This window comes from Puntigrus tetrazona, chromosome 18, assembly GCF_018831695.1.
Source record: "Puntigrus tetrazona isolate hp1 chromosome 18, ASM1883169v1, whole genome shotgun sequence".
In the NCBI taxonomy this organism is placed as follows: domain Eukaryota; kingdom Metazoa; phylum Chordata; class Actinopteri; order Cypriniformes; family Cyprinidae; genus Puntigrus; species Puntigrus tetrazona.
This window is the reverse complement of record NC_056716.1, coordinates 10,257,292-10,401,470: the sequence shown is the minus strand read 5'-3', so window position 1 is coordinate 10,401,470 and position 144,179 is coordinate 10,257,292. Positions and strand designations below refer to the sequence as shown.

Genomic DNA, 144,179 nt, shown 5'->3' with positions numbered 1-144,179 from the left:
CCATTAAAGTGTGGTTTCATCTCTTTCTGTCTTACTGGCAGCTGCGTGTGTGAGTGTGTGTGTCTATAATAGACTGTATTTATGTGTACAGGATTAATGGTAATTAATGCATGTTGTTAGCTGTGTCACACAAGGCAGTGACCTCGGCTGGCTGTGTTCGTAGTGGAATAATAGTGTAGAGTAGACTGTGCACGGGTTGGAACACTTCTTTTTTTACATTAAACCTATAACTAGTTCACATTTTCCACAGTTGGCTCGTAATGTCGAGAAGTGCTTTTGTTCCAATTGTATCACATTGGGTACAGTTAAATCGTAACTAGAACAGAGTTGAAACGCTCAACTTTGATGCTTTAAAATAGCCTGACCAACTATTCATTTACCAAAAGACCATTCTAAACATTTCTTTTACATTTTTCTTACCCCTAATAGACTTTGTTTCATGTAGTCATATCTGCTTACTGCTATTCAGTGAAACATTATGCAGTGACATTTCCCATGTTGCATAATCATATATTACTGTTCTAATATTTTGCACAAATTATTACTTTTGTAAAAATTAATTCTACACACATATAATGCTGCTATACAGTACAAGCCCACTGTCATGGATGCTTGTGGAATTTTTCTGTGGCACTATATAGAGAGAGTTTAATGACAGTGATTGCATTCTTACTTCAAGATTTGAGACATGTACTTAACTCTGAGTAATGCGAGATGGCCTGGCAAGATAGACAAATGTAATGACAGTACGTTCCAGAAAATCTGACATAGCTGATTTAAATGACCATCTCACCAGTTAGAAAAGGCTGTTGCAATGTAATACCACTGTAATAAATGTGCTGGAAACGTTGGAAGCAAATTTTTAATTTAGGATGTCCCGCAATCGAAGAAATTATTAACATTAGAGGTTTACATGGCCATAAATGTACTTTACCTATGTGAGGAAGGTAGAAAAACAATCAGAATAACCTTTCGCAAACAGAAAAGAACTCAAAAGGGCAAATGTCAGTCACTGCCATTGAGAATATAGCCAACATATTTGTAGCCTTGAAAACCCACAAGGGTTTCACATGTTTCACCAAATAAAGGAAAAGGCCATGAATGACGAAGAGCCAGCTGTGATTGGTCAAAAACTACAACACGTTCACCTATGGACTTTTTTATCATCAGTCTCGAACTGAACTTTAGCGTGAGTGGGTTGAGGCGATTGACTGCTTCACTGGACTGAACTGGGACATAAATTGGACTCAAAGAGAGAAAGTTCATGACCATCTGTCTATTAAGATGTGACAGCTGACCACACACACCCTCAGCCTCAGGCACCTCCACGCCATCTGCCACCACACTGACCCTGCTGAGAGCCACGAGCTATCAGACACTCCTGAAGGACAAACAGATCACGGGACAGACACAACGACAGCTGCGCAGACAGACAGAGAGAAGCCTCTAAAGAAAACTCAGTCCTGCAAGCTTCAAGGCAATCGGAATATATTTGACTTTAATTTGCAGTAATGTTGGAGCAGTGATGTTTCAGAGTGGGTGGAGTTTTCAGTAGAAAAGTGTGTGAGGTTTAATTGATCACTTGTTTTCTGTTATAATAGAGAAAAGATGCCACTTTTTAATGGATGAAATCATGATGCTCTATATGAAGATTGGTGCACAACTTGAAAGTTAAAATGAGAAACTATTGTTTGCACATTATATGGACCAGATAATAAAAAAAAAAAAATTATAATGCAATTTAAATCTTATATGTACCGAAATAAAGGATCACTTCAGTGTAAATGAAAAAAATATATATTTTCTGACTGTTTCTTTAATACTAACGTGCAAATTAAAAAAACTTAAAATTTACAGTTTTACTTTAATATGCATTTTAAATCATTGTGTTTTAATAATCATTTGCTATCCTTTAAATTACACTTTTTGGTTGATTAACATACTAAAGCGCAATGAAAGGACTTGATTTTTAATTTTACTATTTATTTTTTGTTGTTTTATATTACATTTAAAGTTAAAATTTAATAAATGTATTAAATTGCAACTTCAGGATTAAAAATGTGTAATGAAAAATACATACATAAAAATATATACATGACAAGTTTCAATATAAATTACATTTTAGTTTATCATAAATACCGTAAATTCGGAAGTACACTTGAAGTGTATTTCAAATATGATAGAAGTAATTATGCAATTACAGATGTACCACGACTGTAGTCTTGTATGATTATGCAGAAGACTTTCTCTTAGACACACTCCCTGCCTACCAAAGAAGAGGGCACTTTGGGAAGTGTTTCTTAATCATTACTGCATATAAAGTCATTATAAACATAATGTTTAATAAAAATAACTCTAAAAGAGAGTTTCAAATGACATTATTTTTGAAGCCAACGCTTTTATGCGCTTCAAAGCTTTCACAGTGGATGGTAAAAACGGTGTGGTGATTTCTGATGGTGAACTCTTTGTTGTTTAAATTACTGCCTCTCGGTGCAGATTGCCTAAACAGTGCTGCAAGAAAATATCTCAAATCTTTAGGGATGAAAGCCTGACTATTTTCACATTTACAAAGCATATGCATGAGATCTTAACCTCACATGCATATGCATGTACCTCGATGAATGCATCTATGTTCGATAATTCAGTACAACATTGACAATGATTCATTTTTAAATCAGTTAAGTCCCTACTCTTTCTAATCAGCGGAATGTAGTAAAAAATTGTTAATTTACCTTCTGTTCTCTTCTTTTTAAAGAATGTCAAAAGATGTCCTTGTACTGTCTGCTTGTTTTTTTTAAAGAGTGCTAATCTGATGAATACTTAATCTAATAATGTTTTAATGCACAGCTCATTGAACAATAGCCTAGCTTATAGCTCTTAAATTATCATATGTAAAAATAAAAAATATTTGCATTAGTTGCTTTTTTATAGAACACTAACCATTAATCTAAATTGGATGTTGGTTGTACAGAGGAGATGTTTGTTTTTTGTTCAGATATTTTTGGGGTTTTTTTGTGTGTGTGTGTGTGTCAGATATTACACCTAATTTAAAAAAATGTTTCGGGAAATACAATTCAGAAAAATAATTTTTTGGTATTTTCATTCAGATGAGCTGTACTTGCATGAATATAGCCTGTATTAGTACTTTTGGAGAGATAGAAATCAATCTAGATTCAAGCTTATGGTTAGCTAAAATCTGCATAAAAATTTCACTAACTGATGCAGTTCCAAACCTATATATAGCAACTATACCGATCTGAAAGCACAGGGAAAAGCAATTGAAACAAGGTAGAACATCTACTTTATATAATCAAACAAAAAAAAAGAAAGGAATTCTTTCATCGCAGTACACAGCTACTTCGAATGACCATCAAAGGGAGTGATGCTTTTTGCCCCCATAACGGTGTAGTTACATCATCTACCAGCAGGGGCTAACTAATCCACACTAACCAGTAAAACCAGCCTTGACCTGTTGATGGCACTTTGCAACTAATATTCTTGAGCTGGATGATGTGGCAAAGTCAATCTAATAAAGCACCGTCAACACCACTGTCGTTCTTATCCGCTTGTCCATCCAAAAAGCATTTTCTAACATTAAAATCCCAACTTGCCCTTAAAATAGTACCCAACATCGTCTGAATGAAAAAACCCTCCAACAATCAAAACATTCCTCACAGGCAAGAGATCAGCTTAGAGGGAGAGGCAGAGTTTTCCTCCTCTTAATGTTTTTGTAGGCATCACAATGTCGAGCCGAGGGGGGAAGGGGGAGGAGGGACACAGAAAGAGAGAGAGAGAGAGAAAAAGAGAGAGGGAGAGGGAGGGGAAGGAAGCAAACGAGAGGAGAAAGTGGAAGCAAGAGAGTGTCAGTGAAAGAAGGCAGTCTGACTGCACAGAAAAGGCGCTCTGCAAACAGCGCGCACTCATTGAGTCAGTGATATTCTGAACACGGAGAGCTGGTGCATTTGAGCTCGAGAAAACAGTTTTCAGTGCAGAGAGACAGCACAGAGACAGAGAAACAGAGGAAGTGGAGTGAACAGAGAAGAGGAGAGGAGAGGAGAGGTTCTTCGTGGAGAGATGGACTCAGATTCTGGGGATCAGAGTGAAGGAGAGCTCTCTCCAGGTAAGAGATCAGTCCTCTCGTTCTCGTCTTCTGTTTCTCAAACTCTGTTCACAGCTGTCTGGCGGTGAAGGCGAGTGCAGACACGTGCTGCTACTTTTCTCATTTACACATTTAACATTCATCATCGTACTCATCTTCCTCTCCCGGCGTGACAGCCTGTGACAGGGCATCCATCCGCCAAGTGCTTGAGGCTTCTCTTCAGAGCTTTGTGTCTGTGGTTCTGCTCTCTGAGGAGAAGTTAATCTGTGATATTTGAGCTGGCTGAACGCAAGGGCGGTGGAAAATTGAACAGCAGCACTTTGGTTTATGGCTGGCAAGGTTCGCAGACTCGATATAAACTGGCAGACAAACCTAAAACAACCTTGTGGTCACGATAAAGAATAAGTGTGATCTCGCTGAAGGAGTTGTGAAAGGAGTTTCACAAGAACTCGGTGCTCAGTATTACCAAGATACTAACAGTTCTCATCAAAACTCAGATCATCTCATCAAATCTTTCAAAGACCAAATGATCTGAGCTGTCCTATGCACATTCAGCATACTCTTCCTGTACGCCAGCATCATATATGTTAAATATAACAACCTTCAAAGATACATAACTTCTAAATTACACGCTGGTATTTTTACAGTCAAATACCAAAAATACTTGAAAATCAAAAAATGTACGTAGGACCACTTGATTTTTCATTTAAGTTCATCAAAATGACTAAAATAAGTCTTCAAAAAAATTGTTTCAGGAACCTTTCTGTGGTTAAAAACATTGATCTTTCCCATACAGTAGATCATGACCAGTGAATGTATTGTAAATATAGAAATTGTTGTTATTTCAGTTGTTATTTGCTGAAAATCTTTTTTGTTCTCAAATCTTGTGAGGTTAAGCTAATTTAAACGTGAAAACATGTTACTGCTATCAGTATTACAACTGATTCTCACGATGTATAACCAACCACAACAAACCAACTTTTAATATGCAATGAGGGAAATACTATCAGTAGATAATGCTATAAACTTCAAACTTTAAACTATTAGTGTGTTGGACCACCCATGGACACTATATATTTTAGTGGTTTGTAAAAGAGCAACATCTAGATTCAGTCATTCAGGTTTGAGACGACATGAAATAGAGAGAAACGGTGACCAAATTTTCACATTTGGCAGATCTATTCCTTCAACTGCAGGACTCCCTCCATCCACTGCTGATGAAGCGTAAATGTGGTAATGTAAGTTGTATGTGTAAGTCATTACATTGGTGGGGCGTCTGACAGACTGTCTCAGCTCTGTATGTTTGTGCTCCGAGAGCTGCTATGTGGCCTTCTGAGGGTAAGCTTGAGTTCTTCAGCTACTGTGAGGTTTGGCTGAAGGTCTTGTTCTAAAGATCTCTGAAGTTGTGGGCTGGAGAGGGAAATGCTCTTTCATGCTTCTGCTCTTCTACTGGCTGATCAACTCTGGTGTTTATTTTCTCTCAATCTTCTTAGCTGAATAAGCCACCAGTATGCCTCCAGTAACAGACATGGCCACAGACCACCCAAATCCATTGGTAAAAAATGGCAAGTTCCAAAGCAAATTGCTAGTTTCAGTCTGATTGGATGCTCTACACAACTTCAGCAAACGAAGGCACTCAGGTTTTTTTTTTCATATTTCCACCTGCACTGGAAACCATCAGTAGCAGATTGCCAAAAGGTGGAGAAGACATATTCGAAAGTCTAGCAGTTGCAGTTTATATGAGTGCACTTTAGCATCATGGTTTCTGACAGCCGTCTAATAATTTAGCTGTAAACATTAAACTATCCCTGCAATGGATTGGTCATCCATCCAAAGTGTACACTGCCTGTGGCCCAAGGTGTTGGGATTTGCTCCAGCTTCTGAGTCCCTAGAACAAGTTTGGAGAATAGATGGATGCTTGAATAGTTTAGATTTCTGTCTGCAATGGAGGAGACTTTTATATATTTCCCCTATGAGATTACTAAAGCATGGAGTTGATTATATAAGGCAAGGCATTTAAAACTGTAGAAGTAGAGTTGAAAAGGTGGAAAGATGCAGGAACAACTGACAATGTAAATGACTGCTCTTGTGCTGTGGTGATTACCCCTTGTTTATAACAACTTCATCAAAGGTGCCTGAACTGCAGTGTTGGAGAGATCTGTGCAGGTTCATTAAAGTATGCCATATAGCAGTACTCTGCTGCAGACTAGTCTACACAGAGTAAAGAATAAAAAGCATGTGGAAGTAAGACGTTTTGGTCCCACCCGGCACACGTTCACATACACATGCTCTCCTCATGATGAGTAACTAGAGAGCTGATTAGAGACACTAGAATGCAAAGCCACATGTGACACTGCAACTCAAGATGAAACATCCACTGCTCAGAGGATATTTCGTAACTCTTAAGGGCAGGGGCAGACTGGGACAAAATTTCAAGCTGGGAAATCTCACACTCATCCAGGCCAGTCCATACTTCCACAACAAATTTTTTAAAAAGATTAAATATTTAGGCCGTAGTCAGGGTAAATTAAATGCTATGTCTTGAGCTTCCATTTTCCTTATAGTCTCTTAATTTTGCCCCACAAAGACCTTTTGTTAAACAGAAAGTTTCTTCAGATGTTAAAGGATTTTTATGGAAGCATGTAGACAAAGGGGTTCTTTTGGAATCATTTTAGGAGTGTACTTTAAGTAGTAACTAGTAACATTGAGATATTTTTAGTAAAACCAGGTTAATTTTGGTGTTAAGGGTTGATGTCTGCAGTAACTCCCTCTTCTTAACCTGTTATAAAACTAAGTGAATATTGGTCTGCTTTTAAAACTCTTTGCAACAAAACGCTTTTGGTAACTTTTCAGGAATTTACTGCTACTGCTAAAATTTGCAGTTTAATGCTTAATTGTAAACGAAGAAAAAACTAGAAAAGTCTTTTTAGAGACGTAACTGACCTGAACTTGAAGTCCTCAAACAGGTCAGTTTTGCCTCTCTGCTCAACATGGTCCCTTCCACACCATTCTCGACTCTCTGAGCTTGGAGAGCGGATTCGCGCCAGTTGAGACTAACCGATTCGTCATTTATTAGTTTTGAGTAATTTATTAATGTACACACTGCTTTTGTCATCTCAACTATGGTTGGTGTGTCCTCTCTCAGGTGAGCAGGAATTAATTAAATGTACAGCAAAATAATTCACATGATATTTATGAACCAACATGTCCTCCGTTGGGGAAAAAAATAAGTGCAATAAATTGTAATTACGGACTTGAAGTTTACTTTAAATATTTAAAGTATAATTTTAAACATTTTATTTTTGGATAATATAATAAAATGAAACAAATAAAATGTAAGTCTTTATAGACACTTAGTTTGAAGTTAATATGATTTAAATGTACAAAGTTGCAATTATTGTTGCGAATATACTTAAATATTCTAGCTAATGACTTACCAGTTTCAAGATTAGAGTAAATTTTATTTTTCCATAAATGCTTGTCAGTACTTCTGATAGTACACTTTTATCCATACACGCATTTCAAAGACAATAAACTAATTGTGAACTTGCATATAAAGATATACTTAAGTCACACTTAAGTGGGTCAGCAGTCTAAAGTACAGGTACATTTAATATAAATGCAATACAGCTGCAATACAATTTTGTTTAATCAAACTTAACACAATTATGTCACTGAAAGCATAATCTTTACTAAAAACCTATGTCTGATTTGGGCTTCAGGTACCCAGAACAGATGTACTCGGGTTGTTTGTGTTGAGTCTGTGTGTCAATATAAGTCAGTAGGGAATTCAAAACTGCAGACACTGTTCGGAATGTCAATTTTTCCAAAACCTAGCAGTTTTCGGTGGATACTGCTGAAATGTTTTGCATTGAGTCAGGGTGTGTGTTTTAGTAATCAAAGGCCTTGATCTACTTCCTGGGACATGTGTCCATCTTTAGATGCTCCTTCTGGAGAAATGCGACGAGTTAGCGTGGTTGTGTGTTTGTTGTGTCAGCAGGCTTTCTGAACCAAAGCAGTCTGGCACACGAACAACACCACGAAACCTGTTAAACTGCAATACAGTTGCCTGAATACCTTTTCCGTTGAATGTACCACATTTGCAATTTATGCATAACGTCACAAAATAGTTAAAAGCGCTAAAATTCTGTCTAACACAGCTGTGCAGACAGTAAGAATGTCCTTTTTTTTTTACAGTAGCCTGTTTCTTGCATCTTTTTATTTTAGCGTTTAGCATATAGCATATTTTAGCATTTAGCTATCCGTTCAGTTTGGTTTTGTTAGTTAGTGTATGTATACAGGCAGACCATCTAAAATGTGATACTGTACATAAAACATGAACTGGGTGTAATATCAGAAAAATTACTTTTTTTGGAACACATATGGGCCAGAGGGAGTATTCTCACATTAAATTAATGTTTTAAATCAACAGGCCTAATTATACGGTTTGCTTTTAACAGAGTTAAGTCCAGTTCTCATCCACGTGAGATCCAGCTGTTTTACAGTCGCCACCTCAGCCCACAAAACAGTAACAAGCTTCTTTTTGATCTGTTTGTACTGATATCTGACCTGTCGCACCACACGACCAACCAGCAGTTCATCATTACACAACCAACACACTGCGGAGGGAGACAGCAAAGCCACGTGTGGACCAGAACAAAGCCAAACCTCTCTCTGTTTGTGCCTCTGCATCCTGCCAGAGGAAAATCAGCCCCACCAAAAAAGATAAAAGGAAAAACGAGAGAGTAAGAGAGAATATGAGTGAGTTTTTCCTCCTTCGGCATGAAAAATGTGCGCTTAAATGAGAAAAATAACCATCTAAACACTCTTCTGAGCTTTTTGGCACTCTATATTTAATTCCGCAAAAGGGAAATGGTTGTAATTTTAGCTCAAAGACAGAGAGAGGGGGGGAAAAGAAAGTGAGGCAGGGAGAAATTGTGCTGAAATAGGGGAATATTTCTCATCCACATTTAACAAGAATCACATCAGTGAAAACAGACAAAAGTATGAGTGACTATAAACTCTCCCTGAGGCCTACCACAGCCATTTCCACTGCTCTCTCCTATTAAACAGAGGAATGCTATAGTAAAGCACTGTTAATTGAACTGCCTGGGGTCTGTCAGGGCTTTATTAGCCTCTGCGTCTGTATTCAGATAATGACAATAATAACGACATTAGTATTTCCAGAAGGAACCATCTGTGCAGCAAAAGACCAGTGGTAAAGTTTCACATAAGTTGAAGAGATCTATGCATGCAAGAAAAATTCGGTACGCAAATCTCCTCCTAGCCAGTGGTTATGATTTGAATGCTGCGCATGGTATCACAGTACCATGTCAATAGTAGTTTTGAATAAAAATATAATCTTATATATTTTTCAAAGCATATTATTCATCATACTATTAATGTTTCCATATGTACACTGAAGACAAAATGTCAATATATTCTGTCTTAAAGTAACAGTTCACCCAAAAATGACAATATTCAAATAGTCCATATTTTAACCACCCCGAAGCCATTCTATGTGTATATGGGTATTTTTTTCTATAATTTATCCTGGCTTTTCCAAGCTTGGTAATGCAGGTGGACAGTGGGCATTATTTTGAAACCTTCAGTGGGGTTATCACATGTCCTCTGAACAAATCGATGGGTTTTTTCTAACAAAACCATTTAAGTTTTTTAGTCTGAATGACTGAGCAATGAGTTTCGGCATCTTGGCTGACTTCTGACTTCTGATCCTTCATTTTAAAACTAGATATATTTTTGTTACAAAAACCCATCGATCAGAGCGCATGTGACAACCTCTTGAAGGAGTATATGTTCATTTTACATCGCAGGCACTTGCAGATTTATCAATAATAATATTTAAAATAATGGCCACTATCCACGAGCATTACCAAGCTTGGAAGAGCCAGGATAAATTTTATAAAAACTTCAACTGTGTTTGTCTGAAAGAAAGCCATACGCACCTAGGATGGTTTCGGGGTGAGTAAAATATTCCTTTAAATATATAATGAAATATAAGAATGACCAGCATGTGCTCAAACATGCAAACGTTTCACAACGCCAACCATTTTATGGGTGTTTCAGCATGGTCTCATAAAAATGTGTATAAACAGAATGCCAAATAAAATTTAAAACTTGTGGTTTTTATAGGCAAATATGGACTTAACATACACGTGTTTGGTATGCAGTATGCTATAGGCAAAAATAGTGACCTTATACTCTATATATTGCACAGTAGGAGGTATTATATTCTTTTGGGATCACATCCTCTTTCTTTCTGTCTGTGTTGTGGGTCTATACATTAATTTTAGGGTGTGTATAGGTGTAGATCTTTATGTCCTTTAGCCCCTGAGTGTTTAATGCATCCAAAATTTTACAAGCGAACAGTCTGTCTCCATGTGACAGACAGAATCGTTCCAGACTGCTCCACTTTCAAAATGAATATGCATAACTCATAGAATAAATGGCTTCTGTAATTATAAAAGCATCCATTTGGAGAGATGCGAGAGCGCGTGAGCCAAAAGTGAGACAGTAACCCTCACACAAACACATCAGGGTTATGAGGGAGCTGGCAGGAGTGATTCAGGCTGAGAGCTTTTCTGGACAGGAAGTCACCCGCTGAGACTGAGACTGTGGTCAGGAGGGGGGTGGGCAGCTTCTACGCTATAGTGACACGAGTCATCTGTACCTAGACGTGTGTTTTGTTTCCTTCTGACCCAGCTGTACTTTTTTTATATGTACAAAAGTACCCCCAGAAGCTAACTCTGATAAAAACCTCCTTTTTTGACAAGCTCAAAAGGAAATGCATTATGAAAGACTGAATAATATCTTTATTCTTTTTTTTTTTAAATGCTAAAGGTTTTCGGTTTTGGCTCAGGGCTTATCTGCATTTACAACTCAATTTGAATTGTCTGGGGAAAAAGCGGCTAGCGCTAGCATCACACTGGGTGGTTGTTACAGCAGAAATTGCCAAAGTCATAAGATCTCCTACTGAATCCTATCATCATTTATTCATGATCATATCATTTCAAGACTGAAAGACTTACTCTGTGTCTTTGAGACATAAAACAACATATCTTTCATGAGATTTTGTCATCCTCTTTATCATTCGCCGGCTGAAAGCACCGGTTAAGGTATCGTTGTCACTTAAAGCGCTGAATGAGTAACAAACCAAAGTTTAATACTTGTCATTTTAATAGTTCACGGTTAGGGTTAGGGGTTTGTTCAGAGATGCAGACAGTAAACACTGGTGTTGCTTGTGTGTCCACAAATGTGCTGGCTTTGAGCCTGTGGAATGTGCGCAAACACACAAACTTTTGCTTTTTCAATCATGGTGGGGATGTTACAGTGACCTACAGCATTGCGTTTTTATACCGAGTAAGAAGAAATTGTGCATCAACATGATGAATGATTTCAGGTAGCATTAATGTCTGTAGCATATGTGACATGGTGGTGAGTAAATTATCAGGGAATCCTTTAAGCAATCTTTATATTCGATGTCAATTTATTACAACTGAAATAAGTGTGTACAGCCAAATGTATCGACCAACATTTCTGGTAAACTGAAACATATTTTAATGTTCTATTGCAACTTGTATCTTAATAGTTTAAATCATTTTATTTGGCTGTTTTTACACATTTTCGTGAGACCGTGCTGGATAAAGCAGTGCTTGTGGGTGCAGTGGTACAGCGTTACCAGGGAAACACTGCACGCTTTCAGATTTAAAACTTTGCAGATGTCCATAACAGAGGTACTTTAAGTTCAATTGACGACATTGTCGAAACTAACTTGACAGAAACGTTTTGATTATAGCAAACTTTCTTAACTTAATCTAAGCGTCATTCTCAAAATAGTTTTTTTTACTGATCTGGGTCCGTCAGCGCTGGGGGGAAATCTTGAGGAGGTTATCGCAGCAAGTTTGGGGACGGAAACGTAAAGGTATCAGGGTTCATCTGGAGATCTGTTGGGAGCGACTTAAAAACTGTTAGCTTCCATTTAAAAATCAGCTGCCGGGTGCAAACCTCTTGCGGTTTCTGCTGAGTCTGGAAAAGGCACGTGCAAGCCAGACGAGAGGGAGCGTAACTCTGCCCTCAAAGGCTTCCTTAAAGCCGTATAATCACCCCAGGCTGTTCTGGCTTCTCCTCTGGAGGAGGACACTTATATTTGACGTCGGTTGGCCAGTCATCTTTCTGCTCATGGTTTTCTTCCTTTGTTGTCCTTTTTTAGACTCACCAAAGTCTAAATAATCACAGAGCAGCTGCTCACGGCGATATCACGAGCAGCAGATGAAGATTTAAATCTGTCATTATATCTGGAGCGCTAAGCATATTCAGAGCCATTATTAGATCTGATTTCATGCTAAGTGTCTGATTAGCTTCTCTTTGTCAGTCATTAGTAGAGCCCCTACCACTGGGCAAATAACATGGTCTTTTAAAACCGACAATTATATGCAAGGCATTAAACCGCTAGGAAGCACAATTATAAATGTAATTTTAAAAACTCACTGTGATATCCGATATGACACTGCACACCCCCGCAGTGGGACGTTTCTAGGGTCAGTTGATATTCTGGGTTTAGTCCAGACATCTGTGGAGGCGTATGGTGCCATCCTTTGATGAATTATTGGAGTATAATACACTGTAACACATATTAAAATAAATATTTAAAGCGAGAGCAGTCATTTTATGCAGTACATTTTTAAAGTTAAATTTCAATTTCAAAGAATTTTAACTGCACGCCGGTTGTCTAGTGATATTTAACTCCATTGGTGCATTTGTTATTGCTATTAATACTATTAGTTTAGTTTGTTTTTGTTTAGATGATTAACTATATGTATGTTTTACAATGTTGCCTGTTCGTAAGATTAAGACAACCCAATAAAATGCAGAAAAAAACGGCAAACAGGTTCTTCTTTTTCAATCATTTTCTTGCATTTTCAAACTTGTCATAAAGTATGCCAATACTCCATTGTGCTATCATTATCTCTCTAATGTAGTTAGTGTTTTTATCTGGATGGAGGGAAACTCGTTAGAATCAACACACAACATTTAGAGTTTCCTGCAGAACTGAACGTATGTGTCGTAATTTAAATGAGCTTCTGCTTTGGAATAAGCAGGATAATAGCTGGAATAAAACAAATAAACCCATTTGTTTTAATTGATGTCAAACTGACATGGCTCTCTTCACACTTTCAGAATACATGTTACTCATTCCTGTCTGTCAAATACTCGTTTTACGTACTGCAGTCAGCAGTGTGGTCAAGAGCACTTTCAGTGTGCATTTAAACAGATTTGTGTGTGTGTGTGTGTGTGTGTGTGTGTGTGTGTGTGTGTGTGTGTGTGTGTGTGTGTGTGTGTGTGTGTGTTTAAAAACAAAAATAAATTCAATTCTGGTATTTATTTATTTATTTTATCTGAGGGAGATAGAAAATGTTTTTTAAAAAACATGAACATGAACATGGAACATGAAATTTGTCCACCTCGACATTTTTTCAAAATTATTATTTTTTATCTCCAGACAACGGTGTGGACGTGTAATGTTTTACTTGCTTTTCTGTTACTTTGCTTTTCGAATTCTTTCCCTGCAAAGTTAATCATTTAAGGCCTTGCCCTTAAGATTTTTAACGGGCAAGCAGCACCAATGTATTAGGACGGGGTGGACTGTTTGAAAGACATAAGGTATTATTATTTTTATTAATTTGTTAATATTTCTGTTTGTTTGTCTGTTTGTTTTGGTGTCAAGCCACCAGAGTATTTTGTTCCTTGAACATGCAATATATCAAAATAAAGAACAGAACCTCTACTTTAAAAAGAAAAGCAGTTTTATTTTTAGCTTTAGGCATTCTTTTTTTATCAGCACTTGAACGTAGGTAATTACCACCGAAGCAAGTTTGCCACTTCCTGAAACGACATTTCGCTCTTTAACGTTAGCAAGTTTTCATTTATATGCTGTTTATTTTTGATGATGGCATTATTTTTCATACAAAAACGTTTATTTGTGTTAATTGCAAAATGATGCCTTCGGCCTGGAAAGAGTTAATGAAGTCCAGACTGCTTGAACTGTGTCATCAGAGAATATATTGATTTAGTATCAGTGTGTATTCAATTAAAAAAATAAAAAACATTGTGCCTAGTTACATTTTTATGGCAAGCTGCTTCAGCAGATTTTCGAGTTTTCTCAACTTATAAAACTCTTGTAAACATAAGTTAAAGTTGCCTTCCTTGAAGCTGGTTACCTAATTTTTTTTTGTTTGCTCAAATTTTTTTATTTAATTTTTTACAGTGCATCTGATATTAACTTAATTAACATTATGTCTTAAATGTGAACAGAATTATTTTTTTAATCAATTTTAACTCAACCTATCAATTTAAGTTGTATACGACTATCTAAAAATGACGACTAGCAGTTAGTAGATGAGTGTTCTCTGCGATTTATGATTAAAGGGATATAATGAAATTATATTATTCAACTCACTTATTTTCCAACTCACTTAGAGTTAATAAGTTGAGTTTGCCAATTTTTTTCGAATCCATTCAGCCAATCTCCAGGTCTGGCGGTAGCACTTTAGCTGCAAGCAAGTGCAATAACATAACACAGCTCCTGAAATACTACTGCGTAATATCGTGAACTACAGAAGGGTCAGGTTTTAAATTAGAAAAATAAATCTATCTATCATTTTTGAGCAAGATGCTAATGGTCTAATGAGATTCAATGATCTATGCTAAGCTGCAGCTAAAAGTGCTACCGCCAGACAAATAGATTGGCTGAATGCAATCGAAAATGGTAAAACTAACTGTTAAACAGTTGTAAAATGAGCCTATTTTCAAAAAAGTGGCACGTCCACTAAAATCTCTGTAATCCCATTTAGCCAATTGATAGCTTTTTAAGACACTATTAAAAATCACAAGGCTAATGCTAATGCTTTTAATGCTTTTAACTTCATGATGCACGCAGCCAATATTTAACCAAAAAATCTTGTGAAATCATAACAGAGCAGCAGCACAATTAAACACCGTGAACTGAATTAACATCCTCAAAGACCAAAGGACACCCGTCTCTCTCAAACAAAAACATTTAACAAGTCTGACGTCAATCCTTTTAATGTACCAGCGTTATCACATGACCTACATTCAGTCAGTCAATCAGAGATATCTCTATTACCATGCAATAAATTGATTAAAAAAATCACCACGGGGCAAAATCCAAAATCCCACAGTGTTGACAGTTGACCTTTATGTTTAATCACACGTTAGAGATACGCAGGCTAGCGCAAAACACACACACACACACACACAGGCTGAGAATATACCTTCTGCACTTTGAGACAAAGGTCAATGTGTGATGGTCTGGACTGATATCAGATCAGATCACATCACATAGAGATGTGTGTTGATACTGGCTTTGTTCCAAATCCTCGCTGGCTACTGTCTGCAGAGGCCACTAAAGGAAAGCTCACACAGAACCTGTTCTTGCGGACAAAAAAATATATCTGTGGAGCATTGCGGAATGGACCAAAACAATCACATGGCGTTAGAAAATAGTGTTTTTGAAGTAACTGAGCTCGGTGAAGTGCATTCTGGGAACTGCTTTTCCAAGAAAATCAAAATGAGGTATCTGTTATAACAGTATAGCGTGTTTCCAGCTTGTTTGGATCAGACTTTGCTTTAAGAGTGCGTTTGTGATGCCTGGACGCTAGGGTTTGAGTTAATGAGTTCAGGCTGCTAAATTTGAACTGTGTCGTCAGAGAAGAGGGTATTGATTCAGAATCAGTGTTTCCTGTTAGTGTGTATTTGGGCTGCAGATGATGAGAAACAATGAAAGCAATCCATACGTCCTACATAGGAGTGATTTCTCTCGTTTCTAGCTCGTTTATGTGGTTACGCTGCCAGAGATCAGATGTTTTATACCCCGAGGAATGGTTTATTTCTGTGACTGCCATTGTGAAAATGAAATACATGATAGCCTACTTTTAAAAAGACCACCTATCATTATTATTATTAGCAAGTGCTGTTTTTAAAAATACACTTTTAAGATTTGAGTTACACTACAAGCGATAAACAGTGATAAAGTGAAAGACAATGTTGCCTAAATCTAGATGACACTTTTTTGGAAATGAGTTAATGAGTTTTACCATTTTGGAATCTGTTCAGCCCATCTCTGGGTCTGGCGATAGCACTTTTAGCATAGCTTAGCATACACCTTTGAATCCAATTTGACCGGTAGCATCGCATTCAAAAATGACCAAAGAGTTTTTATATTTAAAACTTGGCTGTTCTGTAGTTATATTGTGTACTACGATCAGTGGAAAACGAAAAGTTGCAATTTTCTAGGCCGGTAATATTAGGAACTATACTCCCATTCCGCTTGAAAACAGCCAGACCCTTCCTTCTTGCAAGCTGGGGGCTATTTTCAACAGGCGCTGCTCTTCATTTTCTGCCGAACTTAGTACAAAATCACAGAAGTGTCAAGTTTTAAACAGGAAAAATATCGAAACTCCTTAGTCATCTTTGAACTCGATGCTACTGGTCTAATTGGATTCAATGATCTATGCTAAGCTACGCTAAAAATGCTATGGCCAGACCCGGAAGATCGGCTGAATAGATTCCAAACGGTAAAACTCAACTTATCAACTTAATGTTCCTTCAACGAACATTCACAATATCTTCATGACGATTATGCAGCCACTAAAAAATCATGATGCTAATTTATTTTTTATTTGGCTGTTGAGGTTCCATTAATATTGTTTTATAATCATTCCATGTCTCATCACTCACGAGCATGACATATATACTAAAGACTTGCGAAAATGCTGTTGGAAAACCTAACCTGTTTAAATGCAAAGTGATTTTTTATTAGACATTTTGAATCTGACTCACTATTGGCTTGAATACAGCCGAGAACAAAATACTGTTTTTCTTTCTTGTCTTTCCCTCTTTTAAATCGACGCACTTTTCTGTTGTGATCTGTTTTTTTTTTTCTTCAGTATTGTATAAGAGGCTCTGACCTTTACATCAAATTGAAAACCTAGCACACTAGATCAGTCTTTCCAATGAATTTTACCCTCCATCATTGCTCACACTTTCCTTCTGTCTCTTCTCCTTTTTTTTTTTTTAACGTTTTACCCATTTTTGTTCCATGCGCGTTTCCTCTCTGTCTTTTTCCAGTATGGAAATAGTGAAGGCTCGCAATGTTGTGCCAAGCGTTCACTCACAGTGAACCATCTCTGCTGTGCGTCTTTTGAAAGTTGACAGCTCCTCACAGGAACAAGCGTCACTGCAGAGTTGGTGCTGATCCCAGATGAGGAGGCCCACGGCTTTGCCACCGCCACACACGACTAATCTCACCACAAACTTTATTACAGTGATCGCAAAACCACAACGTGTTTCTATTCAACAAGCCTTTTGATTTGGGTTTTTCTTATGCCACTTCAACTTAAACCTTTAAAAAGGCCACTTAAACCTTTTGTAGTTCATGCAGTGATAAAGGGAATGTTCACACAAAAATGAAAAACTTAATTCACTACCACAGGCCATATAAGATGCAGATGCCTATTTTTTTTCTTCAGTAGATGAAGAAAACTGAATTTAACTGAATGATATTTATACCGTGGGTCCTAATGATATACTGAGGTCTTATGAAGTGAAACGATCAAGAAATGTACCATTATTTACAATATTATTGTTGAAAAGCACTCTTAGCAGAATGTTTGTTTTTGTTTAGCTTGTGTATAGCATTTTTAAAATCACTAATACATTTTTAGTCATTTCATTTTTTAGATTCTCAGCTATATTATAACTGATTCAATATACCATTTTTATATATTTTATATATACATATAATTTAATGAGAATTGAACTTGCACTGTATTCTTTTGCTGCCTGTAAGCGCTGCTACCGTTTCCTTGTAAATGCGATCTGTCCTCCAAATTATCTCTCACATTCTACACAAGACTCCGGCTCCAGATCGTCACTCGCTGCCTGTTTTTATCGTTTATCGTTGCGATGGCTGCTGGTTCGGAGTATGAGAGATATAAGAGCAGAAGGAGCTGTTTTCATGTCGAGCCCGTCCCTCGGGGACCTCACTGGAGAAGCTTTCAGAAATCGGAGTGTTCTCCTCAGAGGAAGACAGAAGAGGGAGAGAGAAATGGAGAGAGACAAAGGGAGCAAAACGAGTGGGAAGGAGAGAGGTAGCCTATGGCAACATTAGGTTTGAGATAGCAAAGTAAAGATGAGTCTTCTCTTCCTCAGAAACAGGAATTCCCTTAGTACAAATCTGTTCTCAGAAACGCCTGAGAGCTTTCGTGTGTTCCGAACGCATCTTTAATAAAGCTTATCGGATTGCGTGTAGGAGATTTTAAAGGGACGTCCGTGCCGTCAGCCATCCAAACGATAACTTCAAGTGTGTAAATGAACGAGAACGCGCTTATAACTGAAGTCCAGCAGGCAGCGATGTTAATAAATATTTTAAATATTCAGCTATAACTGCTCGTAACTCAGCGAGAAATTTAAACCTGATTACTTTTTTATGTCTGCGTGAGGATACCAGGAAAGGACCTGATGTAACTTACCGTAAAAAAAAACGCCTACGTGTTTTTATGAGAAAACACAACCAGACGTTCCTCCTCCTAGAAAGATCGTTCCAATTCAGTAAGAACCATTTATACTCACACAACAAAGGTTTTAATGAAGAATCTGTTTTTATTTTGATGTAAATGTACAATTCTTCGAGCGCATTAAAATGGCGTGTTTTTAGCTTATCATTTTTATTTAGCTCCGTTTATCTAACTCTAACAAGTTTTTCTATAGTATGTTATATTTTCCTAAGAAACTGATATATTGTTCTTTACTTCACGAATGTCATTCTGAAAATAAATAAAAATTTGTGTCTTATATCTTACCCATGTTTTCTTCTAATATGGGTTTCTAAATCCCCAAATAATCTTATTGGATAAAATAAATATATGTATATTTCTCAAATATGTAATATTCAGCCTTCCAAAACAACAACCGGTTAAATTTTATTTATGTATGCATTTATACATATGCATTTTCCATGCAAGGCAAAAATATTGTTTTAAAACATCAACATTGCCCATATAAATATTTCCATAAAAATCCCCAATGCTGATTTTCCCTGAACTAGACTGTATTAAGAGTAGCATTATACTTTCTAGAACTTGGTTTAACTGGTAATTGGAATTATTGAAGAAATTCAGTGTATGACAACAAATATTAAAAGATTTCTCAGCTTCTGCTCTACATCTGCCAGTTTCCTGCATTGAAACATAGTGTTTGTAAGAGATATCTGAGGGTAAAAAGAAAAGAAAAAAACTAATTAATGTCAGATTTCGTTGCTTATATTAAAAATTTGTTATTGAAATATGAGCTTGGAAAATAGTTGAGACTTTGATATCTCCCCATTGAATTATATGCACTTTATTTATATCTTTGTCTCTCTCAGTCTTGTTAATGATAAAAACAGATTCCATCACCCAGAATGCCAAGCAGTGACCCCCACGGGCCTTAAGGGACATGTGCGTTCCTCTTCGTTTCTGACCCCTACATTCTACATTCATGTTTATAATACATTCATCTTCAAACAAATCACCACGCGCACACTCGCCGTTATTTGTTTATGCAAAATGACATATTTGTTTTCGTGTTATAGACGAGATATCCGAGTTCTAGAGAAACGAGAGTGGGGGGGGGGAGAGGAGAGCAGGGGTCTGTGTTGTGTCTAGAGTCGTGTGTTTTCAACACCTTTTTAATTAATTCTTTAGTGTTTGAAAAAAATCGCAGCTGACAGCTTCACACGTTCACACACACGCACACACACACACGAAGGAAAAAATAGAACGTAAGAGATCACACTTTAATAGAACTGTGCTGGAACTTATGCAACAGAGAGTGTATAAATAAAAAAAAACGGATAGAAGTGTATGGAGAGATTAAAAGCATACTAGCAATGATGATTTCCCTTGTGAAAACGAAGGATACTTTAGGATGCTTTTTTAAAAAAGGATAGACTTAAGGCTTAAGTAAATTATAGCGTAATTTCTTAATTATTTTATTGTCTTGGAAATCAGTTTAAATTATTTTTATAATTTCTGTTGAAACTTGTATGTCGTGAATATTGCAGTTCAGTGCGTTTGTAATATATTAATGTAAAAAAAAAAACCTACTCAATTAACGCCACAGGTAAAATTAAAATCAAATGCAAAAACCGAGTCAAAAGAGCCAAGTCTCGTATTTTACAGTTACACTTTATTCTTGTATAAAAGTAATTTTTTGATCTTGCATGCATGTCAACCTGGTTCTGGGGACTCCCAAAACCCAAATACGAACCTTTCTTTAATGCGAAAGCATAAAACTGTGGCATAAATCTATGGATTTTAATCAAACAATCAAAGGTGGATCTTGGCATGAAAACTTGAGAGTTGTATTGTAAGCTCTGGATATGGCTCATATCCCACCTCAAGTGTAAGATCTTTTTGTCTTTTTTATCACCCATCTATTCATAAGACCAATCAAAATAGATCTGCACAATTTTAGGCACCACATATGACCTTTGTATCTCATTTATACTAGAGGTCCCTACATTTGATTAACATTAATAGTAATGCTATTGACTTATGATATAGCTATATAGCTGCCTTATAAGGACTGATTCCTTCTTGTTTAGTATGCGCAAAAAACATCGGGAACATTTAGTGATTGATTGCCACACCATGAACTTCGGTATGGACATTGATATGAATATTACATAAATGTGAACAACAATGTCTTACAATAAATGATGGATGAGAATAAATACGCGCGCACAAGCAGGAGAGCGATGACGTGTGCGTTGTCTGCGCTTGTTGCGTTGAACTGACTAAACCGTTCACTGTTATTTTGCTGTTCTGGAAACACATGAAATGTAAAAAAAAAAAAACGTCAACGTAAAAAGTTGCACAGTACACGGTGACGATATGTGACAAGCGCTTTCCAACCGCTGCGTCCAATCAGAACATGAACGGCCTTCCTCTGATCAGAGCGGACCAGAACTGAACTCGACGACACACACACCTCTGTCGGATCCCAGCAGATCTCTCCGAGCGCAGACCTGTGTGTCAGTCACAGACATTTCAAAATTGCATTTTTGGCCTCTTTTGTGTCACGGTACAAGAAACAAGAACATTACCGGGAATAGATCATCCGGAAAATTTAAATTGCGCTGGGTCAATAAGGAGAGATTTTGTGGAATATTCACTTGCATATATATTTTATTAAATCTTACTGTAAACAAATGATATGATCAGTCATGCAGGACGACATCTGCTTTTACATTAACTCAATCAAAATAAGTGTTAAGCAATTTTCGACTTTCTTAAATACCGCACAATATTTAACTCAATTTTTTCAAGTCAGTTTAATGTAATTTAAGTTGAAATTACACGCAAGTTATTTGTACTTAAAAATAAATTATATGTTTTACTTAATGTGCATTTTAACCTTATTTTAACAATGTTTTGTGTATGTAATTTTTAAATGTTACATTTTTTTTTTTATTTTTAAAAAACTTCATATGTTATTGGATTAACGCCCAGCATCAAGCCCTAAAAAAATATGCGTCCAAGGCAGGAAGGCATCAAAGCCTGTCTTAAATTAAAATTCTGTATTACTTCCTGTCTCCGGAGAGACATTCTTCTGGTCGATTTCTGATGCTTTGATATCCCACAATCCAGTGCGTTCTATTTCGTGAAGATTGAGCTAAAAAATAAAGATGGCGTTTGAAAGTTGCATCTGTTGGTCAGTTTGTGTGTAAATGTATATTTGCTGTTTTGAACTTTTTTGTGTTATTTCTAGTGAGAAATCAGAATTATAGCAATCAAATATTCGTTTAGTTATCACAAAAACTCGTTCTATAGGTCGCCTTCGAAGCCATCGCCACAGAAGGCGGCGAGGCAGCAAGTCTAGACACATTCATAATTTATTGTTTAACAAAAATCCTGGCTGTTGGTCTTCGTGAGACTTCATTAGTAGCTCAGTTCAATCCTGGCCATCCAGGAGAAGTACAAGAGTTTTGAAAAATTTTAATATATATGTCGTGTTAATCACATTCACATCTGAGTAAATGATGACAGTCATTTTGGAGCTGAACAACTTTATTCCAATTTCGTGTGTCAGCAGATGTAAAACATCATGTTAAATATATTTAAGTGCTTATTTATAAATGAATTGTGGGTAGTGTGGGTGAGGATATAAACACTTGCAAATGTAAACTGTAATAAACTCAATCACTGGCAGACGACACTTTCCACACCAAGATTAAATTAAACACAGCAAGATGTGGCATCTGATGAAAACCCCCTCCCTTTGCGCAAACACACAGACTTACCTAACTATCTAAATGGGGACACTGCATAGACTTTATGGCTTTTATAAATACTCTAACCTCGCCAAAAAATAAATAATAATAATAAAAAAAAAAGTCTACTCTGACATTAGAGTATTTGTGTTTGGTCTCGTGGGTATGAACAGGAAGTTCACTAATGAATAAATCCTTGGGTTTTACTGCTTTATGGCCAAGATAAACTTTTTTTTTTTTTTTTTTTTTGCCTAAATGTTTTTTTACTTTTTATTTTCCACTTATTCAGAAAGAAGTACAGCTGTGCAGACCTCAAAGATACAATATATATATATATATATATATATATATATATATATATATATATATATATATATATATATTTTATTTTATTTTTTTTACTTGTGTTTTACTTATATATATATATATATATATATATATATATTTAAAAGTGTTAGGTGCCAAGTCATTTTGTGCGTTAAAATTAAAACCGAAAAAAATACTAAAAGAGCTAATGAAAACAAAAATGTAATCTAAAAAGATATAAAAGACATAAAAATACATTTATAAATAGCAATAAAAGCATGTTTGCTATATGGTCTCCACAAGAAGGATTTGTCCCCATACCTGATTTGATTGAATTTATGGGGAAAATAATATATATGTATGTGTATATTTCTTATATCAAAATACTTTATCTTTCACAGAAGAAAACATCATATATTCTTTTTCAATTAATTTATCCCCTTAATTGATTCGTGAGCCTTTCAAAAAACATTAGAAGTTGGTTTTTGACATGCTGCATTTTTGTTTAAATAAATACTGAAATAAAAATAGGTCCTCACGAATATAACTAAACCTCTACACAGGACGCACGCATGCTCTCGTGCACTCCTAAGATAAATTTGTTTTCTAATGATACCAGTAAGGTAACTCAATTACATTTACAACATGATATATTTTGCATGTTTCGTCAGTCAGTTATTTAAACTGCTGATTAAATTTACAGTCACTCAAAAACAAGCCCCCCAGAGACACACACACACAGTGCTGGGGAACCAAAAATAACCCCTAATAATGGCTATTTGTGGTGCACACTCACTGTGACAAGCTTGTGTCAATCACACACACACACACTCATTCTCCCTGCGGCCACTTGTACCACTTCCCAAATCTGGAGCTACGAGCTTGTCAGGTGTGTTTAAGTGTGATGTTGTGACACCACAGTAGTCATTAGCAGTTCTCTCTCTGTGTCGCCATCATAAATGACTGGTATGACAGGAGGATTATGGGTAGCGGAACGCCCCAGGCTCATTGTTCGCCCACTGAGAAACACCGCAGTCATTATGATCCAGATTATCAGTCTGAGCTCATGCTGCATATATGACACAAAAAAGTATCAAAATGTAGCATGGTATTAGGGGTTTTGACATGGTACCACAATAGTGCTATGTTTTTTAGAACAGAACGGGGCAAAATAGAGGAACAACCTAACACAATTTCATAATTGCAGTTTATGTTTCTATTTATTTACCCTCAAAAATGTAATTGAAATGTAATAACGTGCCTCCTAGGTGGGGTACATTGTAACATATTAGGGTCACATTATAACACGACAGTTTGACAGCTATATTAAATATTAAATAAATAAATACATTTAAAAGAGTACGCTTAAATGTGAACTAAACGCAATGGTTTCATGGTGTCCAAAAACGCCAAAGTGGAAAACAGGACATGCATTATGAAACTCTACAAATGGTCAGGCTCTCTAAGTACCCTTAAGTACACTTTTTATTTCATTAATATTATATTATATACAACTACACTATTTGAAGTATATAATAAGTATTAAATAAACTACAAGCATACTTCTTTGTCACAAGGGATTCCTTGAAGTACTGTTGGATATACTGAGGTGTATATTAAAGTGAAAATGTATTACATTATTATCAGATACCGTAGTATTTCTGGGTAAACGTGGTCTTTAAGGCCACAAAATACTCTAAGCAAGCCTGGTTCGGTAAGAAACTACCAAGTTACCAAACCAAACTCTGCAATGAAAGAGCTGATACTTTGGGGAAGCGGGAAGTGTCCTATGAGAAATAATCTCCCGCTAGGGATACCCTTCATGAAAGTATTTGACATGGCACAGATCGGAAAATCCCGAGGGGAAAATAAAACTATTATTTCTTTTTGTCTAGCAGGCTGTTTAGTCTTTTCGCTCAAGCGCTGTATATATATATTTAATAAATAAATAAATATCTTCGTGAAACATAACCCTGTCCATCGTACAAAGAAAGGTGTGTCCTGGGTTTAAAAGCAGTCCGTCTCATTTTCCTACAGATGGTCATTTAAAAGGTCAATATGCAAACACACAAACACACAAAAGATCCACTGGCTGCCACTTTTCAAACATTTAGAAAACTGTATAAAAAACTGATACAACCGGCTGTAGTTCTTAATGAAGGTATAACGTTAAAAGCACACTTACAAAATATTGCATATTACACTTACATTATGAAATTTAGATTATTTTAAAAGAACGTACTTAAGTGCAAACTGAATGTAATGTTTTGGACCCTTATGTTAAAGCAATTGAAAATGCATTCTAGTTTACAACTTTAGTGCTAATTATTCATACATAATTATTCCATAATATTTTTGTCTTTTAGGTATTGTTACAGTGTACTGCTGAAGGTAATGGCAAGCATTTCCGGTAAATTTAAATGTTAAAATTATAACCAAGTACTTTGCATAATTTGCATAATTTGCGATCTCAGAATATGCATCTGTATTCTGCACCCCAGAGCAATAGCTGTAAACACAGTCTGGGAAGGAAATGAGAATGTGGTCAGATGAAAATAAGAAAGGGACAGAGGATTCATTTTAATTGGTCGGATATAAACAAATCAGTCATAAGTGGGTTTTGCTCGTCGAGTGCGTGGAGGTCACTTAGGCTGCAAGAACATTCCTTGTTCTTACAAATACCAGATAAGGACAGCAGAAAGCCGGCAGACTATCATAACAGAAAAATACACAGGCTACTTGTCGAGAGATAATATCTTTATCTACTGGAAAATCCCATGAGGCCGGTACCTGTGTTTTGGAAAATAGAAAATAGAATTTGAGCCACTGCCATTTAATTAAGTTCTGACTCTCGTGCGTTCCCTTTTAAGGGGATAAATCACTAAATGTTTGTTCTACTTTTTAGGGATTGTTTCTGCGTGTTCTTTTTTCACTGCCCATTCAACATCCAGGGGTTACACAATGGTCGCAAGGTCCATTACTTACAAACATAATTCAATTGTTTGCAATTTCCTGATATGCAAGTTTTTGGATTGGAACTAAAACTCTTAACCTGTGGTTAGAAGCATATATAGCATATATACATAAATGCATATACTCCATCTTGTAGTTGTCAGATGCCATGTTTAATTGCAATTGTATGTTATGAAATCAGAATTGTGGGATATAAACAATTTAGAATTATTCATCTGAGTTTACATCTTGGAATTCTGACTTCTCCTGGCAGTGAAAGTGTTCTGAAAGTCTAAATACAAGTAAAGAAATGAAGCAGAATCTTTACACAATGTCAGTAACGGCTAAAATTACCCTACATGAACTAACTTTATATGTTAGCATTATGCAAGAGTAATAACAATTATAATAATAATAGGTTAATGGCTAGGTTCATTTTTTTCATTGCATTGAAGTAGGCTATTTGGCAACCAGGTTAGTCTCAGCCTAACATACGAGGGACTGTGGCAGTTATTAAATTGTTGAATTGGAGTTGTTCATCAGTTTATTTTATTTATTTATTTTACAATTTTATCTTAGCACTAGAATATAAAAACAACTTGAAGAAAAGTTGCTAGGCAATATCATGCCTCAGCAGCCTTGAGGGCATTGACGTGTAGCGCGGTTATGCTCGAAGCGTCCCGAGTACGAGGTCCTCTGCAGATTTGTCTCCCCTCTCTCCACCAAGAGCTCTTTCTGTCATCTTTCGACTGTCCTGTTCATTAAAGGCACAAAAGCCAAAAAATATAACGTAACGCAAAATGTTTGCGGGAGAAACACGCGTAAAGCTGACATGATACACCGTCGGTAATGACGAATGGTCCGCTATGCCCATTCAAGGTAGAAATATTCACAACTCTTTTGTGTTATAATAGAATATACACACATTTAGGAAGAGGCAGGGTGTTATAGAGTAACTATACAGTAACATTTATTTTGTAATTAAATTACATAATTCTGTAACATGTAACTAGTTACTCCCCAACACTGATTCCTCTTATCTATATGACCAAAACTGAGCAGTATTTTAAGATCGGGAGAGCGCATCTGTCTCTAGGTTAACATCAGACTGAGCAGCCATATTAAGCTGCCAATACTTAATAAGGATAATTGGTATATTTGAAGTTGATGAATGATAGATGAGCGTTTGGATGTACCTGATGTAGTGTATTACCATAGACTAGCCGTTATCCGTTGGTCACGGACAGCGCGCCTTCGCCTGTGGATTATTATTTTGCTGTGACTGACTGACCGATAAAGTATCTTTCGACCAAGCCTCAACTAGTGCTTACTGTATTTTCAAGGGCCATCATCAGATAGGGGCCTGGCATAACGGCTATTATTACACCACCTCCTGCATGCGACATCATTGACAACAACTTTATATTGTTGCACCATCGCGGTGTGACCACGCTACCCATTAGTAACGACTTACAGTTACAATGCACCCCATTGTGTCTCGCTGAGGGTTTTTTTTTTTTTTACGGGTGAAGCTTCGTGCTTGCTTTTAATTACAGTAAGTACAGTTACATTTTCTCGCTTTTCAAAAGCCAGCAATATCCCACGCCGCAATTCATTTTGCATTGCCGACGGAATGCAAACGGTGAACAGTTTGTGTACATCATAACGCGATCAATAATTCATGGGCCGTTATTCTGTACATAATGGAAAAGAGTGTCATGTGCCCTTTCATCACGATCGGGAGCATCCTCTCCAATTTCGCCTGTGAGACAGAGAACTGCACCGCATTTATTCGGAATTGTTTATGCCTTTATCTGATTTGCATAATTGCTCCAGCGAATTTGAGCTAAAAGAACGCAAACGGCCCATGCACATAAACACCGGCACATTTTCAGACGGCGGTTTATTACCTATTCTATTTTTACCTGCGTGACCCTCTTAAGCCCTGGCAGTTTTATAGCCCAAAGGAGCAGAAATGCTACGTAGCCGAGTCAGTGTCCGGTCGGTCTGGTGCGCTTTTGTGCCACAGGTCGTGTCTGTCACTCACCAACTTTACATCATCACAGAGAGAGATGCTAAACAAAGCCTCGATTCACAACAACACACGACAGCACTGACTCAGATGCAGAAACAGTCAAACGCCTGTGCGCTGCAAAACCAACTGCCAGGGGCGTCAGAACCCATCCTTGAGAGTTTAAAAACTGGCTTCGGCAAAACTCAGCGTCGGTTATTCTCAATATTCTGCAACCGCGATGTAATAGAGTGGAAAGTGTAGAAAAACAAAACGCATTTTGTGCTTCCTGTTTGCACTGAGCATCGGTCACAATGCCTCCATTGTAGTTTAAATTACAAACCAATGATTTACACGAGCTGGTTCTTTTAATGAATCATTTAAACAACTCGTATGTGAGTCACAGACAAAATCTGTATAAAATTGTTTGCATTTCACTTAAACCACAAGCCAATCATATCTGACTCGCAATAAAATGAGTTAATTATGTTGTACATATACTGTTTGCTATCATTTAAATATAATAGGACAATATGTGGTTAAAGATATACGATAATAGCAATTTTACAGTATTTTATGTATAATACGTCTAAACAAAATACATGGTATTGTGAAATTGTGAATTGGAATCATAATTAGAACAATAGTCGATCAACTCCCATTTACATTTCTGAACAAGACATCATATAATAATAATAGTATATTAATCACTACAGACAGATGGCATGCTACACCTATCATAACAGATCGTAATAAATTATTCATTTGTAATTTTTGTTTTTTTAAGAACTCCCACCTGATCCTTATGCTGGGTCAAAATAAAGACCTAGACGCAATGTAAAAATATGGTACTGTACCTTTAAAACTTTTATATAGTATGTAAATGACCTCCACTTAGGAAGCTGCTGAAAACTTGCAGTAATAAGCATATATATATATATATATATATATATATATATATATATATATATATATATATATATATATATATATATATATACATAAACACATGCAGCCATATGTTCAAAAGCTTATGGTTGCAATGATACATAAATGTTGATTTATGAACAAGACTGTTTACTTTTAATAAATGAACCGGGGGGGAAAGCTTCAGACTGTATTGAATTTTACGCCATATCCTGACTGCCATATCCTGACCCTGACCTCTGGGTGATCTGCGATCACTCCTCTGCTGCTACTTCCTGTCAGAGGACTATAAATACTGCAGCAAGCCACTCAACTGCAGGTTGCATTGTTTCGCCTGTTGTATTGTAGTTATATCGTTCGTGGATTATTGTCTCTGGTTTTGACCCTGTCTGTATTCTGATTCTCTGATTGTTTGCCGCCTGACCTGACCTCTCCGCCTGTCTCTGGATTTTTGTTATTGTGCCTCACCTCCTATATATCTGTTAGCCCTGTTCGACGCCTGCCTGTTATGACCATGCCTTTCGTTTAATAAAAGCCTGCACATGGATCCGCACGCCTCAGACCGCTCATTCGTGACACTGACCAGATGTGATGTGATTAAGTAAAGCAATACAAGCAATCCCTTCCATGTAAATTGAAGCAACATAACATTTGGCCTGCTTTCTATTCTGGTGCATTTGGTAGGCCTCACCAAAGACAAATCTCATTTGTCCAAATGCCTGCTCCATTCAGTTGTATATTAAACATCAAATATACTCTGATTCAGGTCGCACACCATTTCTGCTTTCAGTGTGGAAAGATAAATTACCTTTCGCTGAAAATGTATTGTGTCATGCCTGGTTAAAACGAGGCTGACCTAGTGCATCATACCCTTATATTCCAAAAGGAACTTTTTTTTTAATACAATATGCCAGCATAGCAACATAAATCTTTCTTTCTTTTATTTTTTTTCAAAAACAATTGTTAAAATCTGCTTTTATAATTAATCACATCCAAAATAAGTTTTTTTTTTACATAATATGAGTGTGTACTATATATGTTTACTATGTATATATAAATACCAACGCAATATAAATAATAATAATAATAATAAAAATGTAGATATACTCTATTTATGTCTATTTATATATACATAGCAAATAAACATAATACACAAACATATAGTATGTAAACAAAAACTTCTATTTTGGATGTGATTTAATTGTTTGATAACACTCATTTTTCTACATAATATTATTAATATAATTAAGCATTAAAAAATATTCGATGCAAAATTAAACTATAATACATTTTCATTTAATTGCATATTATCTTGCAATTGTGTCTAAAACATTAGTTATATTCCTTTAAATATATTATTTCTGTAATAAATAACACCTTTTAAAAGCAGGATATAGATGCTATATATAAGACGAACCCCATGACCTCATGCAGCTAGTGTCATGCACTACCAGCTGTCCTACAAGAGCAGTAATAGCATGAACCAGTTTGTCATTCAGAGTGAACATCATCATTCATGTCAGGTACACTAGCTAAAGGTCACGCCTCGGTCAGATGGAGGTCACACCATCTCACCTGGCAGCCGGATGTGTGCTCACAGAGGTCAACTTCACTCTGGCTCTCTTTACATGAAATAAAAGAGACTGGAACCCGGGTCAGGCATTTGTGTGGCATTCATGTGCCATTCTGTGGCATTCAGTGGCATTCTCAGATGACGTATTTTCCAGACCACCCCACTGACATATAACAGCGATTTGTGTGAGGCAGTAAACGAGGGTGACGGCTCTCTGCAGAGGAAAGAACAGATTTTCTGCTTTGTTTTTGGAATGTTAATCATGTCTGTAGTGTGTAATTTGAACTAGGAGGTATCTAAATAAAATTTGCTCTCAGCTTGCCCACGCCTCCTACAGATAAACACGACAAAACAAAACCCTCCTCCCTGTGCCATCTCACCAGCTCAGCCCAAGATAAACCCACACACTCATCTCACAAAACCCTGAGATATTACATATTATGATGGACGTATAACTCTTTTTGCCAACAGTGAGCTGTCTTGTTGTCTACAGCCTACATCGGCAGCTACCTTCGCTTTGGGAATATTTATGTTTATTTTATGATCACTTGTAAAATGGGTTCTAAAACAAAGTCTGACTAAACTAATAACATAGACAGTTTCTTTTTAAAGTAACATACATCAAGAACATACATCCTGGTTCATTCAAACTCATTTAAATGCACTTATCTGCTTAAAAGGTTCTTTACCATAGGAGAACATTCAATCAATCATCTTTTTCGTACCTTTTTGTAGCCTGAAGAACATTTTTTAGCCACAAAGAACCTTTTGTGAAATGTCTCAGTTTATTTACTTTACCCATGTTCTCTGAGTAGGAAACAAGACGCTGTGTAGCTGATGCAATGTGATGATTGTCTGAAGCCCGTATAGAATCACACCAATTAATTGGCAGATGGCACAAAGTCACGCCTTACATAGTACGTAAATTGACCTCAATCCATGCCCACACCATCTAAGCTCTCAGATTTTCCTGTTGAAGAAGCAAGACGACAGCGAGGGGAGCTTGGCAGTTCACTGCCCGAACTGGCCCATGAGACATCTAAAAACAGCCGGCTCAAACAGAAAGAACCTGGGACCCAGGAGCCATGTTCACATCAAGGTTATAAAACCTGACAAAAGTATGGGGAGAAGACCAGCCTGCTGCCATATGGATGTCCTTCAGAGGAACTCCCTTAAACAAGGCTACAGAGGAAGGTTACGAAGGTCTGCAAAACCACCACCTGTGAGCGAAAAGCAGTAGACAGGACTACAACCAGGTCTAGGCCTCAAAAATGCCTTCATTTGACCAGGGGAAAGCTCAATGCACCCGATCACAGAAGGAAAGGGTGCATGTTTAATGAAGCCAGAGCAAGTAATAGAGAAACCTTTAGCGTCAGAATCTTCTAATAAGGTAAATCGAGATAGGTATTGAGGGAGATTCTATCAACCCTTTTAGGACAACAGAAAGCTCCAAAGAGACAAAGACAAACTGGCCTTAGACACTTGACCCCATGCATGAAAGAGAAGATGCTTACCTAAGGGAACATCATCTGAGTCCCTCTAAGCAGCAACAGCTGCAACGTAAACTCTCAAGGTGTTACCAGCCATTTAGCTAAATGACATGACATTCTCAGTAGGTGGATGAAAGGCCAGGATGGCCAAACATTCAGGGACCTCATCCACTATAGAAATGGCCTTAGTGGAGCAGCTCCAAGGAAAGAAATTGGCATATATTGAGGTCAACCAAAGATTACTTAAGGCAGGACTTCGCAACATCAGCCAATTAGTTAGCATGATTCTATTCAGGCTTCAGACAAACGTCACACCAGGGGTGTTCCCACTGCATCAGCTACACAGCGTCAAAGTGAACCTATGAAAGAGAACAGAAATTTCCTCAGATGTTAAAAGTTCTTAATGGAACCATTTAGATTAAAAAAAGGTTCTTCAATGGCATCGTGAAGCACCTTTATTTTTTTTAAGAGTGAAGGATATAGATAATGTAAAAATACAACACAAACATGCAAAAAGAGGAACATGGCAAGATAGAAAGATTTCTGCAGCATGCTAGCATGAGTGCTTTTGAAAAGCACTTCTCTGAGGCATTTGAGTGTGTACTTCCACAGAAATTAATGCGCATTGCGTAAGTGTTTCCTGCACTGCTCTTCATCTCTGCCGGATCTACAAGAAATATCTTAGTTTTTAGCTTGTAGCTGTGCGCAAATAAAAAAAAAAGACTATTTAATGGCAAGAAAACTAATCTTTTTGTTGAGCTTTCCTTAGGGGCTGCATGCAAAAAGTAACAACAGTGTAGTCTGATTCACCAATAAAATGTATGTTCTTTTAATAAAATTATTTGAACCAGTCAGAACATACAATTTACTAAATGAACTTTTTTTAGTTAAAAATGATCCAATGTTTATATTTGAGAAAATACATAACCTGCTAGCTAGATTCACAGCGGTTAGCTTAGCTTAGTAATAATGTTTTGTAATTTGAGTCGACGGGTAGGTTTTCACTGAAAATTTTAGCATGGCTCTACGTCATTATGTCAAGTCTATAAATATAAAGATTGAGTTCCTGCTTGCCTTCTTTACCTGTGAGGATCCTGCAGGAGGCGTTTAATTGTAGCCTATTCTCACAGCAGTTGTCAAAAAACAATCTGGATTGTAATCCACAAAGTATTATATGAAACAAATTAAATTAAAATATATTCCAGTTTCAAATGTGCTTCTGATTATAGTTAACCTGGGATTGTACATGATTTGTATTTTAAAGAGAACCAGTTTGAAAGGAAACCAGTTTGTTTTTTGGATTAAAAGAAATTGTCATGAAATTCTAATAATGTGACAAACAGAGATTAGACTCATTATAATACACACTATACTCATAGTGACTCAATACTGAATAATATGATATACAGGGTTTGATGTGTGTTGAATCTGTGATTACTAAGATATATACAGGATTCACTCCGGTGTGATGACTGACAGCTACACATTCATTTCAAAACATTAGATTCAGAAGTATAAAAACCTATGTTAAAAAATAAACTAATAAACTAATGTAAAAAATAATGTACAGTTTAAATTTCATATAAATTACAATCCATTTATTTTGTATAGTGAAGGGTGACAAAAATGTTATGCATATTCACATTAGTGGTTGACGTTTCAGCAAAAAACAAAGAGAGAGAGACAGAGAAAGGACTCTCCAAACTTGCCAAAACTAGACCATCAGTCTTTTTCATAATTCACGGAATCCTGCATGAGATTCATAAACCCTCAGCCTTCCCTGAATACAGTCTGTTTATGTTTTTTTTTTTTTCTTTCTCCTATTTTTGGCCCAAATCTTATTATTGAGTTATTGAACGTACAGTTTCCACCTCTACACCACCAGATCAGACAGACAGTACACCTCAGCAGAATGAACATGCTGAGAATCTCACACACCCAGAGGAACTCTGGGTACCGCCCACAGTGTGTCAAACAGCACAGTCTCTGTAGTCTGGCCAGGGAGCTTGTACTAATATTATCACAGTCTATTAGACACTGCATAAATCATTAGTAAATCAACAGCTTTGCCGCCATCCATTTGCACACAATACAGTTATGACACATCTACAGTTGCTCAATAAAGTCCCTCTTAAAAAAGACAATATAAACGTCATTGAATTACATAAAAATCAGCTGTATTGGCCAGTGATTCTCTACCTTTTATAATTATTTTTTATAATTCCGCAAAGAGATAAATGCATTTTCTTTTTAATATTTCATCAAAACTTGCTCGGACGCAAACTATTTTCAATAATTATCCTGAGAAGCACTCTTATTTTTCCACCTTCTTTCTCCATCCTTTTCTGTAGTATAACAGCACAAATAAAAATAAATATATCAGTGATGCATTATTAAAAAACATCTCTTGCATCATTTCATTTAGATTTGAAATCAAAAGAGTGGAGATACGGAATTCAACATCAGAGGAATGTATGCTAGAACATTCAATTTGACAACTGAATAGAGGTTTCCACAATGATGAAGGTTCAGAAAAACATCCGCACTTCTCTGAGCAAAACATGTTGAAAGACAAATGGAATGTTTTATATTTTAAGCCTTTCAGCATGGTATTATACTGACAGAGATGTCTGTTAGACCGCCCTTGACCTGGGTACTCAAAACGCTGCAACCCATTTATGAAAAAATGTTCTGCAGAAAATTGAAATTGTTGACATTCAAACTGACTTATGTGAGAGAGAGAGAGAGAGAGAGAGAGAGGTCTAACTTTCCTTTCTTCTTTGTTTGTATAGGGCAAGAGAGCTTCAACTCCAAGAGTTTGGCCCTTCAAGCCCAAAAAAAGATCTTGAGTAAAATGGCCACCATGGCCGTGGCAAATCTCCTCACAGACGATACCAGCAGCGAGATTCTGGATGAACTCTACAAGGCCAGTCGTGAATACACCAAGAGCAAGAAGGAAGCCCATAAGATCATCAAAGATGTCATAAAGATCGCCCTGAAGATTGGCATTCTCTACCGAAACCACCAATTCAGTCCTGATGAGATGGAGACCGTCGAGCGCTTCAAAAAGAAGATGAACCAGGCAGCGATGACGGTGGTGAGCTTCTACGAAGTGGAGTACACATTCGACCGTGGCATTCTTTCCGAGCTGCTGATGGAATGTAGGGACCTTCTCCACGAGCTGGTGGAGCACCACTTGACCGCACGCTCCCACGCGCGGATCGACCATGTTTTCAACCATTTCGCAGACGTGGATTTCCTAACCGAGCTGTACGGCCCATCTGAAGAGTACAGACTTAACCTGAGGAAGATCTGCGATGGGATAAACAAACTCCTAGATGAGGGCACACTTTAACCTCCAGTTCGCAATTCGTCGGATGAGACTTCATCAGGCTACTGGGATTTGAATGGTGGGATTTTACGCAACTTGTGTTCTTTGGTTTTTGTTTGAAATTCAGGCTGTCATGATAACTTGATGATGTGATTGTAACCCAACCTGTAGGGATGGTCAACCAAATACAGATTAAAGTCAAGTCCTGGTCTGTATTGTCAATGTACCAGTTGATTGTTTGGGGGAAATCCATTTAAGTGGAGAACCTGAATGAATCGTTGTCCCGAAAACCTGTCCTTTGTGTGCAATTGCAGGAACGTTTTAAATTACGAGCTCCTTTATACGCACTGTATGAAGTTTGACCTACCTACCCTTTAAGAATGGCCTAGCAATGCAACCCTAGCTTTCTTCTGTACATCCATAAGAACCAATTAAGATGACCAGTTAATACTCAAAAGCTAAAGGGATAAAGTTCATCCCAAAATGATCATTCTATGGTAAACCTATAGTTCCAACCCTGTATGGCTTAGTATTTTTTTTTATTGTAGAACACAAAAGAGATGTTTGGCATAATCAACGTATGTTTTTTTTGTCTGTAAAATGTAATTAAGTGGAAAAAATGAACCTTAACTGTACCTTAAAATTTACTTTAAAAAAATACTTTTTAGTGATAATTTCCCCTTCTGCTGTTTTATATATATTTTATATATATATATATATATATATATATATATATATATATATATATATATATATATATATATATATATATATATATTTATTTATTTATTTTACATACAATTTGGTGCAAATCAGTCATTGTACACCTAAATGTACAAAACTGACTTATTAACTAACATTACACCTAAAAATGGATCCTTATAATTACGGCATTCATTTTATTTTTTTGTTGTTTTTCGTTATATCAATGACCTTGTTTGCAACTGCATTATTAAACCGTTTACTTAATATAAAATGCTAACTTTTTTTTTTCAGTTCTGCCAGCCCATTTTCAAGAATAGGCCTTTACAATGTAAACGTACATCATATTATCTATGTTTAAACATGAGATCAGGCTGCCCATTCACACTCTTTGCTCAGCCTTTTGGATTCTTCAGTAAAAATAAAGTCATACAGGTTCAGAATGAGATAAAGCCAAGTAACTGGTAATGATAATTACAAATTTTTGGATGAACTATCCCTAAAAGATTTGAGAGCTTAAAATGAAAATGGCGCAAAGCTTTGTTGAACAGAGTGCACGCCAAAAAATAAATGCATAACTGAAGTGCAGCAGAAAGACTGTAAATACATTTTGGGGTTTTGGTATTCTGTCTTTTGCCTTTGTAATGACTTGGTGTCACAGCAGCTGCCATGATCCTGTGCTTGGTTTTTCCTGATCCTGATGTTTCATAGCATGTAATTGTGTGTATACGTACATGCAGAAGAGAAATGTGACTATTCCATAAGCCTGTTCAGTAACCACAGAGTGTAGCACTATTATCTGTCATTAAACAATCCATATGAACTTCCTTTAGTGTCCTCTTTTCATTTCAGCTACTGCGGTAGATCTGTATTTTCTTGGTTTGTACTGTTCAGCCAATCTACTGCTAGTTAGAATAGTTTTATAGTCAGGTAACTTCAATATCTTTTCCCTTTTCACATTTATTGTGATCTTCTAAATAAGAAGATAAATGGAGTCAGATGCAGTATTATTCTACTCAATATGTTTGGTTACCTACAATAACTGCAGGGATGACCTTGGCTGTGTTCACAATATCAATGTTCGGGTTTGACAACCACATTACTTACAGAAGTCTCAAAATGTCCCATAAGTTACCCAAACCACACACTAAACATATATTCAGTACAGAGCTCTCTTGCACTATTTAATGTAGGGTTAGATATCGAGAGCCGCTTCTCTTTTAGGGAATTTCCAAGAACCTGGTAGGCTACTCGATAAGACAGGTGCATTTCGATTCTGCTGAACGATTCTTGCGTTCGCATTTTAACGTGATTTTAAACGATTTATGCAGAGGAATCTTTTTGCTGTGGTATTTTATATTAAAACCATAAAGGCAAATCTAAGCATAAAAGGCATAGGTGTTCTGTAAGCTCCTCGCTCGCAAAAAAAAACAAAACTGAGAGAATAATGTTTGACATCTAAATGTTTCACTCAATTTTTATTGTTATTTTTACTGGACTCGAGTTGCAGAATTTGTACAAATGACCTACAACTAACCTCGCCCCTAAACCTACCTGGTTTAGACAAAAAAAGATGAAAGACAAAAATGTAGTAGTGTGGTCGTGCAAATTAGCCAGCTCATAAAAATATGTACGAATATTGAGAGAGATATTGTCAAGACTATAAATTTCTGGATTAAAATGTTGTTCCAGGGTCAACAAAATATGTCAAAAAACCAAAAAAAATTACATTAGATGAACAAACGATGCTTTAATAAATGTATCTTCTCATTGCCAAAGAGAAAGATAGGAAATGGGAAGCATTTGCTTTCTCCTTAAACTAAATGAGTGTTTTCTGGCAAGCTTTTTAGAAACTAAATCGTATCATCAACATTCAGAAGCACAACGTATTATGATCCATAACAATCTGCTTCTGCCATAATTCTTGACATAATAATCGACAAACCCGGTTTCCCGCTGGTAATTATTACTCAGGCGCTCAACTTGTAAATACAATCATTCCAACATGACTTGAATGCAGCGTTAGATGATGTGACCAATGAGAGTTCAGTTAAATCGCTCTATTCAACCACAGCTAAAAGCACATTTCGCAGAACACAAAGAAGTTCTTGAAAACTACGTATGAGGCAGATCCTTTTAAATCGGAGAAGAAAACTCACCGTTTTCTAACCACGTCCGTCGGAGTTTTAAAACTTAATTTTCTATTAACATAAAGACTTTTAATTCTTTTTTTTGAGCACAGGAAGAAGAGGACAGGCTGACATTGCTATGTATTTGAATGACCAGATTTAAAAAGCAATTAAGACATTAATGAAATGCAAGACAAAGACGCTTTAATGACAGACATGTGGTGAACATTTCCTGCGTTACTTGCCATTCATTTACTTTTAAAGTGACTAAGCCCTCACTGGTTCAAATTCCCTGCCGTAGCCGTATGGGCTAAAGGGTCAAGGTTTTGTTGGTTGGCCTGGCCCAGTTAGTCCCTATTTGTGGATGTTGTCACACAATTACAGCATATAAGGCAACAGCTTTCTCCATTGACAGCCATTCAAAAGTATTCCGGTAAAATAACATTAAATATAATATCTACAAAACATTTATTCCATTAAAGAATGCATTAAAATGTCTTTGTTAACGCATTATAAGCAAAAAACCAAACCAACCACTTACAAGGTGAATTACACACTTTTTATACCTTATGCATTGTTTTTAACAATCTTTAGTTATAAAGGAAGCAATTTTTCATTTCTACAGAAGAAAATGAGACTTTACTTCAGGAAGCTGACTGTTGCCTAATATAGTAAAGCAGATGTTTTGCCAGGAATCAATTTCATTAAAACGTTAACTGCTTAAAGAGTTTTTGGGGGTTTTTTAACTATTGATTTTTAAGGAGAACACGCAAAAGGTTGTTATTTTTTCCTCACACAATGAAAGTCAATGAGTGCGAGTGCTATGAGTGAATTATTACATCTACAAAAAAAAAAAAAAAAATACATTTTCGGGGGGGATTAAACCCACCGAAATCAGCACAAAAAAAGTGACATGCATAAAAAGACGCTTGCTAATGAGGAACGGCACAACTTTTTCTAACAGCTCAGGATCTCCCACACAGGGGCTTCACAGATCAAGAATGTGCGACCGAGCGCCCAAATTTAGCTGTCGTGGCAGACTGCATTGTGTCGGGTTGCCCAGAAATGAAATAATTGTGGTATTAAAGAACAGAAAGACATGACAGGCTGTTAGACATCAACAGGTTACAAATCAACCCACGCACTGAAACACCCCCTCACAGTGTGCGCTAATAAGGGAGCCTTGTAAGATGAATGACAGTGCTTTAAAGCAGTGGGGACGCTCATGGTTGCCAGGTCTGCAAAACTAGCTCAAAAATTGCCATTCAAAAATTGCTAAATAATGCAGTTCCCATACCTAGAGTTTAGCTTGGATTGAAAGCCACTAGTAATCATTAACATTAGTGGCTTTTCTTCACTAAACTTAACATATAGGCTAAAAGTAGCATAGTTTTATCATTGGTCCAATAAGCATTTCAGCCAAATGTTATTGATGCAGTACGTCAAACCTTAAAACTGCAGGTGGAAAGTAATAAAAAAAACAACCAACAAAAGTTTTAAAAGCAGCACAATTCCTGCATAAAAAGCACTTGGCAACCCCGGAAAAGAGGGTTTATATGTCATATGGCTAGACTTGTTTGTTTTGAAGATTCGAATCGATTAGGAACTGACGTTTCATTCGTCACTGAAAGACGAGTAGGCTACACTGGTTAAATAAATTACTGTTTAATGGTGATCAATGTTTCCTAAATTATTGTCATACAATACTGTCATACACTTTCACTATGAAGAAAAACGGTGTCTTAAATGTTGTTTTTGGTTTGGTTATTGTTCCGGTACCTCTGCTTTGTCCCGCCTCGCTTTTTGAAACGCTTCGATCGAATCATTGACAACATCAGCTCAAAAGAACGATTCATTTGTGAATCATGACTTTGATCGGAGAATCAAACTCGCGTTTGAAAGGCGATTTTCTCTCCTCCGTCTAATCTATAGTTACTCTGAACTTTCATAGCTCGCCCGTGTATTTGAATATCTTTGAATAAAAGGAAAACTGCTCTATAATTACACCCATGACAGAAAGAGGGCGGGATGGAGAGAGAGTTGAACACACTCTGGTTTTAATCTCTTTATAACACCCACCAACTAACTCTCAGACCACCCACCTCTGCTCCATGACTCACTACGAACACGCCATCCAGCCAGAGACTCATAAAGCACGCATAAACTTACACGCACACACTTAGACAGACTCTCTTTGTTTACACGAATCATAACAGTGCATGATTCAAATTCAAAGGCCGTTTTTAGTATCCTGAAGGTGTCTTTCAAGAAAAGAGAATCGCATTGTTAGCCATCTTTAGAAATATCTTTATAAAGATTTAGTAGTTTACAAAAGTATTCACATATCAAAACAGTCAAATCTCTACAAAAGCATCCGAACTTTACAAATCTCTGCATTTAGCGTCACGAACTGATCACCCGGGAGGCAAAGGTTGCTTAAAACATCCATCCATACAGAGCAGAGTAACGAACAGAAGAGACCTTCTCTCTGCAGACATCATATGATATAACCGTGAACGTTTTGCATGCGTTGGATAACTCATCGGAAACTATTTTTTCCTAATCAACAATCAGTGAAGCTCCAGCTACAGAAATGAGAGGTAACTAATCAAACCCTCGTCTTTTTAACATCATTTTTTGCTAACGATGTTGCGCGAGATGAGTTCTTTCATGATCTCGTTGGTTCCGCCGTAGATGGGCTGAACTCTGGAGTCCGCAAAGGCCCTGAAAGAGAGCACGCGAGACGGTCGTTAAAATGTTTCTAATGCATTTTATTTATGAGTCAAGATTGAAAATCTGGCTGGGAGAATCTCAAGAACGTTCCAGTCATATTTCACCTCAAAATTATATTAATTAAAGCCTATTTTAAGGACCGTTAAGATTTTTTACATGGTGACATCATCACATTTCCCCTTTAAATTCTTATTATCATTAAGAAAAAAATTCACTCTCGTTACTGAAAGGCATGAGAGATACTGCAAATATAATTTAAATTACATATAATCAATTACATTAAAGTGGTCTTAAAATTTTACTCATCTTTCATTACGAAAATAAGAAGTTGTGGGGGGTGTTTTACTGTCATGAAAGTAAATGTCTTATTTTGGGAAGAGACGATCTCTAAAAAGTGTATTTATATTGCACTAAGCAACGCAACAGATTTTAAAAGACTGGTCATGTATGAATATTCCGGGAGGTTCTGAAAAAGGCATTTTACACCTACACAGACTACATCTGCTGCCAAGAAAATATACAAATACATAACAGACTGCAGTTATCAAGGGTGACTAATCAGAAATCAAAATCAAACTGAAGCTTTCATGGAAAGAATATGTAAATGTGTTTCACAAAACACAGAAGGTCTTCTATAAATGACAATTGAAATGAATCCAGTTTTAGCTCCATTTAAAGAGTGCGAGAGATATTGTGTTGGTGTGACGGTGCGGAGCCGAGAGAAACACGCCCCCTGCTGGACACCAGAATAACAGTCAAAATCAAGCTCCTGTAAGTAATTTACATTTACATTTAGTCATTTTGCAGACGCTTTTATCCAAAGCGACTTACAATTGAGAGTACAAGTAATGTGATTTTCGGTGTACCATGTACGCTTACACAGTTTTAGGATTATGGAAACCAAGTGTGTAGTACACGCATTTTAAAAGTTATTTCAAAAGCCAGTACTTTCCCCTCGTATTAATCGTTCGCATACATTATAAAAGAAAATACAAAAATCTGTATAAATACGCAGCAGTCACGTTCCTGCAGTGCTGACGTTGTAAATTTCACCTTTTGTTTTAAAAGAAATTAATTTGAAACGACAATTTCAAGTTTCTGAGTGAACTATGGCTTTACAGGAACTCCACTTTTTTGGAAAAGTTGAGTTTTGCCATTTTTGAATTTATTCAGGCAATCTCCGGGTTTGGCGATAGCACTTTTAGCATAGCTTAGCATAGATCATTGAATCCAACCTAAAATGACTAAAGAGCTTAGCTTTTTTCCCCCCCATTTAAAATTTGGCTCTTCTGTAGTTATATTGTGTACTAAGTCCTGCATAATTTTTTTTTTTAAATGTAATTTTCTAAGCCGATATGATTATGAACTCTACTCCCATTCCCAGTCATATGAGCCTAAAAAAAAGCAACTTTTAATTTTCCGCCAGTCTTACAACATAATACAACTACAAAAGAGTTAAGTTTTAAATAGGGAAAATATCAAAACTCTTTGTTCACTTTTTAAAGCGATGCTTCTGGTCTAATTGGATTCAATGAGAAGCTATGCTAAAAGTGCTATCGTCAGACCCGAAGATCGGCTGAATGGATTCGAAAACGGTCAAACTCAACTTGCTATCTCTAGGAGAGTTTGAGAATAAGTCTATTTCCAAAAAAAAAAGTGTTCCTTTAACAACTACCTGTATGCCATCACTGTCACAGAAACGATACTGTATTGGTTTCAAATGCAAAGTTGACTGCCCCTCAGTGCTGAGGGTACACTACTCAGTGAGTGCTACTCACTTGGCTATCGGATACTCCCACATGTATCCCCATCCTCCGTGAAGCTGCAGGCACTGAGTAGCAACTCTATTCTGCAAATCTGTGGCCCTAGGGAGGGAAAAAAAGGCTTCGTCACACAAAACAGGTACAACATTATATGTGCAAAAAGATGCAAGGTGCTTTCTTCTTCTGATTCCATCGGGCATGCAAAGCTTTACATAAAACGAATCAAAATGGTAGAGCTTTTTAAAATCTCTTGTGATTTGCCATTATGGTTACAATCAGTCAGCATGAAATGGAAGCTGCGACTGACATTACTCTTGTACTGCGATGCATTTCTAAGTGAAATGACTTGAATGACAATACATGTGGCGGGGGAATGAGATCTGGATGATAGGATGGATCAGTTAGATAAAAAAAAATAAATAAATAAGCTTTTGTATAGGATTTAGCAGCGATAAAAGAAATTTTAGAATGTCCCAATCAATTAAACCACTTGTTTAGCAAAACGATGTGCATGTAGATGAATTACAAGTGCTCGACACTTTGAATCTGAACGATCATCTTTTGCCCTCAAGCCTTGCAAACCTTTCATTTCAAATTCAAGGACCTTTTGAGCACTTTCTAGTTCCAATGCCCTCGAATTCAAGGACTTAATGCGGGGACACATTTTAAGTGAGAGCAAGGCAGCATCGCGTTATCTTGTAATATGCATTGTTACAGTCCATCTCTGGAAAGCCGTTCTTTGTAATCTTCTTGGGTGAGACAGATTTCTTGAAACTCGCATTTTCCAGGCATCATGTTTCAGCAGTACTGCAGTAGTTTTGCGTTCGTGAACGTCATGGCAATGTTCAACGAAAAGCTCCTTGTGTGGGAAAATGCAAACATCTGACGTAAGCCAAGGACAGCTAATATGCGTGTCGGCAAAAAAATTAATTTGTGGACCGGAGGTAATGTTTAATCACTATCAAGGACCTGTATCTAATGCATGTTATTTAAAAAAAAAAATTATTTTAAGGACCCGTAGGAACCCTTCTACATGACATTTCCTAGATTTTACAGTTTTTCTCATCATCAAAAGCCTCACCAGTATTTGGCCATGGACGCCGTGCTCGAGTCCAGCTTCTTCTCACTGTGGAGTTGAAGGCAGCTGTCAATAAAAGCTCGACCTACGCAGATTTCTGTCTTCAGCTCAGCCAGTTTGTGCTGCACCACCTGAAAGTCAGTAGACGGTGAGTTATAGTTCTGACGATAATGAGGTTTTATTAGTGCAAACCCGATTTAGCCCTCACTGATTCTACTCATCCATATGTATAAATGAACAACGTAATGGAGCTTATTTAATTTCTTTGAGCATCTGTCTCAAACTGCAGGCAGGATGGAGGGATACAATTACAAAGTGAGTGTGTGGCCGTGACCTCATGCGAGGTTAAAAGCACGCTAAACAAATGAGGAAACTAATTGTGAGGATCTGGCAAAGAAACTTAATACAGCTAAAAGGTTTTTTTTTTTTTAAAGAGGTCATGCCATTATGATTTTTTCTCCTTTTTTTTTTCACAGATTCTATGAAAACAACCATACTATATAAATGGTTACATTATTATAAAAAGTTCTGGCTTGTTCTGAAATCTCTTGTTCTCACCAAAACCTACATCCATTCACATTAACAGGTCGGCAATGCCTATATAGTGTTCAGAAACTCGGTCCGGCCCAGTCACGACAAGGAAACAAAGTAAGACAGATACTAACCTCCAGAGGAACTAATGATAAAAGTAAAACGTGTCAAAGTTCTCCAAGAAGTGTTTGTGTGTCATTTGTTTCTGAAACATTCCTAATCAGTCTAATCCTAAAGGATTTTTAGTATTTCAGTGCATATTGTTATGTGAACCAGTCAGTATCGTTTAAGCCCTCTACCCCTTACTTACCTTAGTTGTTCACTGTTTAACAAGGAAAGCTAAAGAGAAATATGGATTATAAGCGAGGGTTTACAGATCACCGTGCAAGCGGGAGAAGTCTTACATTACGATCGGTCATCACAAGCGCGGATGAAAACATCCTGGACCAACACCGTTCATGTATCTCAGGGTACCATTAAATGTGTACATTTAACCAGTTTAATATGAAGAGAGAGTTTAGATCTTCGTTTGGGTTTTTGACCTACATTGTACAAAGAACTAGCTTTTATTTACCTGTAGATCAGCGATGGTCCTGCCAAACGCCTTCCGCTGCATCACATAGTTCCTCGTCTCTTCAAACATGAACTCGCAGCTGGCAAGAGCCATGACCGATATCAGAATGCGCTCCTGCAGAATGACACGGACACGAACTGAAATCTCTCCTCATTCACACTTTAGTTCATCATAATGGGCTATTTGTAGAGCCTTTTCGAATTCCCAGAATCTTAATCCCTTCTTATTTTGATATATCATGACGACAATGCAATCCATGTACAAAAGATCTTCACAGGCGGAGGCAATATGTGAGAGGGAATTGATTGGGTCCTAAAGCAGGTTTTTAGAAATAGGGACGGATTAACTCAATAATACAAATAATACTCATTTATGCCCTGTATAATTCTTCTAAGAAGTAGCACACTACTTTTTAAGACACTATATGGGATATATATCCTACGCGAACTCTCAAATCTGTTGCAGTATTATCAAAGACATGAATTGGAAAACTGATTTGCGCTCTCACTCTTATACCTGTGGAAGCTCGTTCATCAGATAATAAAATCCTTTACTGGCCTGACCCAGCAAAGCTTCAGCGGGCAAACGCACATCCTCAAAGAACAGTTCAGCTGTGTCCTGCACAGAAACAAACAAACCATACATTCCTAACTAGACAACTTTATTACTCCTTAAAATACAATGCAAAATTAATTCAGTTTAAACCGATGTTATGTATTTGGGAGGATTTAAGGGTAACCTGAGCTTTAAGCCCAAGCTTCTCCAGTTTGAGGCCCTTTTGGAAGCCCTTAGCGCCGGCGTCGACCAGGAACAGACCGATTCCATGAGCTGCCGTCTTTGCTTCGCGGTTAGTCACAGCAACTACAATCACCACGTCACACATCCAGCCGTTAGTGATGAACACCTAGGAGAAAGTGACAGAGGTACGACTCCGATTTAACAAAACCTGACAACTCCAAATAACTAAACAACAAATCAGCAGAAGATTCGCTCAAAGTTGTTTATAAATCATGGTTGTTTTTGATGTACAAATCACCATTATAAATCAAGGAACATATAAAAATTAGGTTTTTGACTTCTTTACATTTCTGTATTTTCCCATTGAAAATGCTGTGGGTTTTGGTTATTTGGCTGTTGTAAGCATAGACATGGCTGTGAGACCTTTGATATAATGGATAACGTTTGGCAAAGTGATATGAAACTGTAAGACGGTCAAAGAGCTGCCTGGAACTATGTCGCTGGAAATAATTTCACACCATAGAAAGGTTCGTCAGCCAATCACTTATCAAGTGTGTCGATCAGTTTGTACAGTCAAACTGACATCTAAAGAAAATATTAGGACTTAAGGCAAATCAAGGAGCGAGCATTTATCATATGAAGAATATCGCTTTCTCTGAGCAACACAGAAAGACTGATGCAAGCTTTCATAACTAACTGGTTTGACTACTGTAATGCTCGGTAATCAGTTTGCACTGAGGTAGCAAAATTGTTAATTAAATTTAGATGATTTGTTGTATTCTTTGGCAGACCAGACCAGAGTCTGTAAATTAATTAACAATTTTGCTACATCAGTGCAAACTGAAACCAAAAGTTTCTCATTTAGCGGTCCCACAGTTCAATTGAAATATTTTCTGATTCCCCACCAAGCCATTACACTAAATGCCACTGCAACAACAAATCAAATGAGGGTGCATAATGTATTTCGATATCTTTAAATATAAATTTAAAAAGATTTTATTGCACAAAAAATATCAAAACTTTCTGCAACTTCCACTTCATTTGTAATTACATTACCGTTTCATTACTAAAACTAAAACTATTTTAATTTTTTATTTTTTAATTATATACACTTATTTAGGCTGGCTTTTATATTTACTTTTGCTAACTAAAACTATTTTTGTGCCATTTTCATTTCTTGTATTTTGCGCCAGTCACTTTTTTTTATATTGTTTTACTGATTGACTGACTGATAAAAAAAATTCTCTGCATCAGAAGCTACTGTTCATACCTTGCTTCCATTAAGAATCCAATCAGTTCCATCTTTTTTTGCGAATGTCTTCACTCCTTGAAGGTCACTTCGAAGAGAAAATTAAATATGTGAACCGGGATGATTTGACTCTCCGAGCATGAAAATGTGATTCACTCAGGAGTCAGCGTCTTTGCATGTTTAAAAGTACATTTTATTCTTTAATGTCACTCCTGCACTGAAACCCACCTGCCAGCTCCAGGTTCTGTCATAGCAATGGCCCCGATGCATTTCCCAGCAGTCATCTGTGGAATATAGTGCTCGATCTGAGCCTTAGAGCCATAGTGACTGATATAAGGCATTACAATCTCAGAGTGAAGGGAGAACCCAGGACCACTGCAGTTACAGTACATTCTACAACACAAACAGAGCCGGAAAAAACACCCTCTACATTACACACACAGACACACACAGCCAAGGGAAAAAAACCTAAAGCCTAAACATTCAGGGTTGGGCTTTAATAGAAACTCAGTGTGAGACAGCAAGCAGAACACAGAATCGGAATTCAAATTTGAACTCAAGGAAGTAGAATTATGATTGAATTGTGTATTTTTTTTTAAATAATTATTCAAAAACATATCAAGCAGGTTATTTCCAGAGACATTTGATTTCTATTTGACTTTTTCAGAGCAGCATATGGAGGACATTTTGTGGTGTTTGGTGGTAGCAAAATGTAAGTTTTGATGACTATGATAACCATTTCGAAAGAACAGAAAATGAAACATCTAATCAGTCCAATTCATTATTTTATTATCATTATTGTATGTTATTGCATAACTACTGTTGCACAGCTATGACTTTTTTTCTCACAGTTCAGTAAATTCCTCTTCTTCTCATTCAAATTTGAATTCCTATGGGGAGTCTGACTCTCACATGGAAACTCGCACTCATGATTTGAAATAGAAAGAGAATTTTAACATTCTGTCCAATCAACTGTATGATCGGACAGGAAAGGGAGGAGCTACTACGGCAGGTCTACTCACTGCTCCTCCCACACTATAGCAGCAGACAGGAGGTCCCCTCCGATTCCTCCATGCTCCTCAGGTGTATATATTCCCAGCAATCCATGTTCTCCGGCCTTTTTCCATACCTCTCTGCTGACCTCACCAGCCTTCTCCCACCTATAAGGATACAGTATGTGCATACACTTCGAAACACATTTTCATTCTGTGTCTATTACATCATATTCAGGATGAGAGCCGCACTAGTGACTTACTGAGCGTGGTACGGGACAACTTCCTCCTGAAAGAACCGGCGCACATTTTGACGGAACAGGTCATGCTCCTCTGAGAAGATCCGTCTGGTGCCAATGTCCATCAGGGTCTTGGCCATTGGAGTTTCAGGTCGAAAAGGTGCTACTGCTTCCCCATCCTGGACCTCCGCGTGCTGCATTCTGGGAATAAAATAAACCCCTTCACTATAGTTCTTCACCTTTTAAAAATATGTTTAGTAACATATTCAACCATATTCATTACTCCGAGGTACCATAAAAGACAAAACTATCCATATATAGAAACGCATAATATCATTAGTACTATTATTTGTATTCTAATTTCATTCAAAAAATAAATAATAATAATAATAATTTACTTTAATATCAGAAACACTGATGCAATTTGAAAATACACATTAACTCTCTGATTAACATAATTGATTATTTTTTTCCATGTCTTCCTCAATTATATGTATAGCTGCAGTCTTTATTTGTCATTATAATAATATAAATGCAACATTTCTGCAACGTTTTTCATTATATTGCAAAACAATCTATTGCAAATATATTATAAGACGGGAAATAGTTTACTGTTGAGGTTAACTGGAAAAATAATAACATACATTTTCAGGTGAACCTTACATGCTATATTTTAATATAATTAATTTTACTATATTTATTTTGAGGTACTTCGTTTTTCTTTTTTACAGCAGTGTTTAAGTAACATCTAGCAGGCTGTTTCCTTGTGCATTTTTAATAAAACAATAAAATAAAAACAATGTAGTTCAATTATTAATTTATGCATGAAAGAAATGGGTAACTAAAACGAGAGCTACTCAAATTAACTATTTCTGTGAGTTACGATGAAACATAAATATGATAACGTGAACGACAACGAAAAAAAAAATAAAGACTCACCTCGACATAGTCACACTAAACGCCTGTTTACTCCGCAAATAAACATTCTTCGTCGCAGGAGAAAAACTCCTTAGTGCCTTTAGTGCAAACATGGTGATGTGGACTAGATCAACTCAAACGCTAAGGCACAATATTTAACAGGTCAAATATCGTCCGTGAACTTTACTCTAATTAAAGGACACTTCCGCCTAAAACGTAAAGGCAACCTGTCAAAATAAGAGTCCATTTACCCTCGGATTTCACGTGGAAGCTGAACGTTCGACTGTAATTCACTAGAAATTTTCCCAAAAATATACTATTATACTATTTAAATATACTAATAGATATGATATAAATATTCTAAAAATCAACACACCTGTATTTGTGTCGATAGTAATAGTTTTTCACGGAATTTCACTGAAACGTTATTATTATATTAATTTTTTTGATCCACTCCAAATGTTAACTACTACCTAACTAACACAGGTAGACTGCTTTTGTTAACCCAAAATAAAAAGTGTTCAATGTGTCTTCTTGTTTTTATGTTTTCCAGAGTTCCCTCACGCCAAGATAACTGCCAAGACAAAAAGCCTCCTCAAGAAACGTCTAGGAATCATAGATGCAAACATTTTATTGTAAAAAAAAAAAAAAAAATGAAAATTTCATATTACTAGAGTTTCGGTACGATGCGTCAAACCCCCTGTGGTAGAGGTTATAATATCACGTCGTTTTTCTATTTTTACCTTTATTCTCCAATAGAAATAAGACATTAGTGACCTCTACTGGACACCAATAATAAACACATAAACAAATTTAATTATTTGTGAATTTTACTAGCAGTTTCTGAATATGCAAGTACTTAAAATCTTATTGTGTTGCATCTTTTTGCGAATACCGCTGAGATTTGTTTTATCAACGCATGCTCAGCTCGCGGCCTCCAATCACAAGCTGCATCGCTTTAACAAGAAAAGCCCGGTCTCCCTAACGATGCGTGAGCGTCACGGGCTGAGAGACCGATGCGGAGCGGCGCTAATGAAGAACCCGAACAAAGAGCCCGTTGTGTTCAGACTCACAGAGAAGAGCAGACTGACCTCTGTCCCACTTTCGCACAGACGCAGAGCTGTCTGCAGCAAACATACATGAACAGAGGCGCGTCGACTCGCGCGCAGCGAAAGGAGAGGCCTCGAAACGGTTGCAAACATCGAAAGCGCAAAAGAAATCTCAAAGCAGTTTCGTGGAACGCTACAAATCTCACTTGCTCATGAGATCAGGGGAAATCCGCTTTGACGAGATTTCATATGCATATGAATTTCATATGCAATAACAAGAATGCGTCTCACGTGCACCAGCCAAGCTGATAATTTCCCAGTTATCAGAAAATGAAGGGATGTTTAGTGTGCTCTGATGAAGCTGTGCACGCAGGAAGCTCACACGTGTGACCTGCGGAGGCAATCTTGAGCTGTTTAACACACTCCTCCTGCACTGAACGCGTTTACCATCGCATAATCTATAAGGCACGTCAATCACCAATTGGTCTGTAGTAACATATTTAATATGTATTTACATTTTCATGCAAAGTTATATAAGCCTACCGTACGCCTACATCAATATCTGTAAGAATTAGATTCATGTAATAAATAATATACTTTAGAGATGCAATATAAAATTGAAAGCGAACAAGCAAAGACGAATGAATTCTTCAAACTGAAGTTAATTTATTATCCCGTTTTTTATTTGAAAGAGAACAAACCCACACTTAGGCTTAGGCTATTTATTAACCGACGTTTCCGCTAGTAGCTTTTTTCAAGGCATGATCCCATTATCCCATTTTTATAACGGCTCTGGGTAAACAACTGAGCACAATGAAGGACAAGGTCGTCGTTCTTTCCTTCATAAATGTCATCTTAGCACGACACATTTTTATTTGGGTAAACTGTTGCGCAGAATCTTCCTAAAACGTAGAAAAAATATATAGCTTATAGTTCCTTTCAAGCTTAATATTTTGTTTTGTATTCGTATACGCTTTTGCTGTTTAATCATTTTTTGTTTATTCCTCAGAAGGCCGGTTCCCATGGTGACATCGGTGTCATAAAAGGTCAGCGTGTTCAATGAACTGCATCTCTTTTCCTGGCTTCAATGCTTTCCTGTTGCCAAGATTCCTGTTCAGTGCATCAATATATCTATTTCCAACGAATGTGCCCGTTAGAGCGTAATAGAGGATTAATCAAAACAGGTCAAATCTTTCATTTGCATTTCAATCAGCGTTGTCATAAACTGGTTCTTTTTCATTATTCCTTCTTATCTGCCCTTTATTGCGCTGATCGCTCGTTTGCCGCCCCGCAGCCTGAATGAGCGCGAGATGCGCGCGTGACGCAGGTGCTTCAGACTGACGCACATGGGCGGATGTGACCGTGCCGTCCTCCTCCTCCTCCATCCATCCATCCATCCGTGAGCTGCCGGAGTCAGGGCCCGTTATACACGAGGAGCTCCCATCAGCTTATCCGCTGTTAATTATAGCAAGCGACCTGGTTTCAGCACCGCGGGGACTCAACAGCTCCCGCGGAACCAAAGCCTTTCTGCGCTTACAGAGGAGAGCCGCTGAGAGCGCGCGGCGTCCTGCCAACACCAGCGCGCTCCACAAAACCGAACCACAGAGGCGACGCTGAGAGAGCGAGGGGGGAAAAACGTCCGAACAGAAGCTGAAGGATGGCGTCAAAACGCGTGGGGATTGCGGTTGTCCTTGCTGTGATATCGCAGATCAGCGCGTTCCCCACACCTGCCGGACCCGACGGTGAGTAGCCTACTGTATATGACCCCAAAAAAATACAGTCCAGTACATTTGAAAACGTGAACTGTTTGATTTGGAACATTTATCCGACACACAAAACGCGCACGACGTGTAATAAACTAAAAAAAAAAATGTTTCGGGTTAATATAGGCCAGACGATATTTTGATATTTAGGACCTGGCTCATTAACAAATGTCCGGACTGGCGAGCGCATGCTTTTCAAATGGAAGTAAATATTAGGATCTCTGTTTATTTTCGGCAGTTACATAGGCCTGCGTGTTAAAAAAATGCACTTTAAATATATTATAGCAGGTATGTTATGATGATGTTGGCCGTAAATAGAAATGAGAAAATACTGACTGACAGCTCCATATAAATGTGGGAGGAAAGTGAATAAATCGCATGCTTTGTTTTGTTTGTTGTTTGTATCGTTTATTGTATAGGAAGCTCTAGCCTCAGTTTTCAAAGGCCTTTAATCTTTTGTCCTGTAATCCGATTATTCCGTGGCAGCTTCTCTTGGACAGTTTGGAATGCAACTGAATGCATCAAAGATCTCAACAACAATATACAGAGCGAAGAAATGCATTTTTATTTTATGACAAAAAGTTATGGTGTTGTGTAATGTACGTCTTGTAACGAAGTGTCTTGGCTTCCTTAAAAATTATAGTCGATTCATAGACTGTAGAGATGCACAAATATTGTTTTTGAAAAAAACTAATTTGTTATTACAATGTCTTTACATTATAGTTACAATGTAATAACCTATCAGTAGTATTCTGTGCTTGATACTGTAGTGATGCTGCAGATCTTTAGTTTCTTATTGTCCTCCTGGTACTAGTGTTTTTGTTATCCGGTGTGAGTTTATCCAAAAAATAAAAATGTAATAATTTACTCACCCTAAATTAAATTACTGTCTTCTGTGGGTCAGCGATGACTGATCTACCATCAGTAACTTGTTTTTTTCTTGTTCCAGATAAGGACATGTATAACCGAGAGCTGACTGAGGAGAAGCCCTTAGAACAGCAGGTGTGATTTCAGAAATATGAATTTATTGTTAATCTCTAAGTTATGTAAAAGACACTGTACCACTTTTGATTCTGACCGGTTATAGATCTTTTATGCATTAAGGTGAAATATATTTAAATTTCAGTGAAAGTCAAGGTTGTATTTTTATTTATTTTTCCCCAACAGATTGCAGAAGCCGACAGCATCAGGAAGACAGGTGAGGAATAATCCGATGCGGATATAATGCTTCACAGTGATCGATATCTCACAAGTGTTTTCTGTTCATCCGTGCAGAACCCAAGCCAACGCCACCATCTGAGGCAGAGTCAAACTCTGAGGACGATGACATCACTTTCCTTAAGTCTCTGGCTGAGAAGTCCAAAGAGTCAAACAATGAGACACCCATCTCAGATTCTGTGGGCGAACGGTACGGTACAGATGAGGCAGACACTACCAAAAACAGAAGACTGGCTGATGACTATGACTCTACTAAGAATGGAATGGACTACAAATATCAAGGTAAGAACTACAGTTACCGTGCTGACAAAGCCTTATTTAAAAGAGCATACTGTGTAGTATGCGCACTTTGCAAAGTATGTTCTACACCATGCAATGTGCTCGCCATTTTCAGTCTAACTAATGAACCACATTTATGCCCATTTTGATCATTTGGCTAAAAAAGCAAAGAGCATTAAATCGAATAAAAATGTAACCCTATCTATGTCCATTTAAAGTTGAACACGGTTACACTTATCATTTAATATGTACTGTTTATTGTATTATTATTCCATTTTGAGCATAGCTTTGGTTTCCGAGTCTTAAAGGGTGAGTTCACACCAAAATAAAGTATTCACGCCCATGTCTTTCCAAAGACATTTGTTCATTTTCGGAGCACATATTAAAATATTTCTGATTAAATTGGAGAGCTATCTGACCCTACATGGACAGCAACACAACTGAAGTGATCCAGGTCTAGAAACGTAGTAAATACATCGGTGAAACAGTCCATGTGACATCAGTGGCTCAACTTCAGTTTTGTGACGCTGCGAGAAAACAAAAATAACATAGTTTACTCAACCATATCCCCAGTTACATCTTCGGTAATCGACGCTCATGTGCACCCTTTTCACCCGAACGTAAGCAACGTTGATTACTTCAAATATGTTCTTAAGTAATCTTCAAAATGGCGGAAGACGTAACTCGGGGAGAATAAAGAAGTAAATTATGTTATTTTTATTTTCTTTGAACAAAGAAAGGATTCTCAAAGCATTGCAAACTTAAAGTTGAGCTACTGATGTCGCTTGAACTGTTTTTGAAATGTATTTACTACGTTTTTGGACCTGGGAACATTTCAGTCGTGTTGCTGTCTATGGAGGGGCAGATAGCTCACAGATTTCATCAAATATATCTTAATTTGCGTTCTGAAGATGAACAAAAGTCTTACGGGTTTGCAACAACATGAGGGTGAGTAATTAATGACAGAATTTTCATTTTGGGGTGAACTAACCCTTTAGCTATTTTACGTGCCGGGACATTGTGGATTCTAAATGGAAAAACCGTAAACGATAAATGAACTTTTTTTTTGTCAACGCTGACCTGTGAAAAGCCAAATTATCTCCCACTTTGCAAGTGCTAATCCATCCCTGTGACTGTATGTGATCCTAAATACAGGAACAGGTGGCAGACACCATAGGTCAATCAGGAGGTATTTTGTAGAGATAAAGAGACAGAGCAAGAGAGAGGAGAGAGAGAATCAGAGGATTATCCCTCCACAGGCTGCTGAACTGGATGTTTTATTCTGTAGCATTAAACCTCACAGTCCCGTACAACAGGACAGTCAGACTAAATATTCACCCACATTAAAACCCTTCTAACCTAATAATAGCACAGTAGCCCAAATAGGTCATGTCATAATTCCGTTTATCATTTTCCCAGACTCTATGATGTTTCTTGGATGAAAATCGAACGATTATTACTTTTCATGTCCATTTTCTACTTTTCGACTCTTGCAATTAAACATGCAGTCTTTGTGCATTTTAGGTATGAGCTAACAGTTTTCTTCTGGGTCAAATATACAATAGTTTTGTAAAAAATATGTTCATTCGATGACAACCTTATTGCGTAGCAACCGTTAAATTGTGATGCAATGATTCATAAAAAAAATCACAAAATCACAAAGGCTCTTCAAAGCTGTAGGACTTCACCACATTTTACTTGTTAGCTCTTATGGAGTTTACTAAGAAAACGTCTTCTATATCCTTCTTTTTACCTCACCAAGACTATGTGGACCGTTTTTCTGAACGCAAAATTGATTTTGTTGACTTGTGTTCACGTATGATGTCCGCTATCCAAGGAAAAAGCAGCTCATAACCTTATAATATGACCACTTTACGTTATTGTTGTCGTTTTTTTTTATCATACTGCCATGTCATAAAGGCACTCGGACCACCTAAGACCTCTGAATGAGCGTCAGACGTTTGATCAGTGTCACGTTTCAGGCAGATGGTGAGTTTACTGGAAGCGGTTAAGGCGGTGTAAGTCGATCTCTGTGGTAGATAATGGCTGATAACAGAGTGGGAGGTGTTTTTGTGTGATTTCACTGGGTTACAGAAACTACAACAGACCGACAAGAATTGCTGGCAGATATCAGCTAAAACATGCAAATCTCTGTTTCACACGTTCTCCTCCTACTTGGTTTCGCTTTTTAAGATCTTTGAGCTTGCAGGCTTCTGATAGAACAACATCAAATACAGCATACTAGAAACTGAAACTATAGCATAGAAAAAGACGGCCCAAAAAGCTGCATAACTCGAGTATTCAGAATACCTGCAGTCCGTCTGCAGTTAATATATAATCAAGTTATATTCATAAAAAGCATCAAAATACGGAGACACTTTTTTTTACTCTTTCCAAGTACAGATGAAAGGCTAGAAATGCTCCTGACTATTAGGTGAGGGATAGTTTATTGTAAAATAAACCTGACAAGGTGATCAGAACCCAGCAGTGAAATGCTTGTTAAATAAATGGACATGAAATATTGATTCATTTTGAATTAAATTATTTATGGGGGAAAGATGGATACAGTAGAGTCATGTGAGAAACTGAAACAATAAAGCATCCAGACCGACAGATATATTTTAATATTGATTTATTATACGCACAAGCTGCTGAAATGGTTAAGTTCAGGTGATTAAAATCAGACTGTCTCTCTCTATTTTTTATTTATCAGCTTATATATAAAAAAATGATCTAAAAGTGATTATGATAGTTGTAGTTTGGACGCCCCTATACTCTATATTTAAAGTTACCCTCGCTGGAAGATTAGTTGGAAGTTAATATTTTAATGTGTTCCTTTTCAGATGATCCTGAAAGTTTTCGGCAGCTGGACGGGACCCCGCTAACGGCTCATGATATCGTCCAGAAAATCGCCAACAAAATCTACGAAGAGGACGACAGAGGAGTGTTTGACAGAATTGTGTCTAAGCTGCTCAAGCTGGGTCTAGTAAGAGATTCAAACTGTGGCGTGCGCAGTGATTCTGCTAGCTGCCATATCATTGAGCCATGCAATAAGCATCATAAATAATGTATTCATTCCTCTGGGGAAACAGATTCTAGTTTAACCAGCGTCAACTGCATGGAAAATAGATTGCCATACAATGATACCGTTGTGTATCGATTGCTTAGCAGGTGTTGTATTCTTTTGTTTGACCTTCAGATCACAGACAGTCAGGCAGAGACACTGGAGTATGAAGTTGCTGAAGCCTTGCAGGACCTGATCACCAAAAATGCCAAAGATAACATGATCGGAGACATCAGCATGGACTACCCTGTTAATGCTGAGAAGGACGCACAGAACAATATGGTAAGAGTGTGTGACTGTGCATCTGTAGTGTTTAAAAATAAATCTATAATTGTTGGATTCTCCTCTTCAGGAAGAGGAAGACAGGCCCAGTAGACAGTATGACGAAGAGGATGAAGGTGAGGACGATAATGGTGGTGATGATGATAATGGTGCTGAAGAACAGGAGGAGATTAAAGACGACACAGTGAGGGCAGAAGACTCATGGGATGCCGTGAGCGATGGGAATGACAGAAATGAACTGAATCCTGAGGATGGACTGCAGGATCTGCAGTTCTTCCCCAACTTCTACAGACTCCTCAAGAGCCTTGACTCAGGTAGACAATACCACACATAACCAGCGTTGGGCACGTTACTTTTAAAAAAGTAATTAGTTACAGTTACTAGTTAATTCCCACAAGTACTAACTGAGTTAGTAACCGAGTTACATCATTATGAAAGTAACTATTTACTAGAGAATTGTGATACTATGAATTCTACTACTAATAACATTATAAAACGCACTAGGATTAATGAGCTGCTGGGATCATGAATATTAATCATGTTGTCTGCATTCGCTCAAATTGATTGGCTGAAATCAAAACGGGGACTACAATAGGTGATTGGCCAGCCAATAAGATTGTCGTTAGCTATTAGTTCCGCCCATTTCTTAAAAGCTCTTAAAAGCTGAATAATTAATAATGATTAACATTTATTTTAATTATAGTGTGCTATTGAGTATAACTTTAGTAAAAGTTAATAATAGGGTTGCACGATTAAATTTTCGCCGATATCCGATATGCCGATCATTCCCAACTCATTTATCAATATATAACTATATAGTATAATGACAGTACACTGAACATCTGAAAATAATTATAAATAAACTATAGATTAATCTCAGCATTTCTTTTTCTGAGAAAGATGCAGTGCTAACCTTAACATTTGTAAATGGTCTAAAGCATTTTAAAATATATATTAAAATATATATTAATATATATTTGTTTAAAATATATAACATTAAACAATAATGAATAGACTGGTATTTGTAATTATAAATATTTTTTATTTGTATGGCATCAATTACTGCTTTGTTTAATCAAAAAAAACTGTTTAAATATTATTTGTTTATTTTAATTTCATCTTATTAGAAATAAGCCGACAGCGCTCCTATGGAATTTAATCGCTGATTTATATAGGTTTGATAAGGTTTGAAACATTTCACATATTTTAAACTTAGGCTATAGCCTATTTAAATACAAAATGTATAAGTTTAATCAGAAATTACATTACAGAATATTTGAACTGTTCTTACATGCTTGTTAGTGCATAGCATAGCAATACAATAACACTACAACCATATTTCTAAGAAAATAGAAATAATTTGAATTTAAGCAGGTGATTGTACCTAAAGGGTCCATTTTGGTAAATAAAACCTACATATTAGTACATAAAATGTACATATTTGGACCTAAAAGGTACAAAAGTGTACCTTTTGAAACCCTTCCCATTGCGTGTAACACAACACAATGAATTCAGTAAATCAGCAGCTAGAAGGTCTGTAGAAACATAACCATCTGCTTAAACACATTTCCTGTGGTTTCAGTTGCCCTCTTCTTCATCACACCCCACATTAATCCAGATTAAAGTCTGCTCTCAATGCTTAATCTACCACATCCTTCTCCTCTCACTTTACAGAGCAAGATAAAGAGGAGCGAGAAACCCTGATCACCATCATGAAGACCTTAATCGACTTTGTGAAGATGATGGTCAAATATGGAACCATTACACCTGAAGAAGGAGTGTCTTATCTGGGTAATACCAAAGTTGCCTGTACACCTTATTTTTGACAAAAGAGTGGCCATTTTTAATTAGATTTTGTCAAACAACACACAGGTTTACCGTGCAAATAATGCACTTATTCCAATTATGTACAATATACGTCTGTCTATATCTATAACAGCTAGCAACACAAATTAGAATTTTTATTAGGACAAATCAGGTTAAAAACAGGTCACGTTTATCTGATTAATGCATCTGTGAGCAAAAACATCAATAAGGCTATAACTTATACTGGAAAGTCTTCATATCGAGCGTGAGATTTCTCCTGTTTCTCTCAGTTTTTTTGTGAGTAAGTCCCCTCATCTTTGCACCGTCCCAACCGAGCACAACGTGTCACATCAGCTGTCTCTTCAATGGGAATATTTTGTCTGCTTCACTTTTGTGTTAAACAACAAATATGTTCTTATTGGCTGTTACTGTGTCACATTAGACACTATTCTCTAGTCTAGATGTAAATCAGGTTAGGACATGATGTAGGTGTGTGTGTGTGTGTGTGTGTGTGTGTGTGTGTGTGTGTGTGTGTGCGTGGACAAAAGGGGATCAATGAGATAAGCTTTATGTGACTGACTGCTTTTGTGTGCAGTTGCTTCCTAAAATAATGCTTTGTTCAGCCTGAAAGAGAGAGAGAGAGAGAGAGAGAGAGAGAGAGAGAGAGAGCAGATGTTTTTTGACTTCTAATGTAAAATGTTTATCCCTATCAAATCAAAAATATACTGAATGTTTAAAGCTGATTTCAGCAGATGCATGTGTGTGCATTTTGTGTGTGTGTGTGTGTGTGTGGACATTTTTTTTCATTAACTTTACAGTGAAAACATTTTAAGCACAAATCATAAATGATGGAGCATTTTAAGGGGACACAAGCCATGTCCGTCTCATGTCCTTATATGTTCAAGACATCTGCTCAAGCAAACAGCATCCTGTTTCATTCATGCAGGGTTCTCTCTTTTGTTCCCTCTCTCTTTCATTCCGTGTAATTAATTCTGTCCGTCTCTCTAACGAGATGGTGGCGGTCGTTATGATAGAACACAGATAACAATTTGGAATTCTCCATTGCGTAATAATGGGGTTACTCTGGCAACCTGTGCCACATGATGACAGAGCTGTAAAGATCAAATGGAATGGCGGGGTGTGTTGCCAGGATACGGCCGGTTATTGATCTTCTGTGGTTTAAACATGAGATGAGGCTCTTATCATTCCGCTCTGATATGTGTGCGTTTGTCATCGGCAAACAGCTCCAAGACACAAAAGTGTGTACACAAACATAACGAGTACAGAGTACATCCATCTGCATGTGGAGTGCACATAAAGCTATATGCTGTCAAAAAATGATTAGTGGGAAAGGTTAAAAAAAAAAAAAAACTGTTACAGTAAATCTACAGTAAAAATTGTTTTTTGGAAAGAAAAAAGAAGGAAAATTATTCCATAAAATACAGTATTTATAAAGTATTGTTATTACTAAATTAATAACATGTATAAAAATAATAATTAATGGAGAATCACAGAATTCAGTGTGAAATTACTTTTCAGTTTTTACTCCAAAAATAACTTTATTTTCTGTGGATTTCTACATTTTATGTTATTTAATTCGTATATAATTATTATTATATTATTTATTCATTTAAAATATATATATATATGTATATATATATATATATATATATATATATATATATATATATATATATATATATATATATATATATATATATACTGTATATATATCATCTGCTTTTACTAAAGAACAAACTGAATAGCTTAAATGTAAATTTCATATACAGCTAGGATAAATGGTTTAGAAATAGTTAATATTATATAGCTAGGAGCATCGTTTATTAACATTAGTTAATGCGAGTTGACAGTGACATTTAAAGCATTGATTAATCTAATGTAATGCTAATAATTTAACATTGACTAATAGATTATTAAAAACAAAACTGCGTCTGTTAATATTATCTATAGACCTGAGCTAACAATAAGCAGTTGTATTCGTAACTAAGAATTAATACTTAAAATATCAGTAACAGTTTATTTTAAGGTGTCCTATGTACTTACTATTATAATAGCAATAAATTATGCATTATCACATGCAAGTATATTAAAACAAAACCCTAATCCTAACACTAACCACATATAGTTAATTAATATAGTATATAAAAATACTATAATAAGGACACTGTAACCCAGATCTATTGATGTTTGTTAGTTAATGTTAACTTATTGGACCTTGCTGTAAAGTGTTAACAGGAAAATATGATCTCCAAAATGCTTGTAGTCTGTGTAACTTTGTCATGCTCTTCACACAGAAAATTTGGACGCAATGATTGCCCTGCAGACGAGGAACAAGCTGGGCAAATCTCTGGTTCCTCTCAGCATTACGCCCCCTACAGGTAACTCAGACCCGTCACTCTGCAAACTGCAAGTCATTCACTGCAGATTCCGCTCAGGAAGAGCTTGGCATCACTGTACCGTTTTCCCCCTCATCGCATCTCCTTTCAGGAAAAGCATCGGATGACGATGACAACACCAAAACAGAAGCTGCCAAAATGCAGAAGGAGTATGAGTCCCTCAAAGATTCGACCAAAGACGCCCAGACGGCTGCTGAAATCAGTGAGTCAATCTTCACACGCTTACGGTTTGGGACGGTTATGGTTACGGTGTAACTGGACCGAGTGATCAGATACGCTAACCTGCATCTCCACTGGAAACCTCTGCAGTGTGTGTGTGTGTGTGTGTGTGTGTGTGCTTTAGAGATACAGAGAGTTTCAGTCCCGCCACATCTGCAGCAGAAACGCACTCACACTGAACTAACAGTAACGAATACAATTATGAGACCTTGTTCAGGGAGACGTTTATTGATTCTCTGAAAAGTACTGAGCATTATTGTTAAAAGCTGTGGTAATCACCGGCGATTATATCCCGAGAACACACCCATTATACATTAACCCCGCTTTTCATGTTTGAACTGCCACAATTACGAGGGGACAGCTCTGAACTTACGGAAATTATTTGTTACTATAGCAACACCCGTAACACCAATCTGTACGTGCACATAGTTCAGCTTTATGTTCTCCAGCGAAATTGTGAGCACTGCGCATGAGGTATATAATAATAATAATAATAATAATAATAATAATAATAATAATAATAATAATAGGAACTAAAAAGAAGACATTTTAACATAAAATAATATAATAAATAAAATAATAATCCATTTAAATGCTAACATAATTTCTGAGATGGATAACATTATTTAATAGATGAATAGATGGATGAAGACGAAATGGTTAAACAGAAAATATGTAGAAATATATTTAAATAAATATATCCTTTCACCTATTAACCTAAGAAGAAAAGAATGGGTGACACACAAACACACACACACACACACACACACACATATATATATATATATATATATATATATATATATATATATATATATATATATATACACATATATATATATATATATATATATATATATATATATATATATATATATATATATATATATATATATATATATATATATATATATATATATACACAGGAGCACAGTAGTAGAAGTAGTAGTAGTTGCAGTAAAAATATTATTAATAATAATATTAATTTTTAATAATGTACTTTCTGTCTGACAGGTCATCCAGGGAAGTCTGAGAGTTATCTGGAAGCAATCAGAAAGAACATTGAATGGCTAAAAAAACACAACAAGGAAAGCAACAAAGAAGGTAAATGTTCATTAAATATTAAAGCAACAAACCCGTTTCAGTGATGACTGTGTTACTGTACAGCAGCTCGAATGGAACGGAGCACGTACTCTGCTTCTCGGCTTTTTTATTTACTTTTTTTGTTTGCTGTATCAAAGAAATTCAATTCAATTAGGGTCAAAATCAGTTTCTACATGCTAAACGGCCGCTACATTAATGCAATATAGGCATAACACAATTCTAAGACTGAAAATTACACAGAGATCCTCAACTGTCGCCAAAACGAATAAACACCAATTTTACAGAATATTAGCTGGAAATGAATTGATTTAGTAAAGGACAGAGATAGGAGAATACCGTCCTATTCTGCTGGTAAACACACCGGTAATCCGTGATGATGAACTGCTAAACAGCCTTATCTCTCTCTCTTAGAGCTGTTAAAGGGTTTACCGCTAACCCAAGGTTACGCACAATTCACTGAGAACATGGAGAAGAACAGTCAAATTAAAGACTCTTTTCTTTCTCTTAATTTGCATTTAAAATAAGCGTGGGTGAGAGCGCTCATGAATATGCGTGGCGTTGATGAGCTTGGCCGGGTTACAGCGCTGCAAGTCTGCTGCGTCTCTGACAAAAGATCTGTGTGTTCCTCTCTTCATACCTGCCAGCATCAGACTCAAACGCTGTCTGTGTTCTTCAGCCGTCGTCTGCTCGCTTCACAAAATAAAGAGTGTGTTTGGAGACGAGAACTATTGTTCAAATTCAAAACAGATTCATTAGGGACTGTTACAGACTAGACGGGGGAGTCTATTCTACAATAGTTGAATATATATATATATGTGTGTGTGTGTGTGTGTGTGTGTGTGTGTTATATTTGTACACACATACACACACATACAGTATATATTTTATTTTAGACAGTTTTTTTATATTAAAGTATATTAAAGTTATTAATTATATTAATATTAATAACTTTATATATATTAATAGTATATTAATTTATCCGTTTTTTTAAACTAGACTTTTCAGCAATAAAGCAGCATCACCCATCCATCACACACACATATATATATATATATATATATATATATATATATATATATATATATATATATAGCATATTCATGCAGCATTAAAATCTCCAGTCATACACATTGAGACGTGTGTGAATGCTTTAAATACAAGATGAGTCACGGTCTTTATGTCCACCACAGACATAGTAATAGATCTGGAGGAAAGCCCACGGCTCTGCTCTTATTCCGTTGTAATGGTCAGTGCAGGAAAAATCCAGCGCTCTATACATACGGCCAGAGCCCACACACAAAAAACATTCACCAACACACGCTCTCCAATTTTTTCCACCCACACAACGTACTCAAAACACTTTCACACACACACGCCGTGCCAAAACTTGTGAATTTGGAAGCGGATTTATACATATTTCCTGCTTTGTGAGTCTTCTGGCTTGGGGCCGTCTCCCACACACACCCACTCTCACGCAGACTTTCACCAGGAACAGGCATTTCTGGACGATCTTTCATATCCACCGATAATAACATCATCGTTTCTTGAAAGATGTGTACAGTCAGGCATCGTGTGGCTCGCCTCTCACATTTCAAGTGTTTCTAGGTTACAGCCTTTTATTTAGCATTGTTTTAACCAGCCTACGGGTTCATATAACCCTTAACTTTTTGTTACAGAACTGAAGTTAAGTGCAAAAATAACACTGAACAAACAACACAAATATTGCACCATGCCATATTATTTAATTAAGGTTTTTGCAATTTAAGCAGAGAACAAAATTTTCCTAAGGAAAATCGATCAACATTTTTTTGCCATGAGATGCATATTTGCCTTATTAAGCTCAAAAGTTTATGAACAAGATATATGAACATTTAAACCCTTATTTTTAAGTGGGAATGGGATTTTAGTTTTTTGTTATTGTGGTTTTAAATCGATATTTTATACTTTTCATTATATTTATCATATTTTATATTTATCATAAATACATATTTTTGTTATTTAATGCAACTAAAATATTTTAAATAAACATAATATATTTTTTGTTTTAAGTTAATAGTGTATAGTTTCATTCATGCATTTATAAAATAAATTAAAAAAATAAAAACATTTTTGTTTACGACTAATTTTTTTTTAGAATTTTTAAATAATTGTTAAATCTCATTACCTTTAAAGGGGGAATATCTTATTATATACAAATAAAAACATGCATGTATATTTTCAAGAAAAATATGCTATGTTTATATATTAATATATATATATATATATATATATATATATATATATATATATATATATATATATATATATATATATATATATATAAAATGCCTGAGAATATGAATATATAATTTGTATAAATGTATTTATTTTTCAAGATATTGTATATATATGCATAGTTTATATTTTTGTGTATGTGTTAATTTCAAATAATATTTGTGAATTATTTGTACAAATAACAAATATTTGAAAATATTTATTATTTATTTAACAGTGATACACCTTGTTAGTTTTAAATGCAAATATATTTATATTTTTAATTATCTTTATATTATTTAATAATCAATATATAATAAAAAAATATATAATTTTTTTTAAAAAATTCAAACATCACTACAAAATAATAAATAAACATTTACAATTTATTAATTTAAATTTCTGTCCTGCTGGGTTCCTGTGTTCTGTTTAAGATTATGACCTCTCCAAACTGAGGGACTTCATGGACCAGCAGGTGGACGCATACATCGACAAAGGCATCCTCGAGAAGGACGAAGGCGACGTCATCAAGAGAATCTACGGAAGCCTGTAGGAACCACAAGTCCAGCTTCACACGTAATAGCGAAACAGTTAGACTATCTACTAAATACTTGGACCGGGCGTACTAACACAGATCCTAATGCTTTAACTCCTAATAAACGAGATCTAGTCTGCAACTCGGACAGTATTTCTGCAGAAGAATTCCCTTCAGAAGGCAATATCCTCTCAGCGCAGTCAGCAATAGAACACAGCCTATAGTTCTAGACAAGCCACAAATCACATTTGAGTTGTAAGTGTTCTTACGCATTAGGACAGAATAACAGCACTGGCTACTAGAAGAATGAAATTGGGTGGATTTTTTTGGGGGGTATGAAAATAGAAGCTTTTGCACCTGTCCCTCTTTTGCAATAGACTTTTACGGCATCACATGCATATACCGTATCTGTACGTAACATTCTTTCATGTATGGTGTTTAGCATTTCCTCCTCTCATTTGATGAAGACTATTGTTTCTCGACCACCAAAAAGAAAAAAAAAACAATAATCAGCTTGACCGTGAGTGAACCTCTTTTCTCCTCTGTTGTTGTTTTGTCTCCCAGCCAGTAGGGGGCAGTCTTTACATCTTTTTATCTCCCTTCTCTATCTTAAGTTTGGATTACTTGGTTTTCTTTCTCCGCTATTTGACTCTGTATATTCCACATGCTAGAGATTCACAAAATCAAGTATTTTTAAATGTAAATATCGTGATTTTTTCCAAAAATCTATTAAACATTGCCTTTCTTTAATTGCTTCACTTCTGTGGTTGTTTTTTTTTTTTAAAGGCCTTGATCCATCTATAAAACAGTTTAATGTTTTAGAAAACAATGTTTTAAACATTTTGATCATTATCTGAAAATTATCTGTATAGTATGGTTTACAGTAGTAAAAAAAAAAATTCATTCTGAGTCACCATTTTTTTTTTTTGGCAAAAGTTTATTTCCCAAAGAGCTGTTATCTAACAAATTTCTACCGCCTGAAGTGTTTGTTAAAGTTTGTGTGGTAATGCTTTCTTAAAGATCCAAAAACAAAAGGGAGGCTTTTAATTTACAGAAGCATTTATTCTGCATAATCCAAATCAAACAGCACAGTAAAATATTTTTTTTTATTAAACCCCAACACACAAAAACACAACATTCACACCAAAAAACAGCATTATTCCTACCTTTCAACCCCACACGTAAAGCTCTTATAGGCAAAACGAAACGAAAAGATAAATTAAAATCAGCAGGCAGCCACACGGAGTCCGGGGAGCGTTACGTTACTGTATAGACGGCAGAGACGGCGTTTGATATGAGCAGAGGTTATCATAAGTGTGTGATCTACGCGTGGATAGCTAAAGAAGACGAGCTCAGCTGTAGCTTCTTTACCGTTATGTGAGCATTGATGCTAAAAGTCAGGAATGAAGTCACTATAATACTGCTGAAGAAGGCAATGATGGACCTTCAGCACAAGAGCACGGTCCGGTGTCGCAGGTCGGGTTAGAAAGTGATCAGGCAAAACGGGGGAAAATGAAGATGGGTCATTGTCAGCGCTGCAAGTAAACGGATGAAGAAGAAGAAGAAGAAGCCATCAGATCTCCTGATACGATGACGCTGAGTTTGCCGGGTCGTCTTCCTCTCTGAAACAAAACACACAGTACTTAAAAACAAAAATATAATAAAACGGTTGAATTTTAAAGTGAAACACGCTTTTCTTTTAAGCATTCTTTTGTGTGAGCCAAACTTCTGGGACTGAAAAACCTTTTTCAGTAACCATGAAGTTAACAGTTATTTTTGATCTGCATGATATTACTATAAAATAATAATGATCAGGACTTCTAGCAAATGGATAATAGTATTTCTATATTGTTTTTAATATAAAATGATAAATAAATAAAAGGCATCTATTTAATGAAAAGCATCACATCTAATATAAAAATTATAATTTAACTTCATCTGGAGTACTGTTTATGTACAGTGTACATTTCCTAATATAAGCCTAAAATATGTTGTAATGCCACTATTGAGTTATTGTATGATCTTTGAATAATATTGGTATTTAAATGCTAGATATTTAAATGTACCTATAATTTCAATTTTATATTTTCAATATAATTTTATTTTAATATAATATTTTAGTACAAATATATATATAATAAAAAATAAAAAAAAAACGTGTGTGTGTGTGTATATATATATATATATATATATATATATATATATATATATATATATATATATATATACACACACACACACATTTTTTTTTTTTTTTTTTATTAATCTTTGTATAAAGATGACTCCCAACTATTTTATAACAGAATTATTAGATATATAATTTTTCTTTCAGCAAAATGTGTGTAAAATAGTTATAAATGGGTTTTCTCAGTATATACAACTTATCAACTAAATCAAATTTTCGTATAAAAGTTGTTTTTTGGGCAACATATCATGAAAAAAAGAAGTGTAATATTGGGAGCAATAATTGATGAGATCTTCATAATAACAATAATATATAATATTTCAAAGAATACTGAAATATAACTTCTTTCCCTATTCTTTTGTTATGTCTCCCAAAATGCATAATAAACCTGCTTTTAGTCCAGGTGTCCTCATGTGAGGACACGTATGAAATCAACTTCCTCTTTCGTAACAGAAAGTCATATTTTCATTTGAAAGCCCCATAACATTTTCCTGAGAAGCTGATTTATGACACACAATCATGTGGTATCTCTGAAAAGCTTTGAATGTGCACAGAACATCCAGTCTTAAAACTGGGCCTTGTAGGGTCTCAGAGCAATTCACTAAAATATTATGTTGCAGGGTCTTGAGAGTCATTTTGTGTTTAAGCACAGCGGTTCAATGTACTATGCTCCGGGTTCAAGGTTTAAGCCTAAAATGAAATTCTGAGCCGTTTCAACTAAAAAAGAACCTTGCTCAGACTGATCTTAAAACATGTCAGTGAAACTACAATTACAATACTAATATTTAATTTATATGAAAACATCAGACCGCTGATATTTTATTTGTTCGAAAGCCGTAGGGAGCTCTTAAAATATTTATAGACGCTTCTCATTTCAAACCCAGTTAAAAATGAGTGCTTTGTTCTGATTGCACACTTGAATTAAATAGCAGATCCTGTTTTAGAAATATACCGTCGTGGTTCTGCTGGGCTGCCACAAGATAATGCAAATGGCTTGACCTTACATTCACAACGTAATTAAGAAAGTCCAATTAATCACAGCCAAATTCAGTAATCATCATTGAACTAAATGCATGCGGTTCCTATTGATTCGATCATATTTTGACAATCATATTTTTTCTATACAGTGGAAGTAAATGGGAACTGAAATTGGTTGATTATCAACGTTTAAAATATCTGTAACACTTTAGAATACGTAACACCTGTTAACCAAATAACTAAGACTTTTCCTTCAATAAATTCCTAATTTGCTGCTTATTAATAGTTAGTAAGGTAGTTGTTAATTTTAGGTATTGGGTCAGATTAGAGATGTAGAATAAGGTCATGTAGAATATTGTGTTAATATATGTGCCTAATAACACCAATAAATGGTTAAAATTCTAGTAATATGCATGCTAATAAGCAAATAATAGGAATAACGGTAAAATAAAGAGTTACCAAAATATCTTCTTTTATATTCCACTGAAGTCAGTCAGTCGTACAGGTTTGAAATGATATGAGGGTCAACAAATAGCAGAATGTTCATTTTTGGGTGGACTGTCCCTTTAAGACATTCACATAGGGCCAGTCATATCCTCCAAACAAGTTTAAATTGAAGCCGGCCAATAAATGTTTTTGGATTGACAGTTCCTGGGAAGGCATACGGAGAAAACTGATGATTCACGCTGGCCATCGATCGTTTCCATGACTCAGTCACGGCATTGATCTGAGGAACATCGCTTCTGTTTGATCGCCGAGTGTAAAGGACAATAGCGTTTCAGTGCGAGCGTGTAGGGGAAGCTCGGATGACTACTGAGGGTTTAGAACTTCCTTTCCAGAGCTTTATGAATAATTGAACAGTTTTCGGCCATTGTTCTCCTATCTCTTACACAGACTGTGGGAACATCAGTCGCTTTCCAACGATATTTTTACACATCTCTTATCAAAAGAAAGAACATATTACAGGAAATTAATCCCAGGAATGGTTCACCCAATAATCATAATTCTGTCATCATTAACCACCCTCATAATTTCAAGTTGGCAAACACAACTGGTGCCTGCGTTGCTCAGGACAGATTGAGAAGCACCGAACCAGTATGCCCAAGGAACAGACTAGAATTAAGGGTTTGAATTAAACAATGGCTCGAATATCGAAACTTTAGCCTGTCCTCTTCAAAACGTTTTGGAATATAGCACATACGGACTATTTGCATGGTGCTTTTATGTCCTTTTTGGAGATTGACTGGCTCAACAAATTGTATAGTTTTCCAACTTATATTTAAAAATGTCCTGGGTCTTCCAAGCTTTATAATGGAAGTGAATGGCTGTTATTTTCAATAGTCCAAGAAAAAAACTCCAATAAAGTCCATGTACCCATAATTTAAAAAAAGAAAAGTGCTTTACAAGGCTCTGGGGTGAATTAAGGCCTTCTGAAGTGAGTAGATGCATTTTTGAAGAAACGTATACATATTTAAAATGTTATAAACATCTCTAGCTTCCGCCGACTGTCATCCTCACAACAGAATGTTAAGTGGATTACGTCGGACACTGGTGATAATATGCTAGAGTCGCAAGAAAAAAAAACAACTTTTGTCTACAGACACAAAGGAAGCTCAATTGCTAGAGGCTACTGTTTATAAAATTTGAAATATGGATATTTTTATGTTTTGCTACAAGAGGGCTTTATTCACCCCCAGAGCCATGCAGGGCATTTTCTATTTTCTATTACGGTTGGATGTGCTTTATTGGACTTATTTTGAACTATTGTACTATTTGAACACTTATTTTCTGTCATATCGAAGCATTGAAGAGCCAGGACATTTTTAAACACAACTCCAATTGGATTTGTCTGAAAGAAATGTCATACACGCCTAGGATATTTTGAGTGCGAGTAAATTATGGGGTAAACTAACTAACCCTTTAGGTCTGAGCCTTTCTTATTCTTGAGCTTCACACCAAACAGTGTTCAAGACTGCAACGGGTTACAACTTGCAATTTATCGCCACCGGCAGAGACGTGTGCCAAAACGCAGCACTTCTCGAGTGAATAAACGTGCGTGCTTTCAGCTCTGAGACAGAACTGACCCGACTAGTTTCATTCTGAGAAACATGTTAGGTGTATGTTAAGAATATGAAACACCATTCACTGGTCCCATAGCTATGGAGGACAACAAGGCCTCTCTCCAAACACTGCTGCCTTATCCACTAGACGTGTGGACACACAAATCTGGATGACCGATAAATACAAACTTCAGCATTTCAGATTGATGGGCAGATTTTTTTACCACAGGTCAGCATCAGCAAACCTCGTTTCTGCTTCAGTGAGCTTTCTACCTACGCAGCATTTTCACAGGTTTACTGCTGGTGCTCGGTATCATTTAAAAAAAACGGCGTGCGTCTTCTAAAAACGACAAAATGTCCATTACGCTACAAAGTACATTACTTTTCAAATGTTTGGAGTCAGTTAAAGGACACTTACGCTCATCCCATTCACACACGTCTTTAAAAATACAGTGAAATCAGTAATATTGTGAAATATTACAGTACGAGTCACCTTTGTGCTCGAAAAACACTTTGCGTTGTTATGAATGTTAAAAAAAGCTGCAAAATTCAATGATGATAAACATTACAAATATCTTGGCAAATATTTGTTCAATTAAATGGGTCCTTAAAAAATAAAAGTATTAATTACTTTAAAAAAAAAAAAAAAAAGTACCTTGCTGACCACAAACTTTTGAAGGGCGGCATAAGTGATTAGAAGATGCATAAGTAGTTTTTTTTTTTTTATAAACGACACTTATCTAAAAACCCCAGCCTTCCTTCTAGCTGTATGACAGGATGAACTAGTGCATACTTGACCAACAAGTAAAATAAACAAGTAACTAAATGAAAAGGTATTCAAAATTTCAGTTGGGATGCTGCCTCACAAAGAAGACAGTAAGGCAACTATCTAGGGTTTGGGACGGAGTTTCTGTTCACTGTTATTAACGAGGAGAGTGGGTGTATTAAAATAAGAGAGAAGATCATGCAGGCCAAAGGTTCGTTTACCTCCCACCGTCCTCTTTCAGTTTGAGGGCGGCTTGTTTGGACTGTTTGATCTGTAAGTCCAGCCGGTGTAAGTAGTCTTTAGCTGACAGCTCTTCGGCCTGCACGGGCCGGTTGTTGGGCTCCGGGACGGACGGTTCCGGCGGGGGCGATGGAGCGTCCATGTCCTGACTCACGCACGGCGACTCCTGCGGTGTGCCTCCCTCGCTGTCGGGTGACTCCAGAGACAGTCCGTTAAAGAGGGAGCGTTTTTCTGACTTAACAGGAATATTTAGAGTGTTTCGCAAGAATATGCAGTCATTGCTGAATAGTTTATTGACTCGTTTAATTTGCTCCATCTGTGAAAATAAAATAAAAAAAGTAAATGAAGCTTTACAAGAATCACAAACCTATCTACCCATCTCTCTAGTGTTTGCTTGATCCACGTTACGAGCGCGTCTAATGTAACTAATCAAACTACATGAGCAAATATTTGTTTGGAGATGAAGAGCCAGGTTACAATGCCTACTTTCCGTTTACAAATCAGTTTTGAATTCAGCTTATAAATCAATTTCTGATCTCCAAACCTTTCACACGCTCAGTATAGCTCAGTATATACGTTAGAAGTGATCTTCTCAAATGTCTGCAGAGTCATAACAGAAGACCAAACACATACAGCGATTTTGAGTATTATAGGATGTAATAAACAACCAAGCTTCATGCCTGACATTTAAAAAATGCTGTAAACACTGCACAGCCCTTCTGACCTACAATACTTGTTTACTTGGTTTTGAGACTCTGCCTGTGAAACTGCACGGGCCCAAACTCGCAGGAGCCCATGATGGTCAAAAAGACACCACACTATAAGCTACCTAACTAGTGAGTTTATTAGGTTTGGAAACATGTCATGTAACGACATGGCCCCAAAAATAGCTGCAGTCGATTATAATATTTCAAAAATGTGGTCTGACAATCAGGCAGCTCACTATTTCAGATACGGTCCACGTCACCCCTATATGATGCCCAAAGGAGATGTACAACAGCGTTGAGTATGTAACGTTACTTTAATGAAATTACTAGGCCGTCGTTTCTTGTACGTGTGTGATTATATCGGTGTGTGGCTCGCATTCTTACCGTAACACCGTATTTGAGCGCTATACCCTGCAGTGTGTCCCCGTCCGTTACCCGGTGCTCTATGTATTTCTCTCCTAACGGCGCAGTGACGCTGGCGGTGCTGCCATACGAGCGCGTCTTTGTACGGGCCAAACTCTGCGACAGCTCGCTGTCCGACTCCGAACCGGACCGGGATCTGGGGAACAACGGCTGTCCGTACCGTCCGCCTCCTCCATCATCCCGCAGCGGAGGCAGCACCGGAGAAAATTCCGCCATCTTCAATCCTTTATTATTAAAGCTGCCGTGACACGCGCGCGCACGCGCGCGATTCACCGCCAACACAATATTATTCACAGGATATATATACTCATGTTTCCAGCGTCACACCCCGAACAGCGCATTTTCAGCGGCGATATTTAGAGGAAACGGGAAAGGTGAGTGCTTTTTCCAGTCGCCATTGTCGTTACCGCGGGCCTGCGCGAGAGACGCGGTTCGTCCGGTGAAACCTGATCCACGCGCGTGCGACGATGACACCCCCATCTAGCTGCAAGCAGGAGCGTCGCGTCTCGCAGGGATACAAATGAAATGTGACGTCGCCAAGGCGGTCGACCAATCAACGACGTTAGCCGAGCGTCGCGTCCCTCGCGGCGTAAATTCACAAACGTGCAATTAATAGCCTGGGTTTAATTTAATTTTTAATTTAAATAGTGTGCACTCAGAAAGGCAGAGGGACACATTTTATTAGGGATGCTTTCACGGTAAAAAAAAATAAATAAATCTGAAGCAAAATAGGCCTGCTTGCTTCAAAACAAGAGTGAGTACACATATGTTTACAATCGCAGCTGCTCATTTGCGCAGACTGAAGAAATGTAACACTCTAGTGAGAGACCAAACTAATTACAGAACACTCCGAAATGCTTTCTAAACTAAACATATGAAGCTAGGGATTCAACTGAATGACAGTAGCTACTGTACCGGCAAACAGCACTGTCTGAAATGCGAAACGTTTAAATCTGATTATGTATCTAATCTTAAACATTGACAACCAGGTCACAAAATAATGCAGACACATTTAAGATAGTAGCCTCTGCAGATGCCTCAGTTAACAATAATTAAAAACCATAACGTATGAATTATACACTTACTGAAAAAGGGAGAAAATGGGGGTGGGTAGGAAATAACACTTTTTTTTAATATAACCTCATGACCTGGTTTTTTGAGAGAAAGAGGAAGCAGGTGTCTAAAAGTCGCTGGCGTGTGGTTGCTCAGGTTCAGCTGTACGCGAGCAAACAATCAGAATGGAAACAGATTTAACAGACAGAGAGACCACTACATCATTTCACTTTTGAAATTGCTTTTCTGATCCCCATCGGTTCTCTATTGTGCCTGCAGATGGAAACTGATGGGGGGAAGCTGGGCTGTTGTAACTTTTTTGTGTTTATGTGCGTTAGTCACTTCTCACAATTGTGGCAATAGGTTTAATTCACTGTCCTATTTTGCGCAATCTCTGGGATTCCGGTGCAAGTACATTAAAAAGTGTTACAACTTCTTTTAATTCCACCCATTTAACACGTTGACTGTGATACTTCCTCGAGAATCCGTAACTGGAATGAAGACGGGCTGCAACAGATAGGACTGTGGCATCATTTAACAACATACTGATGGTTTAGCTGACAAAATCTTTCTCAAAAACTCCATGTTGATGCTATCTAGGACCCGTTAAACAGTGCATGCCACCGTCTCGTCTTTATACAGGGGTGAATTGTCCTCATGTGGGTCATTATTTGCATTTCAGACTTTGACATATTGTGATGTGTAGCCAAAACGTGAAATCCACACCAAATGCCGTTTTAAAAACACCCAGGATGTGTCGTAATCAAATCAAAAGAGAAAATGCAGATAGCACGTTTGTAAAAGAAACAACACAGAAGTGCACTTAGCGCACGTCATCTGAGAAAATCCACAGCTTCCTAACGCCAAAATCTTAAAACAACCTTTAGGCCAGAAATACATATCTATAACCTCATCTGCAGCATTCTAATGTTACCTAGCAACACTAAAACCCTGTAAAAAAAAAACTTTTTGTACCACAAACCATGCTCTATGACACTTTTCTGACTGACTGAAGTACCGTCCCATTTTTCGAAATCATATTTCCTAAAGTGCGCATTTGGAAATTTGATTAAAATATAAAAAATATATATATATATATATATATATATATATATATATTTATTTATATATATATATATATATATATATATATATATATATATATATATATATATATATATATATAAAATTTGAATTTGATATATATATATATATATAACGTTATAGTTTTTGATGGACAAACATTTCATAAGCACGTTTAGGCCAAACAGCAGCGGGATTGATTGGTTTAAAAATAAATGACACTCCTTGATATCAAGCGCGTCCTGTTTGATGATTGCTCCACCTTCATAAAAACAACCGTACACTTCTTGAAAACCATGTAACATTGAAGTTCTTTGGCTATAAGAGTTTGTCCAGAAAAGCCCTAAAAAGGCATTGTGTGTCACTTTATGTTCCACTGGAATATCCAAGCCTGTTAACTGGAAGGGGGCGTTCAGGTGTTCCTGACCATATGCTATGTACCAGCTATAGCAGGGTTCCTCAGATCCTACCCTGGAGGTCCAATGCACTAGAGTTTAGCTCCAACCCCGATGAAACTCACCATCTGTGATTTTCTAATGAACCTGAAGACACTGATTAGCATGCTCAGGTGTGTCTGATCAGGGTTAAAGCTAAACTCTGCAGGAAAATGGATCTCGAGGTGCAGATTTGAGGAGCTATAGTGTACTCGTAGTACCTGTAAACAACCGTTCTGCCCCCTACAGGAGCGCACAGGTACTACATACAATTACAAGAGAAGATGCATGGATAAGGACGAGATGCATTCATTGCTCTAAACACCTGTTGCCATTGTATGTAGTAATTTGTCCTGACTAGATAAATTACATTTTATACTCTATATGCGTCTTTATTGTCAACCAAGATTGCAATCCTTATTAGGAGCAGCAGGTGCTGTGTGTTACCCAACACCGTCTGCAGACAACCTGCTGCTCCGTCTCCAGGAAACTTCATTACTGGACGACTGAATTAATCTGCACCATGATTGGTTTATCTAGAGCCTCTTGAATAATGTTTTCTTAATGTCATTAGTGTATACCACTTTGTACGGACGTCATGCTTTTCTTAATAGAATAGAGCTGAAGTGTGGCAGAGGGGTCACGGGGTCATGCATATTTAAACAGAGGAACTGAGGGCATCGCACTATATTCATTACTCTTGCAGCCAGGTGAGAAGAAATGGACAGATGTTCTACGGGAGCACGTCTCTTAATTATGGTGGATGACTTCTTACAGACGCAAAAAAATCCATTGCACTGATCGTTAGAGTGGCAAATGAAGATTATTTAAGATTTCAAAATGCCAGATTATAGCGTGTTTAATTAATAGAGACAGGTTAAAAAGTCACTGTAGCTGAATAACGGCAAAATTCTTCAGCTTCAGTTCATTTTTTGCTTGATGGAATGTTATTGTTTTTTATATAGTGCTGTCATGCTATTAATCGCATCTAAAATAATAGGTAATAGATGTTTTTATATATATATATATATATATATATATATATATATATATATATATATATATATATTAAATATATACATATATATATTAAATGTATATACATTTATATATTAATATTATATTTCATATAGAAATATATTTAAAAGATAAAAATAATTAAAACAAATTATATATGTTCTTTTTAATTTTTGGATCACAATAATTTGACAGCAATAATCTTTATATATATTATATTTTTTCTGAAACTTTCATAATAAATACAAATAACATAACTAAATGAAATTGCATGACACTTTTGTAAATACTGTTTTTATAGGCAGTGTATTAATATGTCATTTTATGAATTTATATATGTATTAATATGTCATTTTATGAATTTAAAACAAAGTTGGTTTATGCAACAACAAAAAAATTCAAAAATAAATAAATATTCAGTACACAAATAACATGTTTAGGTTACCACTGCACTGGTCTCTGTAAAAATAAGCTGTGATATATTGGATGTTTTTTTTCCAAAACTTATTAGCACTGTCCTCTCGTCATAAAAACTTAAAAAAAATTCAAATGCCACCTCAAGCAACTCACCAGCTCTGCATCTAGATGTGGTTGTGACGATTTCATATTTTATTTAAAGTTAATCTGACAAACAGTACCCTGGTAATAATAGCAATGCTTGGCTTAGCGGCCACTATTAAAGACAAACTGCTCGGGAGACAGGTGATGGATATGAATGTCAAGGTTCGTGTGAACACAAGCAGTGGATGTCAGAGGGGTCACAGTGGTCTGCTTTGGGTCCTGGGTGTTCTTACGGCAGGTGTTCAAGGGCCCTATTGGATTATTCATTTGCCCGTTCTCATGTGCAGCTCGCAGATGCCACTTACACAAACACTAGCCGTTTTATTATTTATAGTTAATGAAGCGTGAAAACAACATCTGTATGCCATCAAAACAAAGGAAAAAGAGTGTGCTGTGTAGGCCGGGATACAGGTCATCACAAAATAGACAGATGTTGCCCATGCCCTTTAATCACTGGACTGTAGATAAGGGAAAAAATAAGGGATGATGCTTTTTTTCATGTCACTTTCATCCTCCTCCTCTCTTTTATTCCTCTTTTTCTTGCCCCTCACATCAATTTTTATATAATCATCTTCTACTTCAAACTTCAAAGCTCCCGATCAAATAAAATAACACGTTTCAGATCAAATAGCTTTCACAATTCCTAGTTAAAATCTAATAAAGAGCGATCAGGACTCTTGACGGGTCAGTACAATGTTTCAGTCGCACTCAAACACATAATATATAGCACCAGAGCTATAACATAAGGCTTTTTAGTTATGAAACGTGATGCGATTCATTGGACCAACGCAGTCCACTCGCTCCGAATACACGCACGCGCTAATTGGTTTGTTTGGTGTAGCTCAGAACTGACGGCGTCTCGGTTTTCCACTGACCTCTACTGGTCACTGTCCGCTACCGCATGCGGTCCGTCTTTCTGCGTGTAGATGGCGCACGTGAACAGATAAAGACCTTTCGTCACGCTTCACAATGTGGGGTTTTGACAGCCGCTACAAAAAGCAGGCGATGTCAGCACATACAAAAAGTGTTATTTCCCGTTGAAAAGAGCGCGTTGCAAGTTAGCTTTCCGCGTGGTTCCCATTTGTCCTGGGTATAACTGAAGCGATAAAGGAGTATTTCCCGCCTCTTCACACGCGGTTAGATGGATTCAGACGCTTCTAACCACAAACACAGTTTCCCCGGTCAATGTTTAACTTCCCTCACACCTAGTGTTTGTCCTCCGCCTTACAAGGACGTTTAATACAAAGGACTCGGTGTTTATTCGGGTAAAAATGTGAAACGGTTTCCGTGAGGGGTAGGTTTAGAGGTAGGGTTGGTGTATGGCGATAAAAAAAATATTGTTAGGGCGGTATAAACTCAATAGAAGCCTGTCGCAAATATAGCAAAAGAAACGTGTGTTGGTAGAAAATGCATACACACTTCCTCCTGTTCACAGCTTTTTGAGAAGATCTTACAAATAGAATGTACATGTTGTTGAAATGTGAGGATGTACATTTTTTTAAACAATCTATCAATCTGCCAGGTATGCAAAATATTCTTGAGTTTTCTGTTTGAAGATTATTTTGCTTGTTAAACAGAACTCATTTAATTTTGACCTGTTTTTTTTTCTGAAAACAAGACTGTAATTTTATAGTCATTCAGGTGAAATTAAATAAAAATGGGAATAGCGTTTACGCTCGTTCGCCACGGGGAGCTTCCAATGCTGCTAGTTTCCAAAAGGAAGCATCTGTGGTCACCGATTTCCAACAATCATCACTCGCTGGTCACCTGTTTCCTGCAGACTACACCTGTGCCTCTTTTAAGATAGGCAGCAGTCATAGCCTCCCACAGGAAGCATCAGCACTGGCCCTATGAATATGTTAATTGTTTTCAGATTCGGATGGAAAGTGTATAATATGGAGATATTTATCACTGTCAATTAATAAAAATTAAGGGTGAAAGTATAAAACAAAAAGAGTGCAAAATACCCACACCAACTCTCTCTCGCTTCCTCTCTCATTCATAACCATGCCCCTATTATGATTTATAATAATTAAGGGTTTATGTTGACATGCATGCAAGGTCAAGAAACACTTTCAGTTTCTTATAATATGCATTTAGTTTTACTTTATTTCTTCATTTACTCTCATTTCGTTCAACAATTCACTTTTCCATACTCCGGTCGATTTGGCTACAAAAGCAAAAAATTAATTTTCACTGTCATTCATAGGTACACTTTAATTCCCGTTTAACTGGGTGACCTTGACCTCAGATCGGATTCTGCTCTTTCTAATCCGTACAGTAATAATAATAATAATAATAATAAACAGAACTGTTCCTGTCCATGTGCTAGATTTGCTAGTTGTGTCGTAGACGTTCTGAAGTTTGATTCCAAGCCAAGTTGATAGATCAGTCACTGGTGCTGTCTGCTGAAGACTGTGGTTTCTGCTTGATTCCAAACACACATCATTCAAATGAGTTCACAGGAAGCCCCGCAAGCTATTTGGGACGAGTCTAATCATGGCTAAGATGATGAATACATCTGGTGAAAATATATAAGTTCAATGACGTCAGCCTCAGAGCGAAACTTTTTCCATGCCTTTCTTCACACACACACGCACACAGAATGAAGTTCATGACTCATTTCCCATGCAACTGCAGTGAGGTCTGTAGGGCTGGTGTTGGTTAAATATGAGATAAGCTCTGCTGGAGTTTAAGACGCAGCAGGAATGATGTAGTCTCAATGACATCACGCGCCTGGCATCTCCAAAATAATCCCAGAAACTGGATCTGATTAAAACAAAACCTCACCTGCATATTTCTCTGTACACACACTGCGGTCGGTATTTGCGCATGAAAAAGGTTCTGAGCTCCTAATGATTATAACTACACAATGGACCGTGGAAGGCAAACTGATCTTTATCTTTTCAACGTTTATAAATCTATATTTCTTTATTGTGGCTAAAAGTTTACAGCCCAATTTCAGAATCTACAAAAGCGAATTATTCGAACCTAACATGCCAAAACGCATGTCATTGTTGCTGTACTTGATGTGAATAAGAGATTTCACATAAAAGATGTTGGTAACACTTTACAATAAGGTTCATTAGTTAACAACATTAACACGAACTAATAATGGACAATACATCTACAGCATTTATTAATCTTGCTTAACGCCAATTACAGCATTTACTAATGCATTATTAAAATCACATGTTGTGTTTGTAAACGTTAGTTAACATGAACTAACTACGAATGGTTGTATTTTTATTAACTAATGTTAACAAAGACGTCTAAATACTGTAGTAAATGAATAGTTCATTGTTTTTTCATGTTAGTTAATACATTAACTAATGTTAACAAATGACACCTGTTGTTTGTGAATCAATATAAATTGTCTACAGCAGTTTGTTTGTTGGTGTTCTTTAAAAAAAAATCCTTCAGCTCCCACAAATTATATTTTTTTCTAGCATTATTGTGCATTTAAAACCTTTCCAGCAATGGCTGTATGATTTTGAAATAATCTTCTCACACTGAGGACAACTGGGGGATTCATATACTATTACAGAAAGTTCAAATTCTCACTGATGTCGGGTGGTGAAATCTTTTTGAATTTGAAGATCAAGGTAAATTGTCTTCTGGAAAACATGTAGCTACCTTATGTAGTTTCTGAAGGGCAATCCTGAATGGATAAAATGAGAAAAATGTACAAATTTCCATTCTGTTCAAAAGTTTTCAACCCCAGCTCTTAATGCATGGTTTTTCCTTCCAGAGCATCAGTGAGCGTTTCACCCTTTGTGGTAGTTGTATATGAGTTTGTCCTCAGTGTGAAAAGATGCATCTCAAAACCACTCAATCATTCTTGAAAAAAGCTTAAATACACAAAAATGCTGGGAAATTCAAAAGATTTGAGGGACGTGAAGGATTTTTCTGAAGAACAGCAGGCAGTTTAACTGTTCAGGACCAACAAAGGACTCATGAAAAACTATCACCAAAATAAAAAAAACCCAAACAAACAACCAAACAAAAAACAAAAACTGGTTTATTAGGTAAGAAACCAGGTTTAAAGGATCATGATGAAAACTTTTGAACTGGGTCATTTTTATAAATTTAACTATACTCTTGTGGACTATATATAACAATATTTTACGTGAAATAGATTTAGGTCAGTACTAAATAAACAATAACATGCATTTCTTATGATCTTTCTTATTTTGGTAAAATACTTCACATTTTGATTAATTTTGATTCTGAAAGTGGGACGTAAAGTACAACTGACCTCAACTGTAAAAAAGCACTTTTTACAGTAATTTTACTGTAACTCTGGCAAGTATTTATTTTATTGCTATTAAATATTACCAGTATTGACTATACCCAGTGTCATTAGTTTTTAACTGAACAAACAAGCAAGCTCTAAGGTAGTCATTGTGTCTAACCATGGAGACAAGAAGCACTGAAACTGGATATGCACCAAATCGCTTTTTAAACAAATGACTATATTCTACTGGGCAAACATACAAAAATATGTTCAAGTTACTATTCAGTTACTAAAAAAAATGTATGTATAACATTTTGCACATTCTGTCGCCAACTCCTGGAATCTCAAAAAGGGCTAGAGACCAAAAAAAAAAAAAAAAAAAAAAAAAAAAGAATTGACCAATTTGTAAAAACATACATTTTATTGAGGACGTCTGATACTTTACAGATTTGTGTTATTAACAGTACATAGTAAGATTTCCTCTTCTGAAATCCAGACATGTAGTATCAACATACAAAATTATGGCAATATAAGAGGCGTTCATTTACATGGTTATATATATATATATATATATATATATATATATATATATATATATATATATATATATATATATATATATATATATATATATAATGTGTGGAATCTTCTGAAGAGGATTTGAGATGGATATTTCAAATGAACCCAATGTAAGATTGCAGAGTTCTTTCTTACAAGCACAAGCTTTCTGCAAAGCATGAACCTTTAACCCATAATCAATGAAAGATGGAATGAAACATGAACCATAACGTGAAAAAAAAAAAAAAAAAAAAAAAAAAAAAAAAAAGACTTCATACACACAATTCAGCATTTGTTCAAAGAAAAATGAAAGACAAACAAAAAACTCAAAGTCAATTGATACACAAGGCTCTTACAAAACAAAACGGTACAAAACAATGAAGCTTAACGACAAGGTGAGAAAAGAAACAATTCAAACTTGGTCCTAGCTTTTGCATTAAAGCAGGTGTACAACATGTTCCCCTGTGTAATCCAGCTATATAATCCATACCGGGCATGCTCCGACTGCTTCGCCAGAGATGCCGTACTTTTGTGCAGAAGGTCCATTTGGCGGCTTCACCACCTTTCTCAAAAAAACGTGCCAAATCGCCTGTGCTCTACGTTATACACCACAATCAATGAACCTCGCAGGATGTACAAACTCACAGAAAATGGCAAGCGGTATTAAGGTTAATTCAGTATTTTACACCGTTGTTACGAAAGCATGTTAGATCGCTTTAGTGAAAAGATAAAGCTTTACGTTGCAAACATGCATGCGATCACAAACGTGCATGTATGTTCGGGGCTCTGGCCGCACCAGGACCACTGAATGCTCACAGAATCGGTTGCTATTTAAGATGAAACTTTACTCGTCCCTCTCGCTCTCGTTCCAACTAGTTCCCTAATTTCCTCCCTCGCACAGGCCATGTGCTTCAAAAAAAAAAACTCTTCTAGATAAACTAAAGGAATAATCCACCACCATTTGCTCACTCACGTTGTTCCAATCCTGCATCTGTTTATTTTTTTGAATGGGAATCGTAAGGCCACAATTTTTTCCAACAAAATTTGTGCGTTACATTCCAAGCCACTTGGCGATGGGCTGTTGGTAAACCAATTAGAGTGAACAATTTAAAATGTTGTCCTAACCTGCATAAAAAAAAAAATATTGTACAAGGTGTTTGATAACCATGGTTACCATGAGAAAATACTTAAAAAAAAAAAAAAAAAATTACCTTTTGTATTCTATTAAAAAAAAATAACAGCAAAATACAACTTCGAAATAATTCAGGGCAATATATTTAGCATTATCTTTTATGGTGAATTATACCTTTAATAAACTCAAAAGATGACATCCAAAACTATTTCCTGTCTGACCTCAGCTTGAAAGTCTAGAAAACGAGAGTATTTAGGTGTTAGTCTTTGGCATGGTATTAGAAAAGCCATTTCAGATGTATCTACAAGGAGGATACTCTCATCTCAATCCGTAACTGATAACTAAATTACACAAATGCTCACTTCCCGTGTTAAAAATAATAAAATAAACGAAAAGATCCCTTAGTGCATTGCTCTGAAGTTTTTAAGTCCTACGTGAATCCTGTCAATCTTTGACTTTCATTTACACGCCCAAGGTTGTCATTAGTGCTGATCTAATAAAAATCTTTCCATTTTCAAAGACAATTGTTGAAAATGGGGCGCTGATCTAAAATTAGCGCTGTAACTCCTCAGACGCACGGTATCAGCTGGCGTGTGTCTGGAATAGAGGTGAAGTTTACAATATGAATTGTCTCAATCGTGGTGCGTAGTGTGGAAGCTGAGAGTTTGAGACGACCCAGCTGCCCAAAAACATCCACGCGCAACCCAACATCGTCTCTCACGCTCACGGTGAAGTTAACAGCAAGAAAATAGAAGATTTTTATTAAGGAGTGTCTGTTACGAACAGCTTGGCTCTCGTTGGCTCTGAGGAAACCCGTGCTCCAAACCCAGACTCGATATCTAGATTTAGCTCACATTAAGCGGGGGAAACACAGCAGATCCAGTCCAGTTGAGTCTAGATTTGTTCGGAGTGAACGTGGGCGCCAGGTTCTGGTCCGGCCCATCCGTTAAGAGATCACAATAGCGCTTGTCGTGCTAGTTGTGTGTATCCATTGCAACCTGTTTAGTTTCATGTCGAAGAACTTTTACAAAGAAAAGAGCAGAAAAGGTTTTACACGAGCAAACAAAAAAAACGGCTGCAAAAGAGTTGCAGCTATAAAAACAAACAACAATTAACAACAATAATAATAATAATAATAATACAACATAAAAAGATCATTGAGTATTAACATTAGGGAAGCAAAGTATCCAGTTGTGTCCCTTCTTCAGGTGAAGCGGCTCCCTCAGAGGGTTTGGCACACGAGTCTGATGAGCTTGTGAGAGAGAGAGAGAGAGAGAGGAGAATATGTTCTACACGTCCCTCTCTACTCGCCTCCGCCGCACTGAAAGAGAAAACGGACGTGTTGGTAATCTGATACATTCACAGCGTTCACGCCGTTAGTGCATGCTGAGAGCTACAAGAACCTTTAATGAGATCGGCTCATTTAAGATGCTTAATAAATCAGTGTGTTAGTCAAACCTTCATCCTGTTACAAAGCTATACACAAACACAATTGCTAAATTCAGCCCAAACTTGTTCTGTCACGAACAACCGTGTCCCCCTGCACGAACGGGTCTGTTTTCAAATCAGTTTTCTGTTACGCTACAACAGTTTAGCCTACTCAAGAACTGATATCAAACTTTGTTTCACATTTTATTATTTGCATGTTCTTGATGCTCAAATTTAATATAACAGACTTAATAAGCTAGCTGGCAACAGCATAGCAGCATGCTGAGCAGGTAAAGAGAAATATTGAATTTACTGAAATATAGCTATATTGTTTGTTTACATGCAACAATATAAATAGCACTTATAGTCATATTTACATTTTATTCATTTAAAGGTCATAGTTCCCCCAAGAATGAAAATTCACCCATCGTTCACTGGCCTTCATGTCGTAACAAAAATGTATGACTTTTGCGGAAGATATTTTGAAGAACACTGGTACAATATTACGATTGATAAACCCGTTTTGGTGCTCATAAAAAGTCTGAGAAATATCTTATATCTATAATTCGACTGAAGAAAGTAGGTCATACAGGTTTTGAATGACAGGGTGAGTAAATTATGACATTTTTACTTTTGGGGGTGAACCCTGCCTTTAATACTACATATATGTGAAATTGATAGGTTTTCTAATCAGGCACCAAACGGAGTCCAAATTAAAAGACCTTTTAGGAATGGAATTGCTAGGCAAATGTATTCGGAAATGACAAATGGCCCATCTAGTCTTTCTCACATCTAATTAGGTTTTTATACAGCCTAAAGGGAAACAAAGATTTATTTTGAAGGTACTATTTTGAGAGTCAGCCTAAATCACTACATTTCGCCAAAATTGCCAATTTAAAAATGCATAGAAGCAAGTAAATAAGATATTCACAACCAGCTCTGCTTAGCTGTCTATGAAATAATCAGTTGGCAGATTATGTAGAAATTTTATTCAGAACCAGTTTAATGTATTTTGAGATAAGCTATTCACTTTGGACAGAAATTCTACACATTTTATGCTAATTTCTGCAGGGTTCTTAGACAGAACAAGCAGCAAAGTGGACCAGACTTCATGGTGAAAGTCAAAAGACTGCCTACGTAACACTGCCTCTCTGAACTGTAGCATGTTAGTGTTTTTGTGCTTGTGTGTGTGCATTTACAGTTGTGGATTGTGTTTGGTTAATCAGTGTTGACTAGATCACTTCTATATAAGGTCTGAATTCACAACAGTGAGGATCTGATAACTTATCACACCCCGAATAACCTGTCCAATGTGCAGTTCAGTTAAACAAAACACATTATCTTTTAAAATGTGCTGTTAGCATTCATGCCGTCGGTTAAATGTCAAACCCGTGCTCTCACACATAATACCTAAAGACACTGGAATAGAGTTTGATGCATGACATCACCTCACACACGTGTAAAGCACACTGCGTGTGTGTGGTAACATAAGACTGGCAAACAGGAGATAGATCCAGACTTCTTTGATGAAAGAGAGAAAGGAAAAGAAAGTCTCATTAATAAGATACCATTTTTAAAAGACCTTGTTCTACATTTTAAATTCCACTTCTAATTGCTATTTTTTATCATCTATAACTAAAATTACAAGTGTTTTTTTGTTACTGTACCTTTAAAAGTTCTATATGTTAACAAGCTCTGTTATGACTAACTAACAACATTGCCTGTGAAACAATGTGTGCGCCAACACTTGAGCTTACTGATGTGCATCAGCAATCAACTAGAAAACTTGTTCTTAACAGAGTCGCACACGTTAAGACCTGAAAACTAGATTCAGTTGTCAGTTCACCTTTCAGAGTGCTTAATCTAGATCTGTTCACACAGTGATTTATGGGACTAACAACCACATTCTACAACCAAATTAACTCAGGTAGTGGCAACAGCATTTGTAGAAATTCTACTATTCTAATAGTTCACTAGTGTGAACAGAACCAAGCATGAATGTAATGATGCACTTGAGCATACTGAAAATCGATTTGACGATTCATGTTGTTTGAGATGTTGAAACAAATCGCATAACATTTGGGGGTGGAGAAACTGATTGACTTTGGATTTTCTTTTCATCTTGCCTGTGTATAATGCCTATTAAAGTTGTACTTATAAGCTCAGTGCTGTTTTCTTTACAGTGATTAGCAAGGAAACTCAATATTGCTGCTGTTCATTAGCGAGAGTAAAAGAGTAAATTTGTGTTTTTATTCAGCCTGTCTGCTGTTTTTGTTTCATTCAGATGTTTAATGTAGTGTAGTCTCTCAAAGCTAAAATTAGACCGTCCTTGTTTTTGCTTCAAATTTAAAAAAACGTACAATTTAAAACATAAACAGCTCATGCTGTATATGAAAATGCATTGGTTATAATTTTGCTTAAATCTTATTTTGTAAAAAAATTAAATATTCATAAATTATCATAACTAACATATCTAACATAACTATCATATCACATCTCGAGTTGAGTTAATTATTACACCCTAGAACCAAACTGAAGAACTAGTTGTTAATAATGTTTTACATGTATCACAGTCTTTCTTTTTGCATGTCTTTCTTAAGTCAAAAATAGCAAATACCAAACACATGAGAGGGCCTGTACTAGCCTGTTTCTATCAATCACAGCATATGCGCATTAGGTCATGTTCTCACCCAGGTCATTGTTTTTTGTGATTGCGGCAGCGGCACGGGATCTGGGACCCTGCTGGGTGAAGTGGTACCCAAACTTCACAATACTTGTATTCTGCTCCAGCATCTTAGCGATCTCCATCTCTGTCGACGTACCGAGCTGCTGCCGCTGAGAGCAGAAAACAAACACACAAACAGGAAAAATCTCTATTATACATGCTAAGCCTCCACACACAGACATTTGACTACGAGTAACATTTTAATACAATTTGCATACTGCTGACAAAAAGCAGGGCTTTAACACATTTCAACAAATATGTACAAGAACAGATACAGCATAATTCATTATACTTATAATGCATGTAACTTCATTGATCACGGTCGAATGCCTTCTCCAAATCCACAAAGCACATGTGGACTGGTTGGGCAAACTCCCATGTACTCCAGTACCCTGCAGAGGGTAAAGAGCTGGTCCGGTTTTTTATGACCAGGACAAAGGTGCATTGTTCCTCCTGGATCCGAGGTTCGACTATCGAACAAATTCTCCTCACCAGTACCTTGGCATAGACTTTTCAAAGGGGAGGTTTAGGAGTGTGATAGTTGGAACACACTCTCTGGTACCCCTTTTTAAAAAGAGAAGCCATCACCCCGGTCTAGGAGTACCTGTCTCCAGCCTCAACGAGATGCTGCAGGGGCGTGTCAGCCAAGACAGCCCCACACCATCCAGAGACCTGAGGTACTCAGAATGTTACTACCATGTTAACTTCAGCATGGGCGATGGCTGAGTCTTCCTCTGGGCCCCCGGCCTCTGCTTCCCCAGTGGGATTGGTGGGATTGAAGAGATCCTCAAAGTATTCTTTCCACCACTCAATAAAAAAAACAATGTCCCAGCTGAAGTCAGCAGATTCCCACCCCCACTGTATACAGTGTTGGCAGGGCACTGCTTTGTCAGAACCTTTGACAGAACCTCCTCGAGGCTGTCCAATAGTCCTTCCCTATGGCCTCACTCCTCCCAGACCCAAGTTTTTGCCTCCACAACCACCCGGGCTGCAGTCTGCTGGGCCCACCATTACCTATCAGCTGCTTCAGGAGTCCCACAAGCCAACCAGGCTCAATAGGATTCCTCCTTCAGCTTCAACACCGGGTTTGGGTGTCCGTCCTAGGGTGTCCCGGTGCCATGTGTACTGATGGACACCGTTATGCTTGAACACAGTGTTCATTATGTGACTAGCACAGAAGTCCAACAACACAACACCACTCAGGTTTAGATCAGGGGGCTGTTTCTCCCAATCACTCCTTATTTAAGTGTGAGCATTGAAGTCCCCCAACAGAATGACAAAGTGCCCAGTCAGAGCGCCCAAGAAGGCCGGGTACTCTGCACTGCCATTCAGCCCGTTGGCACAAGTGACAGTGAGACACCTATTCCCAACCCGAAGTCGCAGAGAGGCAACCCTCTTGCTCACCGGGGTGAACTCCAATACATGGCAGCTAAGTTCGGGGTCTATGAACAAGCCCAAACCAGCCCGCCACCTCTCACTGTGGGCAACACCAGAGTAGTGGAGAGTCCAGGCCCTTTTGAGGAGATGGATTGCAAAGCCAGAGTTGCCTGTGAAGGTGAGCCCGACCATCTTTATTCGGTACCTCTCAACCTCCCGCACTAACTATTGTCTGGCATTTGTACAAAATGTTAAATGTTAGTACAGTGTTAAATTACATAAATTCAAGGCAGGTTCAAAATAATTGTGATAATTGAATAAATGTGACAAGCTGATCTGCAACCACTTACAGCTGCACTGGATGTGAGCTGTGTGTTAAAGTTAAAACCACCTAAACTATAATCAGAGCAGAAAACTGTGACAATGCACAAAGTAAAAAAAAAAAAGTTAATGATTTAGAACAGCATGTGGTTGAATTTGTGTGCCATACCTGGTTGTCAATCTTGATCTCTGTAAGCGTGTCATTGTCCCGTAGAGCTTCTACCAGAGACTGAACTCCTGCGCCCGTGATAAAATTAGACTCCAGATTTAAACTTTTTAGCATCTTATTCTCTCGTAACATGTCTGAAAAAGCCTGCAGTGAACACAGAAAAACACACATAGCTTTACCAATGTGTATTAGCATTCTTCCATGTTTGTATTAGCTTTTGCATTTCACATTTAAAGCTGTTTTTCACTTTTACTGAGTACAGACAGCCTACTTGACACTGACAAATCACCAGAAACCAGAAATGACAGTATAATCTATTATTTACAGTTCGACTGCTTATGCAACAACAACCAGCAATGGTGGAAAAACAGCAGACATTCAGTTTGGAAAACACACTTAAAAAGGAACACTCCACTTTTTATTTATTTTTATTTTTTTAATTGGCTCATTCTTCAACAAGTTCAATAAGTTAATTTTTTAATCCATTCAGCCAATTTCCGGATAACCCTTTTAGCATAGCTTAGCATAGATCATTAACTCCAATTAGGCCAGTTGCATTGCATTGCATTCAAAAATGACCAAAGAGTTTCAATATTTTCCTGTTTGAAACTTGACTCTTCTGTAGTTATATTGTGTCCTAAGACCAGTGGAAAAAGGAAAATTACGATTTTCTAGGCTGACATGACTAGGATGGATCTTTACTCTCATTCCGGCGTAATAATCAATGATGTTCGTTGCCATACCATTTCTACAGCACACACAGTGGCATCACACAGATAATCTCAACATTTCATTGTAATTTTCAATATTGAAACTCTTTGGTCATTTTTGAATGCGATGTTACTGGTCTAATTTTATCCAATGGTCTATACTAAACTATGATAAAAGTGCTATCGCCACTCTCGGAGGTCGGCTAAATGGATTTAAAAAATGGTAAATCTCAATTTATTAACTCTGGGAGAGTTGAAGAATTTCCAAATCAGTGGAGTGTTCCTTTAAACATGCAATCAGAGTATTTGACATGTAAGAATCAGTTCTGTAGGACCATTATTCAAGAGTTATGATCAAAAATGATTTCTTTTCTCTTTTTTTCCCCAACACAAAAAGCACAAATGTGAAGGGTCGGTCCCAAAGACAGCATTTGCCCAATCTCAACCCCGAACACACAGATATCTGAAGTGAATCATGTCCCTCACCATGGCAACAGGGTCATTGCTTCTGGTGGCAGCCAGGCTGAACTTCTTCACATGAGTGTTCCTCTCCATGGCTTTAGCCAAGTCCTTTAGAGTCGGGATTGGAATGTTCTATAAGAAAAGAGAAGGAAAACATTAAAAACAGATTTGTTGTCTGACAATTAAACAGCTCCTTTATGCCACTAAATTCACTGCCATGGTCTTCATCCTGATTTTATGACATAGCCTCCATTTTAGGTCATAAGAATTTAAAACAGCTAACACAGCTTACAATGAGAGACAAAAACAGATATTGAAATACTAGATTATTTGAACATTAAAAAGTAAAAAATGGTTAGTTGGGAGCTTTCAGGAAAAAAAAAATAGTTCTGGTTTGTACTGTATGATTTGATAGCAGACATTGAAAAGATTTTTTAAGCATATAGCAGATATTGAAAATAGTATGTAAGTATTTGAATTAGTATTTAATTAAATAATCTAAGACATCATGTCTAAGACTGAAAATGTTTTTAAAAAAAAAATCACCATAATTTGAGTTAAACTGTAGCATTATTTAGTTTATACATCTTTAAATTTAATGAGCTGAACAAAACCTGATAATTATTAGCATATTATTAGCATAATTAAAAAAAATGTTTCATAAAATATTATCAGCTTTAGTGGAACCCAGAAAAGCAGGCAGTATGTACAAAAGAGTCATTAATTTAATTAAATATATATATAATTTTGTCTATTTCCAGACATACTTTTTGTCTTTATCCCCGATTATCAAATATCAGGTAGTAATATAAGGTAGGACTAAACTGTATTTGCTAATAATTTGTGAAAAATCACCTTAAGTATTAAAATGACTTTAGTGCATTTTGGCCATTAAGTGTTATGGTTTTAGTGTACTAAACTCAATCTCATTACCTTTATATTGTTGAGATTTACTTCAGTCAGTGAGGAATCATTGGACTTTATCCGCTGAAGAGTTTCCTCCACGTTTGTAGGGTTTGGTGGCTCATCAAAAACTGGCTTTACCTTTTCTCCCTTAATAACATCTACAACAATCATCAACAAAATTCACAAATGAGCTTCTACTGTGTCACGAATGCATGAAAAGAAATATCTGCTGAAAGACGAAATCAACTTGTAGAATCAATAACTCACTGTTATAGCCATCTGTACAGGTGCCATCATAACTCTGTGTGCTTGTCACCAGTGTGTTCACTCCAAGAATAGCTAAAAAAACACAACAGAGAACTCTTATTATACACAAAAAGTATTAAAAACAATTCAAAGCAATTCACTACTATTTTTACTATCAAATTAGAAATGTTACTACATGAAGCCACTTTCCCATTCCAGTGTTTCAAAAAGCATATCCAACACATGAAGAGAAAAAAAAGCTTATCAGGGTTATAATGAATCATGCAGTGAGGAAAACCAGCCAGGAACAATCTCTTGAAGCAGTGTTGAAAGAGGCTGTTTAGAGAGAGAGAGAGAGAGAGAGAGAGAGAGAGAGAGAGAGAGACACGAGAGAGACGAGAGAGAGAGAGAGAGAGAGAGAGAGAGAGAGAGAGAGAGAGAGAGAGAGAGAGAGAGAGAGAGAGAGAGAGAGAGACGAGAGAGACGAGAGACAAGAGACAGAGAGAGATGCATTTGCTGTTTTATTCTGGCGCTGTGATGGATGCAGTGTGGGCGTTCAGACCCCCAGAGTCAAGGAGGGAAAAAATATTGCAGTAAGAGTAACAGAAATCACTAGAACAATAGATAGCACAGAACTGTTAATTCAGACCAACAACACATAGTGAAATTTGCACCACAAAGCTCTAAAAACTCTTCTAGGAACTAGCCAGCAGGGTGGTTCCTTGAAAACCAATTTATTCCTCAAAAACATGTTTACTCGTGGCATTTACAAAGTGTTGAGAGTTGTCTTTGTTGTTGTGTGCTGTGGGTTTCATCATAATGTTTATGGGATGTAAAAGCACATTCCACATCTCAACACATCTCTTGCTGATTTCCCATTATTTGTTCGTTTCTGTAACAGTTTTTTACCTGCCAGGTCATGCAGTTCTGTGTCAGTAGCGCTAGAAAGTGCCTCTTCCAATTCCGGGTCAAGGGTCGTGGCTTCCTCCTGATGGATCTCGATTGGCTTCTTTTTGGGAATCCATACCTTTCCTGTAGAACAAAAAGACAAAAAGTGATCAGTAATATAAATGGCATAACTTGCATCTTTGTTTAAAAGTGACGTATACTTGATACATTGATTTGAAATGCATTTACGCTATATATTTGGAAAAACAACCTAAGGTAGACATTCTGACCTGGAAGTAAATAAATATGGTAAAAAAATTATTTGATTGCCCAAAGATGGCTCAAAAGACATAAATCTTTAGTAGACTCCACTGGGTAGGACCTTTTAACCTCCACTGTTCCACTGAAAAGATTTGTGAGATTGTGGTTGGTGTTGATTAGGCCTGTCACAATAATCAATATATCGACTTATCGCACCATATATGTACACATGACCTCAATAATTTTGGGTGATGCAATATATTGCCCGTTATATTTACATAATAAAAAAAAAAGTGTAAAAGTGTGAAGGCCTTCTTGCATTATTGCACTATTATATTATGACTATACATTCAGTGGCATAAAATGGTCTTAAAATGACAATAATATTACTTATCGCAATTATTTGACCAAAAAAATTAATAAAAATACTAAAATAATTATTATTACTATAATCAGTTTTGAAAAAACGCTCTTAATATTTTTGTGGGAACTGTGGTATATTCAAAAAGGAAAAAAAGTAAAGTTCCTTGAATAGAGCTCAAAAGACCAGTATTAATAAAAAAAATAATTTAAATCATAATACACAGTATTGGTCTTGATTAATAGAATGCACCCGAGCTAAATAAAACCATTTCTTTTAAAAATGAATACAAATGTCACACTAAGGCAAAATAAATGGAAGTATTTCCATGATAAAAATTCTCAAACAGAACTCTCCCACCTCCAAACATAACTGCTTGAAAATTGCTGCCCAGTCAGATGATGAAAAAAAAAAAAAAAATCAAGAAAAGTAAACAGCCCTTTACTTCACTAAAAACCGTCAAAAGACTACATCGCTATTGAAGCCCTCAACAGAGAGAGAGGGTTAGTGGTCAGACATGATGTCCAGCTGTATGAATGGCTGGCGTTTATGATCTCACAGTAGGCCCATCATGATAACTGCTCACCGCTTGACCTCATCCAGACTCCAATGCTATCGGACTCTCTGTAACGCTGATAATGAGGTCGGTAATGTGATGCTGGTCTTGTGACGAGCTCATTCTCTCTGGACAGTGTACAGACTCTACAGCTTTATTCAGGACATGTGACTGCTGACCTCTCTCATACCGAGTGTGAAGGGAGGGAAAAGATGTTGAAAGTATACAGTTCTTCTGTTTCAGTAAAACCTTGTAATGTCAAAATTTGAATGGGATGTTTCACAAAGAACAAAAGCACTTCCGAAAAGTCATTATTTAAATGTCCATCAAGATTTGTGCCGCTCCTCAGGCCGACAACACGTCGTAACTATAAGACTTTTTTTTTTTTTTTTTTTAAATCCCTATTCAAAACAAGGCCACTGAAAAAGCAAACGTTGAACTCTAAAATAATGTGGGGTTTGGCACAACTCATTTTAAGTATTCCTTTAAGGCTCTATGACGTTACGTGATGATTCTAGCCTTATGTATGACATAATCTTTCCAGCCATTATACTAGCAGCTGGCAGCTATAACTTCTCATTACGCAGAGATTTGATTAAACCGCAGCTCTTGCCTGAACCAGCTACACCATATTCATACGCTGCTTCCTTTTCCACGCTGGTCAGCAACAGTATGTCACGCAGGCTTGTGAGGTTTGGAAACACACGACACAGTTTGGAGAGACTCCACTGATGTCAAACACATGATTGGTTCGTCCTTTTCTAATCCTGATTCAGTAACCGTGAAACACTCACACTGTAATGAGTAAAAGAAAGGCAATAAGCCAAAAGAGGCAGCGTGTTATAACATATTTACCGCTTTTCATTTTAAAGAATACCTTTCGGCAAAAGTTATTGTTCAGTTTTTAACTTGCCGCACTAGAGTTGCTGACAGGAACAGGCTGAGGTTTCTAAGACCTTTTCTTACTGCTCTGGACACAAGAGCAGGCTTTGTGTTTGAGGTGTGGCTGAATTCCAAACACATGTTATCAGTGCAAAAAAAAAAAAAAAAAGAATGTGAACCAGAAAAAAAAAAGTTTATATAAAACTATTCGCAAAGCCACTGATGTGGAAAGGAGACTCAAACAGAGTATTATGTAGTATATCTGTTATATGTTTATGTCCTAAACACACACAATTAATGCATTCAGGACACTGTGATTAAAATTAACATGAGCTAAATAGTGCAATTGTTCTTATGAAACTGGAACCTAAAAAAAAAGTGAGTGAAAACAGCAGGGCCGAATGATGCAGATTAGATCACCCCTCAACTATTTTAACAAGAGCAAATTAAAACATGCTTCATGCTGAAAATCAGCAAATTCTCTCCCGCTGTAGTAACGGAGACTCTGTACTGTTAAGTTCTCTTCATGTCAACACAATAAAACAGTGTTTTGTTATTACACAGATGCTGCCATTTAGTACAGCACAGCTCCTCTGCATTAGTTCACTTGTTGATATGCAGTATTATCTGGAATCAAACCTTCTGTTTTAAAAATCCCAGATCATAAACCTTTGAATTAACCTACACTATACTACAATTGTGGGGGAAAAAAAAAAAAACATTGTCAGCAAGAAGTTTTTTTTTGAGCAAGAACACATTAAATTTTAAATTGAAAAAAAGTGACAGTTAAAGTTAACAAATGTTTAAAATTATTTTTATAGCTCATAAATGGTGTTCTTTCAAATTTTGAAAATTTCAAAATTATTTCTTAAGGCTCATGTGACACTAAAAACTGCAGCAATGTCTACTGAAAATTCAGATTTACCATTCCAGGATAAAATTACAAAGTAATAATGTCTGATTTTTTTGTTTTGTTTTGCAGCCTTGGAAGCCATAAGACACTTAAAAATACAAATCAAAAGTGCAGTGGCTACTTAAACCTGTTGATTCTGCATCACTTACAGGCTATGATTATTATAATTGAAAAATCCACACGATAAACTTTGTTTAGTTTTGTTCTATTGCCATGCTGACAAATAAACTGAACAAAAATCTCATTGTAAATGGCAGATATGAACAGAGCAGCACTGTACTGGATCTGAAGAAGCATCTTTGTAAAGCAGACCTCACACTGAGAAAAGAGGGAACGTTTTATTTAAGCCCTTTATTTAGTGGTTGTTTTTTGTTCTGTTCATGTAAACTGCTGTGGTACAGAGAAAAGCCTAGAGCACAAAACCAGTCAGAACCAGAAGAGAGAGAAGCTCAGCCCATCGCAGTGTGTCTCTTGGGCTCAGCTGAGCCGCTGAGCTGATCTTGGCTGACCTCTGCCTCCCTAACTACTTCCTGTCCTTTCACGACCCAATCACGGAGTCCTCCCCTGTGGACCAGTATACACACACACACTTTCTGCACAGGCTGTCATAGCCAGCTGCACTCTAAAGGCCCTCAGCATGACAGCAGAGCAAATGGAGAAAATCAGTGAGAAGACACAAGTGCATCAACAAATACATGGAGTCAAGTTTTCCATTGCATTCACTCATTATAACAGATCTGGCCACCAAGGCGTATCAAATGATGCCTCAGCAACAAACTGTTTTTGTACCATGTGTACCCACCCTGACTGTATTTCCATTGAAATGTGCAGTATGAAGAAAGAGATACGCAGCACTTGGAAAAGATGCATATCTCTCAAATTCTCTCTCTGTCGCTAAGGGCCATTTAGACTTCATCCCAGCGGAATTCCAGCACTTCCTGTTTCCTCATTTGTTCTCAGACATTGACATTGAACAAATGTTCTCAAATTCCAGTCCAGCAAATCCTACACAAGTTGCATTGATGAGATTTTACGAGCTTACGAAGTTAAAGAAACCAATCAACACACTCCAAAAAAATAAAAATAAAATTCTCAAACAGGGCACAAAACAAAAATATAATAAAATGCAACACTGTTGTAAGATTTGCACCAAGGCTGATATAAAACAATAAAAAGCAACAGAAAAGTAAATATAGTTAAAAAAAACATCTGAATTTGCAGAAGACGTTGTCACGATTCTTTAAAAATAATTCTAATATGTTCATTTGGTGCTCAAGTAATTCTGTAGTTCCACTTATTATCAATATTAAAAGAAGTTGTAAAAGTCGCTTTTGATAAATTAATGCATACTTAAAAATAAAATTTAAATCAGATGCATGCTAAAGAAACTTCTAAACTATTTTGTTTCTACTGTACACAGATGCGCTTGAATTATGATGAGACATTAGCATTGAGTGACCTATAGAACATTACACAACACAAACGAACCGTGACTAATAGAACAAGGGTGTGTGAGAAAAACAGCTATGTGTGTGCCTGCGCTTTTTACAAATCTGAGCTGTAAATAAATGAATAGAAATCAGTTTCATTAGCCACTTTTCCACCATCGGCCCAATATGTTACAAAAGTGCTGAAAATACAGACAGAGAAGGATTTGCAACCATGACGCGCCAAACCAAGCTCAAGTGGAAATATAAATGTAGCCGTTCCTTATTGTACTTAGAACTGGAAAAGAACCTACAACATTTATCCACACACTACTGTCCACACTAATGTAAAAATTGAGCGTATTACTCCATTACAGGCTAATGTATGCTGAGTGTGAGAAATCCTAAACCCATCCGAGATGATGGATTTAACAGACAAGAAGCTTGTGCCCGAGAGAGAAACGTTAGACATACACTGAAGACACTATCTTTAGATCTTTTCCCGTAGAGTTTCACTTTCCTGACAGTTCAGAAAATGCCTGGAAACGTTATCAAAATTCATAAAGCTAAGTTTACTAAAATCAATTGACCACAGGCAACAAATAACACCTGTATGAACTCTTGTATAATAAAACGGCACTTAAGTGTTCAGCTCTCTCAATCAAGACAGCATTCCTCATTCGAGTCAACGGTTATTGCTGATCAGACTGGTACGATTTACCAGTTTACCTTGTTAAGTGTGTAATACTGATGTTGTTAGGAACCCGTTTGTTGACAGAATTAACAATAATCCCAATTAACAAACCACATGCATGTGGAGGTCATTTATGCGGGAGGTGTTCTAGATTATTTTAAATTTAAGACGCATAGGAGGAGATTACGAATTTGCGTTTTCAATCTACACGCACGCACACTAAGCTAAGCTTTCAAGCATTAACTTTAGACACTAAAATCATTCATTATTGAAGACCCTGTTCCTCAGCAATTTCAGTAGATAAAAATCAGTGTTTACAGTATATACTGGGTGGGACACTCGCATACCGAACCAAAACACGCACAGATATGGAGCATCTGAGCCGTAGTGTGTGGTGTATGGTTATGTAAGAACAGATGGTATTAATTAATCATACCTGCAGAGACAGCAGTGTCTAGATCACCACAGGAGCTGATACAGCACTCTCTCTCTCATACACACACACACAGCTTGAGCAGTGAGAGACAATTTTGATAAAATCTCTAAAAACTTCTGCAAAACCACAGATCGTTACACCATTAGATACAGTATGCCACTCCCTCGCCTGCTCAAAGCCACTCGATGGCCAAATCTTTACTTCCCCAATATATATATATAGTAGATGAAAAACAGTATGTTAAAAGAGTAGCATGTCTGAATTCACATTACCTGTTGGGGAAAAATACCTGGAGAAAACAAAAAGTTTCTACTTTGGTGACATATTAAAGCGTGCATCCAATGGATTTATGACAATAACAGCATGATTTAAGCAGCATGTTCAGATTAAATTCATACCATGTGTGAACAAAGTTTGCAAAGTAGGTATTATTCAAAATAAGAATCCTCAAAGAACATACAAGTGTGAATGCAGCCAGCGTATCAGCCGATAAACCAACCAGCATAACAGGAAGTTCACCCAAAAAAGGAAAATTCTTGCATTTATTTACTTAGGAAACCTGCATGACTTGTTCTTTTTCATATAACCAAAAAAGTAAAGTGACGTATAGGTACAAGCTCCAAAAGGACATAAAGGACCATAAACGTGTCTTAACAAGAGCGTCCAGGAGGTTAGCAAGAATAAGCAAAAACAGGTCGCTTTTTAATAGATGTCAAAAAAAATAAGAGGCTTCATTCTGTACCAACTGCTTTTGTGAGCAAACATCTCATCACTTAACAAACTGACTAATAATGTTGGCTATTAAACATATTTCGGTTGGCTCAATTGGACTCTTGTAGTATCATAAAGTGAAGACTTTAGCTGCATCCTAAATTCATCAAAACTTCAAGCGTCATGCTTCGAATCTATGATATAGAAACCCTCTTCTTTTTATTTTATTTTTTTATAAGCTTAAACCACTATAATGTCCATTATAATGATTATTCAATAGTAGTATGTTTGGGATTTGTACTTGTCATAACATGTACTATTAATGTAAATAATAAAAAGCATAAAGTCATTTCTGATAGTGAAACAAATAGTTTGGCTTTGTTTTACATCCGCTACACATCATAGGCCATCATCTGGGAAACTTTTTGAATTTTTGGAAAAAAACGTTAATATTCCATTTGGGACAATACTAAATACGATTGATTGCGCATAAGTGCATAGTGTATAAGTGTATAAACAGGATGTCATTTGGGACACAGCTTCTCAGTTTTATGGACATCGCCATCTTTGAAATTACTTTGTCACTGTCACTATGGTTACTGTTAAAGAATACGGGCTCCCATTGAATTCTAAACACAACTATAAGCTGACATTTCAAGAATCACACCTGTAAAGAAAATGTGTGAATGTAGCCTATATTTAAGGTTTTACACTAAACAAAAAAAACGTCATTGGCACATCATTTAGTGACGTCAAAGGCTATTATGTGAGTGGTTTTCACAAGTTCCAGGTTGACAATTTTTTCTCTTGTGGTAGAGGCTGGCATCTCCACAAAAAAAAAAGAACATGACTTATTACATGTGAGGTTTTTAGGTCCAATTATTAGCACCTCCGTTTTCATTTTCAGAATTTAGCATTAAGAAGTTCCTTTACGAACCATCATGTCATAAGTGTCTGAAACAACATGGAGATGAGTAAGTGACATGTTTTTACATTGTATTTGCTGCACTTAAGTACATTATTGTTTTAAAAATGTATATCTTCAATCAAAAGGAAAAATCTAAATTTCGCCATTCATTAAAATTCAAACTGATTTATTCTAAATTATTTTTTAATTAAACAGTGAATGTACCTAATCTTTAAAACCTGGACATCTACGACTCCTCCCTTTTCTACTGTGGTATCAAACAATAAACATCTCATCCTTGTACCTTTCTTCTCTCCAGTGAAGGGGACATAATCATCTCTGTCTTTATAGTCCATAGCCTCCTTCTCCAGATACTGTAGCAGTTTATCACGGTTAAAAGGACCAGTGGCTGCTTTTGAGGTCTGGTCCTTCTGCCTCATTCCGGCTGGCAGCAAAGCATTCTGGAAAATAGATTCAGAACAGATGTGGTACCCGTTATTATACCATGAAACTTTACATCTTATCGTTGTATGCCAAGCAACACCCGATTAATAACGATCTTTTACTCTTCTGTGGCAATGATGTGAACCTCAACACTGCATGTCAAAATGTATTAATATGATTATATAATAGGAAACATTGCTGAGATAATTTGCTTAAGAGGAAGCTATTGTGTTTGGAAGCAAACTTGAGCTCTGTTTACTCATAAACAAACAGACGCGGAGTTGTTTGTGAGAGGTCATAACAGAAACTCCTCAAGGCAGATTTGGGAATGGCCATTTTTTTAAACGGTTTGATAAACAAGTGATTTTACTTTACAGTTCCAGTCCAAAATGACATATGACCACACCCATTATCATTAACACAATCACAGCATCGTGAATGATCAGGAATAAGGGTGATTATCAATGACAAATTACTACATTTTTCCTCTTTAGGAATGATTTTCCACTTTCTCAATTATTTTACTCTCATATGAAAGTGTGAAGAAAGATGTCTGTGTGTCTCACCTCTGGGTCGATCTCCTCTAGAGCGCTCTCCAGTTGCTTGAGTTCCTCCTCTGACAGCTTGTTGAGAATCTCATCCTCATCAATCTCCTTATACTTCTCCAGATCTTTCTTAAACGGAAGTGCCATGGTTCACGCCGTCCGTCAGAGAGAGACTGCTGTCCAGTTCGATTCAATGCCTACAAAGAGAAAAAAAATAAATAAATCATTTGTTGATTATCTTGATACAAATCAATCAAACTGACATATTGTAATAGCAAGAACAAATGCTTACAGGCTAATCTTACCTAACTAACTTCAACAAAAGCAGATTTTTTTTCTCAAAGAGAGAGATACTACTGAACAGATCCCACGTCTTCTGTTTGAAATTAGACAGATGTTCCACTCTCGTGGTCTGAAAACACCTTGATCTTTGAACTTCACTCCCCTGCAGATTTACACCAACCCTAAATTCCTCAGCTACTTCATCAAGCTGCAGTACTTCAGTAAAGATATGAATCATGATCATCACTGCTCTATTCCTGAGAGGAACAATTCTCCCTCTCACTGTTTCTGCAGTAAGTGTACCATATATCCCTACAGGGGATCAGCAAAATGATGTATTTTCAAAATCTGATGAAGGACAAGCTGACTAGCAAGCCTGTGTTTACTATAACAACACAGGTTAGGGTCAGGTCCATCGCACACAGATTAGCCACGTACTAAGAAACGCCTAGACGGAGCACAAGGAGTCTTGATTTTTGGCTTGCAAATTGTGACTTTGCGGTTGCGGTTTCATGCAGGGAAGCCTAAATCGAGCCCTGCCAGCTCAAGTCAGCCATCAGACCCATAAAACGCAAGGAAATTCCAGCGGCCAAAAATACTCCAGGAAAAGCTGATGTCATTTATTTGCCAATTCATGAACAAACTGGCATTTCTTGCCCACAACTAGTTGAACGAAAAAAGTGCATACTAAAGACTAATTAGATGTTGCCAAAGTATGTAATGACAATCCTTTGGAAATCCCATAGCACAAGATTATAGTTTATTCAAAGCACCTGCAATTAAAGCATTTCTTTGTTATGATTACAGCTCATTTACTTCAGCTATTCTAACTGACAAATCGCACTAAACAGAGCAGTCGATGTTTAAGAGTATATAGTAAATGTGTAGGTGAAGAAAAGCACTAAATAGTACTGTTGAATGAGAATAAAACAGTGTATTACTGTTGGAGGAAGAGCAGTGTTTTACATGAAGAGTTTTAAACGCAGCGCTCTAAACATTAAGCTAAATAACAAATCACAGCGAGACTTTATGTTCAACTCAGCCATTAAGCACTCATAAGTTAGACTAAGTAAATTAAACTTTCTCTAAGACTAAGAAAAACCTGTGGTAAATCCAGTAAAATGCCATTGGGCTTCTCAGCAGGATTGGCGCCAGCTTAACTCTCAGCCTTAAGGTGAAGTGTGCGAGACCCTGAAGGAATAATGTTCCCATTAATTTCCAATTTAAAGAGGCCAAAGCTGTATTGAGGAAGTAGCACTAGCAGCAGATTTGAAGGATTCCCTCCCTACTCACAATATTTGTTACTGCAGAAGACAAAGGAACCGTTGACCCAGGAGAAAACAGGGTCTTAAGTGGCTTAAGGGTTAAATGGTGCTAAAACTGGAACAAATTCAGTAGTTCTTCTGATCCTGGACTGCCCCTTAGATCAACCTGCAGCCGACCGAAATCCTTAACCGCAAGCCTCTTTCCTCTCCTGAACGCGTCCCAATACAAAATGACTCCAAGTGAGGAGTTTGTGTTTTGCATGTTTCAAAAGATCGCAAAAATGACCAACTTTTAATAAATGGATGGGTGTTATTCTACACAGGGAAGCCAAGTAGGCCTTGCTAGTATACTCAAATTAAGTAGTGTTGGGGATATGCATAAAGCCAGAAACCTAAATATCAATCCCTGTAATTGTGAGGCTTGGAGGAGAGGTTTCAGATTACTTATCCAAGCAATATGGCTTGGCTTTTTTTCTTCTTGTGGACTATGATGAAACCAGATTATTTTACAGATGCTGGGGTGGGATCTACTAACAACTAAACACAAGGTAGCATCAAGGTTGAGACTTTTGAACCGTTCATTGCAAAAACTGTAAAGTCTAGTTATGTTAGTTATACTCCGAGGCTGTCCATCAGACAAACCTTATCAACACCTCTTAATCCTACAGACAGACAAAATACAGAGGAAGCCAGTGCTGCTTCTTCCTCTGCAGCCTGCTGTAAGTGCATTACAGGACAAATCCATAATAAGGCTGAAAAGACACAGGGCAAAAGGTCCCACAACCACAACAACAACATATCAGTGAAGCTCTAAACAACATTTTTTGTCTTTTTATACTGATTAAAAATAGTTAAGTTCAATCCTTACAGTCTTTATGCAAACTTTATGTCTGTTATTTTCTTCATTAATAGACCCTTCTATTGTTTTGATGCCTACACTACTGCTATTGATTTCACTAGTGTGGCTTATTTTCTTCAAAATATTAGTACAGATTTTATTTACAATATATTTAACATAATAATACGCGCTACAAGATTTTTAAGGTTTTTGAGAAAAAATAAATAAATCTTACCATCACCATAAAGTTTTTTTAATTAAAAAATACTTTCTTATTAAAATACTTCTCATTTGAATTACAATTTTAAATGATATAATCAATATCATATAGCTGTCTTTAAGTGTCACTTAATTGGTCAAGAAATATTAATTATTATTACTAATTCCAAAATCAGTTGATCATACGGAAATCATTTATTACACCATATTTTTTCAGAATTCTGTTTTAAAGTGTGTTATTTATTGTTATTATTATTATTAATCCTAAAAAAAAATAAGTATTTACTGTCTCTTACGGCAATTTAAAGCATCCTTGCAGATATAAAGTATTAGTTTAGCAAAGAAAAAACATGTTTTGCTAGTTAGTGTACAGTATTTAACTGACTTAATGTTATCCGCTCAGTATGAACGCACTGAAACTCAAATTAAAATTATAACAAGAAATGTGAGATCTGGAAAAAAGCTAAAATTAGCTTAGGCTCTTTAGACTGACAAGACAACACTGAGAATCTTTGCTTCGGGTCTCTCTCATCCATCACTTCCTCTGAGAGACGGAGAGCGAGGCTTATGGATCCCAGATGGAGGGTGGGTTCTGAAATGTTTATTGTGTAAGAGGTACATCTAGCAGCCATTACTTGAGACAAGTGCTCTTTAAAGTGCCATTTCAAAAAGGGAAAATTCATTATAAACGGGGGGTGTCCTTACACAGATCCTTCAAACTGTTGCAGTGCTATATATCATGTCAGCTCTTACCCTTTTAAAATTTGAGCACAGTTGTGCATTGTGAAAAGATCTACAGAAATAAATCAGAATTGCATAGCTGTACCAGTCTGTAGACAGACACGTAGATAGCTAATACATTATCTCTAAAAGCAGAACATGCTCATTTGGGAATAGTTATCATTCTTTCACAAACGAAGCTTTTATGAACTGCGCTCTGATATCGCGTTATGCTACACTGTGCATTAAATCCCATGAGTCAGTTATATAAAGCCACGCAGAGTCACGCCCCGGGTGGAGACCACACCCGTTATAACGAGAACTCAAGCTCACATCTGCGCTAGACGGTACGATTACATTAATAACAACAACGGGTCACTTTAAACATACAATTGACCTGAGCGAGATTTGCATTAGCCTCATCACCGGCGCGTGCACGTTATAATCGAGAAGCGTTTGCAACGCTCGCGAACGGATTTCCATTTTCATTATTAAACTAGATGAATGTAAACAAACCAAAAAGGAAACTGCCACAATCGTGCAGATGTGGCAATTTAAGTCAAAAAGTCATTTACGCGACACATATTTAGAAATGGTTTCTAATACGGTAAGCTATAAATAATGCATTAAGATACAGTATTCATAATTCAAATAAGTAATGTGTAATCCACGTATACTGTAATTAAGCTATGACTGAATCAAAGTTCTTCACAGTAGGCTAACATGATTTACTATTATGGATGTCTATATCACATATGGACTCAAATGTTACCTTCGGTGAAGCATGTGTTAATTATTTTTAATCATGTATCTGGTCTAACATATAAATGAGTACATGTAATGGGTTCGGTGTGCTATAATTATGAGATAAGTTGACATTTTTTCGATAATTGTAATATCGTAAACTGCTGGCCCATCTGCTCACGCTCATACGGATATCAGCGCTCGAGCGCTTAGCCAGCTAACCCCTGAACTACTCAAACCTCTACATTTATAACCTATTCCTTAATATTAACCTCACACTGACAGAGGGCGAAATATATGTCCTACCTTAGTGAAATTCCTGCAAGCGTTTCACCCTTTATTGACCTATTCCTGGTCGGAAAGCAAAAAAAACTCCCGCACCCGTCTTCACTGTCTCAGCCCAAGGGCGGTAACACAGGAAACCAGACACTAGAAATGCCCTGGAGATTGACATTCACAACAGCCAATCAGAAAGTAAAACCACGCCTATAAACCAATTTCCCGCCTACTGGAAATGCGCAACCAATCAGAGAATGTAGAATTTTTGTGGTACAAAGGAGCATGGGATATGAAGTCCAAAGATGGCGTCATTTTCAGAGCGATTATGTCATTGAATTATTCATTGATTATTGAGTATTATTTATTATTGATTTATTTTAATCAGGGAATCTTCCTAATTGTTCTTATTACTTATTAATTATTACAGTTATAATCTATATTGTTATTAAATGAACTTCTTAGGTGCTTACATATTAATCATACTTTTTAGTTTAGTTTAATTTAGTTTGTTTGTTTTTAAGTATTTTTCCAAATCCTTCTTTGACAAAGATCAGCAAGCAATAAGATACTTGTGGAGACCTGTAGTGAAACTGGTCAGATCAGTGCACATACTGCTGGATGACGTGTCACCCACATCTCATCCACCTGAAATAAAATCCCCAGGGGATGAGGCTTTTCAAAGCATTCTTTAAGGAGAAACTACCCTCTGCCTTGTATTGTATAATAGATGCAACAAAGATATTACTCCATTTACAGTGTCAGGTGACTAGAGAATTGCTTATTTAGTCAAAAATAAACATGCCAAAACAATAATAACAATATTAACAACAAACTTAATGTGAATTGGACACACTTTTATCAATGCGACTGCTGTTATAGATTATGTCCACTTCTTTAATAATTCTTAGTTATTAGTTCTTAGTTTAAATAATGGCAGAAGTTCATTCACGTGTCACAGTAATAAACAAAACCTGTTTCTTCCACCTTGAAGCCATCAGTATTACAACATGTCAGTCATATCAGTATCGGTCATCAATCAGTGCCAGGCACTTTTTCAACAATGTGTGAGAAAATGATGTCAGACCCAAGGATAAAGAATATTAACTATGTTAATTACTACTTAAATACTTCTATCTTGATTAAGGAGCTTGATTAATCGATTAGCGACAAAATAATCGACATCCTTGGTAAAACAATTCTGGTTTTGTATGTGTTGCTATCATGAACTCAAAAGAAAAAGGAAGTTCTAAATACAAGTTTGTTTCAAAAAGCAAACACATCTAGATCATTTGATTCGATTTTGAACTTTTCACCTCATTAATTGTAATATTATTGTTGTGAAGATAAAAAACGTATTTGGATGGAAAATAAATTACCTGTAGACTTACTGTATGTATCTTGTTCTTAATATGTATTTAAAAAAAAAACAAAAAAAAAAACAGTGCACTTGTTTTAGTTATTCCCTGACTGCTGCCGCCTGCTCTTTTCCGCTTTGAGGGAGGGGACTTTTATCAGCGTAGAGTTTCTCCAAGGACCTTTATTTTATAAAGTGTTACCGACGCTTTTAATATACAAACTTTCACCCGGATGTTGATCGTTATTTACAGCCGGTGAGAATGGCGGACATGGACGAGCTGTTCGGTAGTGATGGCGATAGTGACAATGAGCAACGAGGTACTTTACATTTATAATATTGCATTAATGAACGAAGATGTATTTCAATTATATGTTAAGCAGCTGTATGTCTGTCTGTTAAGCAGCTATATGTCCGTCTATGAGCACTCATTTAGCGATATGTGCAGCTGTAAGACGGTCTTTCAGCTTTCCACACATTTTTCATCACATTTTATCACGTATGTTAAATTCATCCTTTTTATAGAGCAGTTTGTGAAACCTTTAAACTAAATGAATAAATTAAAAGAACGTATGCATATGTACGTTTTTGAAGAATGTCATATTGCATTTGAATGTATTTATTTATTAGGATTCACCTCTCGAGATGTATCATCTCGGTTGGAACATTTTGGAAAATGAAATGTTTTGCTTTTATGGTTCATATACCGTAGTCAACTTTGATTAAATGTTGACTAGTGTATTAGTTATGATATTGAAGACTTAGGGAGGAGGAAAACACAGATCGAAATTATTCCTAGTCATCTAATATGTTATGATATGACATTTTTATAGTGTTAAGGAAAAAAATGCACAATTACTAATTCTGTGCCGCTGTATTCTTATCGTGTGAAATGTTTCTAACAGACAGTTTTATGGTCTGTGATTTCATGCCAAATGAAGTTAAATTACAATATACTTCTAAGTCTGTTTGGGTTTAAAAAAAAAAAATGCATACGCTAAATAAGTTTGTAAACTAATGTATATGTTGATGTGATTGATCCAGATTCCGGCTCTGGTTCCGGCTCTGATTCAGAGCACGAGAGACCCAGATCTGCCAGCAATGCCTCTGGCAGTGAGAGTGACAGAGATCATGATGAAGATGACGATGAAGATGGTGGAAAGCCGAGCAATAAAGAGCTGTTTGGAGACGACAGTGAAGACGATCGTGGAAGCCAGCACAGCGGGAGCCAATCGGAACGATCCGGCAACCAATCGGACGTGACGATGCACTCCGACAATGAACACAGCGGGTCAGAGGGCCATCGTGAGGAGGACGACGATGACGATGAGAGGGGCCACCGATCGGATGTGGGGAGTCCAGCCTCAGGAGCAGGAAGCCACAGATCTGACAGAGGAAGTGGAAGTCCAGGGTCAGAGGCGGGCAGCCCACGTTCAGAAGTAGGAAGTGGGCATTCAGATCCCGGCACGCCTCATTCAGACGGAGAAGGGTCAGGGAAAGATGTCCACTCTGGAGATGAGAAGTGGGGTGGAAAAAGTGACCAATCGGAGGACGAGGACAAACAGCAGAACTCAGATGATGAAAGGGATCATTCTGACGATGAAGGGGAGAGACAAAAATCAGGTGAGAGATATTGTAGTGTATATATGCATAGATCGATGGTTATCATGTGTATGTAATTATGAATAATCTCTACAATTATTAGTGAAGGAGACCCAATGTATTTGTGGCAAAAAACAAAGTACCTCCTCAGGCAGCCCATGGAATGGTCTTGTTATTATTGGATGATCTACAACCTCTTTATTCTGACAGATCTTTGTGCACATTCATTTCAGAGTCGATGAAGGGCAGTGACAGCGAGGAAGAATTCACTCGCAAGAAAAAGAAAAAAATAGCTTCAGACTCTGACTCCGATTCTGACCCTGATGCACAGGGTGAGAGACGATCGAATGATGAAACGCGCTGTCATACACACGGAAGCTCTGTTAACTCCGTTTAACTGGTGTGTGTGTGTGTAGGTAAGAAGCCAGCTGCAAATGATCTGTTTGGGGAAGCAGATGATATTTCATCAGACAGCGATGCAGAGAAACCTCCCACACCTGGGCAGCCTATGGTCAGATATTTGCTTTTTTTTCAGTTTTCACCTCACCTCACTTTGATTCTTATATTAATAGTTAGTAAGGTAGTAGTTAAGTTTAGGTATTGGCTATGCTATGGCTATGGCTTGTTATTTGATGAATATTAAAGCCAAAGTCAGCAGCAGTGTACTGTATATTAAAGCGCTATTACTTAACCTAATGTATATATCCAGTATGCCTGTCAACATCCAATTTAGGTTTAGCGGTTTTGTTCTAATAAACCACTGTTTACGGGAATACAGGCATATTTTTGTGTGTGAGTGCTTGTGTACCTGCTTGTTTGAGTTCCATGCCATTTAGGAGTGTGTGCAATTTTTTTATTCTATTTGAATATCCAGCAAAAATAATGATTTTTTTTTTAACACTATATAGTCCAAAATAGGTCATCTGTGTAGATCTTGGATCTTATTATTTTTATTATTATTTAATTTAAAAAATATATAATAATTACATTGCCACCATTTCATTCTGATTAGATAATATAAGCAGTGGAATTAATTATTATTTATTATTATTTTTACTCCTGACTGAACAGGATGCTGAGGACGGTCTAGAGGGAGATCAGCCTGAAGAGGAGCCGGTTCCAGAGACGAGGATCGAAGTGGAGATTCCTAAAGTCAGCACAGATCTGGGCAGTGAGCTCTACTTCGTCAAATTACCCAACTTTCTCAGCGTGGAGCCCAGGTGGGTGAATATCTCCTGGAACTCTGAACTCGGGTTGCTAAATGCTTCATTTGACTGTTTGTTTGCCTCGTTCTCCCCGTAGGCCTTTTGACCCTCAGTACTACGAGGACGAGTTTGAGGACGAGGAGATGTTAGATGAGGAAGGACGAACCCGCCTGAAGCTGAAGGTGGAAAACACCATCAGGTGGCGCTCTCGGCGTGACGAGGAGGGCAGCGAAATCAAGGAGAGCAATGCACGCATTGTTAAATGGTCAGATGGCAGGTGAGGATGGGCGTGCAGATTTTAGTCTTGGAGCGCTGAGTAATGTATAATGATGCCAAGCTATGGAAATCAGCATTAAACTCGATCTCGTTTCTCTCAGCATGTCTCTGCACCTGGGGAATGAGGTGTTTGACGTGTATAAAGCTCCTCTGCAGGGCGATCACAACCACCTGTTCATCCGTCAGGGTACAGGATTGCAGGGTCAGGCTGTGTTCAAGACCAAACTCACCTTCAGGTGTGTTTCTCTTTCTCACACGCACAAACACAGTAACGTTACATAGACTTCTACTGTTTTTATGTACTGCTAGTTATGCATACTATAACCTAACCTACACTTTAACCCTAACAGAAGAGACTGTGCACTTTAGTGATAAACGTTGTCGTGCTATTTGACATGTTGGACACTAGGTGGTGATATTTAACAAATTTTACTGAATTCAATTGATATATATATATTATAATTTTTTTAATATAATTTAAATTTGTATATGTATGTGTAAATAATTTTTATTAATATATATATAATATATAATATATAATAATATAATATATATAAACTCCTAGTTGGCTTAGATCTAGAATATGGTCATACAGAGTAAAGCATTAATATGTGTTGTATAAGTACTAAATAACAGCCAATATGCTAGTAATATGCATGCTAATAAGCTACTAGTTAATGTTGAGAACTGGTCCTTAACATAAAATAAAATAAAAAAAGATTTAACAATTAATTAATAGCTGAAGCTCTGTATTTCGTGTTTTATTGTATCGACCAATCAGCATTCAGAACCTCAACTAACACTAGTGGTTTAGCTATGGATTGAGTTGAACAGGCACTAATCCACCAGCAGGGGTCTCTCGGGTTTGTTAAATAGCAAGATGAACACTTTGAAATTTATTATTTATTTATTTATTTATTTTTTGTCAGCAAGATTTCAGTTTTAAATTCAGTACATATTTCAAGTTAAGTATTTTAATCCCTTTAAAGCTTTTTTGCAGAGACAGATTTTAAAAGTGCACCCATTTCATGCAGTTTCTCAGCTAATATCCTTTTATAATACATCTTAAATGCTGGATTTACATTATTATGCGTGCGTCTCTGCAGACCTCACTCCACAGACAGCGCCACGCACAGGAAGATGACCCTCTCTCTCGCCGACCGCTGCTCAAAGACGCAGAAGATCCGAATTCTGCCTATGGCCGGCAGAGATCCCGAATCCCAGAGAAATGAGATGATAAAGGTAAAACAAATGCATGCGTTTCGCTCGGCGAAGAGATTCGAGTTTAGCCCCAGACTGATGGAAAAATTCTACTGCATTCTTATCAGTGCAGAAATGCAGAGGATGGTTATATCATAACTTAAATCCCCGTAATGAAAACCCTTCTTCCTGAAAACCTGGAGATTTCAGAGGAAACTAGGTCATAAAGCTGCCCTGCTAGGGGGTTTAACCAATATGTTTTGGAACTTAAAGGACAAGATTACACACAGTGACTCAGCTTTTGTCGTTTCATTTTACAAAATGTCATCATAAAAACCTGATAAGGTATTGCATAAGAGAGCGGACGCATAACAGACTTATCAGAGTCTGTGAAGATCGCGCTCGCCGCACGTTTCCTCACACACGGCAGATCTTGGCAGCAACGGGGTTATGCGTATACGATTTCAGCCGTGCTATCTAAACAGATTGTCCAACAACTAAAGTGGAGTGCTGTAAATGTTTTTATCTATTTCCTCTCTCTCTCTCTCATTTATCTCCCTCCGACCAGAAGTCTAAAGTCTAAAGAGCCAGATTTCATATCAGATGGCCAGCCGTAAGTCGCTCCCAAAGACCCAGACACCATTAGACGGCCTTGTTGAAGCGAAAGCGGCTTTGGCAAATTTCTCTCGTAAATGAAGAGCTATGAAATTATTTCACGAGTTTTATTGAAAGCGGCTTTTACGGGTGACGATCGTGAATAAATGTTTATAGAACGGCCGGGCATGAATTTACATTAAAATGTCGGGGTCAGTAAGATTAGAATTATTTTATTCAGGAAGAATACTAGTAAATTTAATTTCGGTTTTGAATCAATTTTAACTTGGTGTTTAGTCTTAAGCAAAAAAATAATAATAATAATCATCACAATAATGTGTCTTGAGCAGCAAATCGTTTTATTAGAATGATTTCTGTAAGAGCATTTCACACCTTAAACTAGTGATGTTGACGGACATTATCCAAGAATATATATTGCTTTAGATTATAATTTTTATTATTTTTTGAACTTTCATAATGTATTTGTTTAATATCTGGCAATCTCTGTAAAATGCATGCAACAAAACTCAATGTAACTCAATGTAATATAAAAAATTACTTATTCAATCCAATAAGGTTTAGTTTTGAAATTCCTTTTCATTACTAAAATAAAATGCATCTATATTTATCTCCACGCTGACTGATAAACTAGGACGTGGACGCGTTCGTTCAGTATAATCCTGCAGTGACAGTGAGGTTTTTTTGGTTTTTTTTGTGTGTGTCTGCGCAGAAAGAGGAGGAGAGGTTGCGTGCGTCTATCCGTCGTGAATCCCAGCAGAGGCGTATGAGAGAGAAACAGCATCAGCGAGGTCTGAATGCTGGGTATCTGGAGCCAGACCGCTACGACGAGGATGAGGAGGGTGAAGAATCCATCAGCCTGGCTGCCATTAAGAGCAAATACAAGGGAGGAGGTCTGAGGGGTAGGTCACATGCAAAACATACATGCAAACACGCACACACACTGCCTGTAGAAAAAAATAACTCTGCTGATCATAGCTAATTTTATCATGCTCAAGTTCTGCACATCATCTCCAATGCTGGACCTGAAATGCGCTTAAAATGCACTTTTTTGCCAAAATTTAAATTTGTATTTAACCAAAAGCCACGTTTATGTAAAAATCAATTAATGAATCAAATGTATTTAAAAATCTACGCTACCGTTGTACACAGACATGCAAATATCAGAAAAAAGTTTTATGTAAATTCTTAAATTTATATATTTGTTTTAATCTCCAGTTCACTGTTGAAGTATTAAACTTTAATATGAACATTTTTGAAAGCCTTTTTCCCACTAATAAGCACAAAGCTTATTGCGATTATTTAGCGCTAAAAGTTACTCCTAGTGACAAAATTCTTAGAACCAACCAATCACAGTCTTCAAAAGACTGTGTCATATCTAGCAACGGGGTTAACCCCGCCTCCTCACTAAGATAAAAGATAGTTGCTCTCAGATTGGTCCTAAATCACTTTTAAGCCAAAACTCCTAGCTAGAAATGTTTAAGCTAAAATAGGAGCACTCTGAGAGGATATTTAGAAACTTAGAATACGTGCCCTAAAACTCAAGTCTTCGTTTATTGGACTGTTGTAAAAAAAATTTGTAAGCATGATTATAAAAAACCCCCACAATTTTGAAATTGATTAACTAGGCTATACGGTATAAAAACAAAAACAAATTGCCCTTCTTTTTCTGCAATATCCCCAATTTGCGTTCAATTTAAACACGTTTTATTAGACTGAATCATGCAGTGAAAGGACACGCTCTAACTGCACATGCACTAGTTAAGGCTCTGTAGAGATACTCGGTCCAGTTGGACACCTAGGTGAGCCATCACAATAAAGTTTATGCTGTTTTGGCGAATTTCAGTTGCAGAAATTTGCATCAATAATAATAATACCAATGCAGAACCGCGCCAACCCAAGGAACTCCCTTTAAACAAACCTAAAATCAAACCCGGTCACGTCTGCACCAATAGCTGTAGTGCGAAAACGGCCGTCTCTACAGGAAGTAGGTCAGCTGAAACGGCCTCTGAACCGCGGTGGGGTCCTGTGTCTGTCGTCTATATTGTATTCCCTCGCTCCCCCGTGGGTCAGTGTTTCTGCACAACAGATTCTTTGAGCGAGTTCGAGACCCGCTGCGATCAGCTAGAACATTCTGCACCGCAACAACAGCTTGTGTTCCCAAAACAGCACGTCTCACGCACGCGCTTTCTCACTGACAGTAACCGTTACAGCCGTTAGCCGATTACCTGCCGGCTCCTTAATGCTGCATTATGCCGGAGTCCGACTGAGATTTAGATTAGTTTGTTCGGTTTGATTTGTTTGTGCCAATAAGAGGTACTTACTGAAAGAACATCTCTCTGGAATGCTTGAAAATCAGTCTTGAATTCTGAGCTGCGCTTAATTGTTTGTTTGTTTGTGGGTCATGTCATAGAGGAACGAGCCAGGATCTATTCTTCAGACAGCGATGAAGGTTCTGATGAAGACAAGGCCCAGCGACTGATGAAGGCCAAGAGACTGGACAGTGATGAGGTGAACGTTTCTGTCCAGATAGACCTCTCGAAAACCGGCTGGTAATAACATCACAACGATGAGCGTATCAGTAAATCAGGACGGTTTTCTGCAGCTTTTTTGATATTTTCTTATCGTTTTCTCCAGTGAAAAGCCTTGAATCAAAGCAAAAAGCGTATAATTATGTAATTTCCTCACACGCGCGTTGTTCCAAACCCGCAAGACATCCGTTTATCTACTAAACGCAAGATATTTCAGCGTTCTCTCATCGTTTTTGTCCATCCGTTTTAGTCCACGTGCACAAAACTTTCAAAACATATTCTAAAAGTTTGACAGATGAGAAGGCATCCGCATATGATGAGAACCCTAAACTAAACTTGATTGGGTGTCTTTGGAAGAATACTTTTTAAAGGTTAAAACACTAGCCAATGATAAAAGGTCCTTTACATATAGATGTTTTAAAGGTACAGTACCAAAAAAAGACTCTGAGAGGCTTAAAATGGTAAAGAAAAGCAAAATTCTGATTAAAATCTGCTTTTGGTAATGATTTATCCTTTCTTTTAGGAGGGAGAGAACTCTGGAAAACGGAAGGCCGAGGAAGATGAGGAATCCGCTGCCAAGAAACCCAAAAAATACGTCATCAGCGACGAGGAAGAGGAGGAAGATGAAGATGAATGATTTTTACGTGTTTGTTTTTTTTTGTATCGTTTTGTGATTGGATAATCACAGTAAAGTAGTCGTCTAATCCAGAAAATCAAACTTGCAGTTATTTGTTTGTATATTTTATAAAGTCAGAAAATGCTCATCATTGCAACGCATCAATAAAGAGCAATAACCTTGATGCGGTCTGCTCGTTTTATTAAATGCGGAAATAAAATCGCGCTGTTAACAAAGGCTTTCGATTAAAATCCTACACGGCTGGTTATGTCTTACGTGGGTTGCATGTGCAGATGAATCCGAGCCGTACTTTTTATTCACGTCCTGGTAAAAAGATCAATCTAATTTTAACCTGTTATTTATGAGGGCTGCTGGGTGAGAGAACGGCCATCGCCGGTGCAGTTTTATTATTGACGTGGAGAGTCTGTTTGTGTTGGTGTGAATTTTCTTAGCTGTACCTGCTGAATTTTTTTCCGGTGAGAGAGATTTGAAAGGAGGTTTATGTACAGATCTCACCCCTTGGCCCCAGAATGACGCACACACACACACACACACACACACACACGTACTTCCTGGAAGGTAATACAGGTCTTACTCTGCGTTGTTCTCTTTTATTCCCACAGAGCTGCTGATCTTTAGGGTCACCTCGCTACACCTGCGGATGCGTTTGACCTGTTTGCTGTGTTTAGCACTTTTTCTCTGTTTGCTGACATAAGCATCAGTATGTAGCATTGCTTAACATGAGATTAGAATATGAACACCTGTCAAGAAAGTAAAAAAGCATCATAGTCTGAAGTGATATTGATAATTTGATTACAGTAATATATTAAATGCATTAAAGATAAACAGATATAGTATCATTTTTTCCCCCGCTACAATAAAAAACTAGCTAATCATAAGATTCAAAGCATTTAAATATCCTGCTAAGATATAATTGGTTTGGTTACATTACAAGCTAATGAATCGGAATTTAATTTTGCTTTTTGGTAATAGAAATATTAACGATTGCACCAAATTGCATGTTTTTACTCAGTTAAAGCATTTGATAAAAACTCCTCCTAAATAATCAGCCATAAAAGCCTTATGTATCAAATATAATGCTCAGCAAAAACATAACTGCATGTTAAATAAAGTGTTCTGTGTGTGTGTGTGTGTGTGTGTGTGTGGTGTTAACCCAGATGATCTGCGACTGTTTCTGATTTGTGACCGTTGTTCATGTGTCCCTTGTTTGTTCTAAACAGTTAAAAAACATTCACTGATGCTCCAGAAGGAAACAAAATGCATTAAGAGCTAAAGGGGTGAAAACTTTACTTAATTTGTCTTCCGGAAACATGCAAGCATCTTCTGTTGCTTCTGAAGGCCAGTATTATAGGGAGAAAAAATAATTATTTCAACAAAATAGTGCGAAAACCGAAGAATCTGCAGGACATGGAGGATTTTAGTTTAAGGATGGAGTAGCGCTTAGTTTAAGAACAAACGAGGCACTTATTAACAACCTTCACTAAACAAAAAAAAAAAAAAAGTAGATCATCCAGGTTAACACAGGCAGCATTAACAACCAAAGGTTCACAAACTTTTGAGGGGGTTTATTTTAATAATTTTTTTTTTTTTTGTAATTTTTAATTATTTTAATAATCTCTCTTATTTTGTTAAGATTTTTGCCCAAACTTTAGCATATCACTGTGTATGTATGTATATATATAAAATATTTAGTACATATTGAATTGAATATAATTTACATTACAAATAATATATAAACAATTGAAACATGCATACGTCTTTATTTATTTACTTTATTTAAAATGACCTTTTTATTTAAAATGTATTTTTTTGGTAATTAAATACAACCTAAAGATAATAAAATTCCATAGCAACCTCGTAGAAACGTCTTGACAGCCACCCACGACCTCCTGAATATTTCACCCCTCACATTTCCTTGAGCAAACTTAACATTCCGATTCGTTTTCTCTCATGTTCCCATTCGGTATGCGGCAGGAGGTGATTTCGCAGTCCTGATTGCCTAAATGACTTGTTATTCCTTTCACAGCGCTCTCCTCCGTTCATCAGCACACAGAGGAATCCCCTTTTCGTCTTCATTTCGCCTCGGGGTTGTGCTGGCTGTAGTTATGAAATCAAATAAACGCACGTAATCGCACACTGCGGCTGTCACACACACACACACTCGTGTCCTTCTTTTTCATCGGTAAACGCACGCACACACACACACACACACACACAGATGCTGACGGGAGTTCTTTGTGTTGTGCAGGTGTGTCTCATGCGTTTACAATCAATACAATCACAGCCCGAGCGTGATACGTCACGTACAATTATCATTTTAAGAATGCTGAACATACAGTGAGAGTCTGTTTATGTTTGGTTCTACTCCAGAATGTGGTCCGGTGTGAAGTGACTGTTTTGCTGCTGAAGGTGTGGAGAATCCTGCAGTGTGTCTGCGCGTGATTTATTACCTCCTTGGCTGACAGTAGCAGTGGGTGTCTCTCTCTCTCTCTCTTTTGCTCTCTCTCTCTCTCTCTGCAGTAGTGTTATGTAATGGTGTGGCAGTGTTGGTAGGCCATGGACGCAGATGGGGGGGTTCAGACCTCTGCAGTATTTCCTCTCTGTCTCTACCCCCTATCTCTCGGCCCATTGTGGCTGCAGTTGTTGGCTGGAATAATTTTACTGCGTACCGTGTACTGTATCCTGCTAAAATTACCGTTAAAGAAACAACGCGAAGGATAGTGTAGAGTCTGATTGTTTGCAGTGACTGACGGACATTTTATAATAACCAAATTTGTCTTTCATTTATGACATAATTGACACGAATGACTGATGGGCTTGCATTACTTTAGTATGTGTGAAGAAAGATACGCAGAGTGATACATGAGACATCTTGCGGAGCTATGCAGGACATACGGTTTAGCGATCATTATAAAAACATTTGACCACAGAAATGACACCACTGGCCAATCAGAATCGAGTATTCCAGAGGATGATATTTCATACTCGATGACTTTTTGAGCTTCGGCGTCATCATTTATAAGAACACGGTTCTTTTGGATTTCAGCTGTAATAAATTGACTATCATTAGTTTATCAAAGGCTCCAGTAAACATCATATATAAAGAACAGAGCCAGAGCATCAAAGCATATTTTTATTAAATTGGTAAATATATATTACACACACACACACACACACACACACACACACACACACACATATATATATATATATATATATATATATATACAGTATATAGACACACACACACACACACACACACACAATAAATATATTTTGTTTAAACTTTTAAATGTTTTTACAAATTTTACAAATACAAAATGCATTTTTATCTTAGACAACACAAATATATTTAGATGTAAAAATATATTTAAAAATGGCCTAAACAGCATAAAAATGTTAAAATCAAATTACCTGTCTAATTATCTTTTTATTAATTATCAGTTAAGTATCTATCTTAGACATATAGATTGAAATAAATGCCCAAACAGTGTAATAATGCTCAAACAGAATTAGCTATGAATTAAGTTAATTAAAAGTACATATGTAAATATTTTTTAAATCTATAGTAATTTAAAAAAAAAAAAAATTGCACTCCTGAAGGCTTGCTGTTATTGTTAAAAAAATACATTTTTTTCTTCTTTCATGCACCTTGCTGACTTTGTGGAGTGGCACCAGAACAACTATACATTTTATAATTTATATAATTTGTAATTTAACTGCATTAATGACAGTTTGATTTAAACTAACATGTTTAAACAAGCGCAATTACAGCACGCTAGTTAAAAAATGTGATATTATTTTGCTTTGTGGGATATGTTAAATCGCAGTAAAAATAATGGGACGTTTCCAAGGGCAGGTCCAACCGGGACAGGCCACCAAAAATGAAGGCTGGCCCAGAACAGCAGGGACATCTGGTCACCCTAGAAAAAGATGTTAAAAAACAAAGAGCTCTATAAAACCTGGAGACGTGCAGCTAACCATCAGCATTCTCAGTCTCATGGGTCCTCAATTAACCAACCATCTGAACTGAAAACCATGTGACTAATCACAGGAGAGCTGTAGGCATACAACAACACGCACAACTGCACTTGGGGCTATTCTGAACTGTGGCTTCAAAGACAGCAGACAGGGCTGTATATATACTGTATGTCAGAATATATGATTACTTTTGATTGCTCATTAATGGGGAAAAATGCATTTTGCTTTATAATGACGTAGGTGTGACATCTAACAGCAAGGAATAACTGGGCCACGCTAACCAGCCAAACATCATCACAGGTTCATTAGAGGCTCTGTGACCTGTAATGAATGGCTTAAATCAGAATAGCTTATTATTTCCGTCACTGCCATATATAGATGACATACTAGAGTAGTAAGCTATTCTAAATTCACCAAATGACTCAGACAAGGAAGACTGGGAGAGCCCAGGATCCCTCGTCTACTAAATTTAACTCAGGGCTAACACTCGATACACGTGCGATCTCAATCAATCGGGGATTTTTCGAAGGATTAACAGGAATATTTCGGCGTTATTATCGTTAACTAAAACTAAAATCATAAAAGTATTTTCATTGCTTGAAAAAAAATGTGTGCATTTCAAACTGTTCATGTACGTTTTGGGGGGCAACGGACCTTTAAAACATGTTCAAAGTGCACATTGATATCATATACTCAAAGCAAAGTAATGGCTTTTTTCTTTCTTTGTACACAGAAATTGCAATCAAAAACGTGGCTTAGGGAGGAAGCTGGGAAATTATACAATCGATATACAATTCAGTTTGAGTTCATTAAGTTCAAGCACTAATTAGTCTGTGGGACAAATTATAGGCCTGAGAATACATTCAGGGCTGAATTCATTACACAGTTGAGACACTTTAGCCCGTATTTTAGTCAAAAACCTCCATCTAATTCACAAACCACCCACAGCACAACTTAACCAAGTCATAGCGCTAGGAGCAACATCAGGCACATTAAGTCATTTTTTCAATACGCAACACTGCAAATTATACTTAATATAGATTGCCTGCCTCAAATAACTTTTATTACCACCCACAGAAAGCAGGCAGTAAATATCATTTTAATTAAGTGATGTTTGTGTACATTTACTATAGACATAGTAATTCAAATCATATTCAAGAAAGGCATATAATCACACCGTACAGTCAGACACACTGTACAAGCAGGCCCATCTTAAAGGAATAGTTCAGTCAAAAATTTTAATTCTGTCATCATTTACTTACCCTTAAGTCCTATGTATGATTTTTTTTTGCTGTGTTGAACACAAAGGAAGATATTTTCAAGAAGGTTTGTAGCAGGCTGTTTTAGGTCACCATTGACATCCATAGTAGGAAAAAAAAAATGGAATGAATGCTGACACAAAAAAGAAAATGAAATACATGATTATTTATATGTATTTCATTTTCTCTCCCCCACCCACCCCACCAACATTAATATAATTGGATCTGGTCTCTTGTATCATTGTGGCTATTAGGGCTTTCATAGCAGTGATTCGCAGTAGTTCTCTGCTGCCAGGCTTTCTTGGAAAGTCATATGAGCTCTGTTTAGACGCACAAGTGTTCCTCTTCTGTCTTGTTTTCCCTGTTGTTCACCCTCAAGCTTCTGGGGAAAGTATAATCATGCAGAAACTAAAATAACAGCCTATTAATGCTGGAAACGTCTCACTGTCATGGGTTTTCTCATGCATTCTACTCAAAGTCAGATATGGAATAATCATACTTCATATCTCCTTCCAACCATAAGAGCGTTACATTAACTGACAGCTGGAAGACAATGACATAAAAAAAATCACCATTCTGTTGCTAGATTTGAAGCAATCACATATATATAAATGTGTAATTACAAATACATTGCACAAGTTCCAACAGAAGTGAAATGAAGGTATTTTTAGTTTACAATATCCTTATTTTAGACAATACAAATTAAGTATGAAATTACATATAAAGATGTACTTAATCTCACTTCAAAGTTACTGCTATATTTATATCTTAAATTCCAAAAATATTGGGGTGTTTTTTTTTATTTTTTTATATTCGAATAAAATGAAAACAAAAAGAAATGTAGATCATAGAACACAAAACATTTTACACTTTTATTCACTTAATGAGCACTATGCATGCTGAAAGGTATATTAAGGTTATAGAGCAACATATGCTCCCCTCCAGATGACGTCAATTTCAGGGAAGGCCTTGAGTATTTCAGCAGGACAATTCAACTATATACTGCAGCTATTACTACAGCATGGCTTTGTATTAGAAGAGGCCGGATGCTGAATTGGTCTGCCTGCAGTCCAGATCTTTCACCTATAGAGAACATTTGGTGCATCCTTAAACGGAAAATATGTCAAAGATGACCACAGGTTCTTCAGCAGCTGGAAACCTAGATCAGGAAAGAACTGGACCAAATATCAACACCAAATCTCCAGAAACTCATAACCTCAATGCCCAGACATCTTCAAACTGTTTGAAAAGAAGAGAAGATGATACACCATGGTAAACATGCCCCCATCCCAACTATTTTGAGATCAATAATAACAACTATAATTATAAATCATTGAATTTTATTCAAATTTAAAAAATGTCCCAACATTTCCAGATTTGGGTTGTATTATATATATATATATATATATATATATATATATATATATATATATATATATATATATATATATATATATATATATATATATATATATATATATGCATATGCTTAAAATAATATTGTTTTATTTCACTTGTAAGTACTCTTTTTGTTAAATTATGCGAAACTCACAAAGGAAATTATTGACCAATTGATGCAGTTTGGATTCACTGTGTACTTTGAACATTTGAACACATCTGGATGGTTGGAAGGTAATAATCTTGTGAAGAACTGAGTTCAAATCCCAGACGATCAAACTGCACTGTGCAATATATTAATAAGCACCTGTGTATCTGATTGTATTTTATGGTTTTCTTAACATGACCTGTGTAAGGTATAAAATAGGTGTAAAACATTTTATGGAGAGGTTACTCACAGCACCTTTAATTACAGCTGATAAGTGTGCAGTCCAGACCAGTGCAAGATAAGAGACTCGTGTTTTTTTTGATTGCACTTTCTCTGCTCTTAAAACTGTGCAACCTCTAGCCTTATTAAAATAACTATAATCTTATCAGGCTTATGCATTTCGGGTCTGGCTGTAAATGGTCAGAGTCTATCCATCCCAGCGAAAGAGCCACTGTTATAAAATACCACACCAATTTTGATGCCTTTAAAGTCACTGATTGATAGCAAAGTGATTTGGCAGAGTTCAGAGAGTTACTATTCAAGGACAGCATCATGTAATGTGCGTCAGACCCTGCACAGAGTCAAGCACTTCATAAGACTGACTTATCAGATGCTTCACCTGGTGGGTCACTTGTGGTTAATGTTTTCAAGGAGACAGGAATCATATCAACAGATATGGCCTGTGCTTGCATCAAACACTTCTAGACAGGATTAATTTAATTAGTATAATAAATGTTTAATTAGGTCAGTGTCACAACCCAGGACTGGTTGTTGTGTGTTCATTCCCTATGTGCTCTATGTTCCTTGTATTTTTGGTTCTTCCTATCGTGACCTAGGAGTTCTGTTTAGAAGTTCTGGCTTCCTGTAGACATAGTGTAGACTAGGTTTCCTGTTTTGCCTGATTATCATTGGTATAAGTAATCCCTATTTTGTTCTGTTGGGTGTCTTGTCTCAACAGTGTATATGTTAGATGTGCTTTCTCCTGCCTTTGTTAAACATTTTGTGGATATTAAAGAAATTTGTTGGAACTTCATTTGCTATCATCGTATTTATCTACACAGAGTGTGACAATCGGATTAATTTCTCGATCTTTGATATTTTTTATTAGCCAAGGTAAATGACAAATATATATGCATTAGGATCAGACGGTCAGTTTTACAGTTAATTTTAAGCCATCATATATTGATCTACTTTATTTTTACCTGCATTTGGCACCTGTCTAGAGTTGATTTTGATCACTGTCTTAAAGGCATAGTTCACAAATAAATATTCTGTCATTATGTCATTGTCATGTTGTTCCAAACTTGTATGACTTTCATAAGTGGAAAACAAAAAAAATAAAGAAAACGGATAACATTAATGTACTTCTATATGACCAAATAGAACTTAAGAAAGTCATACAGTTTTGGAACCACATAAGGTGGAGTAAATGCTGACAGAATATTCAGTTTGAGTGAACAATTTCAATAAAATACTGAAATAGCTTGCTTTCTCAGATGCCAGTTTGGGAATTGCTCAAAACAGTAGACATAGCCAAGGAGAATTTGGATTTGGGAGAGTTTGATTGCAGCCTTCAGTCTCTGCATTAAATTTTAGGACAGTTTGAGACACTCTAGAGGAAATTACTGGTGTTTATGCCTGGAGAAAATTCAGGAGGCGAAAGCCAAGCCAGAGGTTGACCTCAAAAATTATTGATGGTGAGGCATGACGACTAAGAGAAGGGGCAACACCAAAGCAACTGTCCATGCACAGAACATATAACATATATAGAGTCATGCCCTGAATAACTTATTCATGTTCATAAACCAGCGATACAGCTGCATCTACACAGATGAACCAGTGTAAATAAATTACATAATATCAATTATCCTTAAGTTCTTTTTACGGCAAGAAATTACAGATAAAACTTTTTTTTCATGCAGTGTGACTATTTTGAGAATTACTAAATGGGCCCAGGAATACTTCCAGAAACCACTGTCGGTAAACACAATGCACTATCATGCAAAAAGGAAGCCATATGTGAACATGGTCAAGATGTCCCGTCATGTCTTATGGGCTAAAGTGTTGTCTGGTCAGACGAGTCCAAATTTGACATTCTTGTTGAAAATCAAGGGCAAAGTGTTCAAATGTCTGCATATCTGATGGTATGAGGGTGCATAAGTGCATACGGTTCGGGCAGCTTGCGTGTTTTGGAAGGCACTATGAATGTTGAAAGGTATATAAAGATTTTAGAGCAGATGATGTCTTTTTCAGCAGGACAATGCAAAACAATATACTGCGGCTATTAATACAGGATGGCTTCATAGTAGAAGAGTCTGGTGCTGAATTGGCCTGCCTGCAGTCCAGATCTTTCACCTATTGGGAACATTTGGAGCATCATTAAAATGTCAAAGACGACTATAAACAGCTGGAAACCTATATCAGGCCAGAACGGGACCTAAACTCCAGAACATCATAACCTCAATGCCCAGATGTAACTAAAATATTTATTCAAGAAAAAAATCTTAAATGAAAAAAAACGACCTGTGGAATCTCAGACTTAGCTGTGATCTGCAGCCTGACAGAACCATTAAACATAAAGAGTCATATCAGCACTCCTTTTCTGTATCCATTACGTTTCCCTGTCTCTCTCAAACTCACGTCCGACTGGGAGATTAAGTAACAGGAGAAACATAAAAAAAATCAGGTTATGAAGCTTCCCTGTTTATGTTCACACTGAAAAAAAGCGAGATTTCCTCATGCAGCAGTGAGATTAGCGTAACATCCATCCGATCTGCCAGATAATAGACTAATAGTCTACGTCCGGATGAGAACATAACGATGGTACAGATGTCTGTGATAAGCTTTGATAATGTGTTTTTACACCCACATCTAAAATCAATCAGCACCATAATCATGCATGATAATTCAAACGAAACAGGGTCATTTATGACGCATTTAGTAGCTGCACTTGTCCTTGTATCAGCTGCAGTTCCTGATTTACTCGGATGTGGTAGCAGCTCTCTTTTGTATAGAGAGCACGAGTCAGGCATACCTCTGCTACTCGCAACTGAAGACTCAAGGATTTGGAAATTGAAACTGTCTGATGCACAAAGCTCTAGCCTTTTCCGTTTCTATTTCATTTTGTTTAATTCATGTTTTTAGTTGCTTTTCTCTTCAGTTTTCTGTGACTCATTGCGTTAATAGCTGGTTTGTGTTAAAATTATAACATAGTTATATAGTTGTTTTGTTTGGAATATATGTCCTAACCAACAATAAAACGTATTCCCTTGGCATAGCATACCTCAGATAATTCAATTTTGGGAGAATATGATGAGAAATATATGAGGTTTATTGAAATCTGTGACTGCAACATTGGTACCTTGGTAAATTTGAACACATTTTGAGTCATTTTTGATAATGTTTTTTTTACAAAGGATTGGGTACTATAAATTTTAGAAGTTCATTCATTTAAATTCGAACATTTGTAAGACAATGAGCCATACAGTTAATGCATTTTGTCAGTGTAAACACGGTATACATTATCCCATTCAGAGCTGCATAATATAAAGTCACAAACACCTGAAAAATGAATATATTCTCTCAAAACCTCTCCAGAACAATAGCTTTTGTTATAATGCACTGAAAATGTTGTTTTGCCATTGCTGTCCTTGGTGTGTTCTTGAGAGTTGTTGAAAGAAGCAGCAGTGTTCAATTTGTGAACAATCAGTTGATCTGGCATAACTTTGGTCTGACAGATTTTTTCACAAATGTATTCATCCAGCTTTTAAATTCATTCAACTGTTGTTGGAATGGAAAAATAACATAACCACGATCTTTTTTGTCTGAAAACCCCTAAAAGGTTACAGCTATCTGGTGAGAAAATCTCCTAGATCACGTATATTATACAGGATGCTGTCTTAAATTAGATATAACCAATGGACCAAGGTTTGTATTATCTTAATTTTCCCATGAGCAAACATGCAATGGCAATTACCATTGGGTTAAATAGGAATAGAAAATTTCATCCAAATCACACACACACACACACACATGCACTCAGGCTTCTGGCAGTCCGTTGTATGCTTAATAATCCAGATGATTTATTAATACACACCAAATAAAAAGTCGGTCAGCACCATTTTAGTTGCATTTGTGTGTTTATCTAAATGGCATTTAATGAAGTAATCTGCCTCCTCTTTTCTGTCGCTAGGGACATCTGTAATCAGAAGCAGCTTTTATGACTAACATAACTAATTTCCAACACACTGGCCCTCGCAGAACAAGAGCTGATGACAGGCTGGTTGGGCTGAACAGAGCCTGCTATTGTATCTCTGATCCTGGATTCAGATCTCTTTCATAACATGCAGGTGACCTTCTGCTCGACAGTAATCTCACATTCAACATGAAATCTCACATTAGGCAGTTTAAAAGGCTTCTTTAGTAGGTTTAACACTTTCTGTGTTAGCCTCATTTTAAATATCAGATATGTGCACGAGCATCACTAAGTTTCACAAAATGTAAGCTTTTACAAATCTAAACAATGCAAGGTTATAGAATATGCTCACTGAAAATGATAAGTTATCAAAAGAGAAGAGACACTCCTACTATACACATAATAGGACATCCAGAGAAGTCAGAAGTCAGCTCGATGTAATAATGTGTTACAATATTTGAGGCTGATTATATTGCAGTCCACTACTTACCTCAGTAAGAGTAAAAGCATGTTGCATCGCAAGTAGTAAATGGGCATCTGATAACAAATGCAGAATTTCCTAACTAGAAGTAGCATGGTGGTTCAGTGGGTAGCACTATTTTCTTACAGTGAGAAGGTCATTGGTTCAAATCCTAGCTGAGCCAGGAGGCTTATCTGTGAGACGTCTGCATGTTTGCCCCCTTTAGGTGTAGGTTTCCTTTGGGTGTTCTGGTTTCACTCTCAATCTAAAAACAAGAAGTTGAACTGAAGACATTTATTTGCCCATATTATGAGTGAGAGTGTGTATCATCCCTCATCTGTTTTAATTCTCAGCAAATAGATACTCTTTTAGATATCACACTATAGAGACTGTGCCTGTTCCCTGAATTATAAAATGCAGAAAACGTCCAAGCCAAATAAAAAGCAACAATTTAATTGATGTTCAACAAATAAAAACTGTTTATAATACAGAGAGGCAAATGATAAAACTTGGCTTATTACATATAAGATCCCTTTCTGCGAGAGCTTTTTATTTAATTGATTTGATCAGTGATCAGATTCTAGATTCCCCAAAACCTTCAAATTGGCTGTTGGTAAGCCTCTTTTAAGATTTCCAATTAGGATTTAGACCGTACCATAGTACTGAGACTGCTCTTATCAGAGTTACAGATGACCTGCTTCTATCATCCGATCATTGTTGTAAAGTGCTATTGGATCTCAGTGTTGTGTTCGACATGATCGACCACAACATTCTCTTGAATAGTCTAGAAAACTATGCTGGTATTAATGGAAGTGCCTTAGCATGGTTCAAATCGTATTTATCTGACCGCCAACAGTTTGTAGCAGTAAATGAAGAGGTATCATACTGATCATAAGTGAAATATGGAGTACCTTAAGGCTTAGTACTAGGACCGTTACTTTTCACACTTTACATGGTACCTCATTTACATGCTTTTCTTCATCAGTTTGGAACTTAGGTGTGCTGTTAGCAATCTTTCCTTTGAAAACCAAATTTCTAGCATCTGTAAAACTGTTTTTCCATCTCAAAAATATATCCAAATTACGACCTATGCTGTCAACGTCAAATGCGGAAATGTTAATTCATGCAATTGTGACCTTGAGGTTAGTCTATTGTAATGCTTTATTGGGTGGTTGTTCTGCACGCTTGATAAACAAACTTCAGCTGGTTCAAAATGCAGCAGCTAGTCTTTACTAGATCTAGGAAGAGATGATCATATTAGCCCAGTTCTGTAAACACTGCACTGGCTCCCTGTCAAACATCGGATAGATTTTAAAATCTTGTTTATTACTTATAAAGCCCTGAACGGCTCCTCAGTACGAGAGCGAGCTCTTATCACTGTATAGTCTTGCACATCTGCTGCATCCTAAAAACTCTAGCCATTTGATAATACCTAGAATATCAAAATCGACTGCGGGCAGCAGATCCTTTTTTTTATTTAGCACCCAAACTCTGGAACAATCTCCCTATCACTGTTCGGGAAGCAGTCAATTTAAATCTAGATTAAAGACACATCTTTTTGACCTAACTTACAAATAACACACTAATATGCTGTTAAAGGATTGTTAGTCTGTGTTAATTAGATCAGCCGGAACCGGGAACACTCCCCATAACACCTGATGTACTCGTTATATGGTTTCTTTCTTACTCTGTTTTTCAGTTTGTATCTACATCAGATGGCCAAGAGATGACTTTCATCAGAGACCAGAACAGCTAGATGAGTCTTGTGGATGGATCACTGGAACCAGACACACACACACACACACACACACACACACTATAAGTCCTTTGCACAATCTGACATGGGTTTAAAATTGAACTGGAAATGAAGTGCTGGGCATCCAGCCAGGGGAGAAATGGCCCCAACTGAGCCTGTTTTTTTTTTCTCCATTCTGTTATGGATGAAGTTTTGGTTCCTTGCCGCTGTCACCTCTGGTTTGCTTAGTTGGGGACACTTGCTTCCTAGCGACTATTGTCACTTTGATTACAGAGACCGTCTCTGCATTTAATAAAACAATTAAGTGTTAATCTCATCATTATACATCACTATCTATCTGTTCTCCTATTTAATACTGTTCAGTGCTTTGAAACAATCTGTATAGTTAAAAGCGCTATATAAATAAAGAGTGATTGATTGATCTCTTAAGTGCATTCTAAAAATGCTAGGTTATTTTTTAACATAATTGCTGGGTCAGTTAATTGGATTATTTTTAATATTGTTTAACCAGGTGCTAGGTATTTTTTCTGCAATTGGGATCAGACAGGTACATCAAGCTTTGTATTTCTTTCAAGTTGTTGCTCAGAAGAAAAAAACATTTTGGGTGTCCTCATCGTTAAAAAGTAAGCATGCTGCCCGCAGTCGATTTTGATATTCTAGGTATTATCAAATGGCTAGAGTTTTTAGAATGCAGCGGTAGCACAATATCGTTTTGCACAATTGTCAGTGATCTACGGCTCTGTGTATTAACTGCTACTTCATTTGAAAACAGGTGTGCATGAATATACCATGCAACATATCGCACAGCCCTACTGCTTTCTAACTTCTAATTTCTAACACTTTATTTTGATTGCTCCACAGCAGACAACATACTAACTATAAGACACTTTGCAAGTATATGTCAACTTATTCTACTTACCCTAAGAGTTGCAAATGATTGAGATTTAGTTGACGTAGTTACACAATTACTTATAGTTAGTAGAATGTCTGAAGTGGACTATCAAAATAAAATCTAACCAAAGACATTGCTCAGGATGAATTGGGTATCGCATTCCTAAAACATCCTCCATATACAGTCATATGTCAAATTTTTTTTTTTTAATGAAATCCTTCTGACTCTGCATAGACAGCAACCCACCTACATCATTCAAAGCTAGTAAGAACATTGTCAAAATAGTCTTATTTTGTCTTATAGTAGCCAAAGACAAAGAAAATGGAAGCCAAAGACACAGACACTAACTCTGTGATAAAATGGTGGTTTCCAAGTCTGCTACTTCACTATTTAGCAGTTAAGACAGCTAAAGACAACGTAGATGAACTCTTACTCAGGTTTTCCAGACTGGCCTGGTATGCTAAATTTAACTACTTCATATCATTGTAGACTGTATGACTGAACCATTCATTTGCCTACTGTGTTTTAAAAGTCAGTTAGGTGTGTAGCTAATTAAATCCAGTTCTCTAAGAAAAGACACTCTGCAACACCTAACAAATGTTGACTTGTATCAGCTACAAGTTTAGCTGTTTATTCATTAAAAATATTATGAAGTTAGCCAGATTTATTCTGCAATGTTGGATGTACTTGCACCAAATGCTGTTACCAAAATTAACCCTTTATCCTCAATGCTCTTTCACTCTTGCCATTTCAGCTTCACACCATCTGCCATTTAGCCACCCCCTCATTATCTGTCTCTCTCTCTCTGTCTGTCCTTATGGAGCACCCTTCCAAGCAAACACCAGAGCAGCTAAAAATAGCAGCCAGCTTTTAAAGGCCTCATTTTCTCTCTATGTCTCTCTGCTTTCCTTTCTCTCTCTATGATGTTGCTTCACAGATAGCAGGTGGAATAAATAGCTCTCTTCCATCCCCCTCTATTGAGTTTTCCACCCCAAATGGATCACACTGCTCCTAAATGATATAATACCAGTCTGTGACCTGATAACTCATGTATTTCAGAGGAAGTATTAACATCCATGACTGTTTCAGATTCAACACTGCAGAATACACTTCAATACTTTGTGTATTCTGCAAACTGGTCTAATAAAAATTATGGACCTCTGTGCACGTTTTTACATACCTTATTGCAGGTTTCACAGCAGCTTCAAAGAGAAATGAGTGGTGGCAAAACAATACATCAATACATGAACCCTAGAACATTTTTATTAAGTTTATATTGGTATGTATTGTATAACCTATCAAATAGTCTTCACAAAACTGATATGAAAACGCATTTGTTGATGGAACTGTGACATTTCAACTTCCTTTTACACATATTTGAACTGTTTTGCTGAACTCTTCACTTCTCAAGTAAATCTCTTGAGCTACCGAACAAACCTACTGTCTATGAAAACCCATAGATATGAAGCTGAATATGTGTGATGCTAACGTTTAAAAAGAATCTGTTTTTTAAATCTCCTGGCATATTAATATTGTTTTGAAGTCATGACATGATATTCTTGGGATAATTGGGCAAAAATTACGCTTTATTAATCAAAACTGTAAATCTGTGTGAAAATAATAAAAGGTATTGGAGTTTTACTCCTCATGTTCATTTGTTTTGGGAACTGTAGTCATATGTACTTGGTACATATTTCGTGTCTCACTAAAAAGTGCACCCAGGTATGAGACCAGGTAGGTATTCTGCGTAGTGTAAAAGCTAGTATTCCATAACATCCATAACATCTATATGGACTGAGAAGATTTTTCAACACCAGTAGTGTGTAGTTTTAAAGAAAAGTCTCAGTGGGTGTGTTGCATGACTGAGTGTTGGTGTTATTTTTGATGTTGCTAATAAACTCCTTTAAATATCAGTTCCTTGTTTTATGTAACTGGTCAGCAGTGAACTGTGACTGAACTACAGTTCAGTTTCATTGCAACCCACACTGGATAACACCACACTATAAGTACAGTATGTATGCATAAAAACCGCTAGCTATCTAAGCACTGTATAATACAGAACACATGAAACCTGTCCTATTATGTTGGCATGCATGCATATAAAGACAAATTAATAAAACATGAAAGTCAAAGGTGTGTCTCCTGTGTTCCTTCAGGCCCTCCAAGTGCTAAACAGTAGAGAAGGCTGACCTGGGGTCTCTGTTTATACTGCAACGCTTAAGTGCATGTGATCCTGGAATGCCCCATTCACCCTCCACGGCCCCTGCTGTCACAGCAGCTCTGGAACATCTTCGCAGAGCATCATACTTCACCAGCTTGGAGCTCCACAGCCTTTATTACCCCTACTGGCCACTATGAGTATCTTGTCATGCCATATAGACCTGTCAACACCCCATCCATATTCCAGGATTTCGTGCACAAATCCCACCTTCTAACAAAACTCAGTTCAATTCCTCTGGTACAACATCTTTTTTGTTCTGGCATTCAGATGGACAAGGGGAGGTGGAAGCTATCACCAACTGGCTGGAACCCACCACCACAAAGGAACTCCAACATTTTCTCAGAGTTGGTAACTTTTATTGTTGCTTCATCAAAAATTAAAGTATAGTTGCCAGCCCTTTGACAAATCTGTTGAAGGGGAAAAATTTCTGTCCTGGACATCCACAGCCATCAAAGCCTTTGCCACCTTCAAAAAAACATTCACCAGTGCACCTCTCTTTGTTCATCCTGATCCTGACCTCCCTATCATGGTTTAAGTGGATGCCTCTACTACAGGGGTAGGAGGCATGTTGTCACAGCAACAGAGGAATCCAGCCAAACTCCATCCATGCAACTTCTTTTCCAAGAATATCAGCTTGGCGGAAATTAACTACGACATTGGCAATTGAGAGCTTCTTGCCATCAAGCTGGCATTAGAGAAGTGGCGTCACTGTTTGGAGGGAGCAGCTCATCCCTTTACTGTGTTTACAGAACACAAGAATCTCCAATACCTTTGTTATGCTAAGAGGCTTAACCCAAGACAGATGGGCTCTCTTCTTCACCAGATTTAATTTCTCCATTAACTACCGTCCTGGTTCTAGGAATGTTAAAGCTGATGCCTTGTCTCAAATCCACAACACCACGGAGAGTAGCATAGATCCAGAACCCATCATCCCCTCTGAGATGATAGTCACTCCCATCCAGCTCCAGCTGCCTCCGAACCTGTGCACAACAATCCACTGGGCTGTTCTTCAGAGTGTTGGTATGTTCCATGTTCCCAATGTACCCTGTTCACTCCTCTCTAGGCACTGGCCATTCAGGGGCCAACACAACCCTCTCACTGCTACGAGAATGCTTCTGGTGGCCTAATGACAGAAGGTTCGTTCAGAAATGTCCAGACTGGACCATGGCAAAGAACCAGAGCCATCTACCATATGGCAAGCTACTCCCTTTGCCTGTACCAAATCACCCCTGGTCACGCCTAGAAGTTGATTACTGATCTGCCCACCTCTGACAGTAACACCTGTATCCTGGCTATTTTTGATTGATTCTTTAAGTTTTCTGGTCTTCTTCCCCTTAAGGGTTTGCCAACGGCATTCAGAACAGCAGAACTACTCTTCAGCCACATCTTCCCTGCTGTTGATCCACTGGTACCACTGGGAAAGCTAGAAGGTCTGAGACAATACTCACCATCACATCCAAAGGGCCGTGTGCACATAAAAGGTATCCACAGATCGACAATGATTATATGCTGGGACCTGGGACATGAGACTACGCCTGTCAGCGTCCTATGAGTCCCAGATTTGTTGGCCCCATCAATATTCCTGGAACAAATCAAACCCAGTTACGTATAAACTTCAGCTCCCACTACAATACAGAATTAACCCGGCTTTCTGTGTGTCACTACTCAAACATCACCACGATCCTGTTCTTCTCTCCCAACAGAGTCTGGGCCAGTGAAGGAGTCCCCTCCTCCTTGGATCCTGGATAAAGGAGCTGTGTATGAGTTAACGGAGATCTTGGCTTCCCAGCATTGTGGTGGTCAGCTTAAGTATCTTGTGGACTTGGAAGCACATTGGATCCCGCACTCATGGCCAAATTTCTTGCTGCTCATTCTGAATTCCCTGCACCACAGGGCAGAGGTAGGCCACCACGACACCTTGGTTCTTGGGAGCGTTTTGAGCACCTGCACCTGTCACTCATCAATCAGCCAATCAAGCATCCAACATAAAAGCACACACCTCACCCACAGCATTTGTCTGATCTCTCACCTGGAACATCTCCAGATAAATTCACATTTGCTCATTGAGTGTTGTTAATAAACTAACATCTTTTATCTTGCTGTCCAAGTCCCTTCTGTTAAACATGCTGTCAGAACTTTTAACAATTTACCTTTAAGTCTGAGATCACCAAGTCCTCTTATTATCAAGCCCCTCCCCTTTTTACTAGCCAATAAATTTCTGATGAATATTCTACCTTACAAACAGCAATGTGGTTTCATTTTAAATACTGTAGGTCACGTTACAGAAGTAAAAAAGGCTGTGTGTGCCATTTCATGCTGGCTACATAGAATTACTCAACATCATACAACAGCATCCTGCATGTGACTGAAGTGTGCATAGGTTTTATTTGTTATGTTAAAGATTGGTGTGCTTTTCAAGTGGGTGAGAAAAATGTTGCTTCACTGCCCACAGATGTATCCGAGACAGAGACAGAAAGAGAAAGACAGAGGCAGACAGATAAACATAGAGCGTGGGAAGAATGTCTCAGGGTACGGAGGCGGCCCCTGTGTACAGAACACCTGATCATACATACACACACACACACTCCATCCCAGCAGACTCTGCAGCACTCAACAGAAATACAAAACACTTAAACACTCATTATTCCAACAGGACTTACGCAGAACATACGTATAAAAACACATGGGGCAGAGCATACTCAAACCCAATAGACCAATTCTGCTGACCTTGAGAGCAAGAAAAGTGGCACCTTATACTCAGGGGGTGAAGTGGGAGAAAAAGATCTGTTTGTTTGTTCACTTGAATTAACAAGAGATGGTTGTTAAGCCCTATTCTGATTGGACTGGTTTACCTGAGGAGGGCAGATACATTTGTTTCACAGACGTACTTTGTTATTTTAATCCCATCTGATTTGAACCCATCTGTGTTGACTCACACAACATGGATTAATCTTACAGAACGAATTGCATACTGTGTTTGTGATGCTGGTCTAAAGTATCACTATAAGGATGATCATTTTTTTTTTGAAGGTATTTGAAGGGTTTTGTGTGTGTGTGTGTGTGTGTGTATGTGTGTGTGTGTGTGTGTGTGTGTGTGAATTTTGGGATACTGCATAATGATAGAAATGCAAAAGAAGTTCCTAAATTCTAAAAACATAAGTAAATATAAAGTTAAATTGAATGGAAACATGATATTTCTGAATCAATTTGCATTAAATAATTTAATTATCCTCATTAAAACACAAATACAGACGTATTTTTGTTATTCCTTTTTTACCATAACGCTCAGTGGTTGCAGTCCAATCCAAATTTTAAAAAGGTTCATATTTTGGTTTTAGAAGTCCCACACAACAGGTAGACATGCATGCAAGGTCAATAACACTTTTATTTTCTTTTAATATGCATTGATTTTTACCTTATTTGTTCAGCCAGTACCGGATGATCCATTCAATTCAATTAAAAGCAGTGTTTGTGAGCTTTTAACACTCCAAAAGCGCCACCTAATGGCAAAGAATGAATTTGCATTTTCTTTTAGACCAACGCAGTGGGCTGCAAATGCTAATATTTCATGATTCAGAGATAACTCTTTCTTTTGAGAGGCAATACCTTAATACACGGTGCAATTTCAGATTTAAAACTTTGCAGGATGTTTTCACTTGAAGCTGTGTTACATACTGCATGAAAAACAAATAATCATGGGGCACTTTAACTGGTTCATTGTTGTGATTAGTTTTTTTTACAAAACTAAACCAAACGCTTTTGTTCAAAATTGTTAATACCCTTAAATAAACTCTTAACCTGTGATTTCCATTATTATGACTTAAAATTACTGCACCCTCAGCGAACTCATTCAGCCATAAAAAAAAGCCTTTTCGTATAGCCACACAAGAAAAGCAGGATCCAAATGTTGAAAACAAAAGACTGGAGGACTGTTTATAAGTCTGTCCCTATTTAATTTGGGCTTTGCAAAGACAAGGCTGGAAATGATGGAAAACTTAAAAACGGTATTTGATCTGACAGCAAACCCACAGCTCGCAAACAGATGCAGAACAGCACCGTTGTGACCAGTGTTTATACAGTTTTATAGGCATGGTTAAATTGCGAGGGTCAGATAGAGGGCAGAAAATGATCATGAACCAGTCAATCGTGGCCTAAATTATTATCTTTTAATAGCAATAAATATAAATATTAGCAATAAATGTATCTTCTTTTAAAGCCATACACTTGTCCTTATGTCTGACTGACACGGTCTTTGACTTGAGCTGCCTCAAGCGGTTTCTGCCTCTGATCTTCAAGCTCTATGACTTTTGCATACGCGGAAAACTGTGTCTAGTGTCCCCAGTGTCTCTGAGCTTCACACTGAGACACAACATCACTGACTCACTGATTTCTCAGCTGGCGTCATCATCCTCTGTCTGTTTGTGGTGTTTCAGACTGGAGTCACATACAGCATCTATGCTTTTCCTTCTAATTTGAGAGGCTTGTGATTATCTTCCTTCACCTTTTCTTTTTGTATGCCTAGGAAAAAAATCTTTTTATGTCAACATGACATGGATAAGTAGACTGCCTTTTTTGTGGCTATCACATTTTGATGCATCATTTTATAGGCCTTATATTAAATAATATAGGAGAATCTAGAGTTTGGTACTAACCTTTTAACAGGATTTTTCTGAAAAATGATGTACAAGTGAACCCAAGTAGCTTCAGTTTCAGCAGCTTCAGATTATCATATCATATCATATTGAATTACTGTAAATTGACAATTATATTCATAAGTAAAAGTATAAACTATTGATCACACAAAAAAGGCATGTATATAAGCGTGCATATGTATAAAAGGCATGTCTAAAATTGTATATTTGATGCACCGAATGACAGTGAATTACACTGGCTATTACTCAAAATTTTTGCTGTGCTGAGATGCTGTTGTGTAGTTTTTGATTGATCCTCCATGATTTTTCGGTGCCCTGTATGTCTTGTTGTGTTACATTTGTCCACTTTTCTGCCAGCAAATTATGCGTTTGTTTCAACCTATATGCCACAATAATGTCTGCACACGTCCTTGCTTTAACTGAAATCTGTATAACAACGAAGAACTAGCTTCATGGTGCACTTCTTCTCAAAATCCCCTGCACTGTTAAGACAGTGTTGAGAAATTCTGCATGTTTCCATTTCCAGAACTGACTATTCATTTTTTTGAATTTCACAGTGTGACTACACTAACCCCATTAGACTGGATCTTGTTATCTACGGCCCACTTGGATGAAACAGACACTCTTCCAAGTCTCTTCTCAGAATCCAGACGCATTCCAGCCCTGCATCCATTTTCGTTTCACTTGGCAGTTTCAATAATCAGTGTGGTGATTCCAAATAAAACATCAAAACTGGTTTGTGATCTTCTCAAGACCTCATAGCCTACAACGCTTTTCAGATGCGCCTTGATGTCATCTCGAGAAAAAAAAAAAAACTTCAAATGCTTAAACAGCAACCTGCAGTGATATCCTTTGATTCCCCGCCTCTCTTTTTTTTTCACGCTGTCATACATCCAAAGTCTACAGGAGCGATCTCATGAGATTTTAAAATAGGCCACATATCCAAACAGCGCCCTTTGAAGCAAAAAGAAAAAAAACTTTTTTGCTGCACACTTTTGTGACCAGAGTTTTGCAATGTTGTTGTCGACAAATGTCATCCATTCTTACAGGGAACAATATTGCAAAAGCAGGTTATTATGCTCATAATACCATTTTAGACGTCATGCTGTACAACAATATAAAACCATCAGTCAGATCAAACAATGGTGCAACAGCCTTCAAAGTTTCCTAGAAGTGCGCTTCAAATGACGCCATCACACCAAGTTTAGTGATTATTAACAAGAGTTATGCAACTTTTTCAAAGTGTGTTGTTGCTGAAAACAACCTCTTGATAGAGGTCACCTTACAGCCCAATCCTGGTCATTTCTTTGAATGATTACAATCTGTGTGTATCAGGGGAAACTTTTATTCTAGGTTATTATATAAGCGCTTTCATATGAGAGTCAGAACAATATCTGTATTGGACACACACTGTTACATCACATACGAAACAATCAACTAGATCATCTGGAATGATGTTAAAAGCAAAAGAAACGCAACTGTATTTGACTTCAGCTGCATTCATTACATGTTCATGTGTTCAAAAATACAATTTAGCTTTAAATACAGCGAAAAACTGCTTTGACAAAAGATGAAGTGGGAGAATGTTATGCAAATATAAAAGGGAAAACAGATATTGTTATTATTCTGTTAATATGCTAGTAATATGTCATACAAACAAAAAAATGATTTAGTAATGATGGATTAAAAGGTTCTGTTTACATAATATACATAATAGTTTACATAAGAGTGTGTGCATTCTATCATGTCTAAACACACACACACACACACACACATATATGTTTATATATTTATTTGTAATACAAATAATATAAATATAAATATATACACGTAAATACATGTATATATGTTTTCAAAATGCATACTGTAAGAGTGTGGATTTATATATACCTAATAAATATACACAGTACACACATATATATTATGTAAGCAAAAACTTTTATTTTGGAAGCAATTATATGTTTGACAGTACTACATAAAATACATAAAACAAACCAAATAAATGCTGTTCTTTTGAACTTCATATGCAACAAAATATTAAAAGCATAAAAAATATATATAGTTTTAATATCTATAATGCACCATATCAGCATGTTAGAAGACCATGTGACAATAAAGACTGGAATAATGGCTGCTGAAGATTCAGATTTGCCACCACAGCAACGTATTACAGTTTAAACTATACTTAAATAGAAAACACATCTGTTAAATTGTACCAAAATTTCACTATATTACTGCTTCTACTGTGTTTTCGTAAATAAATAAATGCAGCACTGACACCAAAAGTTTGAAAGGTAATGAAAATACTATTTCACAGCCAGTAAAACATATTTATGACCAGTTAACACACTATTGAGATGTTAGTATCCCGCTTACGGGGGTTTAGGTTTCTGTAGCTCAGCTGATGTATGTGACCAGAGCAGGATGAATTCAATTCATGAGCAGCTAAAAATAGATTACATTCCATGTCCTGTTTACCCATTATTGATCAGTTCATTTATGGCAGTAATGGCACAGGGCCCATAGCCGAGAGTGGGTGAGAGAGAGAGAGAGAGAGAGAGAGACAGATCAGATGCTATTGTGTAATCTGGCATATATATATATATATATATATATATATATATATATATATATATATATATATATATATATATATATATATATTGTACCTTTAAAGTAGCCATGTTCAAATCAGACAAGAAGTAAGGGAAAAGAATGGCATTCATTTTTTACCTGTACATGACACAATCCAGCAGGCTTCCAGGCTGGTTAAAGCAGCAAGACTTTCTTGCTTGACAGCCTTCACCAAACTAAATTTTGCTGTATGAACATCTTAGCTGGTTCACTGGCTAAACTAGCACCAAACAAACCTGACCCACCATGGAAATTGCTGGTCTAAGCTGCTTTCGCCCAAGGTTTTTCATGGAATCTCATGGGAAAATTATTTTGCAAGACGGTGGTTTAGAATGAGTTTGCATGTGAATCAAAACTATCCATAAAATAATCATCAGCGCTGCAAATATACCTGTAGATATATACCTTAGATCCTTAACTCCAACCCAATCTCAACTTAACAGCTTATCTAACTATTTATAACCAGCTAAATTTGTAGTTAACAGTTTTTCAAATAATAGCACATTATTAAACAAAACATTTATCCATATTTCTTATCCGAGATAGCATCATTCAAAGATTTTATAACATATAAACATTAATCAGTTATTGCGGACACCTCCTAAACATTAAAGTTAAAACGTTACCACTTACCAGAGTGATGTTTTGGTGGTGTGTGGATAGACGTCACTACAGCAAAACTTCCCTTGTGAAACTGGGCTGACAAGGACGAAGTGGAGTATAAGATTACAGAGGGAACGAAAGTGACAGCATTGTGTCAACATATCAATCAGTAGTATACTATTTGGCCTAGACATGTCAATGCCTCTAGGAAAACATCTTAACAAACACTGCAGTGTCTAGCGCATGTGAACTGCAAAAGTAGTATGTTTCTATCACTACAGTCAAAGAGCAAAAGCCACATGAAGTAAAATGAAAAAAGAAGAAAACAAAATGAAGCAAATGACCTACTGAAGCTATTTGTTATGTGTCTTAGAACATCCAGCAGGCCTACAGCAAAAGACGACAGTGTCATAAGGTCACAAAGGAAAAAATAAAAGAAAAATGAAAAGCAAGAGAGAGCGAAATTAACTCTAATTGTTTTTTTTTTAGGTTTCTGCACCCCAAAAGGTTGAAACTGAGAAAACAGCCAAGCACAGCAGGCACATGTGACTGACACACACATATTCAGACCCGTGCTGTGAAATCTCAGCCTGCTCCAAGACAGCCTGCATTTCCAAAGCTGGTCAAAGTTCAGTCGTTCCAGTGCATGAAGCGTTCTTTCTTTTACACTTTCCTGTCTAAGTGCTCTTTTACTATTTATTGCACATATGACGTAATTGTCATTTACCGGGATCGGTGCTCTCAGCAGGTGGGTGAGATTACGCAACACATGGATTTCGAGAACCGAGAGGAAACACCAAGAAAACACTTCTAGATTAAAGTCACAATTAAAATTTTGTATAATCATTGCATGCTATCATTCAAAATAGATGATCGTTTACACACGATATTAACGTGTATGCTAGAGAGTTTTTTATTGTGTGATCTTTTCTGAATTTGGTACTAGTTTATGTTGCAACTTTATGTTGTGAGTCATAAAAAAACAAGCCAAGCGCATTTGGATACAGTCTTATGTTAGTCAGCGTGACTCTATGGATGAGAAATGAAGTTGAGATGAGTGAATTTGACTTGTGGCAAATGGCTCACCCCAACTACAAGTCAGGGCTTAAGTCATGAAGCGCAACCTATTCATGACAATAGGAGCAGATATGATTCATATAAGGCAAGTTCTTGTGAATAGAGATATACCTTTAGGCTATGTACCTCAGACTTGTGAGTCATCTGTTCAGACATTTGGAAGCTTGTTCCACCAGTGACAACATGTTTAATTTTACCATATACTTGGAAAGGCTAGAGCAGACAAATGGCATCAGAGAACTTCTACAGGTTAAATGCAAGTGAATCTGCAGCATCTGGGATGTACTCAAAGTAACATATGGCGAATGTAATGGATTTAGAGTACAGCAGCAGTGAAACAAGCCAAGACGAAAAGTTGAGTAGAGTGGGTGAAGACGGGCCTTCTGTTCTTTATACTTTGCTGAAAAAAAGACACTTGGTTCAATGCAGTTAATAAAGCAGGATACCTGTATCTGATGGAAATACTGTACACATATATTAATTTTGTCTTAGAGTGCATCTGCTTTTGCAGCTGTCTGTTGGTCCTGTTCTAGTCATTCTCATTATGAGTTCTCCATCCACCTGGCACTCCTTATGTGTTACTGTGTTACTGACCCGATCCTGAATAGGCGTACATAAATCTGAGAGCAGATCTAGACAGGTGAAGCTGGGGAGCTGGGGTCTAGCTTTGATAGCACACTGCAGGACCGACGTATAATGAACACTCAAACAATGAGACTATTGAAATTGAACTTTAGTTGCAGGGGCCTTGTGCTTTGTGGCAAAATGTGTGATTGCTAAGTTTTCAGGTAAAGGACCCCAGCCAGCTGCATGTGCTGTTTCAATACTTAATCAATCTAGTGCTGAACTTTATTGATTAATGGAGGCCATATCCAGCAGTTCATAATAAAAAAAATGTGACTGTTAGAACAAAGATTTGTTCATTTTACAGAGAGTATGGAAATAGATGAGTTCCGCAAAGCACAGTGCTTGATTTGGAACATTATACAGTATTTAATATTTAATCTTATACATATGTATAGACTACAGGAAACTAAAATAACCCTCTTTGACCGAAATTTTAAACAAAAAACCTTCCATGAGCTTAAAATATAGTAAAAAGCTGCCAAATTCACTAGAGTCAAACTCATTACAACTACAGTGACTCTGAAGACATTTGCAAGCATTTAAGCTTTGGTCTGTCAGCTTTGATTTACATTAAAGCATAAAAGACCATTACAAAAGCATGACAGAACAGAACATATTTTTCTAGGCCCATTTCTACATGTCGCCTATTGATTTAATCTATTACTACCTTGCTTGTTCCCATCTGTCCTGGTTAATGTTGCGTAAAGAATCCAAATCCATACAACATATTGATATACACCAGAAACTCCATAAATACCAGGCTATGACCCAGTCACATATTGTTCAGGGCACTAAAACATTCCTTTAATGGATGGCAGACAGATGTGACAGCAGTGTTTACTGCACAGCCCACTGGGTTCATTCCAATCTGCACTATTCTGAAAGCACCTAAAGCAATGTTACGCATTAGCTAAATTAAAAGTTTTGTCCATGGATAACTAATGGGCATGTTCAGAGTAGACTAGGTTAAACTAAAATAAGATCACCAATTACGTTTTCAAAGAAGACATTTTCCTGAATTGTTTTTTCTCACAGCATGAGATATAGGATATGTTTGATTATAACGTGTTTAGATTAGACGAATTGGACCTTTGTATCTCGACATCTCTGAGCACAGTTCAATACATTAAGATGTCTTTTTTTAAACTCTAAAAGAGACATATGTGATTGCTGGGGCCTTTTTCTTAGGAAAAACGTCTAAAAAGCCAAAGACTTCAACAAAAGACTCAATTTGCTCTCCATTTAATTTCCTTGCTGTCTAGAGGAAACAATGGAGATGCTAAAAATGTGTAATTTTTTGAGAGATTTCTCAGAAAGAGAGAGAGATAGAGAGAGAGAGAGAAATCTTGGTTTCAGAAATAGATGAGCAATATTCATTCGAGTCCTAAGCCAGCAAACCACTCTCAGTAATCAGTATTATTATTTGAGTTTGTTTCCCTGTAGTGTGTATCTGATTTTATTGGCAGTAAAATGAGTCTAAGAGATGAAGGATATACCATGGAAGCTGGGTAAAAGAGCAACGCTGTCCTGCCAGTGATAAAGAGAGAATTATGTAACCGGCCCACCAACAGGCGCTTTGGTGCGGTTACCACAGCAATGCTGCAAGCATCACCCACATTTACATGTAGACACACACTTACGTAGAGGTTTCAAGCTGAAATAGAGAGGCTGCTCTTGAAGCTCAAACAGCACTTCTGTATAAAAACAACATACAAAACCTTCCATTTATATCTATTACTGACTGATCTGTCTCATACCGTGCACACATTTGGATGTACTGGTGTACAAGTTACACACTGCAGACAGGTACAGCCATTATATGAAGAGGCAGCGATTATCTGGATATTTGTGCTGACAAAAGGCTATAGAGACCCATGTTTGGAAGTATTCTCAGATCTACACATGAAGACATTTTACGAGTCCTCATCCTGTAAGAAAGCACCTGTCATACTAATTAATTTAACTTAATAATTACTCAACTTTTAACTATTTCACAATTTCTCTTTTTCTGTCTTTGTAGCCTTAAAGATCTAAGATCCTTAAAATTAATCTTACAGTCCCTATGAGTGATTCCATTAATCAAAGTCTTTAATTAATTGATAATAAAAACACTGTTCAGCTAATGTTTTATTATTATTTTTTTTTTTTTTTTGTAAAACTTGATAAATGGTCTTCTCTGTTGATATTCATATCAGCTAAAGACAGCATGTCATTTATTATTATTATTTATTTATTTTATTTATTTTTTTTACTATTCTCAGTTTGGTAGTATATGCTAGAAGTTGTTTGTTGAAGTATCATGAAGAATACAGATAAGTCACGTCTCCAATCTTTTAAGTAAAGCCTTATATAACAAACTACACCTTTTGGAGTCACCTATCAAAGACTACTAGAAGCTAGATTCTCTGGTTAAACTGCTTAAATTTTGAATCATTTGGACTGTTCATTTGTTGATGCAGTAATTATTGATAAATTCTTTAGTTCTTCATGAGTTATACATTAACTCATGACTATCTGTGCATTTGTTAAGCATGATTTAATGCATATTAGAGTCACCATATTGTAAAGTATTACCAAAATATCAAACACAGAAGCTACATAATTACATTAGCCATTCTAAAACTTGCTGGAACCAGGGCTTCATTACCCTAACTCATAATAGCAGAGACAAATCTGACCCCAACAATGACTGTGGTATAGCTTATGTGTAAACAGTAACCAAGGTAAACTTTTTCGCAACATTGTGTTGCGTAAACAGCAGACCTCTCCACTTTCTCACTCACTAAAAAACGTCCTTAGTAAATGCCAAGATATTGCACATCAGATATTATTTACTCTCTGCATACTCTAATTGACAAGCAGATCATTTTGTTGACTTCAGAAAATACACTTTAACATAACTTGACATGAAAAGCTATAACTTCAGTTGACTGTTGCATTGGGGAAAACCATGACATCGCTGAATCAATGCACACAAACAACAGATATTTTTCTAAAAAATGATGACAAACGGTCAGATTTCTTTCCTCAGAATTGCGGATTGAGTCCCAAGCTATTCAATATATACATCAATGAACTAATGAGGGCTCTGGAACAGTCTTAATCTACTAGACACTGAAGTCAAAAAAAGACACAGTTGCCAAGAACAACATCAAAACTTCACATTAGACAATGTCATCGGACCTCATTCAAAACAACACATACATCAGAATAAACAGGAAACTTTGACAAGGTCATAAAACTGTGAGACATAGCACAACAAGTTTTTTTTTGGAATGAAAAATATCGAAATTGACAGCCTGCTCTGTGGATTCGAGGTTCACTGTGGTCCTCTGGCTTACCAAGAATTCACTAAATTGGCCAAACATCCAACAGAGAATCTACTGGCAGAATATACCTCCAAATAATAATATCTCCAAATAATGCCTGCTGATCATAGTACTGAACCCTCTTATGAGTAATCATAAGAGTTCAGAGCAAGGAGAAGCCTTAGACACTGATTGGCTTGTTCAGGTGTGTTTGATTAGGGTTGGAGATGAAGCAGGACTATGGCTCTCCAGGACAGATGTTGGTCTATACCTCTGTTTATATCTACTGGTGGCAGCAGTCTATATTTGTCATTCAAAAAGGGAAATTGAAACCGGATGCAGGTACACAGACTGTAAACAAAGCAGCCCTTGCTTACATTTTGAATCATGTTGATCGGTTGTTTTTCTTTATTCTGGATGGCCACGTCATTGTGAAATTCTGAGGTAACTGATTTGCTATGCTAAACAGCCAATCAGAATGATCTCTCTCACCCATTGACTAATGCAGGTTCAACTTGCTTAATTGGCCAAACAGCTAGCAAAAAGGCCTGACTAGTGGTGAGCACACCTCAAAATATTAGGTGACATATGCTTAATGATGGCCCAACAATTTTTAAGATACATTGTGTCCAACATTTAGACAGGAAGTGTAAGAGAGCTCAAACTCAGCACACTGGCTATTAATGCCAAAAATGATGGCCCAACTTTGGCCCAAAATAATTTCTAGAGCTGACTTTACAATTCATAACATGTCCAACTAAACCCCAGAATAAAATTCCAGTTAATTCAAATACATATTAAAAACCCCTGGAGAGAAGCAACAGCTCAATAAGCAAATCTGAAAGTCTTGACCATATACAGATTCTTGAATTAGAAGACTAAAATAAAACATTACTATGAAAAGTCATGCAATGTTATACTGCATTTTCTCATCTGTCATATTGACAACAGTGTGGTTAAATTAAAATGATTACAGCAATGAAGCAGTTTTGGTTCATAAGTGCGTGTGCTGTTGAAGCTAAACTAGCTTATGGTGTGTCAGCATCACATGGCAGCGCTGTCTGGAAGGGTGAACATTCACAACAAACAAGCAAATCAGGCGTCCAAAGGGAACAGAAGAAGATAAAGCCTCCCTGGGCATGATTGCCAAGCGTTCTCTCTCTCAATCTCTGAAAGGGGATTGTCCAAAGGCTAAAGGAGCCGGACTGGCTACCTCTATTGGCCCCCCTTGCTTAATTCCTGTTTATAAATTGCATGGTTAGCGAGTGCAAATCCAGTTACATCACAGAAAACCCAGATTCTGCTGTATCCCAACATGCACTTGACTGCAGTCAAATGCACACAAGGACATGTTGTGACAGTGATGTCTGTCCCCAGGCAAGACAGATAGTAGAACAGAGTTACATCACATAACCCAGTATGCAGCCAACAACTCTTTCACACTATTCACTGTTCCCAGTACCTATCCAATCTGAAAGAGACATCTACCTCTGACCCCAGACCTGTCCTTACTAGAGTCTCACCCTCAATATTATAGGCTCAGACAGCTAATCCCTGACCCAAGCCTGCCCTTACACAATCATCCTCAATTGCAAAGCCAGACTTTAACATAGAATCCACTTTCCATATTCTGGTAAAGAACCATTAGCTTAGAGAGTCCATCAGCGTTGTTTGTGTTCAGGAGAAAGCGTACACATGCATCATGGTGCTCTCCAAAATGGAGAA

The 144,179-nt window shown here is 36.9% G+C and overlaps 6 protein-coding genes across 6 annotated transcripts; 3 read left to right on the top strand and 3 right to left on the bottom strand.

Annotated features, from left to right (window-relative positions):
- The first annotated feature begins 3,823 nt into the window (after positions 1-3,823).
- Positions 3,824-36,570, top strand: tnfaip8l3 (tumor necrosis factor, alpha-induced protein 8-like 3). The gene is made up of 2 exons (XM_043216858.1): positions 3,824-4,120; positions 34,503-36,570. Exons 1-2 carry the CDS (start codon positions 4,075-4,077, stop codon positions 35,063-35,065), a joined length of 609 nt encoding a protein of 202 aa, XP_043072793.1. The 5' UTR covers positions 3,824-4,074; the 3' UTR covers positions 35,066-36,570.
- A 3,588-nt stretch (positions 36,571-40,158) lies between these two features.
- On the bottom strand, positions 40,159-48,896 carry acadl (acyl-CoA dehydrogenase long chain). The gene is made up of 11 exons (XM_043264811.1): positions 48,709-48,896; positions 47,794-47,970; positions 47,561-47,698; positions 46,767-46,931; positions 46,560-46,626; positions 45,291-45,455; positions 45,068-45,169; positions 44,552-44,665; positions 43,450-43,577; positions 42,384-42,470; positions 40,159-40,596 (listed from the first exon to the last, which is right to left on the bottom strand). Exons 1-11 carry the CDS (start codon positions 48,798-48,800, stop codon positions 40,503-40,505), a joined length of 1,329 nt encoding a protein of 442 aa, XP_043120746.1. The 5' UTR covers positions 48,801-48,896; the 3' UTR covers positions 40,159-40,502.
- Positions 48,897-51,073: 2,177 nt separating this feature from the next.
- Positions 51,074-65,426, top strand: scg3 (secretogranin III). Its single transcript, XM_043264810.1, has 12 exons — positions 51,074-51,478; positions 52,449-52,501; positions 52,667-52,697; positions 52,775-52,999; positions 55,840-55,982; positions 56,196-56,342; positions 56,413-56,656; positions 58,017-58,133; positions 60,464-60,547; positions 60,657-60,767; positions 61,799-61,888; positions 64,576-65,426. The coding sequence occupies exons 1-12, from the start codon at positions 51,394-51,396 to the stop codon at positions 64,692-64,694; spliced, it is 1,449 nt and encodes a 482-aa protein (XP_043120745.1). The 5' UTR covers positions 51,074-51,393; the 3' UTR covers positions 64,695-65,426.
- Positions 65,427-65,717: 291 nt separating this feature from the next.
- lysmd2 (LysM, putative peptidoglycan-binding, domain containing 2) lies at positions 65,718-72,529 on the bottom strand. The gene is made up of 3 exons (XM_043216704.1): positions 71,997-72,529; positions 70,887-71,221; positions 65,718-66,298 (listed from the first exon to the last, which is right to left on the bottom strand). The coding sequence occupies exons 1-3, from the start codon at positions 72,249-72,251 to the stop codon at positions 66,250-66,252; spliced, it is 639 nt and encodes a 212-aa protein (XP_043072639.1). The 5' UTR covers positions 72,252-72,529; the 3' UTR covers positions 65,718-66,249.
- An 8,293-nt stretch (positions 72,530-80,822) lies between these two features.
- Positions 80,823-103,974, bottom strand: tmod2 (tropomodulin 2). The gene is made up of 10 exons (XM_043264789.1): positions 103,854-103,974; positions 99,501-99,676; positions 98,795-98,951; positions 91,364-91,486; positions 90,476-90,547; positions 90,236-90,366; positions 89,327-89,434; positions 88,131-88,274; positions 86,229-86,373; positions 80,823-83,431 (listed from the first exon to the last, which is right to left on the bottom strand). The coding sequence occupies exons 2-10, from the start codon at positions 99,624-99,626 to the stop codon at positions 83,400-83,402; spliced, it is 1,038 nt and encodes a 345-aa protein (XP_043120724.1). The 5' UTR covers positions 99,627-99,676; positions 103,854-103,974; the 3' UTR covers positions 80,823-83,399.
- A 1,417-nt stretch (positions 103,975-105,391) lies between these two features.
- Positions 105,392-113,406, top strand: leo1 (LEO1 homolog, Paf1/RNA polymerase II complex component). The gene is made up of 11 exons (XM_043216701.1): positions 105,392-105,500; positions 106,225-106,803; positions 107,016-107,114; positions 107,199-107,293; positions 107,854-108,002; positions 108,085-108,264; positions 108,365-108,499; positions 109,370-109,505; positions 110,788-110,977; positions 112,489-112,586; positions 113,130-113,406. Exons 1-11 carry the CDS (start codon positions 105,443-105,445, stop codon positions 113,241-113,243), a joined length of 1,833 nt encoding a protein of 610 aa, XP_043072636.1. The 5' UTR covers positions 105,392-105,442; the 3' UTR covers positions 113,244-113,406.
- Positions 113,407-144,179: the final 30,773 nt, after the last annotated feature.

Bases quoted from the DNA above. Each gene is read 5' to 3' on its own strand.
- leo1 (XM_043216701.1), top strand. From the start codon at position 105,443: ATGGCGGACATGGACGAGCTGTTCGGTAGTGATGGCGATAGTGACAAT. The intron at 106,804-107,015 runs GTGAGAGATATT...CATTCATTTCAG, and splicing joins AGGGGAGAGACAAAAATCAG to AGTCGATGAAGGGCAGTGAC. The intron at 109,506-110,787 runs GTAAAACAAATG...GTGTCTGCGCAG, and splicing joins AGAGAAATGAGATGATAAAG to AAAGAGGAGGAGAGGTTGCG.
- tnfaip8l3 (XM_043216858.1), top strand. From the start codon at position 4,075: ATGGACTCAGATTCTGGGGATCAGAGTGAAGGAGAGCTCTCTCCAG. The intron at 4,121-34,502 runs GTAAGAGATCAG...TTGTTTGTATAG, and splicing joins TGAAGGAGAGCTCTCTCCAG to GGCAAGAGAGCTTCAACTCC.
- tmod2 (XM_043264789.1), bottom strand. From the start codon at position 99,626: ATGGCACTTCCGTTTAAGAAAGATCTGGAGAAGTATAAGGAGATTGAT. The intron at 98,952-99,500 runs GTGAGACACACA...TCTATTTTCCAG, and splicing joins TAGAGGAGATCGACCCAGAG to AATGCTTTGCTGCCAGCCGG. The intron at 83,432-86,228 runs GTGAGAACATGA...TTTCTCTTTCAG, and splicing joins CACAAAAAACAATGACCTGG to TGCGGCGGAGGCGAGTAGAG.
- scg3 (XM_043264810.1), top strand. From the start codon at position 51,394: ATGGCGTCAAAACGCGTGGGGATTGCGGTTGTCCTTGCTGTGATATCG. The intron at 60,548-60,656 runs GTAACTCAGACC...ATCTCCTTTCAG, and splicing joins CAGCATTACGCCCCCTACAG to GAAAAGCATCGGATGACGAT. The intron at 61,889-64,575 runs GTAAATGTTCAT...GTTCTGTTTAAG, and splicing joins CAAGGAAAGCAACAAAGAAG to ATTATGACCTCTCCAAACTG.
- acadl (XM_043264811.1), bottom strand. From the start codon at position 48,800: ATGTTTGCACTAAAGGCACTAAGGAGTTTTTCTCCTGCGACGAAGAAT. The intron at 46,932-47,560 runs GTGAGTAGACCT...TTTGTGTTGTAG, and splicing joins GCTATAGTGTGGGAGGAGCA to AATGTACTGTAACTGCAGTG. The intron at 40,597-42,383 runs GTGAGTAGCACT...GCTCTCTTTCAG, and splicing joins TGGGAGTATCCGATAGCCAA to GGCCTTTGCGGACTCCAGAG.
- lysmd2 (XM_043216704.1), bottom strand. From the start codon at position 72,251: ATGGCGGAATTTTCTCCGGTGCTGCCTCCGCTGCGGGATGATGGAGGA. The intron at 71,222-71,996 runs GTAAGAATGCGA...TTATTTTCACAG, and splicing joins CGCTCAAATACGGTGTTACG to ATGGAGCAAATTAAACGAGT. The intron at 66,299-70,886 runs GTAAACGAACCT...GTTTTGTTTCAG, and splicing joins CTGAAAGAGGACGGTGGGAG to AGAGGAAGACGACCCGGCAA.